This window comes from Rhipicephalus microplus, chromosome 5 (genome assembly GCF_043290135.1).
Source record: "Rhipicephalus microplus isolate Deutch F79 chromosome 5, USDA_Rmic, whole genome shotgun sequence".
In the NCBI taxonomy this organism is placed as follows: Eukaryota; Metazoa; Arthropoda; class Arachnida; order Ixodida; family Ixodidae; genus Rhipicephalus; species Rhipicephalus microplus.
Window position 1 is genome coordinate 33,424,694 of NC_134704.1, and position 126,176 is coordinate 33,550,869.

At 45.4% G+C, this 126,176-nt stretch overlaps 3 protein-coding genes across 3 annotated transcripts; 2 read left to right on the top strand and 1 right to left on the bottom strand.

The window, feature by feature from the left end:
* Positions 1 to 2,113: 2,113 nt before the first annotated feature.
* On the top strand, positions 2,114 to 60,302 carry LOC119173927 (putative glutamate receptor). The gene is made up of 8 exons (XM_075895174.1): positions 2,114 to 3,600; positions 45,581 to 45,681; positions 46,900 to 46,990; positions 47,265 to 47,426; positions 49,167 to 49,329; positions 55,304 to 55,521; positions 56,993 to 57,279; positions 59,102 to 60,302. Exons 1-8 carry the CDS (start codon positions 3,562 to 3,564, stop codon positions 59,415 to 59,417), a joined length of 1,377 nt encoding a protein of 458 aa, XP_075751289.1. The 5' UTR covers positions 2,114 to 3,561; the 3' UTR covers positions 59,418 to 60,302.
* Positions 25,222 to 25,585, bottom strand: LOC119173468 (Cytochrome c oxidase subunit 7C). Its single transcript, XM_037424281.2, has 2 exons — positions 25,433 to 25,585; positions 25,222 to 25,367 (listed from the first exon to the last, which is right to left on the bottom strand). Exons 1-2 carry the CDS (start codon positions 25,535 to 25,537, stop codon positions 25,245 to 25,247), a joined length of 228 nt encoding a protein of 75 aa, XP_037280178.2. The 5' UTR covers positions 25,538 to 25,585; the 3' UTR covers positions 25,222 to 25,244.
* A 12,038-nt stretch (positions 60,303 to 72,340) lies between the features above and the next one.
* LOC119173926 (glutamate receptor ionotropic, kainate glr-3-like) lies at positions 72,341 to 96,316 on the top strand. The gene is made up of 8 exons (XM_037424708.2): positions 72,341 to 72,379; positions 74,088 to 74,188; positions 75,420 to 75,510; positions 77,572 to 77,733; positions 81,639 to 81,798; positions 83,815 to 84,032; positions 93,094 to 93,380; positions 95,660 to 96,316. The coding sequence occupies exons 1-8, from the start codon at positions 72,341 to 72,343 to the stop codon at positions 95,898 to 95,900; spliced, it is 1,299 nt and encodes a 432-aa protein (XP_037280605.2). The 3' UTR covers positions 95,901 to 96,316.
* The last annotated feature ends 29,860 nt before the right edge of the window (positions 96,317 to 126,176 follow it).

Here is a 126,176-nt window from a genome sequence, read left to right on the forward strand (position 1 = left end):
TTCATAAAACACGTTTGCAAAGCCATTTGGTCACTATCATTTCATTCAACTGCCGTTCGGCATCTCGTCGGCTAGTGAAGTATTTCAGAAGACACTAAACGAAGTATTCGAGAGCATATCAGGCGCACGTGTGTCTGTGGATAATGGGGAAGTGACAAGGAGGAGCAGAACACACGTCTTCGGAGCGCGCTCAGGGTGGCACAGTCTGCAGGCTTAACATTCAATGAACAAAAATGCATGTCCGGAGTGCAAGAAATAGAATTCCTGGGTGATATCATCGGTGAAAATGGAATCGGCCCTAATCCAGCCTTAGTCGCTAGTTTAGTGCAGATGCCAAGGCCCGACAACAAGCTCCAAGTACAAGGTTGCTGGGCGTGGTAAATTATTTTAGTAAATACGTACCATCGCTAGCCTAGAAGACAGCGGCCTTTCAGTCTCTTAACAAGCAATACGTAGGGTTCGAATGTACAGAAAAACATGATGAACATTGGAGGGACACATGCGAAGCACTAGGTGAAAAACCACTACTTGCTGTTTTCGACCCATGCAAGTTAACTAAGATAGCCTCGGACGCCTTCCGGAATGATATCGTATCCGCCCTTTAGCAGAGTTACGTGGACGGTTGGAGGCCAGTAGCCTACGTGTCAAGAGCTCTGACCGACATATAGCAACGATATTCTCAAATAGAAAAAAGAGGCTCTCGCTCTGGTATTCGGTTGTGAGAAGTCCTCTTATCTTACACATGGTCGTCCACAAGTCACTCACTGATATTTCGAAGAAGCCATTTGGGCTGATATGCTACCTAAGTTACAGCATTTTTTTTAAAAGACTTTTGAAGTGCGACTACAACTTGATGTTTGTTCCCCGAAAACAGATGGAGCTGGTGGACATGCTGTCAAAAGCATCGGACACTGGCTACCTCACTGCCGGGGACAATTGCGACGTCGAAGTTCATGCTGCCAGCATTGTGCCAGCACTCGTGAGTGAAACGACTGCAGCTAGAATAGCGCGTGAGACCACTTTAAACGCGTACCTTCAGGCTGTCCTCGAGCATATTATCGAAAGAAAATCTCGTCACAGGCCAACTTAAACCCGTGGCTTGTGAGCTCTCTGTAATCAAGGACATATTATTGCGAGGGGCAAAAGTAGGGATACATGCATGCGGCCTGAAATTCTAAAGCGGGGGCATCAGGGTCATCTCGGTACAACTAAGTGCAAAACAAGAGCAAGACGACTGATATACTGGCCAAGTTTCGACAAAAATATTAAAGCTCTAATTGAAAAAAAGATGTCCAGTTTGTTGGAAGCATGCATACAGTCAACCGTCCGAGCCACTAATGATACGTACGACGCCGACTAGCGCATGGTTTCGAGTTGGAGTCGACGTCACTCCAGTACGCAGAAAATTACTACCTTTGTGCGTACGATACGACGTCTAGCTTTCCCGAAGTAGATCTGCTGCACGGAACCTCTGCCCATGTGGTCATCGATAAGTTCAGCGCATTTTTTTTTCAAGATATGAAATTCCCGTGGAAGTATGCACAGAGAATGGGTCCCAATTTTACAGTCGGGAATTCACTCAGTTCTTTAAAGCGTACGACTTCCTTCACATCACGTCAAGTCCGTTCTTCCCAAGATCAAACGGGCTCGCTCGAAAAGGAGTTCAAATTCTCAAACGAATTTTAAAGAAAACTTCTCGGGCTAACGAGGACTTCTGGCTTACAGGGCAAGTCCCTTGGAGCACGGTTGGACCCTCGGAGAGCTGTTTCAAGGACGCTGCTAGCGGTCCCTATATACTCCCCGACTTTCGCGAACAGCCAACAGAGGAGATGAAGAAGCGCAAGCAGACAAGCATCCATCGTCCACCCCTCCCGGGCCTGAAGAATCAGCGCAGCATGGTTCAAGGGGCTCAGCAGATAGCGAAGGCCCGCGGCTACCTGGAATAAGGAGGCTGCCCACCTTGGGCGCAAATTCGTTTGCCCAAATAAAAGTTTATTATCTCTCTCTCCACCCCTATCGCCTCTTCAAAACGATGATGTGGCGCACCTGAAGAAGCATTGATGTTCCCGAAAGGGTACAGTGGTAGCACTAGCAGAACCGAGGTCCTTTTTTGTCAAGACGGGCGTCAACAGGGATGGTACAGCGAAACCACCAACACTTGCCGAAGACGGAGGAGCATCTGCACCACGGAGCATAAGATGAAGAAACGAGTGACAACTCTGAGGAGAAGACACACATCTTGGGAAGCCCACTCACCATCAGCGAACGTGACTCCGCCATCAGCGAACATGAACGTCGCAACGCAAGCGACAGCTCCGCGGCAACTTTCGCCAATCTTAAGAAGATTGCAGCAGCAAGTCAGACCACCCGAACGCTTACGCTACACGAGAAACGTTCAACAGATCAGTAAGTGACTGTGAAGTGTTTCTTAAAGCAAACTATTTGTTGACGAGAGGGATGTATCATACCTGCTTGTGCGTGTTTCTACCTTTTGTTTTTGAGCACAAACGTGCTCAAACGTATAAAACATATATACAAACGTGCTCAAACGTACACGATATATTTAGTGGTCGTTGAGGAAGAATGAGGCACTTAATTCCGTCTACCAGATTGGGGACGCGGCTCAGTGCCACTCAGCTTAATCATCCTAATCACGAACCAACCCGCCCAAGAAGCAGTTTTGGCGATAACAGAGGCTCTGCGATCTGCATTACTGGGAAAAAAAAATTTAGACCGTTGTGTTACTGGATGGGATCCAAATATCTCATCACGTTATCGGGCTAGATATTTTATTTGATTCTAAGAAAAAAAAATGAAAGCACACACAATATATAGCTCGAGTTTTGAAAACTATCCACATTCGACTCATTACGTTGGCACCAACCTATTGACTGGCTTCTGTAATGAACTACTGGAGTGATATATCTACGATTCTACCCGCATAACAATGAGGTGCTTAGCAATTCATGAGGTGCTTAGCACGTTTTTCTCAGCACTCGACTAATCTGGCGATCTCAGTCATAGCCGCGGCACGTAGGAACTCGATTTGTTCCTCACGGGGCTTAAAAATTCTCCGCGTCACTATAACGCCCCCCGAATTACAGTCCCCGCCACAAACTGTATAAGGCTCGAAGTTTAGTGATAACGCAGTCATTAGCCAGGTGATGGCGATCTTCAATTTGACGGATCACCGCTACCACGACAATCAGGATGTATTTCGGCTACACTGCAAGCGAGAAAATGCCACCATCTTCAAAAACGGGGAAGCAAGAATAACTCCTGTAATCTAACCCAGTACTCTTTCAAAAGAACCTCAATGCAGTCAATGATGCTACCAGGAAAGCTGCTACATGCGCCATCCCATCATCTCTGCCCCTCTCCCTTTTTATCCCCTCCACCTTATACTCCATATATTTGCTCAGGTATAAATGCTGAAACGCCTCAGTTTCCTTTTGCTATCTCGCAAAAATAGCTGTGATATTTGGTGAGCCTCTTACTGGCAGAGTACACTTTGCTGTAAAGTGCACTAAAAATTCTCGAAGCTTAAATATACTGTAAACTATGGAAGAACCCAACTTGCTAAGAGTGACCAGCTTTTCTGTGAGTACGTTGTTTCTCCAGTTCACCGCGTTCCTTCTCATTCTAACACCACATTTAGCTTTAAGTTTTTTGCCGCCAGTCTGGAACGTGCCCTGTTGCGAACTGATATACATTGAATACAGTCAATACTTTACATCGGAGGACTTTCTTTTACCCGTGAATATAATTCACCATTATTCCAAGAAGCAGTCCCGTGCTAATACTATGAGTAATATCGTACGAGTATCGAATTTTGCTTTACCAATCGCTCTTGACATGGTTCCAGTTTTCATTAACGAATTAATTTTTTGAAAAAGCTGTTTCGTTGTCTTTCATCAGAAACCTCATCTCTTCTATTAACCTTACCTCATCATGCACTGACCACTGACATATTGAAGCTTTTGTTTTCATTGTTAGGATTCTTACTTTCCTGACTCAATTTTTCCGAAGTGCAGTGCCAATTTTTATGAAAGGGAACACGGCGACTCCATGGCCTGCGCGCTCCGGCGGCTGCAGGCAGCGCGCCCCAAGCGGGAAAAATAGCAATCACAGTCTCTTTTCACGTCATCTCGCGGCGAGCAAAACAGCCGTTTGTTGCTGACATAGAACGGCAAGATTGCAACATCTCCCACTTCAAGGCGATTAGCGTTTCTCGCTTGAAAAGCTGGTTGTCTGCAGATAGGGCAGACGTGCTCTAAGTAACAGTAAATAATTATATCAGCTTCTTAGTTCTGCTCTCTCCATTCTTTTCTAATTATATCTATTGTGTATTCATTTTATTTAGAGATAGATTGATAGAGAGAAAACACGAAGAGAAAATCGTCGGGGAGGTTAACCACTCCATTCTATGCTTCATTCAACCAAATGTTGACTGGCTTTCGAGGAGAAAATAAAACGCAAGCTTGCGCACGTTATAAAGTCCAATGAGCACGACTAGCATGCAACTTAGACGTTATAACGAGCTCAAGCTTGTACTCTATTCTCTCCCCAAAATCCAGTCAGCACTTTTCTCGACTCGTAAACAAATGCCGGTAGCCACCATCACTGAAGATGACTCACGCGTTATCAAACGACTCGCACGAATACCAAATGGTTTTGAGTCGGCTGGCTTTCAAATTGATGAAAGTAAGGTGTTATCTTCGTAACTACCTTCACGAGGTCACGGCCAATCTTGTGAAAATGCTGACTCAGCGCACTTGCAACTTTCCAACCAATTAGAATGTCTCGAGGTGCCATAGTTGGTTCACTCTAGTGAAGGGACACTAAAGTAAAATAACAGTATACGTCAGAGTGAAAGCTCAATGTATGACAACATCTAAATCGACAATATTATCAGCAACAGTGCCCCACTTTCCGAGAAAGTAAGGTAAGTGCACAAGAATACATGCGCCACAGTAAGGCATTCTCAAAACAATACCGATGATGTCAGATGAACCGCCTTCAAATAATCACTAGTAATCAATCTAGCTGCACTAAATAAAGAACCTTCCGTGTATAAAGAGACGAAATAAAAGGCTGCTTGTTCGTTTCTGTTTGATTCATAGAAAAAAAGGACCACTGGACGTTACTATAGGTAAAGGCGCTAGTTGTTCAAAAATTCAATTTTCGCGTGGTTTGGACGGATCGTGCCATCTAGCGGGGCGCAGTTGAACGAAAACACGTCTGCTATCTCGGAGTCAATGACAGAAAATTGATCAATGGAAGTTGTTGCTGCTGTTGCTCCCGCTGCTCTCGTTCTGTCTACTAGTGTCGTCGACTGCGGAGTAACGCCGGGCAACGTTGTGCACGGCAACAGTGACGTGTGTCGGTCCGCTTCTGGAGGTGGGTAATTTGAAGTGCGCTAACCCGATGCGGGCCACTAAAACATGATTTCATTTCTAAATAAGCCCTTCCTTGGCACAAAAGTAGCAAACACTACGATGTTTCTGGACCGCTATTTCAACAGTCAACGTCCACTTTATAGCTGCCTTTAGTGTCCCTTTAAGTGAATGTAAAATGCGTAAAAGTGGTCATGGGCCAACAAAAAGGAAAACATGTGCAAAAAGATTGAGTATGGTATGGCATGAAAAAACCTTATTTTGACCCGACGTGGAAGCAGGCAGCTCCCACGTCGGGACAGATAGGCCTAGCCTCTCTGCCACGTCGTGGACTCATTGGATTGACCACGGTTGCGTCTTTAGATCCGGATTGCGCAGCGCAGAATCCCCCTTGGACGACGTAACGTCTTCAGCCCGTAAAACAGGGCACCACCGGAGCATGTGATCTAGGCTGGCAAAGTCTAAGCAAAGCACGCATGCGTTTGACGTGTGACTTTCTGGATAAATTTTGTTCAAGAAGGCGAGACTGGGATATGCCCCGACCTGCAAGAGTCTCAATGTAAATGTCTGAGGCCTGTTCAGTTTACTGTACGGTGGCGGATACTTTTGCCTCCCCAGATAAAAGTTCTTAGTAAGTTCGTTGTACGTGGTTGGAGGATCTGTGTTGTCCAGAACCTTATCGCCACGCCATTCAGTAGCTACACTGTCGACCACTTCTCGAGCAGCTCTGTGGGCAGACTCTTGCAGGTCGGGCGGAGCGCCTTTGATCATTCCCATGTGAGCGGGGAACCAGATGATTGTGTGTTGCTGTACTGCTTTATTGCACAGGATCCACAAGGCTGATTCCCAAATGGTGCCCTTAGCGAATGCCCGGACTGCCGTTGTCGAGTAACTGTACATTGTTCTCCCGTCGTTTAGCAGGGCCAAGGCTATTGCGACCTGTTCGGCAACCTCGGCCGTTGTAGTCCAGATCATTGAGGTGTTTGTAACACTGCCATCTGGATCAACAGTGACTGAAACGAATGTTTTCCCGTATGGTGCAGCGTCAACAATACAGCAACTACAGGCATGTGCGTAAGCATCCTCGAGGAGGGCTTTGGCCCTTGCCCATCGCCTGCCTATATCGTACTCAGGGTGGAAATTACGAGGTGCTGGAGCCATGATAACACGCTCTCTCTGTTCTCGAGAAATGCTGCAGCATCTGGTATCGATTTTTGTTGGGCGAGCTCCAAGCTGCCTCAGGATGTTTGTCCCGGCCCTGGTGGTAAAAAGTCTGGCAAAGCGCGCCCTATCTTGTGACTCAGCTGTCTCTTCCAGCGTGTTGTGCACGCCGAGGTGGAACAGCCTCTGCGAGCTCGTGTACATTGAAAGCCCGAGGACTATGTTTACCGCTTTTCTTATGAACGTATTCAGTTTGTTTCGCTCCCTCCGACCTCTGCCAGTTGTGCATTGCCGCGATGTAGGTGACGCGACAAACCACGAGAGCACGCAACAACCTGATGAGGTTGTCCTCTCATAGTCCTTGCTGCCGTTTAACAGCCTTTCTTATCAACCTCCGTGCGCCGTCAGTTTTCTTAGTGAACTTCCGTACAGTCTGGTTATTCGAACCATTTGATTCAATCATCACACATAGAACGCGGAAGATGTCCACCCTGGGGATGATACCACCCTGACTTGTCCTTAGAGTGATGCCGATGTCCTCTACAGGCCTCCAATTTTTCAGTTTGGAGCCGCTACGCTTGGGGCTGTACATTATAGCAGCTCTGATTTCCGCGGCGAGCGTTGTAGTCCAGTTGGCCTGAGTTAGTCCTCTATAACCTCGATGGCCCTTTGAAGCGCAGTTTCCAAATGGCTATCGCTGCTACCGGAGCACCATATGGTGGCGTCGTCTGCATATATTGTATGACTAATGCCATCGACCTCCGAGTGTTTTGTGTATACACCAATCATGACAAGGCAAAAGATAGAGTGCAGGCTAACAACTATATCTTATTAAATCGGGGAGCATTACTAAACATATGATTATAAGAGACAACAGATGCGCGGGCACCATGCAGGCGCGTTCGCCCGGTACTTCTTACTGTAGATTAACAAAAACAAAAGACACCTCGTCATTGTAAAGTAACATAGATCTGTTTTATTCATCAAATATACATCCAGACCCTAAGCTTGTCTTGCGCGGCTGTTCTTTTGTAAAATTAAATGGCATCAGGATGCGTAGCCAGCGTAATCAGGGTGTGGAGCCCCGCGGTTAGAACAATCGATTTCGGAGCGTGGGGGCCTCGGTTCGGTGCGCAACACCGCCTAAAGAAACTTATTCTGTTCTATACGTTTCTTAATTCACAGTGCTTCATCTTACGTGAAAAAGTCCGCCACGGTGGAGCACTACATGGTTATAGTGCTAGGCTGCTGACCCAAAGGACGCGGGGTTTGATTCAAGCCGTTGCGGTCGCATTGTGATGACGATGAAATGCTAGAGGCCCGAGTGCTGGGTGATGTCAGTGCAGGTTAAAGAACACCAAATGGTTTGAGTTTCCGGAGTCCTCTACTACGGTGTCTCTTATAACCATATTTTGGTTTTCGGATGTAAAACCTCAGACATTATTATTATTATTATTATTATTATTATTATTATTATTATTATTATTATTATTATTATTATTATTATTATTATTATTATTATTATTATGTCTTTTGTGGCAGAGCAATGAACAGGCTGGCAGTTTTCTTGTTGAGTTGACATAGGAACATATACAGACGCAAGAAATGACAGGGAATACCACGTTTGTGCTCAATCAATCGTTAATTTTAATGTACCAATGGAAACTTGATGTATTGAATAGCAAGATATAGCTAACCTCTTGAACTTTTAGCGACATGAGCACTTAAGAAGCATGCCAACAGCGTTTAGTCGCAATGTCATTTAAAATGTGATTTGAGTGTTATCTTTCATATTTGTCACAATTGTGCACATTAAAAGTGATCTCCTATTACATTTCTATGCTTCGCCGGTACGACACCCGCGCACGTCTTAGTTGAAGTCGCTGTCAGCAAGCACGAGTATTCAACTTACTTGGCAAGGCACTTGGCTTCTGAGCTTGAGGCTTAGGTTCGAAAGCTGGCGTCACGTGGAATATTAATGTTGTTTCGCTCATTTATTTCCTTATAATGATTGGCCTTGCATGATACAGGGATGGTCTGGCGGATGGACGCACAAGCTTCCCGTAGACTCAGTACAGAAATGCCTTATACCTTATACTCGGCTCAAGATATTTGCGAAGTCATTGGTCCTGCTTGATGACTAGCGCCGCGCCGTCAACATGACGCCACACTGGCTTTGCATGACACCAAAGAAAGAAAGACAGCAGTAGGGATAATGAGAAAGCAGAAATAAGAAGGAGGATAGATAATCAAAGAAAGAGACTGAAAGAGTGAAAGAGTTTAATGAGAAATAGAGACACAGAAGAAAGAGGAGCCACAAAAAGAAAAAAAATACGGAGACAATGGAAAGAGTAAAAAAGAAAACAGAGAGAAAAAGATTGAGAAGCAGTGTCGAGAAATATGAAGAGAGAAAAGGAAAAAGAACAAAATATAAAGAGAGAAACGCAGAGAAATAAACAGGTACAGGAAGAAAGACATGGTGGGCGCATGTCTGACCAAAAAGTAACCCTTTGAAGATTTTGTATTTTTCGATCTTTGAATGTTTCATTCAACACAAATAAAATTGGCTGGGTCTCACTTTTCAAGAAGGTAAGCCTGCCATTATATGATTTGCATTTTTTGGGTATTGAATGTTTTTGTATTTCGAATAAAATTTACCGTGAGCCCATTACTGAACAAAAGGTAAGCATAAGCCTGTGAAAAATTTTCATATCTCGATTTTTGAATATTTCCATCATTTCTAATAAAATTGATCGAGAGTCCATTTTTCATGGAAAAGGTAAACCACCTTCCAAAGTTTAGTATTTTTTTTATTTTAACACTGAAATCGCTTTATGTCAGGGTCCACCACGACTACACCGACGTATTTTTGTCACGGATATGACGTTAAAAATAAACCCTACAGTTTGCAAAAAAGAAAACGATATGAAACGCTCTGTTGCGAGGCGTCAGACCAGCAAACTTTCGAACAGCAGCGCGTGCCGCTAACTGCTACACCAAAGTACGCTTTTTTTTCTTTCTTTATTGCTGGTGTACTATCGGCATCAAATGAAACGCGAACAGCGGAGCGCGTGGCACAAGCCTTATTAATGGCATAGGGCGCACCGTCCACTAGTCATTGACACAGACAGGCCCACACATCCGGTGTGGCAGCACTGCGAGATCCCCCTATAGTGCGGTATTTCTGCTCTTGTTCCAGGTATGGTAATGTTATATGAAAGGAACAAAACGAAACATACAGAGGTAAACTACTGGAGCCGAAGGCGAGTATTGTAGCACGGTTTGTCATCATGGAGCCCATAATCACGGAATGCCTGGCAAATTCTATTTATAGTAGACAAAACTCGGTTCACAATGCTGGCAATTTCACGCCGTTTCACTTCGTGCCGGTAAAGCGAAACAATTTGCGGTCTCTGTTCCGAAGAAGTGCTCGGCATTTCCACTTAAAGCGACGCCTTTTCCGGTAGGTCTCTGAAAGAAGGGTGCAGGTGAAGCAGCTCTGGCGAACGACACACGACGATTGTTTTAAAATCAACCGCCAACCGATCATATTTCTCTTTTTGTTTTATCTTGCCAAGACACTGATTGTACTGCGACGCTGAAGTAAAATCAAGGAATTGCGAGTGATGCAACCAAATACGCCCACGATAGCCACCATTATCACCATACGAAAACTGGGGCAGAAACGGAGATAACGCACTCTGTAGGGGGATCGCGCAGTGCTGCCGAATCGGATGTGCACACCTGTCAATGGTGATGACTGGACGGCCAACACTATACTATTTCTAATGCTTGAAAAACGCGCTCCGGTGTTCGGGTTTCATTTGATGCCAATAGTACATACAGCATTCGCAAACAAACACACATCAAACAAACGACAAACATAAAAAAAAGAAAAGGTAAAAAGCGTCAAAGTATTAAATCCAGCTCTGCAGGCTAGCCATGGACCAAGATCTGGACATTATTACACCCCAAGAAACTAAAGTGGAAAGCGTGGACGCCACCGAGAGCCTACTGCGACGTTTCACCGGACGCTACAGTGCCAACGTCAGTCATGCAGTTGTAGGTTGGTAGGGTGCGTGATCTTTGTGCGGGATAGTTGAGGTGGCGCTGTTCAAAATGTCATGTCTGATTCGTCTGGAAGGGTTGTTATTTGTGACTTAACCTTCTTTTTACTTTATTGGCGAGTTATTTGTTTATATGATCCCATTTAAGTTGAGAAATGCTGTGCAATATTCGAAGAAGTTCGTGCTTATTGTGAATGCGATCGCATAGTTTATCCTAATTGGAGATTTTAATTGTGCGGCCAGTGCTGGCGATGAAACAAGTGCAACTGCTTTTAACGACACAAACACGGTAGCGTTAAAGAATCTAATCTCTCACTTAGATCTTCAAGAGGTCCCAGAGTGCATTGGTAAAGGGCCGACACTGTGTACGCATTTTCAAGGCTCCAGTCATGCGCGCCTAGATAGGGCCTATGTGTCACAGGAGTTGGTTCCGAATGTCTGTGAGTAGAATGCCCTCCCTGTTTCATTTAGCGATCCCTGCTTAGCATCATTTGTATTACACTACACCACCATGCGCATGTTGTCACGAGCGCTAACGGCAAGGCGTTTATATACACCATATACCATCTGGCGGTCCTCAGAGCTCCGCAGATTAAGCGCGTTTTCTTCAGCCGTAGTGAGATGGCGCTACGAGGGGGTGTTGGGCTAGCTCGTCGTCTCCTCACGCGTTTCGGAGAGCACCGCCTCCACGGAGCGTGGTCTCTCCTGCTCGCGCGTTTATCAGACTTGTGTTTCGAGAGAGCAAAAAAGGTCACTTCGCTCGCTGCCGCGGCCACATTTACGAAACGAGCACTCTGCTCACACGCGAAGAAGTACAAATTTTCACAATTGTTCGAGCTTGTTCTGTGTATACTTGTGCACTCGTTTCGTGCGCCTTTCTGTTTATACAGCGCGCTTTAAGTGTCGAGCTGTGAGAGTGTTAAGTCAGCGCTTCGTCCTGTGTGTGCTCCTTTCGCGTGTGCTTTCTGCTTGAGATGTGCGCTGCATGTTTGGAGCTTTGTCCGCTTGATGTTCTTCGCATGACTTCGCAATTTGTTGCCATAGCATTCATTCATTCGGCCTTGGGGCGAAACAATGCACAATAAATGCTCAGCTACCCCTGTGCAGACGTGTTTCACTTCGGATTCCTAGGTAGAAAGATGAGCCACATTTTTTGAATGTTTCCTTGATTTCTAATAAAATGAATCGCTGGTCTACTTATGAGCGAAAAGCTAAGTATGTAAATCAGTTTTTTTTCTGTATTTCATGTTGCATCACATTTCTATAAAATAATTTGTAGGTGCACTTCCGACCAAAAAGGTAAGCCTTTCAAAAATTATGAATTTTTATATTTCCTAATGTTTCATCGTATTCGGATAAACTTTGTTCTGTGTGCATTTTTTACCCGATGGTTTTGGCTATAGGTTTACGTTTTCGATAAAAATACTTCCAAGATTTATTTCACTGAAGAGCAATCGTGCTTAGAAAAAAAACGATGGATTCAAAATTTACAGAAGCCTCACCTTCTGCTAAATGATGTCACCAAAATTTACTTTTTAGATAATACGAGCACCGATGATTGCACAATTAACTTCAGCACTTGTTTGGCGGCAAAAATGTAGAGACCAACTTTTAAACGCTGTGTCATGTGCAGTTCCTAGTGACCGAGTGGTTGAAGTGCTTAGCTCATAACCGAGAGGACGCTGGTTCGAATCCTGATGCTGGCATTCCTGCCATAAAAATAAAGTTAAGGCGAAAATTTTTATCTTGCTTCGTCACATTTCGATCAGGTATTTATATTTAGTACTTCTAATTTCCGCCTTTGCCACTGCGGTGGGGTTATGGTTGTGCGTCAGCTACCGATGCGGAAGGTACTGCGTTCGATGCCGAGTGCCTGCAGGGTACCCATCAGCTTAATCCAATGAGTAGAAGCTTGATTTGGGATGGTGCTATAGTAGTACGATGCCTTATTCACTTGGGGGCTCCAGAGTAGACCGCATGGGTCCACTCCCGGCAAACCACATGTGGTGTACAGGAAGTGTTCTTGTGTGCGTATAATAAAGATAAACAAAATAAAAGCTGAACGTGACATCACGTATGGCTTCAATTCTTCAAAGCGAGGACGCCTCCATGATTCGAACCAGCGACCTCGCGATTACGAGTTTAACACGTTATCACCTAGACCACCACACAGACACAGGAGGGCCTGTGCTACAAGTTGGCCTGAACTTTGTTGCAGCTCATACTATAAGTGTTGCGATTGCCTTCCTGAGTCTCAGTAAGTGCGCCAGTCCCAGTAAGTGAGTCAAAACTAGCGAAAAAAGTTGAGGCCCTTATCAGCCCTGATATGGCTCAACTTTTGTCTGATGTCACACCGTGCCGCGGAGGGTGTACTTCGTAGTTGTTCAGAGCTAAAGGTTCCCCTGAAAAATTGGCTTCCTAGCAAGGCACAGTCAAAACCAGCGAAAAAAGTTGAGCCCCTTATCACCCCTGATAAGGCTCACATTTTGTCTGACGTCATACATTGCAGCGCCAACCATCGGTGCGGTCTTCTGAGCTAACGATTACCCTGATAGGTTGGATTTACCCCAACACACGTCGAAAACTAGCCGAAAAAGTTTAGGCCCTTATCACCTATGATAAGGTTCAACTTTTGTCTGACGTCATGCCTTGTCACATGGGCGTACTGTACCTTTGTTCCAAGCTAAAGGTTCCCCTCAAAGATTGGCTTCCTAGCAATGCAGGGTCAAAACCAGCGAAAAAAGTTGAGGCCCTTATCACCCCTGATAAAGCTCATATTTCGTCTGACGTCATACATTGCAGCGCCAACCATCGGTGTGGTGTTCTGAGCTAAAGATTACCCTGATAGGTTGGATTTACCGCAACACATGTCGAAAACTAGCCGAAAAAGTTTAGGCCCTTATCACCTATGATAAGACTGTACTTTTGTCTCACGTCATGCCTTGTCACATGGGCGTACTGTACCTTTGTTCCAAGCTAAAGGTTCCCCTCAAAAATTGACTTCCTAGCAATGCACGGTCAAAACCAGCGAAAAAAGTTGAGGCCCTTATCACCCCTGATAAGGCTCATATTTTGTCTGACGTCATATATTGCAGCGCCAACCATCGGTACGGTCTTCTGAGCTAAAGATTACCCTGATAGGTTGGTTTTACCGCAACACACGTCGTAAACTAGTCGAAAAACACTGCAAGAACTAAACTAGAGGTGGCTACATACAGGGAACGGTACCGCCATCTAGTGAACACTGCAAGAACTAAACTAGAGGTGGCTACATACAGCCTACAGGGGACGCACAGCCCACGCCCTAAGGAGCTTCGCCCCTAAAAGTTTAGGCCCTTATCACCTATGATAAGGTTCAACTTTTGTCTGACGTCATGCCTTGTCTCGTGGGTGTACTGTACGTTTGTTCCCAGCTAAAGGCTCCCCTCTGAGAAGTTGGCTTTCCTGCAATGCATGGTCATAACTAGCGAAAAAAGTTGAGGCCATTATCACCCCTGATAGGGCTCAACTTTTGTCTGACGTCACAACGTGCCGCAGACGGCGTACTCATCAGTAGTTCTGAACTAAAGGGTCCATGATGTGTTGGCTTCCCCGCAATGCACGGTCAAAAGCAGCGAAAAAAGTTGAGACCTTTATCGCCCCTGATAAGGCTAAACTTTTGTCCGACATCACACCTCAGACCATCGGAAGAATCTCTAGCTCCTAAAACCGCACAGGTGCTCGGCGCTGCAAGGTGTAACGTCAGACAAAAGTTGAGCCTTATTATAGGTGATAAGGGCCTCAAAATTTTTCGCTTATTCCGACAATGCATTGCGGGGAAATCAATTTCTCAGGGAAATCTTTAGCTCAGAACAAACTTACAGTACGCCCACATGACAAGGCGTGACGTCAGACAAAGTTGAGCCTTATCCGGGGTGATAAGGGCCTCAACTTTTTTCTCTAGTTTTGACCGTGAATTGCGAGGAAGCCAACGTATCAAAGGCCCTTTAGCTCGGAAAACCTGCCAAGTACGCCCTCCGCGGCACGGTGTGATGTCAGACAAACTTGAGCCCTATCAAGTCTGATAAGGGCCTCAACTTTTTTCACTAGTTTGGACCATGCTGTGCGGAGAAGCCAACTTTTCAGGGGAACCTATAGCTCGGAATAAACGAACAGTACGCCCACGTGACAAGGCGTGACGTCAGGCAAAAGTTTAGCCTTATCAGGGGTGATAAGGGCCTCAAGCCTTTTTTCACTGATTTTGACCATGCATTACGGGGAAGCCAACATATATGTGGCCCTTTAGCTTGGAACAACTGAAAAGTACGCCCTCCGCGGCATGATGCGACGTCAGAAAAAATTGAGCCCTATCATGGCTGATAAGGACCTGAACTTTTTTCGCTAGTTTTGACCATGTTTGCGGGGAAGCCAACTTCTCAGGGAAACCTTTAGCTCGGAAGAAACGAGCAGCACACCCACATGACGAGGCGTGACGTCAGGCAAAAGTTTAGCCTTATCAAGGGTGATAAGGACCTCAACTTTTTTTCACTGATTTTTACCATGCATTTCGGGGAAGCCAACGTATAAGGGCCCTTTAGCTCGGAACAACTGAAAAGTACTCCCTCCGCGGCATGGTGTGACGCCATAAAAACGTTGAGCCTTATCATAGGTGATAAGGGCCTAAACTTTTACGGCTAGCTTTCGACGTGTGGTGAGGTAAAGCCAACCAATCGTGGTAATCCTTAGCTCAGAAGACCGCACAGATGGTCGGCGCTGCAATGTGTGACGTCAGACAATACTTGGGCCTTAACAGGGGTGAAAAGGGCCTCAACTTTTTTCACTGGTTTTGACCGTGCATTGCACCAAAGCCAACGCATCAGGCGCACTTTAGCTCGGAACAACTACAAAGTACGCTCTCCGTGGCATGGTGTGACGTCAGACAAAATTTGAGCACTATCAGGGTTGATAAGGGCCTCAACTTTTTCCGGTAGATTTGATCATGCATTGCAGGGAAGCCAGCTTCTCAGGGGACCCTTTAGCTCGGAACAAACGTACAGTACAGTACGGAACAAATGTACAGTACAGTACAGTCACCTGACTAGGCATGACGTCAGACAAAAGTTGAGCCTTATCTTAGGTGATAAAGGACCTAAAAGTTTTCCACTAGTCTTCGACGTGTGTTGAGGTGAAGCCAACCCATCAAGGTTGTCTTTAGCTCGGAACAAACGTACAGTACGCCCACGTGGAAAGGCGTGACGTCAGACAAAAGTTGAGCACCACAAGGAGAGTGACGTCATGCTTAAGTTCAGCCTTACCATGGATAATAAGGGCATCGACTTTTTTTAGCACTCTTCGAAAGGTATTGCGGTGAAGTAAACGATGGGGAAATTTTCGGATGCAAAGCCGGGGAGCTAGGCTTATTTTTTCGGTCAGAAATTCCACCAATATATTATTCCCTTCTGAGATGACGCACGTACTGAGACTTAGGCAGGCAACTGCAAGATATTTAATTACAGCTGCAGCAAAGTGCACACCAATTTGTAAGCACCATCTCCAGAGTGTGTTTGGTGACCTAAATTGTAACCCGTACAGTTAATAACTGAGAGGTCTGGTTCGAATCATGGACGCGACCTTTCTGTAAAGAAAGGAGTCCCTACAGTCATGCTATGTACACCTTTTATTTTTTATTATTACCCGCACAAAGAAAGGCACGCTACATATGGTTTACCGGGAATTTCCAAGTTACTGGAGCTCCCAAGTGATAAAAGCTTCGCACTGCTGCAGCACCATCCCAAATGAAGCTTGTACTGATTGAATTAAGCCGATGGGTGACTTGCAGGTACTGGGGATCAAATATGATACCTTCCACATAGAAGATGACGCACCATCATAACGCCACCGCGGCGGTGATGACATATGTAAGCAATGCTAAATATATTTTATCAAAATGTGACGAAACAATAAAAAAATTACGTTATAAACTATTTTTTTCGGAAGTGGGTGCCACTCTCGGGATTCGAACCAGCGTCCTCTCAGTTTCGAGCTGAACACTTCAGACACTCGGTCACTACAAAATGCCCAAGGTGCAACACGTACGAGTTGGCCTGTACATTTTTGCTGCGAAGCTAGTGCTGGGGACGGGTGTAAAATCCTCGGTGCACGTATCATCTCAGAAAAATTTGGCTCTATCACTGACCTAAAGAGGAATCCTAAATTTATCGTTTTTTTCGAAATGTCGCTGCACTTCAATAAAAAAAAGATAGGGGAAGCATTTTTTTACGGAAAATGTGAACCTATAGCCAAAGCCATTTGGTGACAAAATGCACCCACAACGAATTTCATCAAAGTGCAAGGAAAGACAGGAAGTCGACAAATCTATAATTTGAAGTGTGTATAAACTTAAATATAAGAAAAACTTAGCCTAGTTGGTGGTTCATCAGTAAGTAGGGAGTCCTATTTATAAGCTTAGTTTTTTTTGTCATAAATGTAAATGTATTTTTGATCCATTGTATTGGTATTGAAGGGAACATTCAAAGCTAGAGAAATTGAAAATTTTCAAAGGCTTATCAACTTACCTTTTTGGTGAGTAAGGGACGCTTGATGATTTTTATTAGAACCGGAGGAAACACTCAAAAATAGGAAAATACAAGCGATCCAAACACTTACAGTTATGGCCACCACGGTTAGTTTTTTTATTTGACCCAAAACCAAAACACAGCGATGAACAAAGCTACAAGTGCGTTCCAAGCCCGGAAGCACGAAGACCGGGCAAGTTTGTGTACTAGTTAAGATTCCCACGGTGGCTGAACGATCGCAGCACCTGAGTCCTCTCTAGTTGGTTTTAGGAAACCTTGTGATGAACCAGTGAATGGAACTTTTGAATCCAATCCTCTCCTAACCAATGTCACAGACTCTGTATCGATATCTGGCATCTTTGTGCTATGGAGGCGGTCAAAGTTGTTCTTCATGGTACTTCGGTATTCCTTTTGCTGGAGTTGCTTCGTCCGGGGTTCGTTGAAAGCAACTCTGCGAACTAAGTCCAGTTATTTGTGAGCTGTTACGCCAGTTCTTCTGTGGCATAGCTTCGTGCTACTTAAGGTTTAGCAGCGCAAAAAAAACACACACACACACACACACACATGGCGGGCAGGAAAGGGATGGGACAAACGCTACATTGTGCAAGCCGTGCTATTTTGTATTATATATAGAAAAACAGAAGGTTTAGATGACTCATTGAACGTCACTTTTGATCGTCGGCACCCGTGGCGTAGGGCACGAGTGATGCAAAAATCGTCATCGCGAGATGGCGTCGCTATATGACGTCATAGTGACATCACACGCCACCATAGTTTCTGATGCCACAATTGCGTCGCGAGACATGATGACGTCATGACATGGCACCGAACCTTGCTCCAAGGTAGCTCGATCACGGAGGCAACGCAAAACGAGTTCACGTGCATCTGATCTTCGAGGCAATGGAAAGTCACATGAAAAAGACGATAGCTTTTGCCTTCATGTCGTCTCAAGTGGATACATTAGGGATCCGATGAGTTTTAATGCGATAGTGTTAGTGATCTCGTTCCGCAGAATTTCCGGCGTCAACGGCGTTCGCGTTTTCCTTTGTGAGTGAAAAAGGAGCGCTGGCTGTGAGTGAAAGTTAGAGGTGGATGCAATAAAAAAAAGAAGAAGCTGGAAGCTGTTTCACTTTGGTGTTTCTTGCGGCACATTAAAGATCCCGTCCGAAAAGTGAGGACTGAAGGCATGCTATTGGTTGGGAAGGTAACAGTGCGTGTGTGTGTGTGATTGTGTGTGTGTGCTCGCGAGTATGCATGTTTGCGGCTGTGAGTGCCTGCGTGTGAATGGCCAGCGCGTTTAGCTATTGAAGACATAGCTTAAGATTCCCCCTATAAAAGGTCATTATTTGAACTCGGAGACTGTCAAATTGTTCGAATTAAGCGGAGTTCTGATTAGCGGGCGTTTTGTTAAAATTGAATGAAAGCAGTTTTGTTAAAATTAAATGAAAGAGCCGAAAATCTAGAAGCGCGAAATTTCCAAAGGCTATTGGCACATACTTTTGGTGAGAATGTACTCACGATCAACGTAATGGTGAATCGAAAATTTAAAAAAATCGCAAAGTACAAAACTTTCAGAGGCTTACTCTTTCTTGGTAATAAGTGCGCCCACAATAAATTTGGTTAACAGTAAGGATATATAAAAAAATTACAAATACAAGATTTTCTAGAGATATAGAACCTGTAACCTTAGAGATTACATATTTTTGATTTTTTAATGCTCTACACAATTTCATAACAGTTGCGGAGGCTGCAATTTCAAGAAAAAACTAAGCTTACAGCTTTTGCATATTTTGTAATCACGTATTTTCAATGTTTTCTGCATTTCGTCCATAGTAAAACAGCGAAGTGCCAAGGCAAAAAATGGGTGACACGAGGAAGAGGGACTTGAATGGTAGAGAGAAGCGGTTTTCAGGAGGTAGGGAGATAGTAAGGCATAGTGAAGCATAGAAGTGTCAGGGCAAGGAATGAGTGAGGACAGATTTTAGGAGGGAGAATAAGAAAAAAAAGGAAAGAAGGGTAAGTCGAAAGTGAGAGAGAGAGTAAAGAATGATAAAGCATGTGTCAAGGCAAGGAATGGGGGAGTAGAGGTTGTAGGATACAGGTGAACGGGAAAGAGAAATGATGGTGAGCAAGGAGGGAGAGGGTAAAGCGTAGTTGCGCAATGCGTTGTCAAGGCAAAGAATGAATGAGGTGAGAAAGGAGGACTGGATTGGGAAAATGAGTGTGAGAAGGTGGTTAGACAGTAGGGCATAGTAAAGCAACGGAGTGTCAGGGCAAGGAATGAGTTAGGCAAGGTTGTAGGCGGGAGGTGAACGGGAGAGGGAAAGTATGTGAGGAGAGAGAAAGAGTAAAGCTGAGTAAGGCGGCGCAGGAATTTCGCCACGGAGGTCTTTTGTCAGCTTCACTGTCCACTGGTATTTGCGATAATAAAGCTATTACTATTATATCTTTTTTATGGCGTGCCCTTTTGGTCAAAAGTGCCCTCTCAGGCTGTTTTATTGAAACGAGTGAGAAGTGTCTGAAATAAAAAAAAAAAACAAGATCTACAGATGCTTGCTTGTTCAGTGAAAGATGCACTTACCATCGATTCTTTGTTGGGATGGAAATTTCAAGGAGAATAAAGAAGCTTTACTTAATAAAATTTTTATATTATAAATCCCAATCATTCTAAACTGCACATTATTCTTTAAAATCACCCAATTCTCGGCCAATCCCCCACAGTGCGCATTCGCCACGAGCAACAGGTGAACTTTCTTAGAACGATATAGCCAATGGAAGAGTCAGAATCTCTGTTTTATCGCCGCTTACTCCAAGTCTCGATTCATCACCGGTATTTCTGCACCTGCAGTTCCCCTGGAGCAGGAAATGGTGTGTAGAAAGATGGGCAGAGGTTGTAATAACAAGAACGCGTTGTAGAAATCCAAACCTAAAATTTTTTTCATGCACAGAGTGGGCTTGGCGGTCTCCTCCTTTTGCTCCTATTGCAACGAACATGCAACTATCAAACACATCGTGTTGAATGGCCGCCGTTTTTCCTGGTACAGAAAACGAAGCATCTAAATTGTATTGCGGCAACGTGGTCTACCGTTTACGTCGGCCGTTCTGTTATCGCTTGGGGCCTCTGCGCTAGGACAATCGGCCAGGAATATTTTCGATGTTGTTGAAAAGTTTAAATGTGACTCAAATATATTTCCTAGTTGCATACACTGCTAATAATTCATTATGTTTTCCTAGTAAAAAAACTTTCCCTCATTGGTACGTAAAGTAGTCAAAGCTAAAGTTAGAACTCCTTCATATTTAGGCTACATTTTAAATTCATCTCTAACATGTTTAGGTCCTAAAAATGATATTAAATTCAGTCTGCATGATCCGCCCGACTGTTCATCAATCTCTCTGAGTGGGCAGGGGCCAATATTACAACTATCACCATCAACATAACCAAGAGTCAGTCAAAGCCCGTGGTCGATGTGGGTGACGTTGCTGGAAGTTCAGGATGCCGCAGGCCTGGTTTCACTGAAAAGTGCAGAAACGTGGTATTTTTATTTTTGAAGTTTGCTAAACATCGAAAAACACAATATTTCCACGGAATGTATACTCACCTCCGCAGACCGTCATACGACAAGCAAACAGCAGGTGTTTAGTAACAAATTCCTACGCATCGCGTATGACAGATTAGTGTGGCTGTTTCAGAGTGTACGGGAGGCTTCAGAAAATATACACTTAAGAGAGATGAGACATGACTGCTAAAGTAAGTGTAAAATATCTTCATCATCATCAGCCTTACTGCGTACACTGCAGGACAAAGGCCTCTCCCATTTTCCGCCAGTCAACTCGGTCCTGTGCTTGCTGCTGCCATTTTGTACCCACAAACTTCTTAATCTCATCTGCCACCTAACCTTCTGTCTCCCATAACCCGCTTGTCTTCTCTAGGAATCCAGTTAGTTACCCTTAATGACCAGCGGTTATCCTGTCTACGCGCTACATGCCCGGCCCATGTCCATTTCCTCTTCTTTATTTCAACTATGATATCCTTAACCCCGGCTTGTTCCGTAATCTACTCCGCTCTTTTCTTGTCTCTTAAGCTTACACCTACCATTTTCCTTCCCATTGCTCGCTGCGTCGTCCTCAATTTAAGCTGAACCCTCTTTGTAAGTCCCCAGGTTTCTGCTCCGTAGCTAAGTACCGGCAAGATACGGCTGTTATATACCTTCCTCTTGAAGGATAGTGGCAATCTACCTGTCATAATTTGTGAGTGCTTGCCAAATGTGCTCCACCCCATATTCTTCTGGTTACCTCAGTCTCGTGGTTCGGCTCCGCGATTATTACCTGTCCTAAGCAGACATAGTCATATACAACTTCAAGTTATATATTAGTTATCTCGAAGCGCTGTTTTCTTCCGAGGTTGTTCTACATTACTTTCGTTTTCTGCAGAATAATTTTAAGACCTACTTTTTCTGCTCTCCTTGTCTAACTCCGCAATCATGAGTTACAATTCGTTCCCTGAGTTACTCAGCAATGCATTGCTTGATTGATTTGTCGGGTTTAACGTCCCAAAACCACGCTATGATTATGAGAGACGCCGTAGGAGGGTTCCGGAAATTTCGACCACCTGGGGTTCATTTACGTGCACCCAAATCTGAGCACACGGGCCTCCAACATTTCCGCCTCCATCGGAAATGCAGCCGCCGCAGCCGGGATACAAACCCGCGACCTGCGGGTCAGCAGCCGAGTACCTTAGCCACTAGACCACCGCGGCGGGGTTTACTCAGCAATGCAATGTCATCGGCGAAGCGCAGGTTGCTAAGGTACTCTTCATTAACTCTTATGCCAAATTGTTCCCATTCTAGGCCTCTGAAAACGTCCTGTAAGCACGCGGTAAATATATGTATGTTAAACACAGCAAAATATGAATTTTGCACATGCTTGTTTTCGTTGCAGAGCTTCAAACCTGTCGAGTTTACCACTTTCCCACATGTTCAGAGCGCCCTGAAACGACCACACGAATGTTCCGTTAAAAAACTCCCGGAGAAAATTGTGTGGAGTTTTTTTTGTTAATTTGTTTTGTTCTTATCCTTGAAGGCGGCTCGGTGACGTAAACTCGCGTATTTAGCCCTTCGAACGCACCGCTCCAGTACCTACGCCAAAATTGATTTTGATTGATATGTGGGGTTTAACGTCCCAAAACCACCATATGATTATGAGAGACGCCGTAGTGGAGGGCTCCGGAAATTTCGACCACCTGGGGTTCATTTACGTGCACCCAAATCTGAGCAGACGGGCCTACAACATTTCCGCCTCCATCGGAAATGCAGCCGCCGCAGCCGGGATTTGATCCCGCGAGCTGCGGGTCAGCAGCCGAGTACCTTAGCCTCTAGACCACCGCGGCGGGGACGTACGCCGAAAATGCAGTGCAGAAAAAAGAAAGCCATTGCTCGACTTCCTTCATTTTAAACGCTTAAAGCGTCCGCAACAATCGGCGCAGCTTCTGTTACTAGTTTACTATTCGATCATTCCAGCGACTATAGGTGGCGCAGCGGAAGGTCAAAATGGTGGACGAGATGGTGATGTCGTGAGCGTTTACGTCAGCGTCGCATAGCGTGAAGACGCGTTCATCGGTTCACGACTACTGAGCGACCGAACTATGTCGCAGTTTTACAACCGTGTGACAGCTTCGGATCGCGGCTACATGGCGCCGCCTGCGTCGCTGGAATGGCCGAATACTGCGATGGCTCTGTCAATAATTTATCTTAAGTCTATACTCGGTGATAACTATTTTTGGCATTGGAGAAAAAACTTCCGCGGCGGAGCTGACGTGTACCACTACGTGAAGTAGTCCGATCTGGCGCGAGTCTCACAACGCTGTGGAAAGTGAAGAGGACGCACTGTCAGAGTTTCATGTAGGTGCGGACGCCGCTCAGCGTTTGAGGTACACCTGAAAAGGCAGGACTTTCTCACGCGTCCAAAAACACTGTAAAGGAAAATAAACACAACTGTCTTGCTGGTGTGCTGTCTCAAATAGCTCCACGTAGAAAATAAAGGAGGGGCTTCTTTATATTTCACGGTGAAAGTACGGGCGATATTGTGGAACTACATTCAGTGGGAGTAGGATGCACGTGATTTGGCTTCGCTTCAATGCCAAGAAAAATTGTCGCCGAGAAATCACAGGAGCGGCATCCTCTGAACATGAAGCACCAAGCACGAAGAAGGAGTGACCTCGGAAGAGAAGACTTGTGGACGTGCTGCCTCGTAAGCTTTTCGGGGTGAAGGTCTTTAAGGCATGGGTCAGTCATCACCGATGTATCTAGTACGTGTCCACATAGTTCCAGGATTCACCGCTAGGTGATAGTTCTTGGTGGAATAAACCAATGCAGATGTTATAAAACAAATGAAGTTCGTGTAGTTTATGATGAACAAGCAAAAGAAAATTTTATACTTTCGTTAGGGGGCATTGTCATCTTAGGGGCGAAGCTCCTGATGCCATGGTTCGTGCGTCCGTGATGTATCTAGTAGTAGTAGTAGTAGTAGTAGTAGTAGTAGTAGTAGTAGTAGTAGTAGTAGTAGTAGTAGTAGTAGTAGTAGGTAGCCATCTCTCGTTTAGTCCTTGGAAAGTCCGCTGCATGGCGGCACTTCTATATGATGAATATATGAAAAGATGCGAGATGGGTGTTCACTAAATAAACAGACGGACGGACGGATGGACAGATCGACAAGCAGACGGACGAATGGATGGACGCGCGAACGGGCGTACGTACAGATGCACCGACGTACGCACAGACGGATTAATGGGCGGACGAACGCGTGGAGGGATTAATGGGCGGACGAACGCGCGGACGGATGGACGCATGGCCGAACGCAGGGGTGTACGCATGGACGGACGCAAGGGCTGATGAACTGACGGGCGCATGGACGGACGGACGGAAGCACGGATGGACGAACGCACGAATGGACGCACGGAAGCAACAACGAACGGATGGACGAAAGCGCGCACGGACTGATGGACGCTTCACCCCACTAATTATCATTCAGTCCGTGGATATTCTGATTTTTTTTGTCTCCTCCGTGGAAGCGGCAGGCTTGGAAACAGCGTCCAGTTGGCATTCTTACTGGCAGTGCCAAAGACGAGTCCAGCGAAGACACTACGAATTTTCAGAAATCTTGGTCAGTTGGTCGGTCATATGACAACTCCGACCCGCCGGCATGGAGATCATCGTTGTTGATTGTTGTCTGCCTGCATTGCCGTCCCATCCGCTGCAGGTTTCTGCAGTATGTTCTTGTAACACACCAACATACACACAGTAGTGGGATAATCAGGTTTAACAATGGAAGTGCCTCAGACTGGCTGGCCGACGTTTCGATAGGTCCTCCTATCGAGCGCACACACACACACACACACACACACACACACACACACACACACACACACACACACACACACACACACACACACACACACACACACACACACACACACACGCACACACGCACGCACACATGCACACACGCACGCACGCACGCACACACGCACACACGCACGCACACACGCACGCGCGCACACACACACACGCACGCACACACGCACACACGCACGCACACACGCACGCACACACGCACGCACACACGCACACACACGCACACACACACACACACACACACACGCACACAAACGCACACACACACACACACACTCACACACACACAAACCTTAACAGCTGACCTCCTGTATGCGGTCTTTTTCTGAAATTCACAAACACCAGCGGCCATTTCAAGAAACACGTTGACTCCATTCGGTAGTAGAAATATCGATCCTAGCGCCCATATTACGCTTCATCCATGCTCAAGTGCACAAAGACGTATAGCGTAGCTAGCACTGACACAACAGCTGAGTGAACTCGTGTGTTCGTTCATTATTTATTTTTCATAAAGCTTTGCGGTTCTTGTGCAACAGAATCCTGTTAAAAAAAAAAAAAACTTGACCTTGTGCAGAGAAATCCTGTAAAAGGAAGGAAACGCCATATACGGCAAAGAAGAATCGTCCGAGACTCTTAAGGCAGAAAGACTCACTGACTTCATGCAGACTTCTTCGTCAGATGGAACCTGACAGCATAAAAAGGCAGCGCAAAAGGGATGCTGAAGAACAGGGCGAACTTGATGGTAAGCCCGTACTTGTTGTTGACCTTGAACGGCAGGTTCTGCGAAGACAAGCGAAAAGCGTGTCACTGCATGCAATACCGACGACAACGCGAGTCCCACGTACCGAGCCCGGGATGCCTGACGTGTCGTGGTCATCGTGGTTGCTCTTGCGAATGACCGAAGTGCTCAACTTGCGCGACCAGAGAGCGATTCGGGCAAAGCGAGACATGATACTTGTGCTATGCGTCAACTTCGAATGACGACGATGCTTCGTCTCTCAGCCTACCGGCCACAGATTGGCTTTGGATTGGATCCTGTTGCTGCCTCGGCTTGACGGCACGAGCTTCGACGCCGGTAGCGCGTTGATTCTGCAGCAAACGCGTATTCATTCCGCAGCGCGTTTCTAGCGTCGCCTAATGTCTGATTCACCTAGCCGAAGTTCCTTTTAGCAGGGTGTCGGCGTTCATTGAGACAGCATTTTTAAGAGCTGTTTAAGCTTGGCGTTTGGTCCGGCGTCGGATGCGAAAACTCGGTCGGTATGCGGCACAGAAAGTGGGTATGAGCGAAGAATTGGTGCCAAGCTGCTTAGGTACGCATGATTGGGGCGCAAAATGCATTTTGCGAAAAAGGGAGGAGCAAAAAGGAAAAAAAAGTGAGGTGCCGAAACTTTGTATTCATATGTATTTTGTGCCACAGTCAAGAGTGCCTAAGCAATGCAAGTGCCAAATCGCCCCAAAAGGAGTCATTGTCTAGCATAGCTATGTTAGTGAGAGAGAAGTTAGTGAGAGAGAAGTGAGAGAGAAGGTAGTGAGAGAGATGTTAGTGAGAGAGAAGGTAAAAGAAAAGAGGAGGAAAGAGGGCACCACTTGGCATGCGTATTATATTGTATAGCTTAGCAAGGAGATGCGAAAGGGAAGTGGCGGTGAGTAGGGAAGAAAGGTTGAGGGAAAGAAGCAAATTAGAGTTTAACCTCTCACCTTTTTGTATAACATAACAAGTGGCGGGAAATAGAAATGAGGGTTAGGCGAAGGAAAAAGAGGAGAGATGGCAGTATTAGAAAATATAGAAAAAGATGAAATAAGAAAAAAGAAGTAGATGAAAAAATAACTTTATCAGCGTTAGCCGCCCCGTTCCTTGGCTTATCCGCATCTCTTGATGAGCACCATCACAGTGTAATAATAATAATAATAATAATAATAATAATAATAATAATAATAATAATAATAATAATAATAATAATAATAATAATAATAATAATCAGGTGTACTCAATTTCTTGCCAGCTCTAAAGGTCCTGAAGAATTTCTTTCAGGTACTTTGGTCAACCTCTGCTGATTACTCAGGTTTCACAGGTGTGGACTGAGTAATAATTTTTTTCACAGCTTTCTCCTGAAGATCAGACGCCGTGTATATTAGCAGCGTTGACCAACGACACCGGCGTGCTTTTTTGGTCTGGACAAACTCGACGGGAAAAAATTGCACCATCTCCTGCCGAAAGGAACCACGCGTGCGTGTGAAGCAGCAGGGAGATGGAAAACGGCCCCCACAGGAACTCGTCTACGTCACACCAACGTTCGGAACCTCTACCTAACCGACCTAACTAGCGCTGCCGGTGACCGTCGATTGGTGCCGGTGACCGCTGCCTTGAACGCTGCCGGTGATCATGTCTGTCCCTCAGCGCACATGCCGGAGACATCGAACCGGATCCCGCGCTAACCAAAGCAGACGCACTCTGTCTCACGGAAACGTGGAACGCTGTAATACCGACGATCAACGGCTACAGACGCGCTCGCTCGCTGTATTTCGTGCCGACCGGTTGTGCCCCCGTGATCTCCCACGACAGTGCAGCTCAGGCCGACTGGGCACGCCCTGTGCCATCTTCAGACGCCGACAAGAGCTCTCGCTGAGTGGTGCCCCGTCCTCAGACTCCTGCGACCGCGTCCATCTTTCCTATCTCCTCCTTACTTCCGTCGTTTTCTGTCGTTCGCTGTCCCTGCGCCTCGCTCTCTCCATCCTCTCTATCGCTTTACCTTTTAATTTCATCATTTTGATTGCTCCTTTACCCCCCCCCCCCCCTCGTGAGCTACTGTTGAGGTGTCCTCTCCCTGAGAGACAGTTACGGGGCTTTTCTTTTCATCTAAAAATCACTCACACAGACGCGCTTTGTCTCGCAGAAACGTGAAACACCGCAAGACCGATGATCAAGGGCCACGACGCGATCGTGCGTACTGAGGAAGCATTTCGTTACCTTAGGTGCCGTGTTGGGAGAGAGAGGGTAAACGTAGAAAAAGAGAGAAAGAGGGGGAAGGGGGACGCGCTTGCGCAGTGGGGATGTGAACGCCGCACTACAGAGGAAGCGTTTCGTTGCCTTCGCCATAGAGCTTCCTAAAATTAACTAGAGGGGACTCATGCGCTGCGATCGTTCAGCGACTATGGGAATGATGGGTAGTACACAGATTTGCCTAGTTTTCGTACTTGCGGGCGGTGAATCGCATTTGTGGCTTTGCTTATTGCTGGTTTCGGTTTTGTTATGAAAGAAAGAACAAATCCTTTACAATTTCGTGACCCGATTCGAAATGTTAAGCCTAAAAGAATAAGGTGGTGAAGCGCAACCGTTGAACATACGCTGATTTTTGTTTCCTCAGCAAACAGCTCCAAGCCACACGAACACACACGGAACCAGAAGCAGGCCAGAAGTACAAAGATCAGACCAATCTGTGTACGGCACCGTTCAGTCGAGTTTTCCCGTCTGACTGCGGCGCCAGAATACATAGCCTAGCGGATAAAAAAAAAATCTTCAGACGACATCGGTGAAAATGGAACGCGACAAACGTGTTTCGCGCCCAGCATCTGTCGGCGGATTGTGCTCGGGATACACGGGGGATGCGTCTCTTTTCTGCATGCCCCTAACGGCGAATGTCAAAGACTGAGACGGCGCAGTAGGAGCACCGCAGCTCCCTTTGGTCAGTGTGTGGTGCCTATGGTGCTTAGAATATTCAAGGCACTATAGTACTACCCATCGTTCCCATGCTCGCTGAAGCGCCGTGCGTTGCAGCTCCCATAGACACTAGCGCCAGAGTTCCCTCTCGTGTATATTAGGAAACTCTATGGCCTTCGCCACCGACTCGGGAGAGAGAGGCGGAGGGGACGCGCAGTGTGGGGTGGACGCAGCAAGAAGGAGTGAGGGACGTACACAGCCCCGGCCGTAAGCTGCCTCTAACTTGTCACAACAGTCGCACATGCCGTGATGTGACGGTGCTTTCGAGGGCGCTGCATGAATCGCGCCTAAGTCGAATAACTATTGTCGATGGAATTATTGAGTCTATAATGGCGTGACAGCGTGCTCCTAACGTATATTAGCGTGAAAGCATTTAGTGTCTCCTACTCGCGGTAACCCATAGAGTTGCAGTGACCGGACTCCGACCAGCCCACAGGCACGGTGCCTGATGTGTCATGTCACCGTCACGCAGGACGATGAGCTTTATGAACGCTGGAACACGCGGGTCGCGTATGCACGAAGCGCAAAGTGTGAGAATGCGAATGACCATGGAAGGAGTGTTTGAATGCATGCGGAACGGAGACAAATTACGTTTGCGTCTCAATGCGATTCGCGGTCAAAATCAAAACGGAAAGCATGTACACATTCCGTTTGTGCGCCATTCCACTGGGAGTGTAAAAAAAAATAAAGACGGCGTAGTCAGTCATGACCTCAGGCTTTCACCGAACGCTGCTTGGGATTTGCAAACTGCAATGTTTAAGGTGAAAACCTCGCTATGGGGCTACCAACGAGGTGGTCTTACCATGGTCATGCCACTTAGGGCGCCTAGTTGGCCATCTTGGTGTGCTTCTATAGTTACAACCGAAAAACAAATGTCTACATGGTTACAGCCTGAGAATAAACACGGGCTCCTCTTCTAGTACTGCCCCGTGCCTGTCATCCACCTGTGCAACAGATCAATGATTGGGGATTTCCGTTCTAACCCTAAACATTATTTCGCTGATAATACAAATACTACGCATAATATGAATTGAAAGTTTGTCGTTTCCTGTTAAAAGGTTACGTTTGGCTCTTATTCCGACGGAAGCTGTTACGTCAGAATTTTCAGTAAAATTTGCCGAGTGAAACTTTTTGACGAGAAACTATCAAAACGAACACGGGCCTGTACGACCAAGGGATATGCCTGAAATGTGTGAAATGTCTTGACGTCACGTGAATAAGCTGTTACAATTAGTGAGGCATTTACGAAAAGTCTGCCTGGCTGATACAGTGACCACTGTGGATGGAGCTTACACGTATTCTTAGGCTGTATCCGGCAATAGGTCACTGATGGCGCCTTGTGACATCACAGATCTAAAATTTGTGACATTCCAATGACGTTGCATGATGACGTCATCACATGGAATCGTCGCTTGGTTAAAGAAACGCCGATCGCGGAGATCGTGCAACATCACGTGACGTGCAAGAAGCTTCAGGTGGGGAGGAACGATGTAATCGACTGAGAACCTCATGACGATTGAATGCGTGTCTCCCATTGTGGTCCTGGTCCCCTATTGTACAACTCTATACGTTGCCAAGTGAGCAGCAGCCTTCGGTTTAAAGTGTTACAGAGCGTCAAATGCTGCCGAACTTTCTGTTAGTGATATGGCCTTCAGCTGAGAAAAACTGTCAGAAATGAGCGAATGAGTAAAGGCTGGGTGAAGAGGGTGCAGCATCATCCATATATCACTTCTCAACGTCAGCGTTGTTATGATGCTGCTGCTGCTGCTGCTGCTGATGATGATTATGATGATGGTGATGACGATGATGATATTTTTGCTTTGCCGGCACTAGCCCACAAAGGGGGATTGGCCAGGAACCGAGCGGCAGAATCATCAAGTTAGTTATGCATTTAAAATCATTAAATGGAATTTCAGTATCAAGCAAAAACGAATCGTAAAAATGTATGAAAATGCTACACGAGCTAGCGGTCAGGCACTCAGGTAGTCTCGGAGCCGAAAATATTCATAACAATTGACTAACAAGGTAATATTTTTGTTGCCATTATGTATACGCGCACACGCAGCAGAGCAAACCTCCCTGTGGCTATTCGCAACTTTCACAGATGGTGGTGTCGCCATGCGGCATCCGTCGTGACTGTCGTGTGGGGGATGCCCGCGCAGCCAGCACATGCCATTGTTCAGTCGGCCTAACTTTGGCGGCTCACTGGTGCTTTATATTTTGTCTTTGGGAATTTCTACTACGGTTATTGTGAAGTCAGACAGTTACTGGAAGTCATAAGATTTATTATTTATTGTTTGCCCGCTGAGCTAGAAGAGTCACACAATATGTTGCATGCTGCTGTGCAGACGCCGTGCAATCAGAGGCGAGATTTCCTGCTTTGCACGAGCACGGCCGCTTGGTCTTCCCTGACCGTGGCACGAGCAGTGTTCACAAAGCTTTCACACCGCAGCAGACGATGTGCCCGGCGTTCGAAACTTCTTTTCCTTCAATATACGCCGCCCAAGCGTTTCTCAACATGCAGTGTGGGATATAATGCGTGCTAGAGTCAATGACCTTCTCAGCAAAGCCTTGACAACACGGTGGCTGCAGCCGAAAATACTACACAGGTCGAAGTGACGGGCACACCGGTGGCGGCTGCCGGCGCGCCGGCTGCATGACCCCCAAACGACAGCCATGTTGGGCTTGCACCAGCACCCTCTCTAGGCGGTGAAAGTTGCGAACAAGGAAGATCAAAGAAAAATTGCTGGAGTGGAAGCTCCCGCAATGCCTTGCCAGCAGAAGTGAAGCCACCTTTTGCCACTGCCAAGATGGCGGAAACATGTTCTTTTCTGATAGTGCCCACTTGAAGATCAAGTGGTTTTGATATTTTATGTAAATGCTACGTTAGTTCTATATTAAAAGATAGTTGTTTCCTACGAAATAACACGCAAAAACAAGTATGGATGACTGAATCTTCAAAGAACTTTGCCTCCAATTACAGGCTCACTAAGGAAAACTAGTAACTGTAAAACACACTTGGAGCACTATGTGAACCGAAAAAGTTCCCACATTAAACTCGTTGGGCGTGCGAGGGAAACACTTCGTTTTTAATCGCTGAACGGTGATACTTTATCACGCCCCTAGTAAACTGGCCGCCACAACCGCCATCTTGCCAGAGGAACGGCTTCACTTCTGCGCAATCATTTCCACTCCAGCAATTTTTTAAATCCTCCTTGGTTGCGTATAACCTTATATAGGACAAAATTACTGCCACGTTTATTTTTAAACCTAGCTTCTCAATTAATTCGACCAGGTATCTTTTCCTTTGATAAAAATATCGGTGACAGAATAAAAAGAAATGATGATGATGATGATGAACCTTCAGCTTTGCTGACACTCGCCCACAAAGGGGGATCAGCCAAGAACCGGGCGGCAGGATCATCAAGTGTGACAAGTCAGGCATTCAGGTAGTCTCGTAGCCGTAAATAATAACAATAGACTAACAGGGTAATTTTTTTGTTGCCATTATGTACTCGCACACAGCAGAGAAAACCTCCCTGTGGCTATAACCTAATGTAATCGCTCCGAAGGATAAAATTAGTTCCACGTTTATTTTTAAACCTAGCTTCTCAATTGGTTCGACCAGGTATCTTTTCCTTTGATAAGCTTATCGTTGACAGGATAAAAAGAAATGATCTATTGATTTCAATTCCTTGCAAAAGAGACACAACGGAGATGCTGTTAGTCCAGCTTCATGTAGGTAGTAATTCAGATGCGGAATTTTGCATCGTAATCTGGTGATTGTAATTTCTATCTGCCGAGATACACACCACTGTTTGTTCCAGCAAAATCTTAGATGTACGAAGTCTCCGACTTTATCCAATGATAATTTTTCTATTTCTTTGTGCAAACAAGCATTTCTATATCTCAGTGCTGTTACGTAGGCGAAATCAGGTAAAATAGGTAAGAGTGGTCCGCTTAAAGATGCTTTGGCTAACGAGTCTGCCATCTCATTTCGATAAATCCTGCAGTGGCCAGGTATCCATCGCAAGTGAAATTTTTTCAGGTTTGCTGGTAATAAACTGCTAATCATACTCAATAATGTCAAATTTTTTGCTGTAGATAGTGCAGTGCATGCTGAGAGAAAATCGGTAAGTATGACCACTTCTGATTCGCTTGCAGGAAGTTTACGAAGCACTAGAATTATAGCAAATAATTCAGCGATGAATATAGGCGTGTAATCTGGTAATCGAACTGAGAAAGACCAGTCGAGAGAAGTACAGAAGATGCCTACTCCAGATTTTTCGTTCAATACGGATGCATCCGTCGCAATAATGGTGTTTATGGACAGATGAGTCAAGTAATCTTTTAACCGAATATTTAAATATTGAAGGGGAAATATTGAATTGAATAAAAAAATGATCGAGTCTGCTGATTCTTCCGGGCGCGTGCCAAAGCCAGTGTTCATCACCATCATCGTTTGGCGTGTGGTCACAAATTCGTGCCTGGAAAAGCGCGTAGAGAAGAAGAAGATTTCGAACGTGGAGTGACCGCCACGCAAAATCGTCTCTCGAAGATTGTGAGCTGAGGCCCTCACAGAGAACCGGAAGACGCAGTTGCTGTTTCCTTAACCTCCGGAGTAACATGGCGACCATGAACGAGAAGAACTCCCCGAAACGCCAGTACAGCGGCCAGACCGCTCCATGCGGGGCACTGCACTCGGCTGCTAGGCAGCAGTATCTGTGCAGTAGAAGAGAAACATCTGCTACAGAACCTGTCAATGACTTGAACGCCTCCGTGGTTCCAGGAAGCGAAGATTCCTCAAAATACACCACCCGTACGACGCAGTTTTCCCCAGCACTGCAAACGTCAGCTCCCAGTGAGGGCTCTTCCGTCGAGAAACCACTTCCACCTGAAAGTCCCAAGCCGAGCTCTCGTTCACCTTCGTCGAGTGGCCTGTCACGGTACCAGCAAGAACGCACTTCTCCCGCGTACGTTGCGCAAGGACATCCGGGACCACAGGAAGCGAAGAAAGTGCCCGCAAAAGCATCCATATCACCAAGCGCTCTCGTGTCACGCAGTGGTTCTCAGCTTTCGAAAAGAGATCGTTTTTTCAGTGGCGCTCCACCGAAACCGATTCGCTCAGCCAGTGACGCAAGGAGGAGTGCGTCTGTGCTTGACGGCGGCACGCCAAAGAAGTCTAGGCCTACGGGACGGCTTCCTTCCACCGGAAGTCCCGAAAGAAACACTACTTCATCATCACCCGTGCATTCACCGGTCAGAGAGGTGCTTACCGGCAGCTCTCCCTCCAAGAGAAGCGACGTCAAGAAGCTCCCGTTGGACATGCAAGGTGCCACTGCCGCGAAGAATCCGCTCCCGTCAGACTCGCCTGCCGTTTTGGGAAAGAAAGCGCCCACAGCGGCGCAGCGTTCTTCGTTTCGAAAGAGCATTGTGACCTCACCTAGAAAGGGCTCATATGCAGCCAATCATGTTGGCTTTCCACGCTCCTCCTCCCGTTCTGCAAGCCCCCCACAACAACGTCGCATTGTAGGGACAAGCCGGGCTCCGAATACCGACCAGCCGGTCCCTTTATCGGGCCGCATGATTTCGGTTCTCAAAAGGGGTGAGGATCGACCGAAAGCATCACCACCGTTAAGGGCTACGCGGAAATCGTCGTCACCCACCAGTGCCGCAAGTCCTTCGAGTTCGATGGCCAACGGGCGCCAATTCATTTACAGGAGGTTTTCGTCCTTCATTGGGGCGACCCACGCAGGCGAAGACAACCGTCGACTGCGTCGGAAATCGAGAGGACGAAGAACCCCGCCACAAGAACCCGGACCGGTCGAAAGAGCAAAGTTTTGGAAAAATCCTTTCCAGCGTCAGTCGCTGCAGCCTCCGGGAGCACCGGCCGCCTTGCGGTAAGGGAACTCGAAAATTAGGTACCAGAAGCAGAAATCGCAACACGTTTCAACGTACGAAAACATTCCGATTTAATTACGCTTTCCGATTTAACCGCATTGTGTGCAAACTTTAAACTGTTGAAAGTTTGCACTCATAATTGCCGTGTTCCTCGTACTTAGTTTTTCGTGTCTGCAGCTCGGTACAGTCATGTTAGAATATAAAAAGTAACCCAAGTTGAAGCTTTGCTAAGAAAATCGTAGTTGTTCACAGGCTTGATTGTTTTACCTGCTTCTTCAGCACTTCTTCCGTTATTGCGATTGGCCCCCAATAGAGTTGTCAGGAGGGGTGGTTTCGGAAATGCGAATCTCCGTGCCCCGAAATTCTTGCGTTTACTATGCCCATTGTACATACGTGCGCACATATAAACACGCTAAAATACGTAAAAGAAAGTTGTACCCCCCCAATCCCCTTCAAAAATGTTTAGGCTAAAACATATCGTATAACACTTCGTTCGCCTTTTGACTCCCACAGTCCCAGAGATGAAGTCTCCACTGCAGTAAAATGGTCTCTGGGGAGGTTTATTGTTCTATACGACCGTCTTCTGCTTGGAATGCAGGCGGATGCCATCTGTTCCATTCGCTAGCGATACTTCGCTGGCTACAAGTGTTTCGCCTGGTGTCTACTCGGCGAGAGACGCCTTTTGCAGCAATGTCTCCGAATACTCTTCGCCAATCGTCACGTCCAGGACATCCACGGAGGTACGCGAATCATCCTTATCGCAACACACACTGCAATGGGGTCAAGGGAGCTTAAATTTATTCCATCAAAGTTCGTTAGAAAAAAGACGGTTTGAATAAGCTGAAATACTTTTCGTTCTTTTTTATTAGGCTTAAAGGTCGCCTGCCTACAGTACATGCTTACGATGACTTATGAAAAAATTATGAGGTCGTTGCTTATCTCAGGCAAACCAAAGAAAATATGTTTGGTGTTCTTTCATTATTAGCAATGTTATGTCAGTAGGTGGGCTACAGTGTATTTTTTCATTGCTCTCAAAATCACTATTCAGTTTCGAGAAGCACTGAAAACTTCGGTGAAATTAGCTTTACGTTTCAGTTTATAAGAATTGGAGATAGAAGCGTGATATATAATTTCCGGCCGGTGCTTAAGCCATGGGGCCATTATTAGATAGTAGAATTTGGCGTCGTGCATTATTTGTTTGCTCTGGAAATAAGACAAGGTTGAATCATATGATTGACTATAGTCAATCGTGCTGTGCCTGACGCAGAGATTACCGGGCAACAAGACTTCGAGCACAGGGAAACGGGCATCATCATCGGCCACCAACTATTGGCTGTACAAGCCGGCCTTGGGCGTCGTCCTCATAGCCCTGGTGGCCTTCATCACCTGGTCTCAGGTCAGGCACCATCTTGTCTCACCAACAGCTCTTGTAGCACCCGTCTGCAACTCACCCACGTGCCGCTACTACGCCCGCCTCCTTACTTACACCATGGATGCAAGCACAGATCCTTGTCAGGACTTCTATCAGCACGTCTGCGGCCGCTGGATTTGGGACGGAAGAAGTAGTGTCGCGAAAGTCAACTGGGCAAAATTTCTGGAAGATTACATGTCACGCATCGCCAACCGTTCTTTGGGAAGCGCTGGCAACGCTAGGAATACAACAAGAGATGCTGCACGTTACATCAAGACATGCCTCGCACCTCTCGATAGCGATAATGTGGACGAGGTTAAGCAGGTGTTGGCTGCTGGAGGAATATTATGGCCACTCGAACCCAACATCGGACGGGCAGATTTCATCTCCGCCCTCTTCTACATGGCGCGGCGCGTCGGAGCTCCGGTATTTTTCGACGTTACGCTCACCGACGTCCCAGGAAGAGCGTTCTTGGTGTTCGCGAAAGACGAGGCGTACGACGCGACGTACGCCAAGGTGACGGAGCACGTGAACACGTTGTACGCCAAAGACCACTACCAGGCGTGCTGCGAGGCGTTCGCCAGTCCCGGGAACCACGTTCGGTGCCACGAGCTGTTCGACGACTTCATCCGAATGAAACACGACTTCGACGCTTACTACGCCGCGCGAGAGTCGACTGGCGTCAACGCGAGCGTGACCAGTTTCCTGAGTTACGCACCGCGAGTTTCGGAAGACAGGTGGGTGGCGCAATTCGAAATCTACTTCAACGCCACCCTTGATGACGTCGGTGGCGTATCCATCGATGACCTGGAGCAGTTCAAGGCGGTGTTCCAGCTACTCGAGCACTACGGCGAACGGATGATGCTCGACCTTTTCGGATGGCTCAGCGTTCAGGTTTTGATACATTACACGAACAAAGGGCTGATGAACAGCTTCTATCGACACCACGAAATCACCAACGGCGAGCATCTAGATCGCTGCTTCACGATCGCTTACGCGGCATTCGGGTACGCCGTCAACCGTCTGCTCATGGAACACATAGAAGTCGAGGTGAACAAAGTGAAGAGGCTCGTGCAACACCGCATTCGACCCGCCTTCAGGGCCCTGCTGCATCGTAGAGACTACCTGCTCGGAAGCGTAGCACCGGAACCCTCTGGTAATAAGCTCGACAGGGCCTTTGAGATCATCTACAGCACACTAGTTGACGGCAAGTCAGACTCCACCAACGTCTTGCCCGAGCTGACGGAGTTCCCTCTGGGAAACAAGATGACAATCTCGTCGTACCTCAGGAGCGCCGCACGAGTGGACGCCAGGAAAGACTCGCAGCGGCCGTACTTGGCCTACGACGCGTACGACTCGACCCTGATAGAAGGCTTCCGCTTGAGCCCGCAGCACTTCACGCCCCCTTGGTACGCCAGTGATGCACCCGGTGGAGTCCTGGTCGGTGGCATACTCCTGAGACTGGTCGCGGCCTTGTTTATGGACTACGTGGAGCGCTCGCACGACTTCAACGCCACGTATGAGGCGAACCACAGGTGCCTGGATCCGCACGGAACGAGCGGCGGTGTCGACAAGGACGTGCAGGCAGTCACGGCTTCTCTGAACGTCGTGGCCAGCATGTACCGCGCATCGCCCGCGGACTTGGCCGTAGCGCCGCTGCCGAGTCCGCTCTTTTCGAACGACGGTTTCATGTACGCCTTCGTCTGTTGGCTCTTCTGCGGTGACGCCGTGCGCGGCAGCGTTATGTGCAACACGCCGGTGAAGCACAACATTCACTTCTCTCGCGCCTTCGCCTGTCCCAAAGGCTCGAACATGAATCCGGAGTCTAAGTGCACGCTGCGCGTTTAATACGGAATTTAGCAACTCTGCGCACGTAAATATTCGATAATGATTACACTTTACAGCATGATGAAAGTTGACATGACTGCACGCATTATCACTGCGGATACAGCATTTATTTACTCGCTTCACTAAAGCTTCGTTTTATATAGACAGCAACATATGGGTTGTATGTGCATTTTTATTTATTTGCTTGCATGTATACATACAAAACTTGAACTCAAATATGTTCCCTTCATTCCGCAGGGCGTACATATGCCTGCGCCACGCGTAATAGTCTTTACCCACATTTTCTGCAGCAGGCGTTAAGTTGCAATGCTGTCCGAGTGATTGATAAAAGTAACAGAATATATATATATATATATATATATATATATATATATATATATATATATATATATATATATATATATATATATATATATATATATATATATATATATATATATATATATATATATATATATATATATATATATATATAAACGTTTACGAGAGCGGCTTATTCAGAGGTGGCGTAACGGTCGACTCGAGGACATACAATGAACACGCATCAGAGAGTTCTTACCACCAACCGAACGTCCTCTTCGTCTGGCACCACCCTGTTCCCCGCTACACAGATGCACATACCTAAATTGTATATGTGGTTATGTGGTAACAATATGTATATACACGTAGCCCTGCCGTGGTGGTCTAGTGGCTAAGCTACTCGGCTGCCGACCCACAGGTCGCGGGATCGAATCCCGGTAGTGGCGGCTGCATTTCCGATGGATGCGAAAATATTGTAGGCCTGTGTGCTCAGAATTGGGTGCACGTTACGGCGTCTCTCACAATCATGTGGTGGTTTTGGGACGTTAAGCCACACATATAATCATCATCGTATATAGAGGTATGAAAAATTGTTCCGAAAAAGACATATTTTAGCCGCGGGACCGGCCTTCGACGGAGTTGCACGCAGGCGACAGTAACGTAATATAAGACAACCAATGACGTAGTGTAGCAATGTTATTGGCTGAGAAGCGATTGTTAAAGCACGTGGTGAGACAATACGCGTGATAGGACAAGAAAATAATAATACGCGCGTGCGAATTCACTAAAAAAAACGGAGTAAAAGAATGAAGCCGCAATACATACGTGTCCACGGCACAGACAATAACAAGTCAGAGATTCAATTGTTAGCAGACTATCGATCAACATCAGCGCGTGCGAAACATCTTGTTATGATTCGACAACAAAAAATAAAAAAAAAGGGAACTACTCTGTCTGCGTGAAAGTATAACATTATGATATAACAGTGAAATAGCAACTAAATGCACAGAAAGGAAAGTTCACTAGCAATTAGTTTATTCCACAAGATGGATTAAATACGATTTTGTGAGATCTCTTTAGTGGTAGAAACGGAAACCAGATTGAAGGACTGTAGATTATGTTAACGCCAAGGCACTGCACTGTGCAGGGCCTATACGCACCCTTGAACTGCGTCGACAGTTATGTGCTGACACGGTTGAACAGCAGGCGGTAAATAAAGCTCACTAGGCAAGAAGTTTGAAAAAAAAAATAAAAAATGACATTGGTGATGAGCGTCTAGCCGGTGCCTATCGAACAAGTCCGTAATTTTGCTGTTATCTCGTAGTACTTTTGAAAGAATGCAGATTTTCAACTTCCAGTGTGATTATCCTCAACATGCTTTTTGTACTAATGTTCCCTTCTCTCGGCAACCACAGTATCTAGAGTCATAGACTTCGGCCATTGTTTAGATAAATTAATAGGGAATATGCTGAAGGAGAATTATTGCTCTTCTGCAACACGACATCTAATAGCTATCAGCGAGCGATAATCAGATACCCGAAGTAAAATATTTAGAGAAAATTAGCGTTACAAATTTCAGTACTAAGTATGCTTCAGTTAGAAGAGGTGGGGCTCATGATCATAATGATAGTAAAGTAAGTACTGTAGCTCTTATAGGAAAAAAAAGTACATAAACTTCGCCTAAAATGCATGGTGGGCATGGGGCTTACCATTAGCTTTGTGCGCTAGTATGTTGAAACGCTTTGTTTAAGAATTGCAGAAACAGTTGACACTGATGCTGAGTGTGTTAGGACCAGATTACTTTCTGCCTAAACTGATGCTTGCTTCTTAGCGCGGGACAAATCCTTTCAGTTCAGCGCATCGTCTCCTTTAACGGCATCCTAAACAATGCGGGTTATAGGAATTCCTGCTGGAATCAAGCTTCGCGGAGGTATTCACAGTTTTCATAGAAGTCTTACTGTTCCGACCAAATTCGTTCAAACCGGAGCGCGTGGTTATATAGGGCATATTGGTTTTCCCATGTTTTACATGTTAGCTTTTAATGTGAAGATAACGGTATACCTTTCTGTAGGTTTTTTTTGTGTGTAAGGCTTAGTGCATAGTTTGTTGTGAGATATGAAAACCGTGACGTCCAGAAAATAAACGATAGACATGCGAAAACGAAATAGATTGGTGAACAGTTTTGAGATCAGATGTGAAAGATGAAAATTCATTTCCAAATCAGGGCCAGATAAGAAAAATGTCGTTTATAAATCATTCATACTGTAGAGGCTTTATAAAAGAACCAGCATCCATTTTTTTATGGTCCCTATTCTTTTTTTTGCGCGAAGGAAATCTTACCCGTCAGTGAGTCCGATCCCGTGATGGTAAAAGAAAAGAAAAATGAATGCCGTGAATCATTTCTAATGAGTGTTTTTCTAACGGCAGCGATTATGAAGTACACTCACATGCTGTAGACAGTGGGCGCGCAGGTGGTCTTCCGTGTTCCGAGCGCGGTGATTTACTGCGAATGCACCCCGGCTCGACGGTGTCCACTGGCGGCACGACGGCAGCGCCGCTTTTCAGCATGCTGCTCCTTTTACGTCGTAAGCAGCACAGAGTTGAGCGGGGCTGGATAATAATATACATACTCTAATTTTGAGGACTGCACGCAGGACAGCATCAGACTACTCGACCACGTTCAGTAAAGTGATCGACTCTATATTCCATAATGCAATTTCAAGGCGCTTGTGCTAGGCTGCACGACAAAGCGGTATTTGATAATTTGGAGAAATATTCAACGATAGATATCCTAGTCACAACGCAAATAGAATGCTAGAATATGTCTCTATAGATTTCATGCTCTTTTCATTCTACTTCGATCTAATCGCACGCTCTGGCCTGCAGTTGTCGGTCCCTTTAACGCGCGATTTCTAATGAAGCCATTTTCCAGAATGGACATAAACATACTAGCGTAATTAGGTACAATGTAAGTGTCCATTGATGTTCCGCCTACTTGAAGATAATGATAGCCATAAAATTCAATATTGTTAATCTGTAAGATTAATTTCAATAAGGTGGCTAATGTTTCACTTCCAATCGGTTTTTCATCGCACGATCCTTCGTATGCTTGAAGTACTTCGTGGATGTCATCGCTATCGGGTATATTGATATGCAGTAAAAGCACATCTAAAATTATGGGCAGGGAAGGATCTGGTATGACGAAGTCATCAATGTCCAACAAAAAAAAATGGTTTGTGTTTTTGAGATAGGACGAGAATTTACATTGGACATTGCTTATTATTACATCAAAGTAGCAGGAAACAAGCTCCGAAACATTGCCAATGCCCGAAACAATGGGGCGTCCAGGGCAGTTTTCTTCGTGTATTCTAGACAGCAAATAGAACCTTCCATGAACGGGACTGCCACGAACGGATCACCTAATTGATTTGATTTTACGAGATTGTTGACAGTATCTCTTACAACTACTTCAAACTACTGCAGTGGGATCATAGCCAAGGGTTTTATGAAAAATTGAATTGTTAAGCTGTCTATCGGCTTCGCTCATTTAATCTGTTTTGCTCATAATTACAATGGCACCACCTTTGTCGACTGGCTTTATCACCATGTCATTGCGTTTACCCAGCAACGCAATAGCTTTTATTTCCTCAAATAAAATATTCAACTTATATATCTTTTGATTTACGTAGATTGTGACGGCATCCCGTTGAACGGCTTCAATATAACTGTCACGTTGTGCTGGAAGGGTCCAACAGTTGTTGCTGAACATAACAGGCTGCTTGTCGCTAATGGATGAAAGTTATTAAAATAGTCTTGTATACAGTCACACGTTACGTGAAAAAATTTCTCAATCTTTAGCCAATTGAAAACCGTCGTTCAGGGGCAGGACAAGAGGCGAGGCCCTGCGACAAGACGCACAGTTCGTCCTTTTTGAAGCTTACGCACGGAAGGTCCACCGTGTTGGGTGTTGAATGGGGACGTGCTATCCTCAGGAGTTTGGCGGGACTGCCGGTATAACCTGCATGCTTTAGAAACAACGAGCGGTCCACTCCATCAACTTTTCACACTGTTGGTAACCCAGAACTCACTTAGCTTCTTCACTTTATATCTTTCCGATTCGGCAATTTCATGCATACCGAGGTCACCATTTATATTTATAGTTGTCGTTTCATGTTTAGAGAGTTTTTATTTAAAGCATACTTGTAAATGTTTCTGAGCAACACGGGAAATGCCCAAAGAGGCCTTCGTAAGTATTCCGTGCCATTGAGTTATATCTTTAGCGGACGTATGACTCGTGGCCTTTTTTACAGAAAAACAGTCCCCTAGGTGCAACACAAGCTGCCAAGAGCTCAAGCATGCAGTTCATTTCGGATGTGTTTTTCCACCGTTTTTCTCACCTTTCAGAACACACAGGAGGTATTCACCTTTCCAGCGCAAGGCTCGCCTATCTTCAGTCGCCGAGTCTTTCGGGAATTTTCCCTCGTGATGATTTGTGTTGCTGGTTGGGGGCGTTCTATGTCGTAGTCCGGTTCCTAAAGTGGACACTGATAGCGCATAAGGTCTGGTTGATTGGTTGCCGGCTTGATTGAGGACATGGTAACGGAAGCCGTCCAGCTGCTGAGCTGACAAATTCAAGTCTGTTATTCCTCGCACAGGAGCAGGGAGTGTTTGGTGGTTGGTCGGCCGGTTCGACGAAAGTCAAGTTCCTGGTAAAAACGGCGCTGGTGGCGATTGTTGCGGTATAGTTGCACCTATTGCAGGCAATTCACTGAGACTAGAAAAACTAGAGGCATTAAGCGGCTGGCTTGCTGAGTGCCGAGAGCACAATGACTATCACCACGCAAAGAGCATCGTCATTGCAACAGTAAGAGAAAGCATTTGTTGTTCCAAAGTCTCCGCAGATGCATAGCCGTTAACGCGATGTATACTAAAAACTAAGATGGATGCCATCAGCCGCGAGAACGCGAGTGGAAGGCAACCATTGAAATCCGTGGTCGGTAGAGAACACAAAACTGGAACGCCAACAGACGTTTTGAGGCTATTGAAAGTGCAGGCCTCACGATTGTAGTGACGAGCAAGGCCATCGTATCGCTTGCCCTTCAGATACCGGCTAAACCACCTTAAGTGTCATGTTGCCAGTATTCCTGACTTATGAAAAAAATGTGTGAATTCCGGGCCACTCATTTGATGATATTACAGCTGCAATCCTTCAATCGGGTTTCCGTTCCCACCACGAAAAGAGCTTCGAGAATAGTGTAACCCATAAACATGAAGCTGTTACTTGTGGTATGATAGAAAGCGCTGGCAAACTTTCCTTTCTACCTATTCAGTGGCTCTTGACTTTCCCCGCTATCATCACTGCTATACTTTCACGCAGGCAGATTAGTTAGATATTTTTATTTTCATTGCTGGATCATGACAAGATGTTGCGCAAGCGCTGATGCTGATTGATAATCTATTCGCAATTGAACCTATAACGTGTTATTCTTGTTTGTGCAGGCGACACATATGTATTGTGGCTTAATTCTTTTACTCCGTTTTCTCGTGTAAGTGCACATGCGCGCATTCTAATTTTCTTTTCCTACCACGCGTATTATTTTCCCACCTTCTTTTACCAATCGCTTGTCGGCCAGAACAGAAGTAACCGCGCTATACTTCGTCCTTGGTCGTCTTATATTACGCTACTTTCGCATGTGAAGATCACTCCGATGAAAGCCCCACCTGCGGCCAAAATGTGCATCTTTTTTATAACAATTTTGGTAGGCGCATATATATATATATATATATATATATATATATATATATATATATATATATATATATATATATATATATATATATATATATATATATATATATATATATACGCGGAAAAGATCTGTGCGCACAACGCAATTTTACGGGGGTGCCCATGAAAAAATATCTTGTGTACATGTTAAAAACTGCCATTAGTAAGGCCTCTAACGCGGCAGCATGGTTGATGACTCCAAGAAGAGAATAAAACCTACGGAGAAACACAAAGCTAAGAAGACCATAAAAATAGCAAAAATGTCTGCGCTTACCTATGTGCCCAGCATTAGAGCCCATTTAGCAGCTGTGCAAAAGAGAACAACAACCAAAAACACTGTAATAGACTTCATTTAAAAAAAAAACTGTTTTGAGTATGGCGGCCAAAGACTAACAGAAGTTGGCCTTAACGATGATGTAACGTCATTTAGGGACGAGGGCGAAGGCTTTTGTGTGCACTCTACAATAATCACTTTGTCTAACCGAGACTTATTTGACTCCTACTCTCCTTACCGTGCGTGGGAGATGAAAATACCGGCCTTTGTTGGCCCTCGGTGCGCTGGCTACGGCAGTTTCTCGGAAACACCGTCTGAAAAGCCCAGTGATGCAGTCGTGCCACTCGGCACCCACGCAGTGTAGGACCCGTTCAAGCTCTCGAATTACCCGTATACTGCCAGTGAAGCAACGCACGTTCATCGATTGACTTTACCGGTTTTGTTGCGAAGCTCTAGATTGGGAGGCACCGTAAGCGGGTAATATGTTTCCAATAGCATCGCCGTGTTCCTGGTCTGTATTGGACTTTCGATTTCGACATCCTCCCGTCTGCTCGCGAGCTCTTCGATATCTTTACTGGCAGCTCCCATAAACGGAACTAGACTGACAAGCATTGTAAGGCGGTCGGATATCGCTGCGTCTTGGTTCTCATGTGGTAAGAGATATTTATGTATAGCAGTACAGACGATTTTAGATCTGCAATAAGGGCGCCACCATCCTGAACTGTTAAAAGATTGCGCCCTTAATTTCGCACGTCGTGACGCGAAGTTAACACAGTCATAAAGCAACGAATACAACAACCCAATCGTTTTCATGCGGATACGTCTATTGTATGAAACACTGTTTCTTTAAGTCAGAGCCTAGGCGTCGGTTTAGTTGTTAAAGCAACGAAACGGCTAAGTTAACAGCCCATGTATCACGGCCCCGAAACCCATCCGTAGGTTAGCCTATACCAGGCTGCGTAATAATGCCTAAGTATCGCTTTCGAAATAGCTGGTTTGTGTTACACGAGCGCCTACTCGAACGATGATCCTGCTTTCTTTTGCCTGTGTTACGAAGGGTCGTCCTTTTGCTGACGGTGATCTGAAGTATTTCACTGCTATCGAATATGTGAGCTTGGGCATACATGTAATCTCCAGTGAAAAACAAACAAACAAACAAATGCAGTTCCCATGAGATTGTGCAAGGATGACGTTTCCAGTTCACATTGCAAAAAAGATTCGGCTTCAGAAAAGAAAAGCAGACTCAAGGACTCTGGAGCAGTCCATGGTAATTAACGAATCAAAACGCAGTTAGCCGCTGCGTGAGTGCTTGGTAAAATTTTCAACCATGTTTCCTCTCAACCTTCTTTTTTATGTATATTTGGCAAAATATGAGAAGGTAGGCTACGTTGGAGCCAGTTATGCCAACATTATGACAGTAACGTACAAGACGAACATACAAACACTAGAAAATCGAATAAAAGAAGAAAAAACTAATCAGAGGCACTACGTACATACTATGTACACTTTCGGGCAGATAACGCATGGATGAGAACAGTATGCATGAGCATAGTCTAGTTGATATATCGGGATCACATTGCGGATAGAGTCTGTACAAATAGTGGCAAGATACAATATGAACTAAGGACGGTTAACTATAAGCTTGCCTTTTTATCTTCGAAGTTTGATCTCCTCTGCGTGTGAAAACCACTGATTTAGCTCGAGACGTCAAAATAAAAGCACGTATCTCTTCTTTCTCTCTCATTATGCACAGTACGCCCCGTACCACGTGATCGACTCCCCTGGCTTCAATGTGGACGTCCGTGGTGTCTGCGGCGAAATGCTGAAGGCGATTGCGTCATCCCTGAGAACAAAGTAAGAGATTGTATGTGCATAGTACTTCTGTTCTTTTTTTCCATATTCGCGTCATGGTGATGAAATAGTTGGCTCTAATGTAGTGTGCTTTCCCATGTCTCTATGTATAAATAAAAACAAACAAACAAAAACAACGACAGAAGAACAAATAACCGTGTGGTGCCCTGAAATGAACTTCACAATGAAAATGATTGTTGGATTTATTCATATCTTCGCGCTTCACACGCATAAATTTAGCTCGCCGATGTGTCAATATTAGGTTGCTATTCAATTGTGCTCAATTTTAGTTGGTTACAGATAACTTAGGCTTTGATTTACACGTAATAGCATTACATGTGACGCAGGGAACTCCGTAAACGTTGTGAATTATATTTATAATGCGTTTCACACATACATTTCGTCTTCCAGGCTCCGTCGCAGGAACGTATCCAAATATTTTTCAGAGAAGGAGGGGAGGGGGCGGCTACAATTATACTTTATGTATGGTTAGTTTGTATGTGTGCTTGCATATATCATTTCATCGTCATCACCATCATCACCATCCGCCTGGCTACGCACACTGCAGGACAAAGGCCTCTTTCATGTTCCGCCAGTTGACTCGGTCCTGTGCTTGCTGCTGCCACTTTATACCCGCAAATTTCCTAATCTCATCTGTACACCTAACTTTCTATCTCCCCTTAACCGGCTCGCCTTCTCTTTGAGTCCAGTCAGTTATCCTGCCAATGCGCTACTTGCCTGTATATGCCAGCACAAGTGAAAGTTTTCGGAGGGGGAGGGAAGCAAGTTTGAACACCCTCCTCCAACCCGGCCCCATTGGCTACACCCCCGCTCCGTGGTATAAATATGCATGTAGGCTCAAGTACACGAGGTGAAGAAAATTTGTATGTCACGTAATGTCAGACGTTCACGTTGTTCAAACCAAGCGCACAGCCTTTCTCCAGCGTCTGCTGCAATACTGTCAAGAACGAAACCCCACAAGTCTAAAATTAAATAAAGAAAAGTAACAGTTAATAATAGCGTTTTAAAGTAAACCAAGCCACGGCATATGACGGAGAAGCAAGCCTCAATGCAACAAAGCGATGCCATTACTTAACGAAGGGTTCACGTGGAATGGTATGCGCGCTACCAGTCGCAATATATGACGAAGAAATGCGAATAATGAACAGCGCGCTTATACCAATGAGCTGCACGTAGAACTATTTGTATTTGCTTTCACAGTTACACCATCGCTTTCCCACCTGATTCGTACTGGGGACTGCGCAAGGCGGACGGAAACTGGACCGGCGTGCTGGGAATGCTTCAGCGAGACGTAAGCACGCGCTGAACCTGCCAATTTGGTGCTTTTTTTTTTTTCAAAACGCGGCGGGATTGGGAACAATACGCCGCGTTAGAATCCTTACACGCTTTCGTACCAAATCCTTATAAAGCCCTTACATTTTCCATATATTTGCTAAATATTTCCACAAGAAATTCACAGAAACGTTTGGAATTATTAGAATGGCATAATGACATGCGGGATGTTTCAGTCGGGAGGAGATGTGCTGAAAGTTCTGCGGCTTCACATTTATCCTGTGGCGTCGCAGGAGGCCGACCTGGCGGCGTCCGTGATCAACCCGACGAGTGAGAAGCGAGATGTGGCCGTCGAAACGGAAACCATCCTGCCCATCGAGCTCATGATCCTCGCCGGTCGCCTTTCCAAGCACCAGAGTAACATTTTCGGGATCATCCAGGTGCTTACGTGGGAGGTAAGTCTATAAAAATTGCTTCATAATGTGTGCGCGCTCTCGTGTAATAGGTCATCATCATCATGATAAGCTTATTATTTCGAATAATTGACGCTGGTGTGTTTTTGAAAGGATTGATGAACGTACTTCTGGTGAACTAAGTTGGATACAAGAGAAAGTTGAACATGAAGGGACACTAAAGAGCAAAAAAAAAAAAATAGTGTATGATTAAGTACAATTGCGAAATCTCAAAAAAAAAACACCACTCTTGCCGTGATACGACGCTTCGTAAGCGAGAAAACGTGCGCAAAAAAAAAAAAAGCGGGTGAAGGCACCATTTTGAGATTCACGCACCAAACACCGTGACGTAAGAGATTTGAAACTGGGCCCTACGTAGTTGAGTTGAATAAACATTATTTTCCCAACGGTTGTTGCTGTGCCCGGGGCTAGGCTGCCAGGGACACATCGTTCGAGGAACATTTTCTGAGGTCCTCGGCGACGGTTTATAATGATTATAATGAATAAAAATGAAGTACATTGTCATCTGTGGGCGCCATCGATCTAGCGTACGAAGCCAAGCCAATATCGCGAAAATACAAAAAAAATGCATTTTGAAAACTTTGGCGACACGCACAAAGATTTCGGCGCAAAATTAAAAAAAAAACGAAACTTCAACTTTGATTTTCTCTGCTGAAAATGAACGTATGATAGTGAAACACGTGACACTAGAGTTCCCAGAGTGAGGTTTGCCAATGTAAACCAAGTCATCGTTTCTCTTTTGAGCCCCTTTAATGAATGTCTTCATTTCATTTTCTTGCGTCTTAGTCTTCATAGGCGTTTTCGCATTTATAAAGGATATTTAACGTTCACTGCAGGGCTAGACCTTTCTAATGATCTCTAGTGATCTCATGATATACATTTTACCCTGCCTTGCATGAGCTGACTTTTTTTTTATAAATCTCAACGTGCCACCTGATATGAATACAGTATTATATTCGCTGGCAATTGTTTAAGACAAAGGAAAGTGAACAAATATTAAAGTCCAGTCTACACGTCTCCTTCTTTATATACGTCATACGGCTGTATATGCTGCGGTTTCCGTGGGGGTCTTGACACCCCGTAACTCTGAATTGTTATTACGAGAGTTCTTCCTGTAAGGGCGTTACAATTTGTTAGACAGCGTGGCGGTCACTGTCTACCAAATAGTCGTGCGCATACATCTATGCTGCGGTTATTTACAAAAACAAGGCTTCACAGAAGGATCGAAAAGCCGACACTCGAGAACACTCTTTGACATCATCTGGCACGCAAAAAATCGCGCGGCTACAAGCTTTGGCAATACTACAGCACTGAATCACGGAGGCCAGTGGGAAACTCGGCTGACAGAGGTTAAGGGGGTAAAGATATGAACATTGCAATTATTAGGATCTCACAAAGTTGCACTGCATAGTCGCATGCAGCGGTTCTGTCAGGATTTTGGGTTTGGAGAAAGGTCACAAAAATCAGCTTTTGCGCGTGATTAATTCGTTCTTGTGGCCTGCAAAGCCAGAGCCGCAAGGTCTTCCTTTCCTTGGAAGAAGAAAGCATTGCAAAGATTGTCAGCGGGTGGTCTTCGCTGTGGAAATGAGCTGGACACCTTTACGGGAAACGTGTTGCAACTGGTTGCCTCACAGCCGCGATAGCATGGCGTGCTGCACTTGGCGTCATGCCATGCAGGCGCATTCGGGAATGAAAGCGGGGGCTTCTTTCGTATACTTCCAGGTGTGGCTCCTGTTCGGCTGCAGCATGGTTTTGTCGGCGCTTCTGTGGTCATTCAGCGACTGGGTCCACTGGGGCGTCGGCGGTGTGTCGACACGTCGTTCCACGTTCGTGCAAGCTTTCGGAAACCACTTGTGGTCTTTCGTGGAAAGCAGCTGCCTTGAAGGCAAGATAAAGCGAAGGAAACTTTCTTTCCATGCACTTTCAGAATCGTCGCACACTTAATTGATTTTCATTGTCTCGTGCACAGGTGTGAGAGTAACAAAAACAGTAATAATATTAGGGTAATGAAGTTAGTCGTTGCTGTGTGTAGAGAAGCAAACTGTTTGTATAGTAAATTACACTTCGTATATTTTCTCCTGTTGTACTGAGTAATGTGACGAATTACATCACGAGTCAATTCAAAAATATTACTCATTACTTCCCAAATTACTTGACTAAAATGCAGCACAGACGCTTCCCTTATTTCAAAGTAAATCCAGCGAGAACTTCAAGAAAACAACAAACGCAAGTTAGTCTGCTGTATACCTGCAAGTGACGAGGCAGAGCCAGAGTGCGTGGCCATGAGTGGCGAACAATGTAAACTGCTTGTTAGTGCTCCCGTGCTGGGCCAGAAAAGAACAGCGTGACGTCACACAGGCTTCTCATGACACCACAGTGCCAAATCTCGAAACGTTTGTAGTTGTGTGCATTATTTGTGCGTGAATGATAAACTTTCGTTCAAGCGATCTCATTATATTTCAAAAGCAATGATAATGCGATTTCACTACTTCCAGCCAGCTGTAATACGTAATCTAGTTACGTTTGAAAGAATTTAAGAAAGGTAGTTTGTAATGTAATTTAAAAGCTTTTTTTTAGGCGTAATTTTGTCATCTATGCTTGTGGGGAAAGCTCACATTTACGACTAGAAACAATTTCGTTACACATGACAGCAATATTTAACTACATACGACGAGAAAAAAAACCTTGTACGTAAATGATTTGAGACATTACAAAAGGGATATTTTTATTCACTTGTTATACAGTGTTAACTCTCTGCACACACCGGAGTTTGCCAACACGTATAAAGTATTTTCTTTGATTTTGATGTTTTCGTCGCTGAGCATCATCAAGGCCGCCCCACCGTCGTGGACGTTATCCCGACGAGTCAACTCAGTTCTACTGAGTTTCTCAACTCTGTGCGTCCTGTATGCAGCCTGAATCGCAGAAATCACTGTCGTGGGGACAATGTACCCATGGTTGCTTACGTGTGCCACGAGCAGATGGCAGACCTGCCACTAATACGTCACGAATCACTGTCTTTTCATGACGTCACACCACCATGGCACGTCATGGAGAAACCATCCCCTCGATATCAAATATATGAGACACATTCCCAGACACCTCAGAGCTCTTTTGGCTTGTCGAAATACATTTTCTCACTTAGAGAAACAATAACAAAAAAATTCGAATTCTATTCAGTACTCCTTCAAGAATTTTTTAATTCAGACCATCTCATGGGATCATCTCATCTCATCTCATCTGCCAAGACAATCTGGCAGTGGTAGCTACGTGAACTTACCTATTCTACTTTTTGCGTCATTCCTTGCAACTATCGTCATACATTATTCGCAGTTAAAGGTCGGCGAATAAGAAAATTGCATTTGTTCTGAGCTGCGATTCGATTTCACTTTCTAAACGCGAGGGTGTCAACTATAGGCCTATTTTTCAGTTCCACTTATAATAAGTGGTCTTGGCTTTCTATTTTCACCGAGCCGCTTGTAGAATTTTCCAGACTCTTTTCTCATATTTTGGGTTTTCCCAGTAAATATAGTTACTTTAGCGACAACCACGTTCACCAGTAGGGCGTTTGTCGATGCCTTTGAGTAGTTGATCGACTGTGAAAGTCAAACATATACATTAGGGGTATCAACAAGTAATGTTAATCATATGCAATATCAAACGTGCATTCATCTGAGTGGATACTACCCTTGATACAAAGTTAAGAAACAAATATTTTCTTTCGTGCCTAGTTGCACATATTTTCACTGCACGAGACAATTGAAGTGACTTTTTTTAATTTCCGATTCGCACTTGAGCGAATGTTTTAAGCATAATTAAAATATTTTCATGAACGGAAAAATTCTTTTAATTCCTGTTTTTCGGGCATCCTTTGTGATGATTATTTGCTTATTGGCTCGGTAAGATCTGCTAAGTCTGGCTATGGATAGATTGCACGTGACGTCATGGGCGCAGCTTGATGTATTGATTCACCAACTGGACGTCCTTGATGACGTGAAGGCAACTTAATTACTTCACTTGAACAACTTCAATATGATTACGATGCAACCAGTATTTTATTGGATTCTGTGCGTCCGTGACAAGAGAACTTGCTAGTGGTGCAATGATAACATCAACACACGACGTCACAAACCTTACGCGTTCCATGCAGTGCACCAACATGGCTGTGTCATTGACGACAGTGCAAGCCATCTATAGGACAACCAAACGCCCTTGTACACACGTAAAAATGTTACGTTTTTGGCAGTGTGCGCCGCCCGAAGTCGCCCTTGAAAAATAGAGCTAGCTGGAGCACATTATGCGTTACGCAGCTAGAAGGCCGGAAAAGATGATTGCGACTGCCAACTCGCTTCGGTGCAGCCGTCATAATTACGCGACATTGCTTCGGCAAGGCGCTGCGCTCAACGACGACAATGTAACGGACGCCAAGCATTTCCGGACTTTAAGCGTGCGACCGAAACAAAGAAGGCCATTCGCACATACACACGTACGTCCTTCTTGCACCTGTTGCCAAGGGAACTATAATAGCGACCACCCGTTGCGTTGAATGATGTTTTGTTCCCCAGTACGAAGTCGCTGGTCTTGATTATTTGCCTCGGCTGCTGCTTTTCATTAGCATCGCATGCAATTTTGTGTTGCAGAAAGAGTCATGGCAAGACAGAAGTTAAGACATGCAACTTACAATACTGGGGTTTTGCGTGCCAAAACCACGATATGATTACGAGGCACACTGCACTGAAGGGCTCCGGAAATTTCGACGACCTGGTGTTACAATTAAAAAGAATTTCTTCTTGGCCCAGTTCGTATTACCAGAGTCCTTCAATGCTTTGGTATTACTTATTGATTTACATTCTGCCGCCAATTAAAAAAGACGCACAAAAGAGAGAGACACACAAGACGTCGTCATGCTCGTGTATTTTTTTTGTGTGGGTTTTTGGAAGCGGCACAACATCAATCAGCAAACATCCGGTGTTACTTAGTGTGCATGACCATTATGCAGTACACGGGCCCTTGGCATTTCGTCTCCACCGATACGAAATGTCAGTGACGTGTCATCGTAGTGCGACGTCACGGGAGACAGCAACCTATGACTTACTAGCGCAGATTGGTCACGTGATCGAGGTGCACGTAAAAAACGATGATTCAATTATTGCCCAGTGACACACTGATTTCTGCGTTTAAGGCTGCATACAAGGCACAATCTAGGTGGAACTGTGTTGACTCGTTGACCATTGCAACTGCCTCCTTGTGATGCTCAGTTAAAAAAAAAAAAGCTATTAAAATAAGAGTGAAATATTTTATACATGTTGCCTGACTCCGGTGTGTGTAGAGCGCTAACACTGCATACCTAGGAAACAAAAGCAGGTCATTTCGCGACACCTAAGAAATATAGCCGCGAGGGTGTTACTCTAGATGTGTAAAGCTAAACAATTTGCGAAGCTGGTGAATCTTAGTGACATCCTTCTTGGCTTTCCTCCTTGGCTGGCGATAGGTCTTTTCTTATAGCAGATGCAAAGTAGAATCGAACCACAGCCTGTCACACGTTGAATTCCAGTGGCATATCACGAGCGCTGGGCCAGATTGCGAACGGATCCGAGCGGGGTAGCTCTCGTTAAATCTGTGATTGGAACACGCGCATACCGACGGAAGCAGTTGGCGAGCGGAAATCTAGCAAGGGAGCACGAGAGGGCGCGCGAAGCGTTTTCGTAGTCGTCCACGGACATCCATCGGTGACTGGATGAAATGTGGGCGCACAGAATACGTCATGTGAATTTCCGGTAGAATCCGCCGATTTCGGCGGAGCAAGCCCGTGACCTGCGGTTGCTCTCAATCTGCCATTGGAACACACAAATCACGTTCCCAAACCGCCATTGGAATGTGATTGCTCCGCTTAGAGCAGAAAAACTTGATCTGGATCTGCCACTGGAGAGAGAGAGAGATAGAGAATTATTTCAATGGGGAGCCGGAGAGGTTTGCCTGGTTTTTCACCTGACAGACTACTCCAGTTGCCGGGTGATTACAATGATATATACAATCTCTCCATTGCAGTGGCAGATCTAGATCAAGTTTTTCGGCTCTAAGCGGAGGAATTCAACAACACACTTTTCAAGAGCGTCTTAGTTGCCGTGCCAGAACTAACCTCTAAAGCTGGCTGTGGCACCCCGGTAGAAGCGCAGGCCTTTCGTCCCTCGCACTTGGCTCGCGCGGTGTCTGCATGGACTGCCTCCGTCACTGGGCGCGGCGGTGAAGCGACGGAGTGTGATAAGCAATAGCACGGAGGGCTTTCTGTGGTTACCCGACGAGCTCTAGAGCTTCACTTTTAAAGATTGTGTCGGTACTCGTTGCTGAGGGCCCTGAACCAAATCTCAAATTACGAAGAACCAACGCGTTATTCTTTCCCGACGTTTCCCGGCTTTCCTCCGCAATTCGTGAAGCCATCTGTCTGTTTACGTGACGTCAGGACGAGATAAGCTCTCGATTGGCCGATGTGATGGCGATACCCGTTGGGAATCGCCACCTGCCCTGCTTCACCATGCAGTTTCACGCCCGCCTTGTCTTGCCTCGCATGGCTACCATGTGCGACAAACTTATTTCACTTCGCTTCCTGCGTTTGCAACTGCGCAGGTGGAGATAATTAACGTTTAGTCGTAAAGCGTGAACTCCTGACTGGCTCGAGGCTTAGTACTCAAATTACACGTGCTTTCTGCAGAAACCGGCGACGAGGATGAGATAGCACCTGTACGAAGGGGAGTGTAGGCGAAAAAAAGAAAGTACTGTCTTACCTTTGATTTCGATGTTGCTTAGCGGCACTTTAAAGCTTGGGTACGTACTATAGCGTCAAATGAGCCCCGCCGTGGTGGTCTAGTGGCTAAGGTACTCGGCTGCTGACCCGCAAGTCGCGGGTTCAAATCCCGGCTGCGGCGGCTGCATTTCCGATGGAGGCGGAAATGTTGTAGGCCCGTGTGCTCAGATTTGGGTGCACGTTAAAGAACCCCAGGTGGTCAAAATTTCCGGATCCGTCCACTACGGCGTCTCTCATAATCAAATGGTGGTTTTGGGACGTTAAACCCCACAAATCAATTATAGCATCAAATGAAACCCGAACAGTGGCAAGCCTTCGCGATGGTATTGTGCACGCCGTCCACTTATCACTATATACGAACGGGCACGCATATATGCGCAAACCTGCTGAACAGGATGCGCGCGCCTGTCAATGGTGGACGGCATGCACTACGCTATCGCAAAGGCTTGCCGCTGTTCGGGTTTGATTTGACTCTGATAGTACAGTGCCATCAACTTCATGGTGAACACGGCTGAGTGTGGCCGTATTCTGCGGAGCGCCAGTGTTTGCGGCGCGGTCGCACATCGAAACGATACGGCGCAGGCGCACGGGAATGCACTGCTCTTGTCGTACGTACTACAGTGAAACAAGAGCGGCGCCGTTAGTGCAGCAGCCGATGACACGACGTAGTAGCTCTCGTGGAACTCGAGGGTCCTTACGCACCTGAGCTACTTCGCTTCGATTCGCGGCCATGCTGGGTGCACTGGCCCTCCACAGAACGCTGTCACGCTAACCCACGTATTCAGAAACGCTCCTCGACTCGAATTCCATCATTAACTTGACCGAGTTGAACACTACGCCGCTGCTCGACTGAAATTGACGCTGCGCTTCTCAGTAATCGCTGCAGAATATTGCCGGTATGCGGGGACTTGGTCTGCCAAGAGAGTGCGCTCCCATCGACTTTTTCAAGTCGAGGAGAGCTTTTGAGTGAAGGAGCGTTTGTGAATACGGGGGTAAGTCTTGTTCACCCTAAGAGTGGACGCCACTGCACATGCGCACACTTCACGATCACCTGCAGCCTCCACCTCTACGCCCACGAGGTTCTCGGCCCGAGTGGTGGTGGGCACCTTCTGGCTCCTCGTTATCGTGGTGACCACGGTGGTGGCCGGACAGATGAAAGCCATGATGATGGTCCGGGAGGAGGCAGACCGCATCGACAGCATGCGTCACCTGGCGGCTAGGCCAGCCATGAAGCCATACACCATCGCCGGAAGCGCTGGGGTGTCGTCTGTCCGTGTGAGTATACCTCCCATGCGATCCTGTTCAATCAGTTATACAACAACTCAACAGCTGACGTAGCACAGGTGCGTAAAACAATGAAGCGCGTGCGATTCACGAACTTGATATTCACCAAAGTGGTGACAGATTGTAAGAGTAAGTTCGATAATTCCGTGTATAACTTGGATTGTTCCCTACACAACAAAATGATTAATAATGGGATGAGGATGATGATGCTGATCAATATAAAAGGGCCATCAACATTTGTAGGCCAAGCCATCGAGAGCAGCAGCCATATCAAACTGTGCTAGAATCGCGCACAAAAATTAAAAAAAAATCAATGTAGAGTTCTGTTAGGATCGGCCTACTATCCCTGCACACCCGCAATGGCGGTCTACTGGTTGTCGTGCTCGAATGCTGACCGACAGGTCGCGGGTTCGAATCCCGGCCGCGGAGACCACATTTTCGACGAAGGCCGAAATTCTCGAGACCACGTACTTAGACTTACGAGCGGGTTAAATAATCCCAGGTGGTCGAAAGTCCTGGAGCCCTCAACTACGGCGTCTCTCATAATCGATCATAGCGTGGTTTCGGAACGCTAATCCGGATATTAATATTACAACTCGGCATCTTCTAGCGCGCGCGCGCGCTAGAAGATGCCGAGTTGTAGTAATAATATTGCCGAGTTGTAATAATAATAATAATAATAATAATAATAATAATAATAATAATAATAATAATAATAATAATAATAATAATAATAATAATAATAATAATAATAATAATAATATTAATACACACACACACACACGCTTCAGATCGAGCAGAACAATTTTATCACTCGATCTTATAGTCATGCATGCTAGCATTCATATTCATATGTTATTGTTCGCTAGATGCAGAAACGATGCACATGGAAATGCCGGTCACAATCTCATTTCCTGCCACTAAAAGATCTCTGCGTTCTACGCACCTCCAACATTGCAGAAAATTTGGAAGGGCTTGTTCGTATAGTCTCGCAAATCTTGCTACAAAGACAAAATAAGGACGGCAGGATGCAAACGGCCGTGCTTCGCAGTCCATCTTTTGTGTAGTTGTGGAAAGATCTGTGTTACTGATAATTCCACAACCAACATCGTCGGAACATATGTTTGCACCTCCGTGTGATTGATTGATATGTCGGGTTTAACGTCCCAAAACCACCACATGATTATGAGAGACGCCGTAATGGAGGGCTCCGGAAATCGAGACCACCTGGGGCTTTTGGACGTGCACCCAAATCTGAGCTCATGGGCCTACAACGTTTCCGCCTCCATCGGAAATGCAGCCGCCGCAACCAGCATTCGATCCCGTGACCTGCGGGTCAGCAGCTGAGTACCTTAGCCACTAGACCACCACGGCGGGGCTACAGCTCCGTGCGATACCCACATTTGGGGTGGGCAGCTGCCTTAATGTATCTCTTGCGGCCTCCCTCGTGCGCTTCGTTCAGGACTCGAAGGACCCGGACTACCAGAAGGTGTGGCGCATGATGCAGACTTACAAGACAGACCTGCCCACGTCGGTGGTTCTCTCGGACCAGACTCTGCTCGAGGTGGTCGAGGGCAAGGCGGTGCTCATCATGAGCCGTGCCAGCGTCGCCGCCAGGGCCACGGCTGCGTGCGCCAGCTTCGAGCGGGGGGAGTTCTACCTAGCCCGAGAGCCCATGTTCAAGTTCAACTCGGTCTTCTACCTCAACAACCGTCTGGCCCCCGCGCGGAAACAGGCCATCAACAACAGGTTGGAGTATCCACGAGTAACAGTGCGTGATAACCTCGTTGTCGTGCGTACACCTTCGCAATATACCATTGCGTAAGCTTACACCAGTTGCGTAGCCAAGGGGTGGCACACCAACCTCATGTCCCCCGCTCCCCCATTTTTTTCGCCGTGGAATATAGGGCACAGAACAACACTTCACCACATCTGTTTGTCCAGACGTCACTTCAAATCAAAATGGTGCCCCCCCCCCCAAAAAAAAAAAATAAATAAAAATAAAAATAAAATAAATTCTGCCTACGCCCTGGCTTAGACTCTTAAATGTATGAAAACGCCAGCTAAATAGGCAAAAAATAACGTGATACTTTTAACGAAACTTGAAACATAGCGAGATAGCGCATAGAGTTTCAGAAAAGTTGAGCGTAAAACGAGACATTCACGCAGAAGCAGAAACGCATGGTGGGCGCCTGTTTTTTGTCTCTCATTTTATACGAATGACTGGTTCGACGCTCAAATGTTCCCAAAAGTAACGAGATCTCAGAGAGAATACGCGTACGCCACCAGCTACGCTGTTTTCTTAGATGCACAAGAACTATTATATTAAATTTATCCGTGCGATCATGTATTCAGAAAAATCACGTGACGCTGATTTTCGTATCGCTTATCTCATTGCTACCCGCCATTAATGGAAACCGTATCCTGTGATTGACGATGACGTGATATAATAAATTATAAGGGTGTTGATCCAGCAGCAAAAATTTACGGGACGTGTGCGCGACCATAAGTACGAGTCTCTGCCCTGTTGATGCATGACGCTTATTTAGCGGGTAACTGTATAGGTTGCAAGAGCTTTCACAGGCTGGAACATTTAATTGGTGTCTATACTCCCAACCGAAGCGGGTATATAGGTTTATCGCGAATTTTTTGTCCCGCAAGCTTTCGTTGAAGGGGTGTACGTAGTTAGACCTGACCTTGTCGCGTTGCGGACAAGGTCGCGTTGCGGGCAAGGTCAGGTCTCGGGTTGAATTATGAATGCAATATGAGTGGTCGTTGTGGTGCACCGCCACCTTGACTTTGGAAACATTCGCATAACATTTTTTCATAGTTGTTTTGTTCGTTGTTTTGTTCATAGTTGTTTTGTTGCGTGAAGAGTACACAACAGAGCACAAGGGTTACGCCCAATGCTGAAATGGCAAAACCTTCGCTATTTCTGGGTAGCGTCGCTCCAGCTGTGACGCAAGCTTTGGCTGCAGTCTTAGTCAACACAATAGTAAGTGTATGTTAATGTTTATGACGTACAAGCCCATACAAACACTCGATTAACCTTGTAAGGCACCGGAAGGTTACCCGCCTATCGATCTTCCACAACAGTTTTAATGTATCTTCCTGGACCTCCTAAATGTCGCCAGGACCCGCCATTTTAACCAAACCGCCCACAACAAGGTCTTGTATGCTCCTACAGTCCAAACCACTAGCCATACATCTTTATTTTTCGTCTGAATACTAATAGTATTGAAAAGTCTTTCCACTTAAGATGTGCATCGTCAGAAACCTCTTCATTTTAAATGCTATATATTAAAAAAACTAATGTTGCGTTAATTTAAACGTATGCGCCCAGACATCATGTGAGACCCCTCCAGGGGCATTCAAAATACTGAAAATAAATAAGAATACACTGCGATAAAGTGATTGAGGCAATGCTTGACCCAGAAAACAATGCGTTAATGCAACATAGTTACATCTAGACATGAGTGAAAAGACACAATAATAAAAATAGAACCAGCAGCTGTAACAATGCCCCAAGAATATAATACCTAAATTTCGCATTGCGAACCGAAAATTCCAGGATTTTGTGGCTTCGCGAGTCCGGCCTGGTGGCCAAGTGGTGGCAAGAGTCGTCGGGCAACTGGGAGGGCTGCGGTCAAGTCATCAGCGACGGCCGCCTAAAGTTTTCGGAATTCCAGGACCTGCTGCTCTTCTGGCTGGCCATGCTGGGCATCGCCACGGCCGTGTTCTTCTGCGAGTCTGCCTGCGCTGTTCCTTGCTCCGGCACTGCTGACATCGATCGTAATTCCCAGAAACTTGCTGGACCACTACGAGGCCTTGAACCAAAGGACGCTTACCGCAGACGTCCAGCGACGTATACACCATTTCTGCATTAAAAGCTATCGGCACGGGAGGAACGCCCAGTACGACGCTTTAGTTGCACTATTTTATTTTCACTTAAGAATTGTATATCTTTGCAGCAGGTAGCAAGCCTCGTCACAGCGTGAAATTGGGGAACCTCCATGTGAGTGCCTTCCTGCACATGCAGGCTACCTACGTGAAATTGTTAGTGTTTTCACTAACAATGACAGTACATAAAACGTTAGTATTTCAGACATTTAGCTGCCCGCAACCTAACGCGCGTAGACACAAAAATAACGCCCTTGACAGCCTGACGTACATATAGTATAGTTTTTTAGTGTTCACAAACACTTCACGAATACTTAGTGGTCACTAAACACTTCACGAATCAATTAGTTAGTTGTTGCTCCTCGAATGACATGGCGGTTTCACTAGATCTTGTTTCTTGACCAACATAACATGCACCAACGAGACAGTATTGCATAAGAGTGAAACTTCTAGATAAGTATAGAGCTAGCAAGCCATTTCAGTGGTGTGTAAAATGTGGTGGCTGCCAGTACGCTACTACACCTTTAACGGCACGTAGTGGGTGCATAGCAAGTTTGAAAAGATTTCGTACACTATAGTGCTTTAAGTAAGCTCTACGAACAGAATTTAGCTATCAAGTTCAACTCTTAAAGGCAAATATTAGGTATCCCCCAATTTTTCTTTTGTGTTATACTACGGTCTAAAGCTGTGAGCATATTCAAGTTAACTAATTAGGAACGTTTATTTAGGCATCTTAAATTGATCACGCCAAAAGAGAGTTGCCCAATGGAGCGAAAAGGAAGGGCTGTGCTAAGGAGACGAATAGGCTTGGTGTGTTGGTTTAAAAGTTGTGCGTAAGTGTTTTGACCTAGGCCTCGGTAGCAGATATTCTTACCAAGTTCCGATCACGATCAATGGTGAAATAAAGTTTTTTCACCACCAACTGCTCGTGTATGTCAATAATTGTTGGTTTTCATCATCACATGTTTACACATTTTGTCTACACATCCGTCATGATTTAAAAAAAAATTTTGAAATTCATTACCCCGAAAGAAGTAAAAAATACTGTTAGAGAGAAAACCTTCGCATCTCCAGTGACCTATTTAGACTTATATCTTTGTGCGTTGACATTAGGGTCCTCTGGTACCGCATATGAAACATTTCACACATTTAGAACACGTTTCATAGTTTGCTGGGTAATTGAACGTGCCACATTTAGTTATTCAGCATTCGGATAAGTGCTTTGCATTTCATCTAGGTCATGTTTGAGATAAAAAAATATAAACAAATATAAATTGTCAGTATGTACTTGTCCTGTTGTCTTCTTCGTCTTGTCCCACCTTTTTTGGTGCTATTTGTTTATTGTCACATTTGAGTGATTGTATTTGAGAGCATAAGGGATACTGTTTTTTTTTCTTACTCTCCCACAGTCACAAATGTGGAGGAACAAAAGGCGAAGGCATGCATGTTTCTCTGAATTTCGACCTTGTTTTTAAGTCTGAATACAGGTGTGGTACAGCGTATTTTTTTTTCATGATAACGCTGTAGAAAAAAGAAGAAAAGGTGGGAAAGGAAAGGCAGGCATTTTAACCAGTCTAGAAATATCGGCATGCTACGCCACACTGAGGAAAGGGACGCGGGGGTTTCAGAGATGGAGAAGGAGAACCTTGGAAAAGCTAGCCTTTCTTGCCGCCTGTCGAGCCCTTACACGCCTGGTTCGGTCACTTGATCATTTATGATGACTGGTAAACTTCTGAAATAAACTAACGAACGAACACCAGCATGGCTTTTGAATGAAAAATTATGTAGTGTAAGCACATTTCAGGCACTCCATCGTTCTCACTTGTATATACCCACCATAATCGTTCCTTCTCGTTAGTGTTGGGGTCCCACTCAGGCATCGCGGAATAAACGGTTCTGTTGAGGAGGGCGGGAGCTGACTCCCTCCTTCGTCTCCGCCTCCAGCAACGCCCATGTTTTAGATTGTCGCATATCGAATCCCGTAGCCTCCGCTTCGGCACGAAAACCTCACAAAAACACTCTAGCAGCGTACATATACGCATACATTTCTTTCGTTTGCAGGTGCCACATGCCTGCGCTCGTACGGAGTCAACCTAAATTATATTTCGAGCATATCAGATAACGTGGGGGACCTAATTTGCCTAAGTGGATCGCGGCCCTTTCAGCTCCACTTTTTATCAGAATCCCAACGGCGTACCATGGTGCCTTATATTTAATTCACAGTGAGCTCGTCCATTCGAAAAGACCCGCTCGTTCCACGGGGAAATGGCTTCATTCAAATGGCCTTGCGTGCAGAAAATGACGTCGCGTTATCGCTATATCGCCAGATGCCGTCCCACTAATTCAGTGCAGTGAAACAGAGGTTACGCACATACTAGATCCGGCCCGTGTTCTGGGTCTGTCGAGAAGAAGAACGCAGTTGCTGAAACCTGAGTCACATTAACGGTTCTTTAACAATATATAGTTCTGCAGGAGCCATAACGATACAGTTACAGAGCCGCTGAAACCTTAAAAAGGCATGGAAACGTACTTCACGCACAAGGGAGGGGGGGGGGGATAAACAACAAGAGGGAAGGCAGGGAGGTTAACCAGGCACATGCCCGGTTTGCTACCCTACGCTGGGGGAATGGGAAGGGAGCATAAAGATGAGAGAGAGAGAGAGGAAAGAGAAGAGAAAGAGAGAGAGAAAAATAAAAAAAAGGAGGATTGTCAGTCAATCGGCTGGCACGTATGCAGCGGTGGCACTACAGAAAAGTTAAAGGTGGTCACGTAGGCCTGTAGTCCTCAAAAAGCACAAGACAGCTTTGACTGCTTTTTGAGCCGACGAAAGGCGATGACGGTGTTCCAGTAGCATCTGCACAGAGAGTGGCCGATCGTCCAATTGTCGCAATGCGTCCGAAAGCTTCTGTCCTTCAGAGGCAAATCGAGGGCAATGGCATATCAGATGGTCGATGTCTTCTTTGGTGCAGCAGACGTCGCATTCCGCGTTGTCGGTCAATCCGATGAGGGTTCTATATGCTTTTGTGAAGGCAACCCCCAACCAAAGGCGACAAAGAAGTGAAGCTTCACGTCGACGAAGTCCGGATGGAGGTCGAAGTTCCAGTCGAGGGTTTATTTGGTATAGTCTCTTATGTATTATGCTTGGAGTGTTCCACCCCTGCAGACTCAGACTACGTGCCAGGTGACGAAGCTGCTGTGCAGCGTCAGTCCTTGACAAAGGAATCGGAAGGGTGTGCTCTTCTTGGTGCGATGTGCAAGCCGCGTTGTCTGCGGAATCATTGCCACTGATCGCACTTATCGAACTTATCGCGCTTATTGCAGAAAACCTTCAAAAGAGACAGAGAAAAAACTGAAAGAAATAACTCGTGAAGTTAAAGAAGCAACACGCATTGCCAAAGACAGTTATTCGGGAACTATTCAAACAAGACTAAAAGATAAACCGAAAGTGTTCTGGAAGCACGTGAAGCAGAATGGCAAGGATGTTGTAACTATCCCTCCACTCGTGTCTGGTGACGTCATTGTTCGCGAAGACGCTGACAAGGCAGAATGCTTTAACGCCTACTTCTGCTCCGTCTTCACTCCTGCAGCAATGCCTTCTGAAGACGTCCCACTGGTACTTGAAACGATAAGCGACATGGATGATGTTGTCATATGTACACACGGCATTGAATCGTTGCTTCGAAGGCTCAACTCTTCTAAAGCGTGTGGTCCTGACGACTTACCCAATTTCCTGCTTAAATCATGCGCTGAATCGATAGCAAAGTACTTGAAAGTTATATTTGATATGTCACTACTCGAAGCTTCTCTTCCTGATGATTGGAAAGCAGGTATTGTGGTCCCTATTCATAAGTTCGGCCCTAGAAGCGACGTTTCAAACTACCGCCCGATATCGCTGACATCCGTTGCATGTAAAATAATGGAGCACATTCTATTCACGAGTATTGTAGCTCACTTGAATACTCATTCTGCGATTACGTCAGCCCAACATGGATTTCGTAAAGGTTTTTCCTGTGTTACCCAATTATTGGAATTCACAAATGATATTGCTTCTGCATTAGATAAACGGCTTACGGTTGAATGTATTTTCCTCGATTTCAGGAAAGCTTTCGACACAGTACCCCATTCATTACTCATTGAAAAGATGCTCACATATAAAATAAATCCAGCGGTTGTCTCATGGATTAAAGAATATCTAACGTTACGCCGGCAATTCGTGGTTGTAAATGGGGTTCGGTCACGGGCACAAAGCGTTTCATCTGGTGTACCCCAGGGCTCCGTCCTGGGACCTTTGCTGTTCTTATTGTACATCAATGATATTGGCGACGGTTTGACATCGCAGTTGAGGCTGTTTGCAGATGACTGTGTGGTTTATAGGATCACTAACGGTACGGAAGACCTCAACCTGATTCAGCAAGACCTCGATCGAATCAGCACATGGTGCACTAGGTGGCGCATGCAGCTAAACCTCACGAAAACTGTCAATATGACATTCACTCGAAAGAAGAACCCTCTAAATTACTGCTACACCCTGAATAACATTGTAATTGGTAAAGTAACCGAATTTAAATACTTAGGTGTTTGGTATACCCCAGAATTATCGTGGCAGAAGCAGGTTGACTACGTAACCGGAAAGGCGGGAAAAATGCTGGGCTTCATTCGCAGGAACTCTGGTGCATTCGGTCAGTCCACACGTGAGCTACTCTACAAGACGTACGTGAGGTCCGTCCTCGAGTACGCTTGTGTAGTGTGGGACCCTACGACGGCGCGCGACGTTATTAAACTTGAAAGAGTTCAGAATCTCGGTGCGAGGTACGTGTCCCGTCAATACACAATTAATTTCAGTGCAACAAGAACTAAGGAAGAACTCAAATGGGATACCCTGGTAGAACGACGCAGAAAGCTGCGCCTGAAGCTTTTTCATTCCATTTACTATGGTACGATTAACATACAGAGAGACATATATATAATACCGCCTAACTATAGGTCCCAACGCGTGGACCATGACCGAAAAGTAAGAGAGGTTCTATGCCGCACGGAACTTTTTAAGAAATCTTTCTTTCCAAAAACAATCCACGACTGGAATAGGTTACCTGCTGACATCGTCAACGTAGTTTCGAATGAGATGTTTTTTGCCCTGCTGAAATGATTGTTTCTTTGATCTTTTTAGGACGTACTGTATGTATTACTGTTCTTATCTTTTGTTCTTCTTTCTTTTGTCCTCACACTGTATGCAGAAGGGAACTGTGGCTATACTCCGGTATCAAATCACTTATTTTTCCTGTTGAAGTGACTCAACCTTGTAGTGTTCTTGTTTCTCACATATACTGCATACTGCTGTGAATAACTTATGTTGTCGATCTGCTGTAGCTGTTGTTGTTGCTATTGCCGTTTTCCACGCTTTATATATGACAAAATATTGAACTGTCCAGACTGACTGTAAACCCCTCCCCCACTGTAATGCCTCTGGCGCTGTGGGTACTAAATAAATAAATCGCACAATGGCCAGGAAGCCACTGAAACTTGACCGCGTGGCCTGTTTCTGTGACATGGTGAACAAGCTTGACAACTTCGTGAGTTAATTGTTCATGGCAACCTCGTCGAAGGACTGACTGCATGCTCTGCAGGGCTGGTTTTGAGTCGGAAAACACAGCCCATTTACTCGGTCTTTGGGATTCGATGTACTCTAGGGCGCCACGCAAAGCCGCAAGTTCTGCCGCCGTAGACGTAGTGACATGTGATAGTTTGATTCGCAGAGTGATTCCTCTAGCTGGAATCACCACCGCACCACAAGAATCAGACGCTGTGGTTGAACCATCGGTGTATATGTGCACGTGGTTGTTGTACATTTCGTGCAGAAGGCTCAAGCTCAATTGTTTTAGGGCTGATGAAGGCAAATTTGATTTTTTCTGTATTCCTGGAATTGAAACATGTACTTGTGGAAGTGTCAGGCACCACGGAGGATACACCAGTTTCTCAGCAGGCGTAAAACCTGACGTAAACGACGCACGTGGGGTGTCCAAGACAGGTTTCGGTCGATTATGACTCCCAAGAACCTGTGACTCCGGCTGCATGACACCAACTGCCCGTTAATTGATATGCCATAAGCGGACATTGGTTTTCTGGTGAAAGCCACGACTGCACACTTCTCACTTGTGATTTCGAGCCCTTGTTTGCGTAAGTGGTACGGTGTCACTGATGCTGCCTTCTGAAGTCGAGCGCGAAGTTGAAGTCGAGTCACACCTGATGTCCACACACAGATGTAATCAGCATAAATGGAAAGTCGTACACTGCTTGGTTGCTTGCCAACTAGTTCAATGAGTGTTAGGTTGAACAGCGTCGGGCTTAGCACTCCGCTTTGCGGGACTCCTCGGCTGCAGTAATACTCGGGTGTCGGGCCATTCTTTGTCTGCACGTGAAATGATATATTCTGTAGGTAGCTCTGAACCCACGTATATATCCTGCCACCGAGTCCCACTCCTTCTAGTGCGCTGAGAATGGCTTCGTGGGTGACATTGTCGTATGCCCCTTTAACGTCAAAAAACAGAGCAGCAGATAACCGTTTGCAGGCCTTCTGGTGTTCTACATATGTCACCAAGTCAACTACATTGTCAATTGACGAGCAGCCTCGTCTGAACCCGGACATGGCATCTGGATATATTTCATAGAACTCTAAGTACCATTCCAGACGCGTTAAAATCATCCTTTCCATAACTTTTCCCACACAGCTCGCGAGGGCAATCGGGCGGTAAGAGGAAATGTCCAAGGGTGACTTGCCGGCTTTGAGAAGTGGAATCAGGCGACTTGACTTCCATTCCTGTGGAAACATGCCAGTTTGCCAGTTCACGCACAAAGTTCGCATAAATCGTTCCCCGTGTTGCGTAGCTATTAAGGTGTTCTTATGACACGAAAAAGATGCTAGCAGCAGATGAAGAAGGGTTCCAGAAATTCGTCACGCACTGTTATTTCAGAACCATCATCGTTGTAAGCTTGCTTTATGTCCACAGCGAAGTGAATGGATTACCAACATGCCCAGAACAACTCTGTCAAGTTATGTTTATTTGTTAGTCACACACACGGAGCAACATGTGGTCAAAGTAAACCAGAAGCGTTCCTACTGTGGTGTTTCTCATGCAGCCCACGCACGCTGTAGTATCGAAGAAAAAAAAGTCAAGAAGCTAATTCATTCTAATTATTTTAGTGTCGCCTTCAAAGTAGTGTGCTAATAAAACATAAGGCAGAGTTCGCATTTTTATAGAGGACTCATGACGCCGAACCTTATTAGCGATGGTGCAACTTTTGTTTTGTCTTCAGGGGAGTGCTTTGCCACTTGCTTTCAGAATCAAAGTATTTATAATTATCCTCAATCCACGCAAAGATCGAACGAGCATTGCTTCCTTTTAGTTGTAGTAAGCGCCTTATCACGCCTTCAAACGAGGAGGCTTACACCCGTATTCACAAACGCTCCTCGGCTCAACTTTCACCCTTCACGTGACAAAGTAGAGTTACTGTATATGCTACCTTTAGGTATATGCTACCTAAAGGTAGCATATACAGTAACTCTATGGCAGAGTTGAGCACTTCACTGCTGCTCGGCTGAAAATGACGCGGCGCTACTCAAGAATAGCAGCAAATTATCACTGATATGCAGTGACTTGCCCTGCCTAGAGATAACTCTCCGATCGGCCTTCTCAAGTGAAGGTGGAGCGTTGAAAGAAGGGGCGTTCTAGAATACGGGGGTTAGACGCTCCCGTCGAGGGCGTGTGTGGTGAAATTCTGAAGGCGGTTGCCACATCCATAAAATTGAGGTAAGGGACATGGCCTATACTATGCCATGATGATTGATGTTCTTCAGTTAGCTTACAGTGGTAAAGAAACATTTCGTGATGCGGAGACTTGGTAAGTATTTTCAATAGCACTCGTAGTCAAATACTAGTAAGACATTGTTTCGTATCTTTCTCTCTCTCTGTGTCTTGCGTTATTAACCGAAGACCAGCTTTTGACTGCGTGGTGTTGGTGTTCCACATCCGCTCTAGCCTTGGGTATCAGAAAAAAAAACGGAAATAAAGATAAATCAAAGTTGGTAAGCACCTGTAACATGAAAATTTATTAAAGAAGTAAACAATAAAGTATGGGAGCGCATTTCCTTGTTACGTTTAAGCGAAGCAAGTGAGAAAATCTGGAAACGCTTGATACGTTACCAGAATAATTTCGACGATGAAATAACGGCTATGTTGCACGTATACTTCCGCGGGTCACGAACCTTAGTGCTATAGACGTGTGCGATATTTTGAATACTTTTCGAACACAGTGGGTTTTCTTGTGCTGTGTGGTGGCAACTCAGCTAATGTGCGCCGCCTTCTTTCACACTAGCTTTGCGGAGAGTAGCCACTTTGTTTCTCCTACTTAGAGGAAATGAACGGGGTCTTGCCGGTGAGAAAACCTATAGAGACGAGGCGGAGAAAGTGGCGTTGGGCTCGCAGATATTCGTTCCCGTCAAGCTGGTGATTCTGGCAGGTCGCCTCAGCAGGAACCATGGCAGCATCCCCGACACTGCTGGCATATTTCGCTGGCAGCGAAATATGCCAGCAGTGTCTAGCGCTTCCATTTCATTTAGAGCTACGATAAACGCCGAGGTTGCGCGGTTGGAATCGGCCACATTTGTTTTTTTATTAAATGTATATAGGAAAAGGTAGGTGCCAATTCATGGCACCGGCTACTCCTCTTGCACAATAGTGGTCACCACTAAGTAGAAAACAACAACAACAACCACATAATGCTATACAAATACACGCAGTAGAGCACTCGCAATTATAAAAATGAAATATATAAACTGAAATGTCAGACCAAAACGTATGACTATTATTGGTTTGTTTGGCCCAAGATTGAAACTGAATCACCATCAAAAGTTTTCTCCAGCCGTTATGTCAAACCAATAATCACTGCATTATCAATTAATCAATCAATAAATAAATCAATAATTCAATCAATGAATCAATCAATCAATCTCTGAATTTAATCAAACATTCCGCGTTCGTGCTTCGTTAGTTAGTGCGTAGTCATCAAGATGTCGAAAACGACACCGTGCAGGGCAATTAGTTAGCCGCAAACATCAATAAAAATTAATAACTTAAACATTATCGAATGATACGTTAAGCGTTTATACGTTTGTAATCATAAGCATGCGCAATGTATCCCTTCAGGGGGGCAAAGGTTCGTCGTAGCGCCCACCTCTCTATCATGTCAATAGATGAGGCTGACTTTGTGCGCCCCCCCCCCTCCCCTCTCGCTTTCCGTCTCTCCTCGTGCGCACGCCCATGTTCGTAATAATCCTACGAGAGCCTGTATAAGAACAAACGCGCCTGTAAAAAGAAGTTCGGGGAACACGTAGAAATAGTTGCACGTATCTCTGGGCCCCGCCACTGTGGTCTAGCGGCTAAGGCACTCGGCTGCTAACCCGCAGGTCGCGGGATCGAATCCCGGATGCGGTGGCTGCATTTTTGATGGAGGCGAAAATGCTGTAGGCCCGTGTGCCCAGATATGTGTGCACGTTAAAGAACCCCAGGTGGTCGAAATTTGCGGAGCCCTCCACTACGGCGTCTCTCATAATCATATGGTGGTGTTGGGACGTTAAACCCCACATATCATCAGCATCTCTGGATGCAACGTTTTCACAAGGGCTCTCGTTTTCGTGCAATGGACACACTAACTAAGACAAGTCACCTTTTCAAAACTGACCCCGCCATAATACTCTTAACTTTCACGTCCTATTGGTGGCGCGGCTTTACGTACAACATGGCGGTCGTTGAGATGATCGCCTATAGAGACAATACAGGAAAGTGCACTTTTGGCGAAGACTGCCATTCTTCGCGCTTCGGTGGCCTTTGGATTTGTGTTTTTGAGAAAGTAGGAGAGCACTAACATACTATAGTAAGTAAATAAATGCCGGGTAGCATGTTGGGAAGATAAATATGCGCAAAATTGTATGTATCGAGCAGACGAACTAAGCGCGAGAACTGCAAACCTGGAAGTTGCTGTACTCGTGCAGAAAATGGGTGCTGTATGCATTCACGGGCTTTGGTTATTTGCCTGCTAAAATTGACGCTCTTAACCCCTGATCCCAACGACATTGATGGATGGATTTTTGGGGCGCTAATTAACAGGACGCTTAGTTTTCCTCTCGGACCACCAAGGCTCGCAGTCAAATCAGTCGGCCTTTCTTTTTTCTGTTCAATTTATCTTTATCTTGAGATAACTCGAAGGGTTACGGTAATATCGAGACCAATCACAACGTTGAAAAACGATCACAAACACGGGAGAACAAGCAGCATTGCGTCTGCTGTTTGAAGCAGGTTCAAAACTTCAATAATCTCAACAGAGCAACCGGCCGCCACCGCTCAGCGGTGCCATGGTACCTGGAAGTTGCGAATACTATGCTACACACGACTATGATATGCTTTGCCAGCTTGCCTGGATAGCCATCTGGTTATGAAGCTCACCTTCAAATTGTAGGTATGCGAGTTCGAACCCCGCGTAACAAAAATGGGCAGATCCCACGTACAGTGGGATCTGCCAATGATATGCGAAGCACAAATGAGGAAGGTTCACATGTCACTTTAAAATCAGCACAACGTTACAAGGCGGAAGTAAATTATGATGTACACGACTTTCATTTGATGATTATCATGTTTGGACGTGTCATTTACCTTCGTCATCTCTTCACGTCACCTGATACTAAACTTGGTAAATGCGAAGCTAGCGAAATGGCCGCAAGCACATCATGATCGTGGCATGTAGTCATGTTGTTACATGACATGCATGTCATGATTTCCACGTTAGAGCCTGCAACAAATGTTCGCCATGCAGTCATGTCATACCATATTAGTTTTGCAACATCTCATATGAACGAAACCACCGGAACAGCAGCAAGACCATAAAATGTAAATCAGGACATTCATAACATACATGTCATGATATTAATGTTATTACTACTAAATTATTGATGCTCGACATACTCATGTTATGCCATACCAAATTTGGTATCGATACCATTATCGAATTGGCCAGGAGAGCGAAAAGTCGTAGGCGGCTAGATAGATAGATAGATAGATAGATAGATAGATAGATAGATAGATAGATAGATAGATAGATAGATAGATAGATAGATAGATAGATAGATAGATACGCTCAAAGTCGCCGAAGTTCGTTAAGAAATGCTTCGCATTTAAAAATATTCTTTCTGAAATGTATCTTTGTTTCTTGTTTTTCTCCCCTCTCTCTACTAAGTTCTCTCAACTATCAGAGTTATTGCTTACCGCGCCGGAGCAATCGGCGCACTTGTATTGACAGCGAAGCAGAAGACGAAGAAGAGAACACGTGCCGGTCTTGTGGAGCAGGGGCGGTGCAGCTATGGCGGTTTAGGCAACGCGAGACCTTTCGAAGGGGGTTCTGTACACACCAAAGTTGTACACGCCAAAGTCGCCGTTCAAAGGCGATAAGGGAATGGGTGGAAAGAGAAGGAGTGGCGGACCTCTATTCTAGGAGTACTGTGATATCGGCTGCACTTTTCGCCTGGTCGAAAGAGGCTGACGGCTAGCCGATTTCAGGGAGATGTTGCAATTAAACGCGAAGCAGCGTGAATTCTGTTCCTGGTCCTATGAAAGATGTTTTCGTCTCCGGGTATATTCCACAGTCACATTATGCATGCTTTAGCTCAATTTAGTACATGGCCCCTTAACGATCAAATCAATGATGCGTGGATCCAAGCCTTGGTTATTGCGTCTGCGTTCACACGGAAACAAAGCATGCGATCACTTAAGTAATGAACACGTCATGAATAACCGACCACTTACCATCGGAGGTCAGAACTACGAAATGAAAATTACCAAGCCACCAAGCCGCATCACTTGATCCAAAATTCGCGGATTCACTCTTGGCTGCGTTGACTACTGTTCCAATGAAGACGAAATTTCTCGAGGGCCGTATACTTAGATTCAGGCGCACGTTAAAGAACTCAGGGAGGTTGAAATTTTTGGAGCACTCTATACTATGGCGCACCATATAACCATACAAGTTTCGGCACGTAAAGCACGAGCAATTAATTATTATTATTATTATTATTATTATTATTATTATTATTATTATTATTATTATTATTGTTATTATTATTATTATTCTCAAAGAAACCTCCTAACAATCTTGGTGCACGAGCAGCCAATCATATGACTAGAGAAGTCAGCTAGTAAACTGGGACAGCGAAGAAGGTGTACTTGAAGTATTAATGGCAAGAATATTTCATGTGAGCGTCGCTGCATTCAGAAGTTACCGATTCAGGAGTTAATTACAAGCTCTGTGTAAATCGTCCTATGAAACCTTTATGAGCCAATGGTCCGAACGTGCAGATCATGTTACAAAATGCAGCCACAATGCATCTATTGTAAAAAAAAAAGCATCCACAATACATTGATCACAATTGATGAATCCATGCAAGAACGGCGTTGCGATCCGCCCGAAAGGCCGAACAGGCGTTCATCGGCATTCGTAGGAAACGAATATTCGCTATCGCACTGGGGTGATGTGGCACGGAAACACCGCGAAAACGAGCCAACATCTGATACCTGGTGCCACGTCGAACTAGACAAGCGATCAGAATCGCGGAACCAGCGACATGCTGCTAGGAAAAATACAGCGTTAAACGTTGGTGTACCGTGTACGACTGTCACGAGTGATTCGTATCGCTTCCGAAATGACATGCACAATGAGCAACCATGAAAGGAAACTTAACATAAGTGGTCTGAAGAGAACTTAGGCATATGCGCGAAGCATGCATCCGCATTTGCTGGCCGACCTTACCGCTTTTCGGACAGTAACTTGCGGACGGCGTTCAACAGAGTTCGCGGTAAGAGCGTTCGGGATGGCTGTGGATAACTTGTTGCGAGTGAGCAGTTTCAACGTAAGTACACGACTTTACTTGGCGCATTCATGTTCCCGTGTTCCACACGCTTTCGAAAGTCAATGTGATGTTTAATTGAGTAACCATCATGCTCCTGGTTAAAGAAGCGCAGCCAGAATTTTTTTTCGGGAAGGGGGAAGGGAAGGACATCGTTGATTTAGGGAGGGTCTGGTGCTCCCTTGAAATGGTAATTTTCCGTTATTTATGTCATAGGGAAAAAATTCGGGAGAGGTTGGTTTGCTACCCCCTGGCTACGATCCTGCCTGGTTAACGTTCTGTGCCGCCCTAAGGAACATGCTACAATTATGGATGTGTAACTTGAGTGCGTGGGATTAGAAACACCAAACACCATTAAGGGTGGTTTATAATCTAAGCCTCTGTCAAGTTATAATCTAAGCCTCTGTCAAGCCTCTGTCACAGCAGAAACGGAAAGAGAAAGCTAATGCTTTTGTTTTCGCTGTCTTTCAGGCGCATAGAGCTCTTAATAATAATAATAATAATAATAATAATAATAATAATAATAATAATAATAATAATAATAATAATAATAATAATAATAATAATAATAATAATAATAATAATAATAATAATAATAATAATAATAATAATAATAACTAAGGGTTTACGTACGAAAACATCGATGTAATTGCAAGGCACGCCGTAGTGAGAATTTATTTCCACTGACCAGAGTTGTGTCTCCAGGCTTTAAAGTGACACAAAAAGTTACTCCTGGAAAACTCAGCTCGATAACAATAGGCGTGAAAAATAAAGATTTTAACGCCTTACCACCCACCCCACACCTACATACTGTCATATAAAGTATATTCTCATCCATATAGTGGTTTTGACTCAATAAACACAAACAATTAATTTTATGTTCTCTTCTGAAGAATGACGTAGAAGAACACATATCGAGAAAGTGATCTGTGCAGATTGCTCGTACGATGCTATGAATGGATGGGTGAATAGATGGATGGCTGAAAAAAAAAAACCGTGTCCCACCACTTTTCAGCGTTTTCCTAGTAGCTTCGGAACGCGGAGCTATGCGAGAGCATGTAAGAAATCTATGGTGTCCTATTTATCGCAAATTGTAGAAGTAGAGAACTGCGAATACAGCTTATTTAACAGTGGGTTTGAATAGGTTCTCGTTTGTAAGAGCCTCAGCGCAATGGCCTGAGCTCTGTTTAGTTTACTGTGCGGAGTAGGGAAGTCCCACGTCCTACGTAAAAGAGTTTTGTTACAGTCGCTGTAGGCCTGCAGTCGTATAGGCTTACTGTGAATCATCCGCCTGAAACCCCAGCATCTCCTGGCCTTGCGGCTTCACGATTGGCAAGTTTTTGTGCAGCATTGTGGGCAGATTCGTTACGGTTTGCGAGGAACACCGTTGCTTCCTCCCACGTGACCAGGAATCCAGACCATCGTGCGTGGTTTGATTGAGGAATTGCCAGAGCCCGTTTAGAAGCTACTCGTTTGGCAAACGCTCGAACGGCTGCACTAGAACCACTGTGGATTCTCAGTATGGTTGGGTCTAAAAGTTCCAACTCGGCATCCACCCGTACCACGGAATCTAAAATTGCTGAAGCACTTTGCCATGGCTGCGAGTATTAGCTCTAATTAATTTACGCTACGCCAATCACTGTACACTTCATCTTGTTTTATAAAGTTACCCAGGCTGCACTGCTGTGGAAATTTTTGCCTGTCCGTGCAGTACGCTCCGTACCACGTGATCACCGAAGAAGGTTTCAACGTTCCTGTCAAAGGTGTATGTGGAGAAATTCTGGCGGCAATAACACGATCACTGAGGACGAAGTAAGTGCATTCTGAAGTACATATATTTTAATTGTATTGCGGAAATTCGTAGAGCAGACGCCAGAAAAAAAAATGTGTTGCCAAAAGATACATCAATCAGTCATAAACTACCCCACGTTTCTTCATTTCTCGTTGAAAGATGTACAAAAATTCATTTCCCACGTTATCTGTCTGAGCTATTAAACACGCATGGGCAGTTGCACTATACGCACAGCACTAGATGTTGCAACAACGATACTCAGCACAGTGAATGTATATATGTGATAAATACTGAGCAGGCAGTTAACTAGCTCCTTTTAGTGTGTATAAACATATACTCGACGCACTGTGACAGCGTCGTGTGGCATGTTAGAAGTCTTTTCACTTATTATAATTCTCCTTCCTTCATTCATGTCGCTTCGCGTCGTTTCAAATTGAATTTTTCCGCATTACCTGAAATCGCGTAGCGCTGAAATCGCGTAGATATTTATAAGTACGAAGATATGATTGGCCAGTCACCTTCGCTAATTATGAGCTCGCTAACGTCATTGGAAGCATTTTGTTCTTACGAACCGTTGCCAACAAGGAAAGATTACAATAGATCTTCTGTGACTTCCCTCTCTATTACGTGTAAAGACTTACAGTCGCTGTGAATCACCTTGACCACAGACCGATGACGACAGCAACCGTTCTGGAACATCGTACTGAGAAGTCGATGATGAAGGGGACGAATGCATTGCTCAAATTCTTGGAGACAAGTGACTTGCTCCGGTGGTTACAGGCCAATAGCGACATTGTTACTATGAGAAGTGTCCCTTTGTATGCGCATGCTATACCCCCCTTTCTCTTTCTATTTCTCTCTCTACCTCTGAATCAGATATCCTCATATGCTCTTCTTAGTTTGGGGTAACCTACCTGCCTTACATCTCTCTCCTGATTTTTTCCCTTTTTTTACCATGGTGCAAGAAAGCTTTTGGAGTAGCCACCCAGGATCTTTTTTTCAAATTAGACTGATTCACTTTCCCCTATTTCTCTTCCTCTCAGGCTCTGCCTAATCAGGCTAGCACTGCTGCTAACGTAAAGCACTTGATAAGATGGTGGCACAATTTTTTTTCATAGAAATTACCATCTCCTAAACAACCTCATAAGAATGTGCTTTGGCTTTCTTTTCTTGCGGAAGTACTCATTTGTAGAAAAGGAAACTTCGTCTTTACAAGGCTTACATACGTGTCATATTGTACTACTCTTGCAGCTACACCATAACCTTCCCTTTGGATTCCTTCTGGGGATTGCTGAAGCCGGATGGAAACTGGACTGGAGTGCTCGGGATGCTGCAGCGTGATGTCAGGCGATCGCTTTAATGTCTTCCTGCCAATATACCTTCGCTTTCAATTCGACAGTGTCGGTGATCGACTTGTCTTGAAGTCCGCCGTGGTGTAGCGATGATTAAGGTTCCCGGCTGCCGACCCAATGGTCGCGGTTTCGATCCCATCCGCGGTAGTTGAATTTCGATGGAGGCAAAGTGGTAGAAGTCCGTGTGCTGTGCGCTGTCAACGCACGTTAAACAACGACAGATGGTCGGAATTCCGGAAACCCTCCACTGCGGCGTCTCTCATGCTCGTATCTCACATTAAGAACGCAGAACCCCAGAAAACATTACATTTATTGTCTTGAAACAGCAGGGCTAATACCCGTGCCACACGGGCAGAGAATATGGCACTTACCCCCGAATGCCTTCAGATTTATTGCCATTCGCGCGGTGCCACATGGGTGAACGAAATGGCATTCGTCCTAATGCCATTCGCCACCAAATGCCTTCGTCAGAACTCAGTTGACTGAGAAATGCCTACTCTCGACGACACAGCTCGCGAAGTGCGATTTACCTTAAGGTAAATAAAACAAATCATATTCAGCTAAAAAAACATTTCCCGTCTTTTATTTGCACTAAACTCTTAAAAAAGTGCTTTGAACGTTATACGAAGATCAGGTCGAAATGGTTTGAAATTATATGAAGTTCCATGTCCTGAAGCTGGCGCATAACTCGTCTCTGCTCCAGAATTATTCGCTCTTGAGCACGATGTTAACACACAAGTGCTGCCGTGAAAAAATGAACTCTGCGAACATCTTCTTCCGAGAGATGCGACAGGTGCGGTGCGACAGGCGCCATTTTCTATTTACGCTGTGGATCTGACTAGTGTTGGCTTAGGTTGCTACGGTCGGCTGCAACGTCGTAAAACAAAGCAAGAAACTAAAACCTAGGGCAGCGTAATATGCTTATTTCTACATTTTATGATGATCTGATGTGTATGAAGCTTGTAAACGCTTGTTTATTTTTTATTGCTATTCACCCAATGCTCACTTGGAAGGTGCTGTGATCGACATCAAGTCAAATGTCATTCGCTTTGGACGTGTAGCAGCACCGCCGAAAAAATGTCATCCGGGAAATGAAGGCCTTCGCCACCGAATGTCATTTTCTATGCCCGTGTGGCACGGGTATGTTCTGACCATAAAGCATGAGCTCCATGCTACACATAAAAAAACGGGCACACGGTATCTGTCATTTTTGTGCTTCAAATTGCCCCACTGTCAGACCATCTGAAGGGACATTAAGCGCAGAGGTAACGATGCAGTCAAATGCTAGCACAGCCGCCGAAGTTAATTATGCAATTACTTATCAAATTTTTTCTTTATAAGAACCATTTTAGTAATGGGAGTCGACAGATACAGTAAAATTTCTTCGAAAAAAAAACATCCAGAATTCACATAGTTCGTATTCGCAATTCTTATTTGCCATTAAAGAGGGCACGGGCAAACAGAATGTCCAGGATGAGAATAGGTTGCAATACTTTATTACAAATAATTGTAGCCAAAGACAGTAGCGTCGCAGATATTTTTACGCCGGAAGGGAAAGGGAGATGTGAGCTATACGTTCTAAATGTTCGTGTGGGCGTTTGTATGTGCGTGCATAAGTACACATGCAAAACTGCAAAATATTAGGGAAGCGGTTGTTGACCCCCCCCCCCCCCCCTTTCTTGGTCACCCCAGTGATCCAGTGGGCTTTTATAAAAGCAACGGTTATCTGGTGGTTACTGTAACCCACAAATCAAGAGATTCGATAAAACTGCATGGAAACATTGCACGCATATCCTGCAGTTAATAGATTCTCACTGTCATACCACCTTCCTTGCCTTAGTAGTACATTAACCACTCGTGGCGCCGTTTACTGGTTAGTTAACTGACAACCTCCAGTCCATCTCAATAAACAAGCAACCCATATAATTTTACGAAACTTTGGATAATTTTATCAGACTTGGTCAGCAACTGTGTTTTCATCTTATTCAATGCCTGACCAGATGAACTTTCGTCGAAATCTCGACATTAATTTCTTCGTCTTGCTTCTGCAGGAGGCTGATTTGGCGCTGTCTGTGATAAATCCGACGAGTGAGAAGAAGGACGTGGCGGTGGAATCAGAGACGATCCTGCCGATCGAAATCATGATTCTCGCAGGCCGCCAGTCTCGCCACGAGAGCAACATACTCGGCATCATACAAATCTTCCCTTGGGAGGTGAGAGCTACAAGGCAACGGCTAAGCCAAGCGCGTCTAAAGAAATGCCGTAGCAGAAGGGGGGTGCCCCCTCGCCCCCGGCTTAGCTAGTGCTGGAGTATAACGTAGTACTCTCATTTGAGTTCTGAAAATACAAATCTGCAAACTTAACAGCCTGATGTGGCTGTTAAGCCCGATGTGTGGAGACCACAACAGCCCGGTGTGTAGAGACCATAGGCCTGCAAAAATTCGGGATTTCTCCTATACTCATTCGTGAACTATAACATTCACTTAGGGCTTACTCAGACTCACGCTTACTGGAATTTTCCTGAGCCGAACTTACTCGAGCTCACTCACGAGAGTTTTCGCTAACCAGATTCACTGGTATTCAGGCGAATCAAAATATTACTCACCGAGTCTACCACGAAGTCCGACTCACGCCTCCATGCGAGTCTGCCCCACCGTGGTGGTCTAGTGGCTAAGATACTCGGCTGCTGACCCGCTCGTCAAGAGATCAAATCCTGACTGCGGCGGCTGCATTTCCGATGGAGGCAGAAATGTTGTAGGCCCGTGGGCTCAGATTTGAGTGCACGTTAAAGAACCCCAGGTGGTCAAAATTTCCGGAGCTCCACTATATACGGCGTCTCTCGTAATCATATGGTGGTTTTGGGACGTTAAACCACACATATCAATCAATCATGCGAGTCTGAGTGAGTCCGATTCAGTCGCCACATGAGTGAGTTCGCCGACCTAAGGAGAAGGCAGGTGTCGTACGGCAAACGTACAAGTCATAGTTCAAGCAAAAGAGGCCACTTGACCACGATTCATGGAAATTAAACAGGAAATGCCCTAAGTCTGCACGTAATTATTATTTTTTGTGTGCAAGCATGAGCCCCGAAATCCTCTTGCTCTGCTGCCAATAGTTCCCGGCAACGGTGACATCCGCAGCCAGCCACGCGAACTGGCTGTATGATTCGTACGTAGTTCGGGCGCAAAATCTTGGCAACCGTGTTCGCGAAAACAATAGCCCAAGCGGAGCGGGCCCATAAATTTTGCTGGTGTCTATTGACATAGAGCCTCATAGCTCTCTAAGGGGCACAAGCTTAGATATTGTGATCCCTCTCGCACAATGAAGGGCACGAGGTCAGAGTACAGTTTCACCATTTGTCTGTTTTTGTGTTGTTTGTTTGTTCAAGCTGCTTAGAAATGTATACGTTGGCAGATACATTCTTCACCTCATCTATTGTATACATAGCGATAATGTTTTATATTATTTATTTACTATATACTCTCCTATTACTTTTTATGTTTGTGATTTTTATACACCAGATCATGATTTGCTGATGTATACAACGATGTTCCCTGTTTGCGTCTTAGTTGTGTATGGGATATTTTTTTGTACCAGACTGTATTTCGGAGCGAAAGCCTGCGTCAGGTTTGAGATGTGGCCTTTAGCTTTTGCTTCGTATTTTATGTGCACACAAAAATGAAATCTCAAAAGTATCAAGATTTCAAATATTGTGACACCTCTCGCGTACTGATTGGCGAACGTGACATGTCACGACACCTTTCGCACAGCAAGGCCTAAGACGGGATATTGTAACACTCCAGGTGCTGTGAAAGGCCTAAGGTAAGATATTGTAACACATTTGGCGCTAAGAGGGGCACAAGATGAAATATTGAGCCACTGGGCTACAAAGTGAATGTTTACCAATAACAGGAAGCTAACGACATCGATGGCATCTGTGTCACTGAATGGGGGTGAAGAATGGTGTTACAGGCCAAGTGACATTCTTCAAATCACCGTAAAAGTACAAAAAAAGTCATGAGCCATTCCACTCTTTTAAGGCGAATGACCAACGAAGCTAGGCAGCGGATGGTATTACCAATTTCTAATGTTTACACATTTCTTGAAACTAGGTAATTTAACGTATGCTCCTTCCACTTCTAATTTTGTGGGCTACAAGTTCAGCGCACAGGTTATTTACGTATACATTTATTTATTTCCCAGTACTGAACTAACATTTTATGTAAATCGAAGGTGAGTCGCCGTGTTTGCCCAATTTCTGTGGCACACACCTGCTAGGTTTTTTCTGTTGAGCAAAAATTATTTGACTAGGTAACTGCTTGTGGAGTTACCATATGTTCACATTTTTATTACTGTCAGTGTAGCAGTCACGTCGTTCAATTCGCCTAGTTTGCTAGCTGCCGTTTGGGCCCAGTCTCGTTGCTCACGGTCACTTGTTTTTTTCACTTGTTTTTTTTTCTCATTTGAGGGTTAAGGACGTTCATTATTGATTGTTTTTTATTTGATAGGTCGCTGTTCGTGTGGTTTGAAATGACCTTGTTGAATAACTAGCTAGTGACTTAGTTACATAGCTGTTTTTGTAACTAAGTCACGGAATGACCTAGTTACATTGTCAACACAAGCGATAAGCAGACAATGCGCTTCAAAGAACCCGTGCTTTCCGAAACAAACCCGCTTCCACGGCGCACTTCTAACCGTTTCTCCTACTCACCACTAGATGGGAGTAGCCGTTCGAAATTAGCTGGTGCGTATCCGATAGGGCGTAGCGCATCGGCTCTGCTTGAAGGCATCCTACGCACTATGCGTTTTGAACGCTATTCATTCGTTCACATTTGAGGACTTCGCCTCTTAACGCTAACGCGAACCACACACACACACACACATACACACACAAAGAAATTAAAAGTACGGATAGCTCACGCTGTAAACAAACTTTCCACTGTACTCACCCAACGATGGCCAACCAGACTGGGGCGCGGCCGTAACTTACAGTGACGTAACTAAAAAGTTCAAGTAATTCGCATTGCGCCAATAAAAAAGAAGTCACTGATGGCTGTTTCACAAATGGCTCTTATATAAGGTCGTTCTTTAGGCAAGCATCGATTCGTTTCAAGGAGCTACTCGTTGAGCCAGAACTCGACGTGAAAGCCACTCCTGGTCTTAGTTTGCTCACACAGAGACATAGCCTGACAAGATGGAGCTGTATATAGACGTTTCCATTCAATGTCAGGATAGACGGGAAGCAAATATGAATGCATGATTAGCTCAGCCATTGTTTTTTTTTTTGGGGTGTCAAATCTACAGCATAAGCAGGGTGCTGCCATTCGTACGATAAACGTGATAGATAAATTCAGAGATACAATGCATTATACATAATGTCTATCAGCTTATGGACAATATCTCATGCTTCATCGACTGAAGTAGTTTTCTAGCCCGTACGGAATGGTCACATTCGAAAAATTGGAGGAAAGCTGAATAACGGGTTCCTGTAATTTGTCTATGCTATTTTACCGATTTTTGGCCCTAAATGTGTGATTTAATGTATTTTTGTTCCCGCTACACTGAGTGCATCACGAAGGATATGACTATGCCGCACGTTCTTGCTCTCCCTTATTAAGCCCTGGGGCTCTTGAACAGTTGGCTCTTGTGCTCAAATAAATCTTGCACCTGAACCATTGCGATTTTCTTGCTCCAGCATAGCAGGATATGCGTGCTGCAGTCATAGACACAAATCGGCATTATTCGAGGCTGCTCTCGTTCTAATGTATGCGTTCTGAATTCTGGTCGCTAAGGGGATCAGTGAAAAATAACAGTATTCGCGAATTAGTTTCACACATTGTCTAACGACGTTATAGTCGATGCGGCAGTTATTGTCGATTATCTCTGTCAACGAACAAGATTTCCAGATTTGTTCACTCTAACTGAAAGCGGCGGGACAATCTTCAAATGTAGTCTCCCTCGCACTATTTTTATCAGTACATTTATAACTTTGCTATATTTTATTCTTCCTCGTACGTCGTATCTTCATCAAATGAATGCAGTGATTTACAAAGCACTTTTCACGTTCGTTAATTGGAAATAGCCGCATAAAATTGGTGTGCTGTTCCTCCTTTTGTAGGTATGGCTACTGACCTTCTGTTGCTTTGTGATGTCTGCAGTCACGTGGTCTATCAGTGACTGCGTTCACTTCCGACTCAACGCCCAGGATGGGTCATTCGACCACGCACGAAACTTCTTCGGGCGCCTGTGGGTTTTCGTGGAGAACACAATGCTGGAAGGTGGGAAGACTTACGACAAGCATTTTATCCTATACCCCTCCGATTTCTACGCACACATAAGAAAGAAAACGGGCAAGGATCAGGTATACGGTGGTTATACGAGCGTCTGCTTTTCCAGACTACATGGGAGGGTAGAGAAACGGAGGCTAATCTAAAGCAAAAATGATAAAAGAGACAAAAAGAAATAGCACGCACAAAAATAATTCGCACATTTTCTTTCATCGTGGCTAAGCACATACTCGTAACTAAAGACCCCATTTAAGGCAAATGAATGCTTATTGTGTTCCTTGCGCTCCTATCCCCAAATTTCACACATTAACATGAATCAAACGGTAAAAGAGGACTTTTATAGTGTTTTTACAGCGCCTGTAAAGGAAGGAAAATAGGAGGAAAAGAACGGCAGGGAGGTAACCAGTCTATAGGCAGCCCGTTTGCTACCCTGCGCATGGGAGGGGGATGGGGGAGATGAAAGATAGAGAGGAGAGAGGGAAGAGTGATAAACACAGTACGTTCGGCAGCACCCGCGTGCACACTCAGTCAAAGTCCAGTCTTGCCTTTCGCGGTGTGTGACATTGCTGTTGCAGCCACTTGTTCAAGTCTGTGTCGCCTTGGAATTTCAACAGAGCTTTTGTCGCCTTCTGTTTCAATGTCAGCGCCTGTAAATGTCTATTTTGGGTCGAGATGCCTGCAATAGCCTTTTTTTCCAAATGGGCACCAATACGAACTGTTTACCCTGAGTTTCACTTGCGGGTGAAGTTTGATACCGTTATTAATGTTAGCGAGCAACATTGTTTGTTCGGAATTCGGTAGTGTTCAGCCTATAGTAGTCTTCTAGTTCAATCAAACCCCGGTAAACCACCGCTTGCTGCAGCGAAGTGGGACGCGCCATTCAGCATACGCAACCGCGGTTGGCGAATGCGCAACCAAGAAAAGCCGTCAAAAGAAAATACAATCGAGAGGAAAATAAGAAATAAAAATGGAATGAGCAAGATGCTTTTTTTTTAATTTCGCATGTTAAGGTATTCGCCGACAAGGGAAAAATTGACCCCACGTGATGCGACCCGGCCAGTAAGAGGCATCTCCCCCTTCTGGTCTTTTAGTGGGCTGGCCATCTCCTGCCCTCCTCGGAAAGAAAGACATCGAGGAGTTTATTGATTATACAGTGGAGAATGGACACACCATGCTGCAGATTAAACGGAAAGTCTGGTTACTGCGAACCACAAAAGGAAAAAAAAATCCCAGCTATGTCAAACCGTTGGCGCCTTTGTGCCGTAAATAACAATAGCAGTTTTTTTTTTCTTCGTGCCGTAGACGGAGGCAGCGCATGTCTTCGTTTTATGTAATTCACATTCATGTAAAAAAATTATCGTGCCTATATTCACTATATTAGAGGCCTAAAACTTTGCTTTGCCTGACTGTTTCTGGCACCTGAAAAATGATTTATGAATGTGTGAAAATCTGGCCTCTACCCAGCCAGCGAAGGGTTCAATTAAACTTCAGTGAGTTTTTGTTTGAGTCTACGATCGCTCTGTTACGGAGTGCAATGTTCTTCGCAGCGCGGTAGGCACACTAGACGACAGACCATTATCGGAAAAAAAAAAGAAATCATCTTTTCGTGGCCATGCGTGTCGCAGGTCAGTGAAGTGACGCGGGGTTCTACGCTGTTCTTTAAACATACCGATCTAAGCTGTCACTTAGACACGTACTGAACTGGCGCACATGTGTCTGATGGTATATTATTCGGTCTCTTTCTCTTAACGTCTTCGTCTCTTCACTGTGTGCAGGGTAGCAAAACAAACACGCCCCAGAATGAACTCTCTGGCTTTCCTTCCTTTTTGTTCTCCTCCTCCTACCCAAACTAGCAGTGCAGTTCTCTTTCCTAGCAATACATTCACCGTTTTTCGTTCTATTTCATCCTTTTTATTTCATTCATGCACGAGATCTGACGTCGGAAGCAGTGATAAAGCAACTTATTGTATATTAAATGTTTCTTGTACGGCACTACACCATCCTCAGCATCGCCGGAGGTACCAAGCCGGATGTCCGCGCGAATCCTGGTCGGCGGTTACTGGGTGGTGGTGATTGTGCTCACAACGGCGTTCGCGGGCCAGATGAAGGCCATGCTGATGGTGAGACAGGAGACCAACCGCATAGACAGCCTCCGGGATCTGTCGGAGAGACCCACCATGAAGCCGTACGCACCGGCTGGCAGCGCCGTTATCTCTTCCATCAAGGTGAGACAGCAGGCTACCAAAAAAAAAAAATTGCCCGCAGCTTCCCTCGGGGGAACACTGAGGAGGATGCGGACCATATAATTGGTTAACGGGGTGTTAAAGTGCGACTTACTTGGGTCGATGGCTAAATTGGTTAACGTGGTTGTGAAATGGGGTGTTAAATTGCGACTTACTTGGGTCGATGGCTAAATTGGTTAACGTGGTTGTAGGAGGGGGTGTTAAATGAGTGAACACGTACGCACGTATGCGAAAGGGCGGCGCTGGTCGAAGGGACGTCGATCATTGTGTTTGTGGATTCGTTGGAATTCATTTCACCGCGACCTTGGACGTCGACGCGCCGTACAAACCGACCGACGAGCGGCAACTGAGCGAGCGAGCGCCGACCTTGAGTATATATACAGCACGACGGCGCATGCACTGTCAGCTGTTGAATGTTCTCGAAGCGCGACGCCACATGCGCGTCCACTGGAGAATCAGGAGAATTGTAGATGTCGAACGCGGTGTGTAGAGGAGGAAGGGTGCACAGATGGTGGAGGAGTGAAGCGCGCGCGGTGTGTAGAGGAGGAAGGGATGCACAGATGGTGGAAGAGTGGGCGACGGCGCGACGGCGCATGCGCGCGCGTCAGCTGTCCAATGTTCGAGAAGCGGTGCGGACGGCGCACTACAAGGCGCGAGTATAAGATGCTCCGCATCTAAAAAAAATGTAACCAGTTCCACCGTAAGTAAATGCTGTACGAATTGCAGAGCGTCGATTGGCCTGTATTTCTCTTGTCTTATCTTGTGAGTGCCACTCACCAGGTTTTGACAATTTTGAGCTTACAATCACGATGCGTAGATAGGGGCGTTCACAATCACATCTCGCCGAAATTTGCACCGCTACGCGTCGCGGAAATGGGTCAAATTTCAAGATGAACGCTGCTCCCGCTTCTTTTCGCAGACGCGCGCCCAGAGGATGAGGGAATGACGTGCCCGTATGAATGGCCCTACGTACACGGCAGTGCAGTGACGTTGGTCCTCCACGTAGACGACTGTGCTCTGACGTTGCCAACAGTGGCACGTAACGTGACGAAAAATATTTAACACGGCATGCGTAGGTGATGTAACTCGTTGCTTGAAGGGATTAGAAAGTTTTAGTACTGCGTACGCTGCGTACGTGGCGGCGTTGCGTACGTAAGAACGCCAGGTTCTGCGTAGTGCGCATGCGCAGACCGCAACGCGCACTATTGCATTACGTACGCAGCCGCTACGTACGCACGCATGAGATGCGTGCGTGCGTACGTACGAGGTGATCGCGCCGCTGTCTCGCGCTGTCTCGAACAAGTTCGCGACAGCGCGAGACTTTGTTTTGCAAAATGGCGGCATCGAAGGCAAGCACCGACCGGCTCTGTGGCTTAAAATATGGCCATAATCTGGCTATAACACTTGGATTGGCTCACATTGGATGTCAACAACATGCGCTTCGATTTTGATCTACCAGATGGCGCAACACGCTTCACGCTCGTTACTTACGCGGGTACTACGGCGTACTAAAAGCCGATTAGTGGCAAACGACGCCACGTAACGCAAGGCGCTTGCGTGATGCGTACGTAGCACCATTCCGCAGTACTAAAACTCTCTATTAATACAACTTGAGATAAATAATGAGACGCAATAAGAGAATGTGCGCGTATTTTTCCCAATTTTTTCCCCGTGAATTGCAACGAGATGTGGGGCTGATGTGGTGGGGTTTCGCATGTGTTCGTGTTCCCGGCGGTCAGCGCATCGAGCAGACGACCGCCGAGGAAACGAAGCGTACGCGCACCACTGTGCTCACCTATTCTACCGCGTCTCAGCCAGCGTTTCCGAACCATCCCGTAGAAACAGACAGGAAACCACAAAATAACACTCATAAAAAAAAAATTTGGCCCGAATCTACATGTTACACTGTAAATGTCGTCGAAAGACGACAGTCTTGCGTCTAAAGAGAGTGAACAAAACGTTTATTTGAAGTTAGCGCAAGAAAAGCGGTCAATGGTATTCTGAAGGCGCTGCGTTAGAGTGCCTCGAGCGTGTAACGGAGGCGAACAAGCGCATCTAGGTACGTTAGGCACGAGCGCCATCTGGCAGTTATCTCCGAAAACGAAGGCGTTCGTGACCGCGGAGAAAGATGCGCGCCAGTCACGGAGGTAATAAAGCGTAGAATGCAAAGCGACAGGCGGGTGCCACCAACGTCGTAGCAAAGCGTTGGAAACACCTTCTTGTACATCGCGTTCCACTGTCAGCGCAGCGCGTTAAACGCTACAGTCCTTAGAGTTACTTGTGTGTGCCTCTTCTAGTATAAAGGCAGACATAAAAAACATAGATATGTTGTTATGGCACCTCAGATATGCGCTATGTTTGCTTTTTGAATTGACAATCACACAACGATGAACGCTGAACCTTGAGCAATAGTGGTGGGCGCTGCGGATAAGGTTGGCCGTTTGGTGCCGCTCGAGGTATTGTTAGGGCAGACAATCAAATGTATAGACAAGACAAACAGACCCATAGTTGAGTACGAAGTACTCCAAATCGTTAAACATTTTTTCTTAACACAGACCTAAATTTTTCCGTCGAAGGTCCCCAAGAAAGACTATCGTCTTAAAAAAAAAAAAGAAGCAAGCCGCTCGCGTGTTCGGGGGTTGGGCTTGTCGGGCACGTCATGCGCACGCGACCTCTTGGTCGGATGCCGGAGAGGGTAGGAATGCGATTAGGTTCGCGAAGTTTACGCGAGGGAGCGGCAAGGGTTTCGAGCCCGCCTCCTCTCAGCCTCGTTTCGCGTCGTTTAACACACACACACACACACACACACACACACACACACACACACACACACACACACACACACACACACACACACACACACACACACACACACACACACAGTTTGCTCAGCTCGTAAATAACCGACTGAAAAAAAATTGTGGCATAATGCTCCTCATCGGACACACAACAACTTCCATGGTCTAACTAAAAAAAATTTGTGATGGGTACTGGTGAGTGACTCTTTAAAACGACAGCGTTGAAGAGCTTGTTTCGGAGAAATTCCGGTGTAATAATAAAATTCGGCAGATACCCCACAACTTGGGAACCAATGTAATACGAATGAAATAAAACTTTGTTGTAATTTTTTTGATGAGCAAAACGTTACGAAATGACGCTAAGTATATGTACAAATGCTGTGCGCGCATGCTTATGTTAAACAGTCGCATGTTTACCGCTGAGTAACGATGTCAACAGCTTTATGGGTATCAGCAACACTAGAAGGGATGAGCTCATGTGTAGCGTTTCTGTCAGCGAGGATGGCGGCCCTGGACATTGCTAAATAAATGAGCTTCAGTGGATGGCGCTTCACTACGATGCTCATCAACCCGACGTGACAGCTGCATGACGTCACAACGTATGTACTGTTTATAAGATTTGTAGCCAGCATTGCAACCACAATGGACATTTCGTGACATTACGGTTTTCATAACGCGACACGGACTTGAACAAGCGGCTGTAACTGCAATGTCACACACCGCGAAAGACAAGACTGGACTATGACTGAGTGTGCGCGCGTGTGGTGCCGAATGTGACGTGTTCATCTCTCTTCCCTCTGTGCTCTCTATCTTTCATCTCCTCCATCCCCCTCCCATGCGCAGGGTAGCAAACCGGCTGCCTATCGGCTGGTTAACCTCCCTGCCGTTCTTTTCTTCCTATTTTCCTTCCTTCTTTCCTTACGGTCTACTCGTCCAAGCAACCATTTTAGCTTCTTGAAAAGCAGCCGAGGACCTGGCGTCACTCTGTGGTAGAATACTTGGTGGTCACGCAGAATGCTGGGGCTCGATTCCTGCGTGTACCAAAACATTTATTATAGGCGTTTGTTGGGTCAACGCTGCCGGTGCCACCTTTTAGGGCCGACGCTCCATAGGGCTAACCTAGTTGGTATTCAGCACGCAACACAAAACCCCAAAAGAAACTGAAAAGCTGCCCAACAACAACAACAACAACAACAACAACAACAACAACAACAACAACAACAACAACAACAACAACAACAACAACAACAACAACAACAACAACAACAACACGTGTAAACAACATGCTTTATGTGTAATCAACTATACAACAGCGCAATACATGATCACCTGTGCCGTCAGTTTGTCCGTCCACCCATCTGTCTGCACATTTGTCTGTCCCTCCATTCGTGGTTCCGTCCGCCAGTGCATCGTGCATACATCCACCTGTCGCTTCATCCATGCGGCCGTCCATCCATTTGTACGTCTTTTATATTAGTCAGCGACTTCAATGTAGACATCATAGACCTTAAAACCTATTCATTCGCTGATTTGTCGTCATTCACTTGGTGGAGATCCACTAATTTTTCTTAATGTTCTCGGATTGAAATTACCAACATTTGTTTGCGTCATTCTTTGGTTTATCAATCACTTCAGTGTCAATCACCTTCAGTTGTAAACCGCCTTCAGTGGATTGGGCTTAACTACAGTTGATCAGAACGCGACGTGACGGCTACTTTGTAGAAGTACATATGTAACGTTTATAAATTTGGATAGGGATCACTGCATCCCCAATTGACGCATCACGAACATTATGGCCTATTTGAAAAGCAGTTGTGAGACCTGGCGTGGCTCTGAGATAGAATACTTGGTTGCCACGCACAATTCTGGGGTGCGGTAGTAACTGTTAAAGAATAAGTAAATTCTTGCTGGCACCTTTTTTTCTTTCTTCACATTAGGCAGGTCAACTCAGCCAAAGTCAGCTTTTTCTAAACGCTCACGTGTCAAAGTTACCCATGTTTGTTCTCGCCGTTACTGGTTAGATATGAAGTGGCAATAACCTGTGGTACATACCGGCATACCAGTGACGAAAAGGGTTTGACGACGTATGTGACGGGATTGTGGTGTTATTCATGTCATGCCCAGCGAGTCGTATTCGTCAAACTATCTTACCCTCCCATACTAATTTTGCTTGACCCCAAGTTAAGGGGGTGATCACGACGAAAGCAACCAAACCAGACAGACAGACAGACAGACAGACAGACAGACAGACAGACAGACAGACAGACAGACAGACAGACAGACAGACAGACAGACAGACAGACAGACAGACAGACAGACAGACAGACAGACAGACAGACAGACAGACAGACAGACAGACAGACAGACAGACAGACAGACAGACAGACAGACAGACAGACAGACAGACAGACAGACAGACAGACAGACAGACAGATAGATAGATAGATAGATAGATAGATAGATAGATAGATAGATAGATAGATAGATAGATAGATAGATAGATAGATAGATAGATAGATAGATAGATAGATAGATAGATAGATAGATAGATAGATAGATAGATAGATAGATAGATAGATAGATAGATAGATAGATAGATAGATAGATAGATAGATAGATAGATAGATAGATAGATAGATAGATAGATAGACAGACAGATAGATAGATAGATAGATAGATAGATAGATAGATAGATAGATAGATAGATAGATAGATAGATAGATAGATAGATTCCGAAAGTGCTTGCAGTACGCAAATAAATGCTTTGCATTGAAAAACATTCGGTTCGAGAGAAAAGCGAACCCAAGCCACCTTCGCGGCAAGCAGGTGTTCTATCACAAAGCCACGATATTGCTTGAAAGTTATTCTAAAAAAATACACATCATGAATGTCATATAGGGGAACGAGTCTCCTTAACGCATGTAATACTGCGTGGAAAAATCGTATAACCGCACCAGACGTCAAAATACGTTAATGGTGCACCCATTTAAAAGCACTCAGACATATTTAATCATAATCAGCTCCAAAAGCGTCAGCGATGGCAACACCTACGTAGGTTCGCGTGTTGCTCAAGGGTGTTGCCTTCCGGACGCGTCGTGGACACTTCGGCGATTCGCAACGCAGCGCCGCTGTGCTTGCAAGAGGCATTCTTTAAGCGTTTGAAGCAGCGAATTTTATGCACACAGACATTCAGTTCCTTGCGGCATGGATGAGGCGTGCACTGAGAACAGAAGCCAAGCGTGTAATTCAGAAGGCAAAGCGCACGAGGCTCGATTGCGCTATTGCATACTGATCTTGAAGGCAGAGCGCAAGCATCCTCAAAGTTTTTGCCCGTTTTAGGGGCGAAGAAGTGGCACCCGTTCGTCCCTCGTCGTAGTCGTAGGGCGTAACCAATCTTAGTCTTTGACCTGCAACGTGGTGCCGGTGGGAGATTTCTCCTGTGCGTTGTTGAACAATAAAAAATTCGCAGCGTGCGCAAAAACTAAAAGCCAAATTCTCCTGTCTCTCATTCCCCCTTAGCAGCCATTGGCATGTACATTGAGCACTATCTGAAAAGAAAGGGTTGCTAGGTTATACTCGCTGGGCGTAACCTCCTTGGTTTTAGAAAGGTTTAGCGAGCGTTGGGGCGCAGTGCCACGAATACAGCGAACTAGTATATACCATGAACTCGAAGTGGTTGAAGGTGGGAAGTAGACACGAAGCGCAAACCGTAACAAAGTGTGCTTGTGCCACCTCTCAATTAGTTCTTGGAATGTCCGCTGGATGGCGGTGTTCTATATGCGGAATATATGATGAAAAGATGCGAGATGGTGGTACTTGGAGTGTTGACTAGATGGACGAACTGACACACAGACAGGTGCACGGACGGATGCACCGATGGCTGCACGGACGGATGGACGCATGGACGGACGCAGGGCCGGATGCATGGACGAACGCAGGGACGTACGCCCGGATGAACGTGCGGACGCATGAACAGGCTCACGGACTGACGGATGGATGGACGCATGGACAGACGAAAGCAAGAATGAATGGACGGACGGATACTTCGCCCCACTCTCCATGATTCACCCCGTGGATATGCTGCCATTTTTGTACCCACTATTTGCTTTTATTTTCTTGTGTGTATCCACTCTCTTGCGTTATTTTCGTGTGGCTGTGTCCTCTGGTTTGCGATTACCTATTTTCGATGGACTGCCTTCTGATGTTACAGGAATGAAGCTCCTAACGCCATGGGCCGCATGTCCCGTGTCGTCGTAGTTGGATTTCGTTGCATGTCAATAAAAGCGGTGTCACAGCATATCCGCAGAGTGAATGATGATGAGTGAGGCGAATCGTCCATCAGTCCGTCCATGCTTCCGTGCGTCCGTTCATCCATTCATGCTTAGCCCCACTCGCCATAATTCACCTCGTGGATGTGCAGTGAATTTTTTTTTTATACTGCTTGCTGCTCCAAGCGCGGCGCGCCCAACTCCCGACGCTGGAGTTTCGCTATCGTCTCGGGAGTTTGCACACACGAATGAATCCTTCAGCAACCATGTGCTTCACGAACAAGTGTACGCTGGCGTTCCACACGTGCAGCTCGCTCAAGACTGCGTGACAGCAACGCGAGACCCAAGACGACAACAGGACAGCAGACTCACACCGCTGCGCCAGATTTGGGTGCACGTTAAAAAACCCCAGGTGGTCGAAATTTCCGCAGCCCTCCACTACGGCGCCTCTCATAATCATATCGTGGTTTTGGGACATTAAACCCCACATATCAATCAATCAAACTGCTCCGCAGTTAAAATTCAACCTCGCAACTCTAATAGTTGCATTGCGCTGTACCTGAAGTTTCGGAGCTTCCTAGGTACATGTTACAGTGAACATTGAGATAAGCTTTAAGATATTATCACTTGAAGCTTCGAGCATGATACTATCTCTCAGCCTATTGACCTCTTCTATCGAGGCACCTTACGGAAGGGAAATAAAGTGCCAGATAGCGGAGCATTACGTAGTGCGTATAAATTACTAACGTCGCACGTATAATCTTAAATTATCTTGCGCCAGGCAGGTGTTAATCAAGATCGTTGGCACAGGCCTTTGCGCTGCAGTGACGGAGCACCGGCTGGTGATTATGACTAATAAGCACGCGATTCTTCATACGATGAGGCTTGATTGTATCAAACATCGTGATGGGCCTGATCAGACAACCATCGCGATCTAACCAAGGAGTTGAAGGAACACAATAATAATGGTTGTAGGGGTTTTCGCCCTGAGACCATCATATAATGATGAGGGACGCCGTCATGGAGGGATTTGGCAATTTAGATAATATGGCGTTCTATAACGTGCTCCTAAATATAAATACACATGCGTCTAGCGTTTTGCCTCAATGAAGCTGTGACAGAAGCTGCAGAGATCGAACCTGCAACCTTAGGGTAATCAGACCAGCGCCTTAACCACTAGATCACCATGGAAGGTGATATAACGATATAACAGATGCTTAAATTCTAACACTGCGACGTACTTGCTTAAAGCAATTTCTACACCCGAGCTTTACCGTAGTAGAGTGACTGGTACTCTAAATCGTTACCCCATACAGAAATATACTTATTGTGTGGTTACCCACTTTTTCTAAACGCACTAGGCAGAATGTCGAATATACGTCTTACGCAGTCAAGGATGAACTTCCGGCGGCTTTCTGATATAGTAAAGTACTTGGTACTCTAAATCATTAACGACTTTTTTCCAAACACACTATAGGCAGAATTTCGTGCAGCCCAAGGGACGGCTTTCAGCTCTCCCATAGTAGAGTACAGAGTACTCTAAATCGTTAACCACTTTCTCTTTACACAGTCTCGATCTCGCAAAAGGCACGACCTCGTGCTCGTGAAATGTCAGGCTCACGCGACGGCTTTCTGCTCTGCCATACCAAGTACTCTAAATCGCTAAACAATTTTTGTCTAAACGCATTTACTCTTACTCGTTCACCCTCTTTCTAAACACTCATCTTATACTTAAACAACGTTACCCAGGTGTTCGCAGTGTACGATGGTGAAATAAATCTTCTCTAAGCAGTTATGGGCTTAACTTGGCTCAACTCCTAAATATCGTTAAGATCTTGCGACGGCTGTGCGTGTACATATCTTCTGGCCCTTTCAAGCTCGATCGCACGGCCACTTACACTTAAATGCCCATCCACCTGCGGGCATGAACAACCTGGTCAAGGAAACATTACCTCTCTCTTTCTCTCTAAAAATTAGGACTCCAGGGACCCTTACTACCAGAAGGTGTGGCAAATGATGCAGAAGTTCAAAACAGATCTTCCTCCGGCCGTCGTCCTGTCCGACAGCTCGATGAGGGAGATTATACACGGAAAAGCGGTGCTAATTCTGAGCAGACCGACGCTGGCAGCGAGGGCGAACGAGGTGTGCGCAAACTCCAGCGAGGGCGAGTTTTACGTGGGCAGGGTGCCCACCTTCAACTTCAACTCGGTCTTCTACCTCAACAAGCGCATGCCAGCCCCGCTCATGGAATTCATCAACAGGCGGTGAGCGTGTGACATTGCCGCTTCTAAAGTAGTTATGATCGCCGAGCAAATATTGATGATGACGCCGTAATGGAAGGCTTCCCATATTTCGACCTCCTGGTGTTTGTTAACGTCCACTTAAATCAATGCACACGGGGATCTGCAGGTGCCGCGGAGGCCGTGTAATGGCCGACGTGAGTGGGATTCGATCCCGCTACCTTCAGGTCAGCAATCAAGCACTCCACTCAAACCTCATTATAACGTTGCATCTTACATGACAATAAGTTCGTTCTGTTCGAAAAATCGTTATAAAAGTATATTACTAAAACTATCTTTTGGAAGACTTTTTTTTTTGGCTGACTTCATTATAACTAACATTTTGTTATACCCGTGTTCATCGAATGAATGTTTGAGTGTATAATATTTACGACCGCAGCAGATCACACAAATATTGACTCCATCACTATGGGTGCTATACGAGACATTCTAGTAGTCCTGGTTTACCGTATGGCCGTAAATAGACCTCATATTTTTGGTCTGCACTATCTTCAAAGCCCATTATGATCATCTAATCTCCTTATACTGCACAAAATGAGCTACTCGCGCTGCTAGAATGCTTAAAAACTATATGCTAACCACACCTCTGTGGTATTACCGTACTCAACGTATTGTAAACAGGCACTGTTACGACATTGTTACTATGGTGCAAGGTCGGCCTTATGAAAGAAGCTTGCGTGCCCGATACCCCACGAATAACTTAAATGTTACAATAAAACTCTAAACCTTTGATAAAAGATATTAGAACTTTTTTAGATGTAAAGATTATAGATTTTAATTTTCACAAACATGAGGTGACCACGAGGCAAGCTGAAGAGGCGAACTTAAGAATATTTTCAGCCCTGTGTTGCTTTAACGTGCTACTTATTCGAAGTGTGCAAGGGTTATTGTGTTTAATTCCCAGACGTAATGCAGCTGCCGTGATCGGGAATCGAACCTGCGTCATGCTCAGCAGCGCCACACCTTCGCATTTAAGTTAGTTTCTTCGGATTCTGCCAAATACAGGGATCTCTATATCTCTGTTTCTCATTCTAATATCGTTCACTCGCGAAAAAAAAAAAAAAAAAACAAGACGGTGGCTGTCTTGAGTAACTTGCGCAATATAGCTCTGAGCAGAGAGCAAATGTAACCAAACGACATAGCTTTAAACTTGCTTTGTTTTCAGCGTATACGGGATAAGCTCACACGGCCCCTCATGCATTTGCCCAAGACGACTGGAAGGTCAAAGTCTTCGCTGTTTAGAAGAATTTGTTGCTGGGCTAGTTCGTACATATTATCTGAAAGAAAATTATCCTAGACCAATGCAACACACGGACATACAAAATCGCAGGACTGGTGTTCTTGCAACCGTGAAGTCCCATGCTATTTGTCTGTCCGTGGGTTGCTTCGAGCTAGGATAATTTTCTTTCGGGTGATATGTACCAACTAGCCCAAGAACACGTTTTGCTTGGTGCATAAGTTTGAAGAAAGTTAAAACGTCGAAGCACCAACAGAAGAACTACGAAGCACCCGAAAAACATCAAAAACATCTCTTTGAGCCTAACGTGGTCTTGCTCTACCTCCGAGATCGCACGCGTTGCATGCTTTCTCCAACTAGCCTGGTATTGTACTGCCTCCGAGATCCGCCCGCCTTTGGCTAAGTGCCTATGTGAAGCGAAAACGTCATCGTGTGACGAAACAGTGCCATCATAGCGACGTCACAACTTTTCGCGATCTGTGACATTATCACGTGGTTGTTTGCATCACTAGCGTTCACGCCACCGACGCCGACGGTCAATTCTGGCGTTAAGGAGCGCCTAAAGCTTTCCCCTTATGTGTATATCCTGTCCTGCTTAATTGAGGGAGAGCAAAGTCACTGTTTTTTTTTCAGGTGTTTTTATTTTGGGCATAACACATACAGGGTTCGCCCGCGAGGTAAGGCAAAAGAAGGACTTAAACCCCCTGACTAGGCCGTACCTCGCTGGGGCAGCAGAGACAGCGGATTCGAAAGTTGCAATTGCACTAGAACACAATAAGTCAACATGAACATAATCACTAGTAGAATAAGAACATGATCGCTAATTACAGTAAGAACGTAATGAAAGTAATGATATAGTAACGGCAAGAACATATTTCGAAGGTTCATTCGATGTAACCGTTCCCCTTTCCCCCTTACGCGGTGCAGAATAGCCTGCCAGGCCCAGCCCTGGTCAATCTTCCTGCCTTTGTTTCATACCCTTCTGCTTTCTCGCTCTGCCCGACAGAATCTTGTGGCTTCGTGACTCCGGCCTGGTGGAAAAGTGGTGGAGGGAGTCCTCGGGAAACTGGGAGGGCTGTGGACAGGCGACCAGCGACGGCACGCTCACGTTCGCAGACTTCAGCGACCTCATCAAGCTGCTGATGGCCATGCTCGCCTGCGCCTTCGCCGTATGCCTCCTCGAGATGGCAGTAGGGCGCGGTCGCCGCTGCACACCGCGGCTTCGCCGGTGGAAAACCGAAATCTAGATACGCGTCTCTGTCGTACAGATGCGCCGTGCTGTATTTCGGATTAGAAACGTTCTTGAAGCTACTGCGCATGCGCCTAATCTAGTGCAACTTGTTTTTACGTGCTCACGCACATTGATGTAGGTCTGTATTGTTAGTCTACAATGCCACGTCATGATACTTTGTAGAATGATCCTCTAAATGATGTAGGCGCGCGAGAAGGAAAATGAGAAAGTAATTTCGAGACAACTATACATGTTAACGAAGTGAGACCATTTATTTTAAAAACACAGTTTTGTGCGTGAATTTTACATTATCTCTATTGTTATTCTTAAGTTCGTGACGCAGATGGCTATGCAAGAGAAGAGGTGCAGCCGCATACCTGTGTAGGCACCCACCTCTCCTTAAGTACATCGAATAAAAAAAAAGAAAATAAATTTGGTTGGGAGAACGCAAATACGAAAACACCCACGCGTAATTGATTGATGTGTGGGGTTTAACGTCCCAAAACCACCATATGATTATGAGAGACACCGTAGTGGAGGGCTCCGGAAGTTTCGACCAGCTGGGGTTCTTTATCGTGCACCCAGATATGAGCACACGGGCCTACAACATTTCCGCCTCCATCGGAAATGCAGCCGCTGAAGCCGGGATTCGATCCCGCGACCTGCGGGTCAGCAGCCGAGTACTTTAGCCACTAGACCACCGCGGCGGGGCAACACCCACGCGTAAGCAAGCACGCACACATACGGGGAGGTTGGGAGTTTGAAAGAGACGGGAAAATTGTCCCGAACTGACGTAAACTAAAATTTTGCGGAGCTATTACTTCGACGCTATCGTCAACCAAGATTTTCGCACGAAAGTACAAATAAGTGTAATAGAGCAACGCGCATGATATTGAGCATGCGTTTGGCAAAACCATCAGTGTATTCTCCTTTAGAATGATGTACACATGACGCTCGTTGCAGCTTCGTGTATGCATGGAAACACATATTTTACTTTGCGTGATTTCAACAATAACATGAGATGACAGCCCACCTCGAATGAGGCTTTTTTTTCTTAGCAAGTACTCGGATTGGCAGTTTTTTATGTAGTTACTTTAAGGATTCACAAAATCATTAATTATCGTTTGCTGGATCAGGAGAAACTTATACAGCAACGCTGAGCTATTAAGCGATGATAAAATGTTTGAGAGGTTGTTAATGTCAATAAAACTGATCTCAACCATAGAAATTAATAGCCTCGTTCCAAAAGGCTAATAAGTTTACACTCACAGCTTAGGATTCGTCGACGTAATCATACTCCTCAATCGAAACTAATTAAAACTATCTCTTTGCGAAACAAACAAACGGACAACCAAGCAAGCAAAAAATCGCATTTCAGCGTCCGAAAATCCCGCTGTAATAGTAACGGCAATTCTTACTATAACTGCTCCATATCACGTATACTGCGTCTGCACGAGATAGATTAATCACTGGAAACACAGAGACTAGATACACCTGGACCACTGGAGGTTATTTCCAATTGCATCGCGTCCTGAGATTATGATGCAGCGCCTTAATCCGATAAAGGCGCTGCTTACAATGGAGGCCGAAAAATATGGCTATTCGTCTTTATATGCGGTTTATTTGCACGTTTCCATTCCTACGTCTTTCCTTATCACAAGCCGCAACGAATCTTGTCAAGCTATCGCCGCTGTTTTCGAGCAGGAGCGGATTGAAAAGAAACGGGGACGGGGATTAAGGAAGCTTGCGAAATGAGTCCGTCCTCCACTCCTCACGTACGACTCATCTCACAAAGGATAAAGTCAGGCGGAAGAGTTTTCCGAGATTCAAATCTGCTTATAACGTTTCCGCAGCTGAAAGGGACAGCGAGCTCTTGCACGCACGCGCCGTTGAATTATTCATTTCAAATTATTATCGCCCCTGTCACCTTGTTCGCTTTGGTTTTCAGACTGTAAAAATGTCGCCAGGGTGTCTTTCGAAAATACCAAAAAAAGTTGTTTCCAAGAAGAAAAAAAAGAGAGAGAGAAACCACAAGATAGAGAGAGTGCAGGAAGAAATAAAGGAAGAAATGGCAATCGTTATTTTGAAAACAAAAGCAAGATACTTATTTTGAAAACAAAAACAAGTTATTCCAGATACTTGCTCGACGGTAAGTCTTTATATAGTTTCTCGTAGAGGTACCTAATCAACATAATTCAGAATAAGCAATCGCAAGTGCTAAATGGAAAGGGTAATTAGCAGTCAGGGGTTGAAACTCCGAGAAAGCAGACTATGCAGTCCAGAAGAGCGTGAGAACTTTGCTATTGTTATTGCGTACGTAGGCTTCAGACTGTCAGCAATGAATACAAGACCACGCAAAAAAAAAAAAAAGATTATTTACGTGTGTGTTCGATATGCGGGGTGGAATAAGGTCGAGTTTACTGCCAGTACAGCTACGTGGAAGATAACTATGTTTCAGAAGCAAGAAACAATGCTCAAAGTGTTAATTACACGAGGCAACGCCGCTATCTCCTGGTATTGATTTTTTACGTTCCCTATTTCCGCGGTCAAAGTAATGGAATTGTTCGAGAGCTCGTTTGCTATTACTCTCTCGGCTATGGGCCTGAAAGCACCATTTCGAAAGAATACTACTTCCTCTCTTTATCTAATCGGGTCTTGTTTCTATATTTACTTTTCCTGCCATGAAATCTGCAGTGTGCTTGTGTAATTTTGTCCTGCTGTGTACGCGTCCTTCAAAGCGGGGTTCGTCGTTATTTCTACCCTGTATAAGCGGCCTTTTGACCCGAACAAATGAGCACCCCGTGCAGAAACACGCCTACGCGCCAAGACAAAGACCAAGTCGAGATAATAGTCTACAGCCGCATGTCCGTGGTTTCCTAGCAGCGCTGCTAGAAGACGTCAGAACGCAGCAGCATCCGCCACTCGGTAGATGATGCCGCGCTGCCCGGCCGTTGCTGTGGATGAGCAGACGCAACGGCAGTCAAGCTTCAGCACTCAAGGGATATTGACCTGACGCGCGTAGCGTCGTCGGTGGACGACCCGAAGACGAGGTGTTGTTGCCCTCTTGTTTCGCCGCTGCAGAAGCGGGTCGTTGCCCGGCATGCACCCGCGGTGCGTTGCTGCGTATATAATGCGGCGAAGGAGGGGACAACCGGAATACGTTACCTCACGTATCCGCCGCCCAGGTGCGTTCCTTTTCCTGGTCGGTCTCTCGCTTACGTCTCCATTTCGTCGTTTCGCGATGAGATCTCTCTCTCTCGTTCCCGGTTTGTGAACTTGATTTTTTCTCGCACCCTTGCCTTTGCCGCTGCTTGTCTCACTTATGCACTTCTTTTCGTTCTCGACTTCCTCGTCTCCATTTGTGGGAGTCCGTGACGTCGTTCGAACGTACGCTCTAGATCAGCTGGAAGCCGGCCATCTGGGGGATCTCAAGTCGTTGCGTAACTGATGCGCAATCGGAGCACGCGCGACGCACGCTGTCGGAAGGATGGGCTCGCTGTGAACGTAATCCTTAGACCACACATTGTTAAAGGGACATCAATGAACATAAAGATTTTTCCGCGTGTTAGTTACGTGCAATATCACCGTCCTTCCCTTTTCGTTCTTTCCCGAACGTTCGGCTATGGCCGAAGTCGTGCGCTGTCCGAAGAAAACTGTTTAGAAAAAATTTATCCACAAACGTCAATAACACTAAACAGAACATTTCCGTCTTAGACATACTCTAACGATGATGACAAGACAGACGTCATTTACATGAACATGAATATGAGATGACGTTGAAAAAACATGTACATTCGATGGTTCACACAAACACAACCACAAAATACTTCAAGGTAAACAAGAGACAAATAAAACATAAATATGTACATTTTGCATATTTACATGTTGGCATGCCATTTCTGCCGGCACATCGACAGATCAGCCTACCAATACCAGGCCGGCCGAAAGACAAGAAAACTACTCGTCGAGAGCGTCAATGGTAATCGCTGCGGGAACGACCATATCTGATTCACAATCATGGTCACGATATACCTCGGTGGGGCCCTCAGTGGTGCCTCAGACATTTGCGGCAATAATTAGACATATTCATCAGACAAATTTTTTAGAGAACAAACAGTGTGATTACGTCATAATATGACGCGTTACTTTAAAGCAAAAATAAATAAATACGACCACTTCATACTATTGAAATACTGACGCAGCAACGAATAAAAAAGACAGGAACGCCGAATTACCGTCGTACATTCGATACAATGAAGTAGGCATTTTATATTCCTTGCTAGAAATGCTTTTGCCCTAAGGGAAATCATCATGTAGTAAGTATTCGAGCTTCAGGTTTCAGAACCACAATATTATGAGCGACGCCGTCGTATATTGATCAATGTATGGATGAAAAAAAAAAACTTTATGGCGGTCCCGTAAGGTATGCGTTAGCGCGCAGACAGCCGCTCCTACATCAGGACAGAAAGGCCGCGCCACTCCACCACGTCGCGGACCACCAAAGGCATATCAACTAAGGGGCCCAACGAATTGCGAGAATCGTAATGCTGCGAACGAAATCACCCCCGGTTTTGTTCGCAACTTTGAAAGACTTTACGCAGCTCGCCCTAACGCCGTGCGGTCTCATTCTCAAGTGCTGCGGTCGGGCTGGAGTGCATAGGAGTGCCTTATCGACAAGCCACAGTGATGCAACAGCCACTTCACTATCGCCCGTGCTGCTCTCGTGCCTCTGCAGCAAGTAATGCCCGTATGTACGTGGCTTTACTGCCACCCGGATATCGTGGCCGTCGACAGTGACCTATACACTGTCCCACGCTTTAGCACAGATAACGCAGCAGTGCAGGGGTGGCTGCTTCGCTACAATGTCTCTGCTGCTGTAAAAATAAAATGAAAAAAAAAATGTCACAGCATATTCACGGAGTGAATGATGACGAGTGGGGTGAAGCGTTCCAGCGTTTGTCCATGCGTGCGTCCGTCCGTCCGTACATCTGTCCGTCTGCCCGTCCACCCGACCGTGCATCATTTGTCCGTCCCTGCGACCATTCATGCTTCCGTCCATGCTTCTGTGCGTCCGTTCATCCGTGCGTGCGTGAGTCCGTCCAACCGTCCACACACTTCTATTGGACGAACGCCATCTAGAAAATGAGATTAGAAATGGTGCTGAAACAGTGCCATCTATTATACTGTTCGGGAGATACTACCGGTTACGCCTGACGCAGGACAAGGTTAGACTAAGAGGAGCTTCGCCCTTGAATGCAATAAAATATATAGTAACAGCCCTACACCAGACACCCGACCCTTTTATTCTCGCGTTTCGGGGTGCGTAAAAGAGTACATTAGACTTGTTTAAAAGGCCGTGAGTGTGATGTAACGATACGTCCCCGCCCCTACTTATAATCAGATATGAAGATCCCGGTCACAAATAAAGACATGCCAGAGACAGCTGATTGAGCGTACTCAGCTGTAAGAAGCACTTCTTTAGACAAAGTGCTAATAAAATCGATAACGTTCTCTAGCTTGGTAACGTACGACTTGCGTACTTAAGAACATGCTTAGTGTAAAACAGCCTATGATGTATTTGTGATGCAAATGAGAACGATAGTGAAAAACTAGAGAAGACTATAGAGGGCCCCGCTCTCGCTCGTTCTCAGCTGCTCCACAACCATGGTGTTCTTCAATAAAGATGAGCAAATGATAAAATGCGTAAAAATAATTGATTGGGTTTAATGTCAAAAACCAGGATAACGTCATGGTCGACATCCCGTCGTGGCCCCGTCATGGGGGGGGGGGGGGAATGAGTGCTCCTCCCTGCCAACGCCCATGCCCTGATGTCGTTCACGCAGAATGTCCATCTTGGCATCAGCTCTGTCGCACGTAGCGCCGCCTCACTAGAACCACATGTTGTCTACGTCCATATCGTTCAATACGGACCCAAATACATGGGTATCGTCAATGCTTAACACTCACGGCCACCGGTGAGGCGATAACGTCAGGTTAGGCTATCGTGGTGAGGCTACCACGGACGTGATAGCCTCACCGGTGGCAGTGAGCACTAACACGCTTGCGCTAACAATCAGTTACTTTGATATTTTTTTATGATTTGGGCGGGCTGCACAATCCTGTAACTAGTCATGGTTATATGGCACCAGTGACTGAATAATAACATATTAGCCAGACGCCACAAAAAGAAATGGCCTCCACAGCTTGCCTGCATTGATCTGCCCCGATTGAAAAGCCCTATATTTTTTCATTAAGCTAGGCCCTAATTTGACCAGCATTACACTTCACTAAACCATATTAGCCGAAATTTCCGTCTGTTAACCGCTATCTTGCGTTCATTCACCGTGCTCTTGCGCACTTCCTCTTAAAGCGAGCAGTATTCCTTCTACGAAAATTCACGCTCCCGGAGCTAGGGTCTATTTCGTGCGTCGATTTCGCTCTTCGCTTTCTTTCTCATCTTTCTTCCCAATTCCATCTTCCACTAGTGCAGGGTAGCAAACCAAATGCCTCGATTTCTGGTTAAACTCATTGCCTGTTTATTCTCTGTGTCTCTCTCTCCCGCTCCGGACATCATTGCGGCTACTATCTTCAGGCAGGAATAGGAGGCTCTTGTTACTACGGTAACCTTTCCTTTAGCTTGAATTAAACCAGGTTAGCACTTGAAGGTGCATATCAAAATCTTTTCCACCCAACAAACGCGCCTGAATCATTCTTAATAAAACCGTTAATACAACGAAATTTGCCATAAAGCTCGCTGATTACGTCAAGAGACTCAATACTCAACGTGTATCTTTTATTGTTATCATCAGCTAGAATAAGTGCATTGGGAGATGTGCTTCCGATGTGTCACTCAGCCGATCTTGTGATTACTGCGGCCATGTCATCGCAAACTTCTCGATATCATTTTGCCCACCTATCATACTGCCTCCCCTTCGCGCCCTTGCATTCTCTTTGAATCCCGACTGTTAATCTTAGCGACCAATCGTTACCCTGCATCCACGCTACACGCCCTTGCCATTTCTTCTTCATTTATGCTATAAAATATACTTAACAGCCGTTATTTCCCCGTCTCACTCGGCTATCTTCTTGTCTATTCACCCCCCATTAATTTACATTGGGTGCTCGTATCGCCCCCACAGGATTCGAGGCCAATCCACTGCATGAAGATTTGCGAATGAGTGACCCGATAAAAACGAGTGTTAGACTGCTGGGATGCTTTGTCTTTATCACTTGAAGGAGTCCCGTATCTGCCGCAATGAGGGTTTTTTCGTTGCGATGCTTCACTACTGCTCGCCGTGGTGGACGTGTCCCGCTGCTCGTAACGACCTCTACGCACCGTCCTTCAGCAGAGCAGCATGATTAATCTCTGAGCGTGGGCCCCTTCATTTGGACCCTCCGAGTGTTGTGTGAGTAGATATCTCGAGCCTGACACGTTGTTACAGTTACTCATTATATATATATACATATATATATATATATATATATATATATATATATATATATATATATATATATATATATATATATATATATATATATATATATATATATATATATATATATTGCGATTGTCCTATTGCGATTTCTCCGAAGCGCGACAAGACATTGTTGCAAGATATAAAAAAAAGAATAGCAGTGATTGCGCGCACCTGACACTGATAAAGCGCTAGTGGGAAATACCAGTGGGCGTGACCAGGCTGATAAGTTTTCGTAGCATGTCATCGTTTCCTGTCTCCGCGTCCGTATACAATGACGAGATTTCTTTTTATGGAGAACAGCGTTAACAATCATTCTACGAAAGGCCCTTCAATGTCAATTCAGATCTCTGAATACGAATACAAATTTAGTTGTAGATCAAACGCGTTCGATGTCATTCATTCTTAAAATAAAGCACCGATTAGTCATTGAATTTCTTCGCACAGCAGACTTACCAGGAATGGGAAACTGAAAGAACGCGTATCTATATACTTTGCTGGAGATTTGTGACGGGCTTCATCCAACCTGATCGTGTGGTAATTGCTTCTTTAGTACTAAACATTGCAGTAGCCGGAAAAGGAGAGTAGTGGTGGGGTATATTGCTCTTATGAATATGTTTCGCCTCCATTTTATCTCGTCTTACTGCCTGTAACTTCCAAACTACTCCATTTCTTTACTGAGTGTAGGGCAGCATAACGGCTCTTCTAGACTGGTTAGCACCAGTGCCCACGAAGCTTCGCTTCTCTATCGCCTTTGGTTGGGAGTTACACACACACACACACACACACACGTATATATATATATATATATATATATATATATATATATATATATATATATATATATATATATATATATATATATATATATATATATATATATATATATATATATATATATATATATATATATGTGGCCTAACTCACAGGTGGGCGCGAATCGTGCTTCCGGTCTCTAGACCGGAAAGTCACTCCATGGAACCACTTTCTCAGCGGTCATTCATCGACGCCGGTCAGTGCCTCCAGCCGGACATCTGCCAACGGCCACTCCGAGTCCATAGCCAACGTAACACGCAGTATACATTGGGTAGCTCAATGAGCGGGGCCACGGATTCATCGTCCCGAGATGAACGCAGGAAGGTTTTTCGAGTGCCTCACCCGTACCTGTGTGCTGCAGCTTATGGTTTGCACTTCTAGTCTCAATTTGCAATTCCAGTCTCAAGTATGGTTCGTTGGGCTAGTCGGTCACTACGCGTTCGTCCGGTGGGTTTAATTTTGTTGTTCGTTTCACTTGGCACTATTTTTTTCCCCGTTTTTTTTGCGAATAATTTCGTTTACTGGTAGGGGTGTCGTTTTTCAGTGAAAAGACTACTTTTACAGAATTTAGATAAAAATACAACGTATACCGAGCTTATATAAACAAGATGAAGATAGTGGTGAAATAATAAGTACAGGCACGTGGTCTGTACAGAAATATGGAACAATGAAATTTATTAGCGATGATGCGATGGTCGCAAACCTTTAATAAATGTCCTGACGTATGTGGCTCATCGCGTAGGGGATCACTGTCTAGTAAAACCTATTTGTCGCATGCTTCCGATGCCTGTTGCAGCTATCGTAACTTTACTTGTGATGAAAGGCTGGTACAGGAAATAGTACTTGGTGACGCTAGAGCTTCGCTTTCAAGAGTGGAACCCAATAGCTTACTCGGGCCCTCTGCGCATATAGCCTTCTCAGTTGCAAGCCTGGCTTCAGTTCTCGATAGATGTTTCAACCATGCCTCCAGAAAAACAACTGTCTGTCCGTGTAACACTGACCGTTCCAAGGTATCGTAAAACACCTACGGCAAGTTCAGTTGTTTAGTGCCCACTGCGACATGATTCTTGTTCTTGAGAATCAGCCAACGGTCCGCTACGCATGGATAAGGCAACAAGCGAGTCTTCGCAGCTGCTCACTTTGTTGATACTTCTGGTCGTCACTGTGGCCCAGTAGGAACGGTGTCCAGCCGCTGACCCGAAAGACGGGAGATCGATCTCGGTCACGGCGTTCGCATTTCGATGGGGGTGATATACCATTAGGCACGCCATTAGGCATTAGGAGCATGTAATTAGGCATTAGGCATACGTTGTGTAAGAGGTGCGTATACAATTTTTTTTTTCATATATGAAATCTAACAGCGAGAGGCCGGTCTATCCATGAATCCATCCATGAAGGTGTGGGGGTCGGTTAGGCTTAAAGTTCTATTCTCTGTACACCAGCAACCTACATCAAGTATGGTAGAAGGATGCGTCGCACTTTCTTTTACGAAAGTATTACACCTTAATAGTAATAGCCGGGGTTTAACGTCCTAAAACCACGATTTGATGATGACTGATGTTTTAGTGTAGGGGTCCAGAAATTTACACCATTTGGTATTCTCTAAACTGCACAGTACATGGGCCTCCATGCGTTTCATCTCCATCGAATGCGACCACAGTTGCCGGATCGAATCTTGAACCTTCAGATCGGCAACCATGCACTGTGACAGCTACACCACAGCAGCAGACAATCGTATACATTGACAACGTTTTGCGAACATAAGCGCTTTAGTAGCAAGCACTGTCTTTTCGTGTGAATGATGGCGGCTGTTCATGCAGGGAACACTATAGGTCGTGGAGTCAGTGACATAGCGTGTCTGCAGTAAGACAGCGCGCATTGTTTGATCACATACTGTACACTAGCACACGATATCTTCGTGGAGGTCGACGACCTTGCACTCAGATTGCGTGGTGTCAGAGCGTCACGTCTCGAGATACCCGGAGGACCACAGGGGTGTTTTTAGCCTGTGTTTACACTAAGTCTCTAAATGGCGCAGCGCTCAAATACACTTGACGATATCGCTTGAAGAACGCGAGGTACTTCAGCTGCTCACCAGAAAAGGCTTCAAGATCTTGCGATTAGAAAACTCAGTTGTGTGGAAGCACTTTGCTCCCTGTGGTGTTCGTGCACCCTAAGTGCACAAGTGCTTCACAAGGACACCACAAGGACACAAACCATTTTTCATAATTTTTAATCTAAAAATAGCCTAGTAAATTCCTATGAAGAAGCAACGAGCGACGTATTCGTTTCTGTTAACATGACGGTTCCATTTAAGTGTGGCAATTAGGAACCAATTTTCGAGAGTATGTGTCTGATGAGTGAATGTTTTAATGAACAACAGTTCTGCTACGCGGGAACACTTCAGTTATATGAATATATCCGTTCTGTGATCTCTGCTGTTCAGTTGACATTTATTTGAATTAAAGTACTGGTACTAAGCGTGGGAGTGTTTCGCCCAAGTGACTTTTTTTGTAGTAGTCTGATCATTCACTGCGATAGAATGACTAGTATAGGCACGAGGAAATGACACCAACAGCTATATGAATACCTCCCTGAAACCACTTCGAAATTCAATTTCACTGAATAGAGTTGCCATTCCTCTTTCAGTGCACTTAATTAGGGAAGGCGAAGTGACTGAAGAAATGAGAGTGTTTCTTGAAAGACCGTTCTCATAAGTCCTTAAGTTTACGTTTTTTTCCTTGATGCTACAAAAACGATTTTAGAAGCGAACCTTAATTGTGCATAGAACAATTTCGTAGAATGACCCGGAGACCATATGTGTTCAGAAGAAAGGGGTCAGCCATTTATTGCACTTGGTACTATACTATGGGAGAGAATAAAGCCGTCCGCTGGTGCACACATTTCATGAGGCCATGTTGTGTTTAGAAAAAGTGGGTAACTATTCATAGTACTAGGTACCCTGCTATAGGAGAGCACGAAGCCATCCAGTAGACCTCCCACTTGATGAGGTCATGCAAGTGCGTGTGATTCAGCCAAGAGATTAGCGACAGAAGAAATTCATAGGCTAACTAAATAGCGATTCAACGCTTCTGAATCATTAGCTTGAAACTTTGACAGGAGCGAAACATGGTTTGTGCAGTGGTGTTTTCAATAGCAAAATCTTGATTTTTGACTGCTCGACTAACCACAACACAGTTGGAGAGTAAGCAGAATAATGTTTTTAACAGTAACGACGAACCTTTAATTGATAATAGGAACAGTGTGGCCTGAAGGCGAGTTGTGGAATTCATCTAACTCTCGTGTCGCACACCCGTTCACGCCCCGCCACGGTGGTCTAGTGGCTAAGGTACTCGGCTGCTGACCCGCAAGTCGCGGGATCAAATCCAGGCTGTGGCGGCTGCATTTCCGATAGAGGCGGAAATGTTGCAGGCCCGTGTACTCAGATTTGGGTGCACATTAAAGAACCCCAGGTGGTCAAAATTTCCGGAGCCCTCCACTACGGCGTCTCTCATAATCAAATAGTGGTTTTGGGACGTTGAACCCCACAAATCGATCAATCCATCAATCAATCAGCACACCCGTTCATGACGGACCGCGACCACTTGACACACCGACAAGTCGAGACTCTCTCCTCTGTATTCAGGCTGTGTTCTAATTCTTAGACAGCCAGTAGACAGTCTACGCAGACTGCTTAGAAGACAGCACCGAGCCCATGCTGTCCGAGAATTGGAACACGTCTAGACGACTTTTACGTGACGAGGCGTCACCTAGTGTCGAGAAGAGAAATCCAAAATGAACTAACATACCAGCTGTATTTTCTGGTTTAATTTTTTTTTTAATCTGAAAAAAAAAAATTAAACGTTACTCCCATTGAGCTTCTGGAGAAGCGTCTGCTTGTGTGCAGACGACCATTCCGGTGAGATCGGTCTATTGCCTAGTTCACGCTGAAACATCCGCTTTCTACAGCGACCGAAATTCCCCTGCCGCCGAAACGCAGCGTCGTTCGCACTGGACGCGCCCCGCGCCGCCGAATATGCCATCTACTACGGGGCGAGCGCGGGATGGATGCGCTGTCACCCGGTTGTTGTCGCGGCTCGCAAACGCTACTACGCTATCCAGTGGTGTATACTTCGACTATTCTCGTACGCAAGAAGCAAGAAAAGACAGTACTGGTTACTTTGCTGGCAAGTGGCTGTCTTGTAATGCACGAAGAGCAGAAAAACCACCGACGCCAGTAGCGTCGGTGGGTCCGTTTTGCTCTGCGAGACCACTACAAGCTCGGTCACGCCAACAGCAAGCTCGGTCACCTCTTTCACGAAATACGGAGGCGAAGTAGGCACAGAGTAGGTTAAACTCACGTTGGTTTCAACATTCAGTTACGTGCAGAGCGGCATAACAAGTGAGTAGGGCTTGGCCACCATTTTTCAAAATTCCTTGACTAGCGCTCCTATTGGTCCGCGGTGACCGATTCGGCGGCAGACGCCGCAAAAATCGGTCCGAGAGCGATCGGCGCGGAGAGGGCCCTTTCGGCGGATCTCGCCGCCGCCGAACCGGATTCGGAGCACTTTCGGCGGCCGGAATGCTCAGTGTGAACGCGGCCTATCTGAGCGATTCGCTGAGTCGCCATTTTGTTCAGACAGCAAAGTAGCCTGCATCGTATTTGTCTACGATGCGGTCTTCTCTGAGCTGTCTACTTTGCCAACTACGCGAGTGTGGGAATGGGACTTAAGATGACCGCCGTTCATTTAGCCGTGTATTTAGTCATCTACGGTCAGTATTGAAACACACCCTAGAAACGCTGCTTGGCTTGAACTTGGCTTGCCACCCGCTTCAGTGCAGTCTGAACGCGTTTCGAACGCGCAGTCTTTTGGCATTGCCAAGGCAGAACAAACGCACAGACGCATTTCGAACGCGCTGCATAAAAGGTGGTTTCAAGTCAAGTTCAAGTCAAGGAGCGTTTATGAATACGTGGGTAAGGTGCTTTATCTAAGAAAGCAATTACTGGCATTACTGGTTAAAGATTTATTTCATTTGTACTGACAACAGTGCAAGAAAGCACAATGAACTTAGAAAACACAGACGAGTCTGTGTTTCTTTCAGTGTTGCGGAATGGGCGCCTCCATTCTACTCCAATTCCATTCCGGGGAATTAGGACTTAGCACAAATCTATTCCTTTGAATTCCTCGCAACGAAAACAAAACTTGGCCCATTCCCGCCCGGGGATTGGCAGGGCAGTTCAATTCCATTTCTGAATTTTCTCTTTTTGAAATGCATCCTGACAATTTTTTGAGTAAAGAATGAACGACCCCATAAAAATGGCGTCATGAGATGCATTGCGAACTTCAAAAGAAAGCAATACACGCTACGAAGGTCGAGGGTTAACAGCTATATGGCATATCTCGTGCTGTAAAACCACCCTATACTGATTCCCATATGAGCAGTTCTCGCGTTGCGCATAATATTTGCATGGTAAACATGTTTGAACGAAGGGTGATGTTTTATTGGTTTAAGCTTAAATTTACTCAATATCAACAGACGGCAGAACGTATTTTATCTTCACAAAAGTAGTATTCAAGAAGACTAAGAAGTTTTGCCACGCGTATTGAGTGGTCGTGAAAATGGAGAAAACTAAAAAACTTGTTAATGGAGAACAAAACGCTTTAGGTATGCACCACCACTTGGGCACCTTGTGCCTTTTCATCCAATACGGAGCAGTGAACCACATTGCTTGTCAGCACTCACGCTTGTTAAACGTGCCTCGCAAGCGTGGATGGGTTGAAAAGAACTTTCTGTGTTCGCCTGTGCGCAGATATGAATGTCTTCCTTCTCGCAAAGGTTAATAACGTGTGTCAGTTGCTAAACTGCTCGGAAGATAAAGATCAGGGTGTGCATAGAGTATTCGCATCATCGGGGGGGGGGGGGGGGCTATAAATTAGAACCAACGTGTAGGATAACTTGTTCCTGCCTTCAGTATCTACTGGGATAATGCGTTTGTCAGATAACTTACAGCCGGGCTAGACTGTACTTGCGTGCACTTCGAGCGCGCAGGTGTATAGTCTCGCTCGGCCATGACTTACTTAAGCCGCGGTTTCTCTTTCACACATTGGCAGATAGTTCACAATTTTACACTGCACTTACATTTGGGTTTGGCCAACTAAAGACGGACCTAGAGAATGCGTTGTGGCCTTCTACTTCGATAGAACATGCGCTCAAGGCCAGACGGCTAATGTGAGCAAATTACAGTAGTACCTATTAACGGTGTAGCAAAATACGTTCCTCCCCAGTTTCCTCTCTGCTTGTCGATGTGAACACGGTTATGTGCCAAGTCTTAGGAACCGAGCGAAGTTGCGAAAACATATTACAGCATATTCACGGAATGAATTACGATGAATGGGGCGATGCGTTCGTCCATCCGGACGCACGGACGGGTGGATAGACAGACAGACGTACGGACTCACAATTGGTTGGACGGACGGTAGTAGAGGAGCACAGACGGACTGACAAACACGCAGATGGACGGACTCACAATTCTTCGGGCGGACGGACGGAAACATGGACGAACAGACAGATGAACTCACAAACGGACGGAAGCACGAACGAACAGATGCACACACAGACGGACGGACGGACGGTGCACCTCAATAATCATGAGGCACCACATGGATATTCTGTGGCATTTTCTCAAGCACATATGCACGCGATGCCACCTATTGAGCAACTCACAAACTAGAGGTAGCTGCACACTACCAATACGACTACAGACCAGAAAATTACCACGGCCAAAGGAGCTTCGCCCCTATAAAAAAGAACGATAATAGTGAAATGATCCCGCCACGGAGCATAGGGAGTGCGGGATGACCAGTTCGCAGCTCGAAATTGAAGAAAGTGTGATCTCCTGGGCCTGATCTCTTGAACGCCTTATCTTCCGAACACGTTCAGCAATCGGTCACTAGTTCTTTGGTCACTATACGTTGACGTCATATAAAGGGCTTAAGCGTCCTCGTGATTTTGAAATCACGCAATAAAGTTCGCAAGCAGTACAAGGTGCAAAAAGAAGCTTCTCGATTTTGTTTTTCTTTCATAAAAATTTGCAACAAAATGTTAGGAACTGAACGGGTGCTTTGCCGTTTAGCTTTAAAACCCGAATTGTGAATGACGTCTTTTTGAACGGTTGATTCTAAAAAAAATAAAAGTAAACGTGAGATAAAAAACTATCGCCGTTTACTTATGTGTGGCGCTTCAAAAACATAAGCTGCTCAAGCATGGACCACTGGACGAAGAAGCGCGTGTGGTAGTGCCAAGGAGGTCAAAGTAATATTTTCTGAAGTGGAGGAAGTGCCCCTTAGGTGAAGCCGGGCGCCGCCATCTTGCAATAGGCTGAAAGCGTGCCTTCCCCAAATACCGTCTGATACAGAAACGCCCATTAATGCTCATCGCGTTTGCGTGAAGAAAACACGAAACTTGGCACACAAACTGCAAGGCGATAACAGCCTGTCTTTCTAAGTCGCAGTGTTTACACGCTCGCGATAAGCGAGGAGTTATGGCGCACTCTAGTGCACTGTTATGTTGAGGCAGGCGAAAACAGCAACGGGTGCAAGTAGCAAGCGTGGATTAATACAAAGATGAACGTCCCCGCAGACGTGGTTGCATCAGAATAGAACATATATAAAGCATGCGCTGCGTCAAACATGTTGTGAGAAGAGAGGACGAGAAAGGTGTATATATTATATAGTACATGTAAAATATATATAGCTTTCAAATTAGTTTTCATCATTGTTTCCGGACTTTACGGAGTTGGTGCAACGACCAGGCGGTCCAGAGAGAAACAGAGCTCTAGCTACATTTTAAGCTTGCCTCCGAATAGAACTGTCCTACACGAATATATGTAAAAAATGTATCTTCACGCATGTATCCTAACATATGTATGTATCCCAACATATGCGTGTATCCCAACATATGCGTGTATCCCAACATATGCATGTACCCCAACATATGCATGTACCCCAACATATGCATGTACCCCAACATATGCATGTATCCCAACATATGCATGCGTTGCATATGCATGTATCCCAACATATTATATGCATGTATCCCAACATATGCATGTATCCCAACATATGCATGTATCCCAACATATGTATGTGTGTATGTTCATTGATTGATATATGGTGTTTAACGCCTCAACGCCGCCATATGTTTATGAGAGACGCCGTAGTGGAGAGCTCCGGAAATTTCGACCACCTTGGGGGGGCTTTAACGTGCACCCAAATCTTAGCACACGAGCCTATATCATTTACGCCTCCATCGAAAATGCAGCTACCACTGTCGGGATTCGATTTCGTGACCCGCGGGTCCACAGCCACTAGAACACCGCGGTGGGGCGACTTCGTTTTAAGATCTTTGTTCCCAGGCCACTACCTCACCTATTCCTATGGGAGTGGGGCCTAGGATCTTTCGGCTCCCCCATCCGGCATATCTTGCAATGAAACGGCAGATGTGAACCCATTCAATGTTTCATGGAGAGTGTGTTTTTTCTTAAAGAGTCATTACCACATAGGCCTGTTTGAACAGAATCTGGTGCACTACAGCAACAAAACACTCCCGAATAGGTTGCCCATACTTTATATCACAACAATGTTTCAGATCACCAGCTGTGATCACACGCCTACAAACGCTGAATAATTTACATTGGGCTCAGGCAACGCGAACGTCAAATCTTGAAGCAACCTTCTTAACGTTGTGTGCAATACTTTATGCGAGTAAGGGATTAGTAGTTCTGTCAGTGTTTGTGTCAGTGTCAGTGTCAGTGTTCTGTGAGTGTTTAATATCGCTTTAGATGTTGGCCTTTTGTCCATGTGCGTAGCGTTATGTATATTGAGTGTTCTCTTTGGAAAAAAAATCAGTTCGTAGAGTGCGCTTGTACTTGTTACCTCGTCTTCATTCTTGCCTTACGTTGGGCCACTTTCCTGTATTACAGCTATAGCCAAGAAAGAAGTTTTATTCGATTACTTTCCTTACATCCATAGTTGGATTCTGCTCCGGAAAGTTGCCACACCACAAGGGAAAGTGCAGAGACCACCAGTGGAAACGCAGACTAGATCCTACAATGTATTGCTAATTACTTGCCACGGTGGTCAAGTGGTCATGGAGCTCGAATGCTGACCCGCAGATCGAGGGATCCAATCCCGGCCGTGGCGACCGCATTCTCGATGAAGACAAACATGTTTCAGGCCCGTGTGCTTAGATTCAGGTGCAAGTCAAAGAACACCAGGTAGTCGAAATTACCGCTATGGTGCCACTAATCGTCGTGTCATGATTTCAGGACGCTAAGCCACAACATTTACTATACGATCAGTACTGACCCCCCTCCCCCCACCACCCACCCCATTCATAGCATCACCGCGTTGAGGTATTCATGTTATCTGTGCCGCGGCGCGAAATGTCGATAATCTAAGGAATGCGGTCGTGAGGCAACAGATAGTAAAGTACCTGAAGACGATGGTATGCGCTCCTTGAACGTGCCCTATTCAGGAAATCACGTGTCTTTGTTGGTATGCGCGTTTTTGTGTCTATATGGATTACTTCTCTGGACGGGGACGATTAGAATGGTCAACCGCCGGTGTGTTGAGTCACGACTGACAAAACGAGCTCTCAGGCGGTGAGGTCCCCGCGACACTGCCTTATCACTCACAGACGAGACTACTTGTATTTCCGGACACTCGACCTAGAATGTGTCCCGCGTTGGGACGCGCGACGGCTGTCGAGTGTTTTTCGTGTCCGGCCAAAGTGACGTCATGACGACCCATCGAGAAGCGCTCTCAGAAACAAGCGCACCACAATATCGCATTGTGCAAACGGCTTCCGCATGCCTTCTCTCGTCGCGTACTGTCACCAGCTGTGCATGCGTAAGCAAGCGACTGAGTCAGAAAGCGTAGTCGTATATGAACTTGCATGCGCTTCCTCGTTGCGCTTCTACACCACCGTCGTGTGATCTATCGCTTCAGCGCACGTTTTCTCAGCAAAGCACGCTTTTTAAAGCAACAGCGTTAACGAGCTCGTTTCCCTGAAATTTCAGCATCACGCGGCATCGTTGGTTGTGACCAAAAAATCTTGTGCGCGATCGAAAAATTGAGAAATATGAAAATAAAACAAATGATAAAAAGTTCTGGGTTCAAGTAAGGATTGAACACGGGTCGTTTGCAAGGCAAGTAGGTGTTCTACAGCCCAGCCATGTGTCTGCTTGTGAATACAGTGAAAAAAAAAACTTCATTTGCTCGGAAATGCAGTAAAATTAACTTTCATGCTTTACAGGCACGCGCGTCCTGCATACATGCTTCACAATGCAACATAAAGAGCTGCAGTAATAATGCGTTGTACAAGCGTACATTGCAATCAGGTGTAAGAACATTAGGTAATATTATGGCTTCGCGGTTTAAAGGCGATCACCGACTACACAAGGCACACACGCTACTGCACCTATTCCGTTAAAGTCATGTAGTGGGTGCATAACAGGTTAAAAAAGATTTCATGCAGTTCACACCCCAACGAACCTCAATACAATACTAAGTGTTTGAAGTGCCGACTATAGGGACAGGTTGTTCCTACGGTGTTTAACTCTCAAAGGAGAAGTTTAAGTATCCCCACTTTTAACGACCATTAAGCTTTAACGGTGCACTGGTTTGAGAACAAGGTCATCACAATGCCGTCGCGATGTGGCTACTGAAAACTAACACGCTTGCTTCTGCAATCGCCTAAAGTGACTCGAAGGCGCAGACCATCTTTTTCTGCTCAGTCATCTTTTTTGATTAATAGCATAATTATGTAATGATGACGTTAACAATTTGTATTACCCTGTCACGTCCTGATGGCGTCATATGGTAACATCACCCAGTGATTTTCTTATACCACTCGTGTGGACGACGACGTCACTGACGATCGATTTTCACGTTTGATGAGGCATCTAAGCCTTTTACCTTGATTCATAAAGAGCGGCAACATAGAAAAATGTATTCTTGGATTAGATGGTGCCGTTCTTGTTGTAAAGCATCATACAACGTGACTTGCCTCCGACGCTAATCTTTCCTCGTTTTCTTGTCACGGGAGAATTGTGCTTGTTTTGTTCGTTATTTGAATATTAAATTGTACTGTGGCTTCTCGCACATCTCATTTTAACGCTAACGATTTAAGTACATATTGGTACTGTTATTCGGAGAAGGTATACGGAGAACAACGTTTTTAATTACTTTTATTTCCTTGTTCCCTGTGGGCAGTCACTTCCTGCTGTTTTAATACGCTAGTTACTCAACTCGATGAACTTTCGATCATACTTGGACTTCGACTATCCATGACAAACAAACTCAGTCTGCATGCCGGAAATTGTCGAGCATCTCAATCAGCTCACTGTGTTCATGAACTGATGTTTGCTGTTCTTGTGGAGACATTGCTGGTCTATTGCCATACAAGCTTCAAATATGTGCCCTCTCGACACCCCCTACATTCTTCTTTTTCTTCGCCGCTTTCAACGTTCAGACAGACAGACACAGAGACAGACAGACACAGACAGACAGACCGAGACAGACAGACCGAGACAGACAGACCGAGACAGACAGACCGAGACAGACAGAGACCGAGACAGACAGAGACCGAGACAGACAGAGACCGAGACAGACAGAGACCGAGACAGAGACCGAGACAGAGACCGAGACAGAGACAGACCGAGACAGAGACAGACCGAGACAGAGACAGACCGAGACAGAGACAGACCGAGACAGAGACAGACCGAGACAGAGACAGACCGAGACAGAGACAGACCGAGACAGAGACAGACCGAGACAGACCGAGACAGACCGAGACAGACCGAGACAGACCGAGACAGACCGAGACAGACCGAGACAGACCGAGACAGACAGACCGAGACAGACAGACCGAGACAGAGACAGAGGCAGAGACAGACAGATAGATAGAGAGATAACTAAATAGATAGATAACTAAATAGATAGATAACTAAATAGATATGTAAATAAATAGATAGATAAATAAATAGATAAATAGATAAATGAATAGATAAATAGATAAATAGATAGATAGATAGATAAATAAATAGATAGATAAATAGATAGATAGATAAATAGATAAATAGATAGATAAATAAATAGATAAATAGATAAATAGATAGATAAATAGATAGATAAATAGATAGATAAATAGATAGATAAATAGATAGATAGATAAATAGATAGATAAATAGATAGATAGATAAATAGATAGATAGATAAATAGATAGATAGATAAATAGATAAATAGATAGATAGATAGATAGATAGATAGATAGATAGATAGATAGATAGATAGATAGATAGATAGATACATAGATAGTGACTCTACAAAGACAGCCTGTTCGGGTTTCTTGCAAGGAAGCCTGGTAATTGGGGTAACGTTCCCCTTTGACAACCACCTTTCAAGATAATTCCCATTTCATTTTTAAACAAGTGTCCTTTCTTAACACTAGTATTCAATATAGCCATGACGACTTGTTCCCTCACTCGCTTTTGCGATACGCGATGCCGTTCGAAGGCAGCACGACACGCAATGCAAGAAGGAGAGGGTTTTTTTTTTTTGCAGGCCAAGCTGAACGTCACGTAAATTAGGCTCCTGTCGCAACGTACCCATGCGCAGGAGTGAAAAGAGAAAGCCAAGCGATAAAAAAAATGCGGCGTTCGTGTTTACTGTTGACGCGAACTCGGGTACGTTACCTAGTTGCACGGGTGTGCTGAATGGGAGACCCAACGTGTACGAGGCGTGTGGCGATAGCTGCGCAACTGCCGAGTTGACGCGATATACGCTGGAGTACGGTGAAAGCGAGTTCGGCACGCGTTGAGCTCTTTTCAGATTGCGAAAGCATCGTAGAGCGTAGAGACGTTGCGTGTTGGGTGACTTGTGGTCAATAGCTAGAACATCAAAAAAAAAAATTTTTCGGCAGTTTTGTTCTTGGGGAGCTACTCGTTAGGATATTGTCACAGGTGCGCTCACGAAGCAGTTAAATATATTTTATTTTATATATATGAATGTTATAAATTCTTCGTTTCATAACATGTATATAAATTAACATTAAATAATGCATATAAAAGCATATAGGACACATTTAAATCTATGCTTTTCATAATGCATCAGATTTCCCTCTCGTGTGCTATTATGAACCTCTATATGCGTGTTTATTGTTATAAAGCGTATATAGTTTCATACGTATAGAAGAGTTAAATCTGTCATTAGTGTGTGTGGAAGCTGCAATGCATGGCACTTCCGCTAGAATAAGAAGAGGGGTTAACACATGCGTTTGCCAACGCTTCGTTGTTTCGGCTACATGTGACCTGCAGACGCTTTACCGCGAGACAAAGCTTAGCAAAACTTGAGCAGTGGCACTTGACTGCCACGACCCTTTGGGGCTCTTCAGTACCGATCACTTCATGAGGTTCTCGATGAGCCGGGTTTATCTGAAGCGAAAGAGCCTAAACAGTAATTTACAAAGCCACAAGTGCGATTAGGGACCCGCAAGTACGAAGACTATAGGCAAATCTGTACTACCCAACATTCCCTTGGCGGCTGGAAGATTGCAAGGCTACAATTTCCCTGTATAGAGCAGATATTCTGGGAAGTTCTATCACAAAATGGACCCGAAAAAAATGACGTTGGGTGGAATTGAAAAGGCACCAGATTTCTAGCCAAAAGTACACAAAGTAAACGCGTCATTTATTATTATAGCCTAATTTGTAGCCAAATTACAGGATAGGTATTACTAAGGTGAGTAGTATTATGAATACGATGTCCACTATTGTTAAATAAATAGAACCATTTTTAACACGTAACACGCTTAAGTTTGAAGGTATAGCCATGAAGTATCCATGGCGCCAACTGGCAATTTTCGCCGACAAACGGGTCTAAAAGTAGCCAAGTTGGCGCAAAGTAGCCGCCAATGGCAGCCCTGCCCGGAATAATGTCTCCCGTACAAGCGTAGTGCACGTAGAACACTTTGCGAAACGCGGAATAATATTTACAGAGCTGTGCTGCTCATACACGTTCGGAACGAGGAAATCGAGCGTTATTTTTCCAGCTACCATTAAGTATAAGACGTCATTCGCTTGCCCCACACGACTCTTGCTAGAGTTGTTCACCACTTTGAGCATTCTGGCGTTCGTGATTATATTACTTCTCGTCGAATCTTGTTAATCTTCATTTAGCGAACCATCTCGATGATTTCGTGTTTTAAACTGCTGTACTACTTGTGCTCCCAATCGATGTTAGGTGGCACGCTAAAAAACAAAGAAAGGAATAACGAAAGGAAGGAAGAAACAAAGGAATATAGGTCAAGACAAGCCAAGGGCTAAAACACACAACAGAGCTCATCACACAAAAATTCGGCAGATCCGACGTACCTGGGAATCGACGTTATGCAAAGCATGCGGAGGAAAGGTGACCATGTTGCAATTTTTTTTATTGAGCGACACGTCATAAAATGACGCTTAATATATGCACAAATGTTGCACGCACAGACATATGTTGAAGAGTTGCAGATGTTTATATAACCAGTTGTTTGCACTTGCGCAACGATGTCAACTGTAACATGCGTACTAGCAACACCAGAAGCTAATATGAAGCACTGATGCTCGCGAAGATGCTCGCCCTTGACGCTGCGTCATAAATCAACATCACAATTGACGTTAATCCGACGTGACGGCTGTATCAAAGGAGTACATATGTAATGTTTATAAAACTGGGTAGGCAGCACTGCAACCACTACTGACGTTTGACGAAGATTAGCGTTTAAGTTGAAAAGTAGTTCCGAGATCTAGCGTATCTCTGTGGTAGAATGCTTGACTGCCACGCAGAATGGTTGAGTTCGATTCCTGCTGGGACCCTGAAATTTATTTTGCATTCGTCGAGGGGTCAAGACTGCCTATGTGAGGTTTTCCTTAACAATGACATTTATTCTATGCCTTAATTGGGTTGACGCTGCTGATGTCGTGTATTGCTTAACGCTCAAGCGTTAAAATATTCTGTGTGTGTTCTCGTCGTTTCTGAGTTGATACTAAGTGTCAATCACCTATGGCACATACCAGCGGCACATACCCGCCCGTGGGTGTGTGCTACCTACTGTCTGGCGGTAAGTGTTTGAGGACGTAAGCGACGGGATTGTGACATTATTCATGTATTGACCAGTGCGTCATATTCGTCAAACCATCTTACCCTCCCACACTGATTTTGGTTCACGCCAAGTTAAGGGGGTGGCCACGAGAGCACCCAAACATAAGCGGCTAGATAGATAGATAGATAGATAGATAGATAGATAGATAGATAGATAGATAGATAGATACGCTCAAAGTCAGCGAAGTTCTCTAAGAAATGCTTCGCATTAAAAAATGAAACGCAATGAAATGGTTAGTTGGACAAATAGAAGTAACTTCTGTGATCACTGAACAGATCGAACAGACAACCAAGCCAAGAAAGTGTGGGAAAGGTATTTGTAGTATTTTTGTTATAAAGTCGAAGAAATTGAAGTGCATGAAATGAACTTGCCGCTTGCGGGGAACGAACTAGCAACCATCGAATAACGAGTTTTTTTTTTTTTAATGAACAACGAGTTCAGCCTGCAATAGGCGTTGCAACTAACCCAGGTTTAAATGCAAAAATACACCCGATGAACTATCTATAGACGGAAGGATGATCACCACCGTTGCTCAATAGGTAGAATAACAGTTCAATGTTCTACCCATTGAGCACCGGTGGTGGTCGTCCTTCCGTCTATAGTTAATCGGGTGTATTTGCATTTAAACCTGGGTTGGTTGCAACGCCGATCGCAGGTTTACATGGTCCCTGGCAGGAGCATATTGCCACTTTATTTTATTCACATTAATACCAAAATCAATAAAAAACATCGCCCTTTGTACTTTCCTTGGCTTTATTGTCTGTTGCTTCTCATCAAGGTTGTGTCCAACAAGGTTGTGTCTACCGCTCAACTCAACAGATAAGATGATAGGTGACCATGACTGGCTCAGTGTTCTTATTCTATCAATGTCACTTACCGTCTGAACTGCTTTTTTTTTTTCAGAAGTTACACCAGTCGGTGCCAACGATGGTCGCACCAGATGGCCAACGTCTTCGGCGGCCTCCCCTATGACGCGTTCCTCGTATTCAAATTCCATTCTTGGCATCGAAAGCTCCACAAATTATAGACGTTACACCTACTTAACGATTTCACGGCAGCTGATGACATGTAATCAATAAATGCACACAAAACGAAAAATAGGAAAAAGGCGAAGCTTGCACGAAGTCACGCAAGATTGTGTGTTGGCACGAGACGTGACCCGGCACGAGACGCGAGCATGGACAGTGGGATGTTGACAACACCGCCGACGCTGGATTTGCGAGTAGGTGCGACTATAAAATGCTCCGCATTTAAAAGGTCTTGCATACCGAGATTCCTGCATTTCACACACGCTTGTGGGTGTCATATTTTTGGTCGTTTAATCGGAAAGGCTTTATTATTTTACGGCCGTGATGGAGGTTGACAGAATGATGGATACCAAAGCTGACAGAATGATGGATACCTAAGACAGCCAGCCATTAAATATTTGTGCAAGTATTGCAGCTGCATCGGAGGCTACCAGACTTCTGTACATGTGAGGTTAAATTTTAGAACCTAGTGATAGTTCTGCCAAGCCTGTTTCCCATGCGAACAATTTCCAGAGCGTCTACAAACGCTGCAATCAATGCGATCAACATCACCAGTGTTGGAAAAATTCGCCCGTAGCAGAGCGGGTGGCTAATGGTATAGTGCCTAGAATATACTAATGGGGCAGAAGTGGCAGGGGAGGGCACATGACGGAAGAGGCGGAGTCGAGAAGCGAGCGCCGCGCAGGGAGGAACTCACTTCGACTCGGTAGCTCACTCCGACCCATCGATCCGGCCGATCACTCCAACTCATCACTCCGACTCATCACTCCGACTCATCACTCCGACCCATCACTCCGACCCATCACTCCGACCCATCACTCCGACCCATCACTCCGACCCATCACTCCGACCCATCACTCCGACCCATCACTCCGACCCATCACTCCGACCCATCACTCCGACCCATCACTCCGACCCATCCCTCCGACCCATCACTCCGACCCATCACTCCGACCCATCACTCCGACCCATCACTCCGACCCATCAGACCGGCGGCCCTCGCACAAACGTCGCGCATGCGAAACGAACTGGCGTTCGCGCGTCCTGCTGCCGCTCATCACCGCGACCACCACTGCTCAGTCACTTGCACGTTTGCACGTGAAACAGGTTTTACGCAGTGGCAGCATAATTAGGACACGTAGTGTAATTGAAACGCAAATATATTCGCAAGCGTATTATAATTGGTAGTATATTATAAATGTGTCCGCATAATTAGAGCGTAGCGGCACTATAATTGAAAAAAAAAAGGCATGAATAGCCATGCTCATCGCTAATAAGTGCACGGAGTGGTCCGGATGCACTGAGGTGGCCGTCTGGGCGTAAGACACTTTGATTGACGTTCTCATCAAGCCCCAAAACAGAGGTCTCCGGGAGCGAAGCGGGTCACATGTGGCTGGTTATAGATCGCACTAGATAATGCACGATCTTTGATTCACATTGCTTTCTCTGAGACACCGAAAGCGTTTCAGACGGTTGCTAAAGGGAAACTTAAATAAAATGCGATTATTTTTCCGTATTGGTAAATTACTGTTTCGCCACACCAAAAACGATGCGTGCTGCTACATTGCGCGAGCTAAGTGACAGTACGCGTAAAGGAGAAATGATAATGTCGACGTCCCCTTGAAGTTCCTGCCAGTCGCCGTGACGTCACAGATTTTGACAGCGTGTGTTAAGGCCTACGTAGTCAATAAGTAGTAAAAGTGAGGTTAATTGCTTTCTGAGGAAACCAGAGAGTACACAAAGGGACTTTAAAATCAACTAATAATTTACGTCAGAGCGAAATCTCCATGTTTGACCTCATCTAAAATGACAATATTATTAGCAACAGTGCCTCACTTACCGAGAAATTAAGGTGAATGCACAAGAACAAATGCGCCGCAGTAGGACATTCTCGAAATCATCCCGATGACATCAGACGAACCGCCTACAATTAATCACTAGTAATCGATCTAGCTGCCCTAAATAAAGAACCTTCCGTGCATGAAGAGACGCAATAAAATGCTACTTGTTCGTTTCTGTTTGATTCATAGAAAAAAAAAAAAGAACCGCTGAACGTAACTTAAGGAGAATGACGCGAGTGAGTAAAAAATTACACGTAGTTACACTGGACAGGGGGTGCCATCTAGCGGAGGGCAGTTGAACCAAAAACATGTACAATCTCGAAGCCAATGACGGGAATTTATACAAAGGCCGTTGTTGCTGCCATGGCTCCCACCGTTTTCGGTCTGCTGCAACTAGCGCAGTAAAGCAGGACAACGTTGTGCACGTATACAGTGACGTGAGTCGGTCCTGTCGGTCTGCTTCTTGAGGTGGGTAATTTGAAGTGAGCTAACCCGATGCGAACCACTAAAACGTGATTTTATTTCAAATTAGGCCCTTATTTGGCACAAAAGTAACCCTACGATGTTTCTGGACCGCCATTTCATCAATAACTTCGACCTAATAGTTGCCTTTAGTGTTCCTTTCACCTACCAAGTTTTAGAAAATTTGATTGAACCAGTACGATAGAAACACGCAAAAAACACTTCGAAATCTGGGACGTCACCATCAAAACTTTTGGCGGGAATTCGAAAGTGAAACTTCTGACAGATTTTTCTCGTCTATCAATAAAGATACAGGGTGAAAGTAAGTACACCTGAGTTTTAGAAGGAGAAGTTATGAGTTAGAGCTCTTTTGAAATGTAGTGTCGTTCTAAATATTTCTGTACAGGTTCCCTGGCGAGTAACAATGAAAATATCCAACGTGCCCCGTGTGGCCGTTTCCTTCATTGTTGGTACACGCGCCATGAAGGGGTGGAATGCCCGGGCAGATTTTGTAAGCGCACCACAAGACAGCGGAGTTTGTTAAAACCCACTTGAGAAGCATTAGGGGACAATTTGCAAATAAGAAATTTTGAGGACATACAATCTGTGCATACTGACGCAGAACACTAGAAAACGCAGCACACAAGAAAGATGCACAAGGAACAAACACGCACTCCCTACAATTGTTTATTTCACGACGTCGTCATGAAACATAGATACACCCGTGGCATAACTTTCATATAAATCTTTTATATTCAATCCGGTGTTTCGTTTTGTTCTTTTTTATATTAGATGATTCTGCGTATGTGCCCTTGGTATATATATGTTTCGGGACAGTGTTGTGGAAAAAACAGTCGTAAGTAACGCTTAGGGGTTTATAAAGAGGGTTCAGCTTGAATTGAGGACGACGCAGCGAGCGATGCGAATGTGTATGATAGGTGCAATTTTAACATACAAGAGGATAACAGAGGGTGGTCGGGGAACAAACCAGAGTGAAGGATATCATAGTTGAAATGAAGAGTAAGAAAATGACACGTATCAGCTGGACATGTAGCACATAGGCAGGACAACCATTGGTCATAAAGGCTAACTAACTGAATTCCCAGAGAAGGCAAGCGGACGAAAGGGAGACAGGAAGTTAGGTGGGCCGATGAGATTAAAAAGTCACCAGGTACAACGTGGCAGCAGAAAGCACAAGACCGGTTTGATTGGCGGGTCATGGAAGAGGCCTTTGCCCTGCTGTGAACGTAGTAAGGCTGGTGATGAAGTAACGCTTGTCCCTTGAGTGTGTTTTGTGTGTCCCTTTTTTCTTTCGCTAAATGTTTTCAACCTGTGAATGCGTGTATCATTGTTAGGTTCGACGATTGAACAATGGCCTTGCGTGTCGCGATCCAAAGAACGCACTGTCGATTTTTTTTCCCGTGTTCAGGCATCTGACTGATGTCGGCGTCAACATATAGAATGAAAACACACATGAGCTGCTTCACTAGACACATTGTTGCAGCGTCAACTCTGGCCCTTATTATACGAGTAGATTCAACTCAACACTGCTATTCGTCCTGTTGTTATGCGCTGTGCTCTCATGTGGTGCCAGCCGTGCCTGAGGCGTGCATTTCGGAAACTTCCATGCGCCACGACACTGTCCACTTTGCTCATGCACTACATAACATATTTTTGTCGAAGAGGCTGTACTAATACATGCGTTAACTGGCCCATTTATACCTTGATCATTGGCTAGGGCAGTAAATAATTATGGCGATTAATTAGGTCAGTAGATGGTAAGAGCTGATTATCTAGTCAAATGGCAAATTGGGAGTGGTTTACAAGCGAGTGTTCTGAGGCGGGCCATCGGGGCTAGGAATTGTGGCTCTGGTGTGACGATGGTCGTTATGAACCAGACTTGCGGTGCAACGCACCACCAGCAATGTTGAGATAGCGTCTCCCACGTGATTCAGTTCCACGTGTTGTCGAAATGTATTCTTACATATTTAATTAGAGAGAGAGAAACAGTCTTTTGACTCGCTTTGGGTAGACCTGAGCAGCCACTTAATTGAGTCTCTTTATAGAAGCAGGTCTACTCTATTTGGAGGTCATTGTAGTCTCGTTGGAGAATCTTGGGACACCTAAAATGGAGTTAACATCGCCCCTTAAACAGTCATATAGGTAGCAAGTCAGAACTCACAACTTGAAATAGAGTAGCGCATATTGGCTGTTCTTTTGCTTGAATGTAGATGTGCGAACACTGTCTCGTTAAAGAGCCACGCTAACTCTTTTGGAGATTCGCTGCAGGCATGACTCTCCCCCCCCCCCCCAAAAAAAAAGCTAACGCACCATTTCAAAGAGATTTATATATCTGGGAGTTCAAGCGCGTAAAAAAAACATCACTGAACCCCCTATACAGAAATTGGTGTAACACGAAAGTGAAACGTGTCGTTACAGAGGTAGTTGAGCGTTTATTGATCATTGTTTCAGCAACAACAGCGAATTGCGAAGTCACGTTAAGAACGGTAAGCAGCTTGAAACTTGCAGCGCACACTTCAAGCAGAAAGCACGCATGAAATGAGCATACACAGGAAGAGCACGGACTAACAACTGTCACAGCTCGACACTTAAAGCACGCTGTTCAAACAGAAAGAAAGGCGCACGAAATACGCGCACAAGTATGCACAAGAAAAGCGCGAACAACTGCCACAATTGTTCCTGCATCGTGTGGCAGCAGAGTGCTCCTTTCATAAACGCGGCCACAGCAGCGTGCGAAGTGACCTTCATACTCTCCGGAATTACGAGTCTGATAGGCACGCGTGCAAGATAGACCACGCTCCGTGGAGGCGACGACCTTGAGAGCGCGCCCAGCGCCAGCCCGTCGCGCCATCTCGCCACTGATAACGAAAACGCACTAAAGTTTCGAAGATCTGAAAATTGTCAAATGGTGTATGCTATATATAAATGTCTTGCCGTTAGAGACAATGTACGCTTCGTGGCGTAGTGGTTAGCGCCGCGCGTTGTAAATCGAGAGGTTGCTAGTTCGATTACGCGTGATAAACGCATGTCTTCTGGTTTTTCCTTTGCATTCCATTGTATTTTTTCAACGTCACTTCCATGACGGAAGTACGTCAGCGGAGCCATGGGGGACCCAGGCATAAAACACTTTTGTGTTAAAAAGTCTCTGTTTTGCTTTAGAGAGAAAGTATCCTGGTGCATACGAGTGGAAGAATGAGAGTTTATCAGGGGCTATAGTTTTCATGGTTGTACACAACTTAAGAGATGTTTTTGTTTCTCTAGCGACTGTACTTTGTATTTAACTTAAAGCTCCTTGTGACCTTATCGCTGCTATTATTAGTCAGTACTCCAACCACTGCATACACCGTCACGGGTGATGCGTCGCGGACACAGAGCGAATTGTTTATATAGCTCCCTTTTAGGGAGACTTATTACCCCCGTGTTCAGAAACGCTCCTTGATTTCA

Bases quoted from the DNA above. Each gene is read 5' to 3' on its own strand.
- LOC119173927 (XM_075895174.1), top strand. From the start codon at position 3,562: ATGGAAGAACCCAACTTGCTAAGAGTGACCAGCTTTTCT. The intron at 3,601-45,580 runs GTGAGTACGTTG...CATTATGCACAG, and splicing joins TAAGAGTGACCAGCTTTTCT to TACGCCCCGTACCACGTGAT. The intron at 45,682-46,899 runs GTAAGAGATTGT...TTGCTTTCACAG, and splicing joins GCGTCATCCCTGAGAACAAA to TTACACCATCGCTTTCCCAC.
- LOC119173468 (XM_037424281.2), bottom strand. From the start codon at position 25,537: ATGTCTCGCTTTGCCCGAATCGCTCTCTGGTCGCGCAAGTTGAGCACT. The intron at 25,368-25,432 runs GTACGTGGGACT...TTGTCTTCGCAG, and splicing joins CGTCAGGCATCCCGGGCTCG to AACCTGCCGTTCAAGGTCAA.
- LOC119173926 (XM_037424708.2), top strand. From the start codon at position 72,341: ATGGCTGTGGATAACTTGTTGCGAGTGAGCAGTTTCAAC. The intron at 74,189-75,419 runs GTAAGTGCATTC...CTACTCTTGCAG, and splicing joins ACACGATCACTGAGGACGAA to CTACACCATAACCTTCCCTT. The intron at 75,511-77,571 runs GTCAGGCGATCG...TTGCTTCTGCAG, and splicing joins TCGGGATGCTGCAGCGTGAT to GAGGCTGATTTGGCGCTGTC.